Source organism: Capsicum annuum, chromosome 12 (assembly GCF_002878395.1).
Source record: "Capsicum annuum cultivar UCD-10X-F1 chromosome 12, UCD10Xv1.1, whole genome shotgun sequence".
In the NCBI taxonomy this organism is placed as follows: domain Eukaryota; kingdom Viridiplantae; phylum Streptophyta; class Magnoliopsida; order Solanales; family Solanaceae; genus Capsicum; species Capsicum annuum.
Genome location: NC_061122.1, coordinates 110347377 through 110491555, shown reverse-complemented (window position 1 = coordinate 110491555; position 144179 = coordinate 110347377).

The following is a 144179-nucleotide window of genomic DNA, read 5'->3' as shown; positions in this document are numbered from 1 at the left end:
TGTGATGATGCCCGGCAAGGCCGGAGGATATTATAATGATGTGATAATGCCCGATAAGGCAAAGGATATTATGATGATTTAATGATACTGGCAAGGTCGGAGGTTGATTATGAAGATGATGATGATAGTTATGATGGAGATGATTATGATGATGAGGTTGTGATATTGATTGTGTACGTTGCATTCATTCTTGCATATGCATCGCCTATCACCAGTATGCGTCTATGTCTATCAACTGGTATGGGATGCCTGCATAGATATGGGTGATGGCTATGACTTATGTTATTGTATACTATTTGAACCTTCTGAACCTGGGGCAGTGGGGGTATGCATAGGCTTGGTAAGATATTTGGTTGTCTAGAATAGCCGGTTACTCGCATTGTTATTGACATTGTTATTAACACTATTATTATCATTGTTATTATCATTTTAATGGCTAGTTTATGATATATTGGTCATTGATTTGGTATCGAGACTTGAGGTATGATTCTGTCCTATTTATCTTATGATTATACTTTATGCATGATCGTCTTATGACTAGGTATGTGAATCAGACTCGTGAATAGTCTAGCACAAGCTGCAGCTATGATTATGAGGTCTTGAATAGCTAGTTTGATAATCTAGATTGTACTTTGAGTAGACCTCAGTTATATACTTGAATATATATACATACCTAGCTATATGTAGCTATGGTGTTACCATATATCCCTTTCTCTCATTGATTCAGATTGTATATTCATTCCTTGGCATATTTATATATATGTCTTCCTTCCACTTTAACTTTGTATGCTGCCTAGTAACATATGGTATAGTGTTGAGATATCTGACTATGGATGGAATAGGATAGTTGATCCTTGATATTTTCTTAGCCTTAGTAGGTTAGGCTCTTGAACTTGAATAGGATAGAATATCCTTATTGTTCCAATGGCTTTTTTATATGGTTGCTGGACTCTTGGGTGTAGTTTTCTATTTTGTTTATATGTTATGTATATCTTCCATATCCTTAGAGATCAGTTGGCAGTTCCCTACTGAGTACCATCGTTTGGTACTTATACTACAATTATTCAGCCTGCAGATCATGGTACGGGTTATTTCCATTGATGTGTACATCGTGCAGAGCAACCATGGTTTGGAGACTTAGAGTGAGCTGTTGACATTCGGAGTACTACTTACCTCCCTGTTATGTATTAAACTAGTCTCTTATGTTGTATTCAGAGATAAGTTGTATCAGTGTAATTCCTTTGATATTCACTTTTGTACTCTTATTATATTACAAGCTCTTTTACTTATACCATTAGGTTTTGAGATTATATTATGTAATTGCTTTTTTATTTCATTATTCTGTTGTTCTTTTCTTTATATATTTGGTAGTCCGTTACTAGCCGTTTCGCATATGGGATTGGTTTGTCTACTGAAGGATCATAGTAGGTGCCATCACAAACTGAGAAATTGGGTCGTTACAAGTCTCAAAATAGAAGAAGTGGTACTAGTGAAGGGACACCTTCTGCTTCCCCGGACTTCAGTTTTCTAGTTCACTTACCCAATCCTAAGTGGAATGAGACACCTTTATCTCTTTTCCTTCAACAACATATAGTAGATACTGATAAGGATGATGAACAATAACAATGGTTTTAAGCTTAATAAGTCTGCAAGGAAATGCCTCTTTACATAGCAAGGGACCAAGAACAATGTCCATTATACTTGGGGTACTACTAGGAAAGTTATGGAGGATGCTATTAGGGAAAATAAGGCTAGTACTACTAGGAAGTTAAAGTTAAAAGTAGAGGTCTATTGTGGAAGATGAAGTTCCATTAGAGAAATTTCTAAATCTTGATGAAGAAGAAAATGATAATGTTATGAATAATGATGTTATTCGTGTTGTAGCACTATGGAGGAGAAGGTTCTATCAAAATATCCCTCTAGGGAACCCACAACAATCAAGCAAACCAAAGTCAAAGGCTACCAAAAAAGAGTATAGCTTTAGGATTCAAGAGAATAAAAGTGACAATCCAGATGTTGAGAAACCTGGTACATATGAGAAATCTTACAAACAGATGAAAATAATGGTAAATAGTGTACCAGTTGGCAAGTGTAATACCCCACAAAATCCAATGCTTAACTCAGTCCTTTTAAGCTTGTTAAGGGGTCCCAAACTTAAAATTCTAGCTCAGTATTCAGACTTAGTGTTATTTTAGCCTTTGTAAGTTGGAAACTCTATTTCGTGACCTTTACGACCATTAAATGACGACTTTAAGTTGATTCATGATCAACAATGTCAATAGGTATTCTCGAACGAGTTTTGGATTTTTCGAACATCATTTGAAGAATGTTTGGGAGTCTAGTCCAGTGTATCGATGCGATCTCGACGCGTTGCATTGCCCATTCCATTGATGAATATTTTCCCCTAGCTCTCAGTGCAAATTCTAGTGAACCGATGCAAACTCGATACGGTGCATTGTCCATTACATCAATGCAAATGACGCAATACATTCGATCTGCGTGTCACTAAAATAGTTTTTGGTAATTAAAAACAGCATCCAGAGGGGTATTTGGGACATTTTCCCCACATTGACCCATCCCCTAAAATACAAAATTCAGCCCCCACAAAGCAATTTACACTCTTTTCTCTCAAATTGCTCTCATGAACAAAACCTTAGAACATCAATTTCAAGATTAATTCTCAAGAACACTCCCTCAATATTCAAGAATTTAATTGCTAAGGTATGTGAAGTGTTCATCCAAGGGGTTCCTTCCACCCTTGGAGTCTGCGAAACTATTTTTAAACTTCAAGTGTATTGATTTCATGAATTTTATGTTGGGTTTGATTATATTCGTGATGATAATGATTAATTAGGTTCTAAATCCATGTTTCACTACAAGTTTCATATGGAATTAGTTGATATGTATGTAGTATCATGAGAATTCATGTTAAACCCTTGAATGTGTGAAATTGAAATTGAAGTTATGATGCCTACATGTTTTTTAGTATAATATGCAGAGATTGTGTTCTCCAAGTGCTTGAAAAATTGCTCATGTGAACTTAAAAGAGGAAAATCATGTCATGCTAGCTTACATACAAGTAATATCATGCAAGTGTTTGATATAATGTCTCTATGAATGAGTTATGAACAAGTGCACATGGTTATGCTTTTCAATACCTAAAAAATTAGCTGTTTATCTAGAGCTATGGTAGTTAGATAGCAGCCTCAGTAGTGTCACGAACAGTAGTACTCAAAAATCAGTCATAGTTCTAGTACAGTATACTGTTCAGACCTCAGTAAACTTAGTCAGTTAACAGAACTCCGTAGTATTTGTTCAGTTAATAGAATTCAGTAGTACTCCGTTAGTTAACGGAACTCATTGGACTCAGTTCAGTTCGGTTAGATAGTATAATCAATAACAACTCAGTCAAGCTTAGTACCAACTAAAAATCAGTTCAGTGTTTATTCAGTTGGGATGGGGGCATTCCTGTCAGCATAGGGTTTGACCCTTAGTAATAGTCCCTGCGTTACAGAACTACGTAGCCAGTGTAGGTTGAGATATCTTCCTATCAGACTAGGTTGATATATCTCATACGAGTTTTTCTGCTAGTGAGGGTTGACAAAAGAGCTTCCTATTAGAGAAGGTTAACTCATAGCTTGTCTTTACTCATGGCACGGTACTGACACCCTTCCAAATGGGGTTACAGGTTGGACCCCAAATCAGTTCAGAGAAGGGGCATGTCGGTTAGATAATTACCTCCCACAGTTTCAGTTTCAGATTCAGCCTCAGTATAAACTTTGTTCAGTTCTACAAATTCACGACTGTCAGACACAGCCACCCAGCTCAGTATAGAACTTAGTTCAGTTCTACAAAATCAGGACTGTCATAAATAGTTACTCAGTTATCAGTAATTCAGTATCAGTAAACTTAGATATCAGTAAATCAGTATTCCAAACTCAGCATCCAGTGTCATCATGACCTCAGTTATAATTTATGTATTTCATGCATATACTTTCATTCAGTTATACTCATGTTATTTAGTCAGTATTGTTCATTCATATGAAACCATGCATCTCAGCCTACCTCCCTTGGATATCAGTACATTCAAAGTACTGACGCATACCTTTCTTCTGCACTATGATGTCTTATATTATAGGTTTAGACGTAAGGGCTCCCGATCATACTTAGCAGCCCGATCCATCAGCAGTAGACTAGTGGTGAGTCCTCATTATTCGAGGACAGATTTATTATTATAGTATTTTAGTACTCAGTTTATTTCAGTAGTCAGAGTTAGTTGGGAACTTGTCCCGCCAACTCCTTGTTCAGACAGTAGAGGCTTTTTAGACTAGAGTATTTATAGACAGATGTTCAATTTTGGTATGGATGTACCGTACTTAGTATTTACTTACAGTTTTGAACCTTATGGAAGATTTCTGCCTAATTTCCGCATAATTACAGTATTACTATTCAGTTATTGCAGCAGGTACCAGTCATGGGTTAGCTTGTGGTCTTTTTGGATTATGAGCACCGTGTAGTGTCCGGGGTACATACTCGGGGTATTTCAGAAAGGGATGCGTTATAAGTAGAGGGATAACACAAAAGAACATTATTACGAGGACAAAAAGACAATTCTAAAAAAATAAAAGGTATCATTAGGAAGAGTATTTATTTAGATATTGCTGAACTGTATAGTATAGAAGATTTTGTTAAGATTGTCAAGTGCCAAGAGTGGAGTTATCTCTTCACTCCACCTGTTCTCAACTTTCATAAAAATAAAGTAAGAGAGTTTTATCATGAACTATTTTTTCTCATGGATATGAAATCCTCTTGATAAAGCTATGGAAGTTCATCTCGATAAAAAGATACTTAGGCATATTTTGACGTACCAACTAAAGGGATCAAGTCTATTGAGGACGTGAGGGCCTCTAATAAGTTCTTGGAATTTATTGTCAAATTGGATGACCTCAACACTGAGTGCCTATTTAAAAATCAACTCAAAGTTGAGGATCAATTGGTATGTGATTTGGTGAACAAAGTTCTTCTTCCTTGCACTAAGAAAGGAAAATCATTGTTATTGCTGACCTATTTCTCATAGAGGCTCTATCACGTACAAAGCCATAAGTCTTCCTATAATCGTGTTGGAACATATGAAAACGGTCATAAATGTGATGAATTGTAGACATGGTCTAGATTAAGGTTTTCTGCTCAACCAGTCTTTGAATTCTTCTAAGACCCCTATGAATAAAAAACTATTGGGTCCAAAAAAGAAATGTTTACCTTGAATACCCTAAAGGACTATAAATTCATAAAGAATAAAGGTGATATTGGGTCCAAGTCTATGGTTTCAGATCTAATTTTAGTTCTAGAGAAAATGACTTGTAAATTAAAAAACATTAGTGGATTTCTTGCACAAAAGGATGTTGAGATTGCTCGTTTGAAGGCACTTTTGCAGCAAGCCTCCTCGTCTTTTAGTAAATGACCTGGTTCTCCTGCTGATCTTAAGCAAGAAAATGATCATCTCAAGTCCAAATTGTAGTAAGTGACACAAAAGCTCATTCAAGCCTATGACGCCTCAAATGAACACTTCACTCTGTTGCTTCAACAATTTTCTAAGCCACCCCTTCCCCATGGTTCCTCCTACTAAGACACCTCTTTCTTATTATTTTCCTTTTATTTTTCCTTCTTTATTTTCTGTTGTTCAGTGTACCTATTTTGTCTATCCTTTTGGTTTTCATGTCACAAGTTAATTGATAATTTTTAATGTGCTTACTTGTGTTGTTTGTGATGTTGTAACTAAATGAATTATGAACTCATATTTAAATGTGTAGATTGTCTTCCTTTCCTTTATTATCTCATCTTATTTATATTAGTTTTGAACAAGTGGCTATGAGTTAACCTTTAATGCTTTATGCTTTACTTGGTTTATTGTTCTTAATTTTTATGATGTTAAGAGAGTAAAGACATGCTGATAGACAAGGGGAACTATAAAAAGGATCTAATAGATAGGGGTAATTGAATTAGGAATCTAATAGATAGGGGGATCTGAATAAGGGATTTAGTAGATAAGGGAAATTGAATGAGGGATCTAATAGACAAGGGGAGCCGTATGTTGATAAACTTTAAAAAAGAGAAAAAGTTATCATTTTCAAAAATGGAAAAATATTTTATTTATAAGTTTTGATGATTGACAGCCTCATAAGGAGACCTGGTTCAGTGAAATGTATTATATTGGTGCTCAGTTGTACAACTGTACAATGTACCTTTTTCAAGTTGGTTGGTGGTGTAAAGTTGCAGCAGTCATTTTTGTACTCAACCAATAGCTTCTCTCTGAGGTTTTTGCCTCTCTGTTATATAAGGAGATTTGCAAAAACCTAATTTTTTCATCCAAGATAAAGTCATATATTTTTTTCTCTACAAAAGCAGACATTGCTCTCTATAGTCAAAGCCTTATTAATAATAAAGGATCTACTCGAGTTCATCTCAAGTTACTTCTTATGTCCTATTATTTTAATTCTTTGTATTTTATTTCTCACTGTAAGCCTACCCTTGTGTGTAAAGGTTGTGTAGGCATTTTAGTGAGAATTTCTATTGTTGTATGAAAGATGTATCAATAAGAGATAGTTGATCATTTAGGCTAGACTTAGTTGTGTCTGTATCAGCTAGAGTTAGATGGCCAAACAAGTCAACGATAAAGTTATTATGTTATTGTAGCCTTGTAAATAGAGTTGTTACAGAGGAGTAGGGATTAAGAGTTTAATTCTTAGAATTACAAGAGTTTGTAATCAACATTACTTGAAGATAGTGAGGTTGTTAAGAAATCCTATGAGGTAGGTTGTTGTTTTACTCACATGATGAAGGAGGTTTCTACATAAATATCTTGTGATATTTATTATTACTGTTTTTATTGTTGTTCACTGTTCAACTTATGTCTCTATGTCAATGGAGCTAATCCCTTGATGTGTGCTGAACTCATACAGGCCAACAAAAGTACTTAACTAGGTAACATTCTTCTCCATATAACATACCAGTGCAATCATCACTCTTAGACTTGCCTTTAAAATTTAATGATACTTTTTTGTCTCACAAAAATTCGATTACGAGCGTACATTTTGTTCGTCATATGCCAATATGGTGAACTTTATACAAAGAAACAATACTGACATTCAATCGTTATAACATACTCGGTCCCTTTAATCCTCAGTTGCTTTATTTTTTCTTACAAAAATGAACCCATATAGGGTACTCCTGTAACTTAAGCCTTATGGTTTATAGATTCGAGAGCTTAAAGAACTATTACATCACGTGGCGTACAGACTAAAAAAAAAATTGGAGTCTCTGTCACATTTCTAAGTTGTGATTATCTTTAAATAATCTATCCGTTTCGTATTAGTTAATTTTTTTGTATAAAAATATTTATTTTAATTTATTAGTTCAAGTTTTCAAATCAAATGCATTTTATATATTTATTTTTCATTTTATCCTTGATAGAAATACTAAATACATCCATAGGTTTTAAAATTATTGTATGGTGCATATATGATCTCAATTCTTAAAATCAAAATTAATAATTATTACTAGTTTATTAAATGATCAATGTTCTATGCGTAATGCATAGTAAAAAATAATATATACCAAATTTTAATATTTAATCATTGTATTAATTATCGCACTCTAAAAAAATATATAAGGGTAAATATGTAAAATATATCTCTATTTATTAATTTCTTAATGATTATACTAAATTTAGAATTGTCAACTAATATGAAACAGAGGAAGTAATGTAAATGTTAGCCATACTATAGGTAGCAATCCTAAAAGTAATTAGTTGGTGCTTTATTTATTTCTTTTTCTTCTCCAATGTAATCGAGAACCTATATACTTTATCAAGTTAAGAAAGAATTAATTATTATTTTTATAAAGTTTTATCACTAAATAATTAATTTGTAAACTATTTGAAGTATTTTATGAAAAAATAAAGTAGAGAAGAACAAGAATAAAAAGAGAAGAGAGAGTGATTTTTATTTCTCTTGAGGATTCTCTTGGGATATTTACAATAAAAAAATCCTACTATTTATAGGAAAAATTACTTCTAGTTTTTCTTTAAAAGATAGATATTTCATATCCTGATAGCTATCAACTAGATCTTGATAAATTTTATCTATATTCTTGATAGACATTCACTATAATGTAAATACATTTAGAAAACTCTCCCTTGAATGTCTAATTGATAGATAATGTGCCTTTTTAAAACCTTACTAGAAAAAATCTAATGGAAAAAAATCTAGGGAAGGAAAAAGAGTACAAATCTTAAACAATATGCATATATGTTGCCTCATTAAAAACCTTACAACTAAAATTCGGTGGGATAAAATCTCGTAAGGGAAAAAGAGTACAACGCTTATTAATCCCCCTTAATGAGATCACCTTTGAACCATTGCATCCCGATCTTGTGCACTATCTTCTTAAAAGTTGCAATTGGAAGAGACTTGGTGATAAGTCAGCCACATTGTCACTTGAAGAAATCTATTGCACGTTAATATCACTATTCTTTTAAAGCTCAGGTATATAGAAAAGCTTTGATGAAGTGTCCTTCATTCTATCTGCTTTTATGGATCCTTCCTTAATATGTGCTATGCATGTTGAGTTATCTCTGTATAAAATTATGGGTACATTGTCACATTTTAAATCATATTTTTCTCGAATGTGATGTATTATGGACCTCAACCATATACATTCTCGGCTTGCTTCATGAATAACTATTATCTCAGTATGGTTCGATGAAGTATCTAGAAAGACTGCTTTATAGATCTCCAAGATATGACCGTAACACCACATTGGACACAGTCTTAGTGAGATCGAACTTTATGCAGGTCAGATAAGTACCAACGTCAGCATGACCAATAAGATCGGGCTGTAATCATTAGAATAAAATAAGCCATATCGATAATATCTTTGAGTACCGTATATGTGTTTGATCTCATTTCGATGTCTCTAGTAGGATCAGAACTATACCTTGCAAACAAATTAATCAAAAAGGCTATATCATGCCTTTTAGGATTTGCAAGATACATGAGTGCACAAATTACGCAAAGATATTGTACTTCATATCCAATTCAAATTGGTATATTTCTCATTTTAGCAAATTATCTATTGCTTTTGCAAACTCTCCAAGGGTTTCAATAATTTTCAAGCTATAATCTTATACAATATAAGGATTATATATTAGTTTTCTGGAAACTTTTATATGCTTCAAACATTTTAAATCCTTAAAAAAGTTTTCATATAAATTTTGTCAAGTGACAATATTCAACATTTCATGAATGACATCTTCAAGTATCTGCACTGCAAATAAAATCAGTTTTATACTTATCAAAATGCATCCTTTCACGTTACTTGATAAATGTTTCTATGTCAGTATATTTTGATAAACGTAGAATTCAAATCCTCATAATATTTTATAATATTGCGCCAATATTGTATCAAAGATATCATTAATGATATATAATTTCGTATCGGTTCACAGTGTGACATAATATTTTGAGGTCTCATCACTTCATTATTTATAGGTACATGAACCTCTCATAAGGTTTGATGAAGTGTTATGTTGTAGACTATTCAAGAGCGCATTGTCTTCTTATTATGATTATTTGCTCCTTATTCTTTTCAAGAATTATTTCATTTGAAACTGATTGGTCTACCAAGCTTCATACAAACATAGACTTTGTCCTTTAGGAACACAAAATAGGAGTACTTGCAGCTTAAATATGAGATGCTTTCGGTATTTGACTTGACTTATCTTTTGAGTGAGGATATGATGATAATTACTAACATTTTTCATAGTTGCTTATAATCTTCCCCTTAAGTTAGAAAGACTAACATACATCCTTCATCTTTTTTGAGGAATCCATCTTTGTGCATCATGATATATTTATTAGTCGTATATTGCATATCAAAACTATTAGATGGACAATGTATGGTTCGTGACTCGAAACCAACTTTGTGGGGGAATCAATGATAATTAATTGATTTAATGCATACAAGTACTTGTGTATATAATATTTCAAACCAACACAAGTAGCATTGTTCTTATTATCAGTGGTTCAACTATTTATCGAATACATTCAATGTCAAATCAGTAGTATCAAGAAAAATAATCTTGATTACACAATTTGAAAATTATGCACTTAACTTAGTTTTATTGAGAAAGCAAATTTATGAATGTCAAGTTACAGGTTGACAATAAATGTACATATGATCATCTTATTTCGATGCATCTTAATAGATCACATGATGGGTGAATAAGCCTTTATAACGTTTTATACTTATCAGATTTTAAGAGATCCAATCCAAAAATGGGTTGGTCTAACCAACATATAATGAGAACAAACAACTTTAAAATAAATAAAGCATTTTTTAATTTTTCAATATATGTTCAATACTCAATATGCACATCTTTGGGATGTCGCAATCGTTCATGTCAATTTATGAACTTTTATTCTAGGAAACTCCAAGTTTACCATGACATGTACCTTTTGTTTTAGTAAATTTTAGATTTACTATTACATGAATTAATTTCAAATTAACTACTTTTAAAGTAGATTTCAAAATAACTCTTCTCAATTATTCAACATCTTTCAGAGGTGAGTTGTGATACTATCACAATTAAGTGCACGTTTGTATTACTAAGCTTCTCATTCCCCAGAAATGGAATATAATCATGCCTTAAGCCTATCAAATTATAATAGCTTGTAACCTCTTTTAAGATATTGCTAATTCAGGATAAAATCGAGGCATACATATGGTTATAATAAGTTTGTAAAAATATTATCACTTTTGATGATAATTATCATATTGCCCCTTCAGACTTATATCCGTGCATTCAATCACCTGTCTTCTTTCAGACATATTATGCACTGCTGCCACATTCCCTTCAAGAATGGAGTAAGTTGTCATATTTCCGACTTATTACATATTGCTACCATATTCACTTCATGAAGTGGAGCATATTCAATGGGTTAGATTTCACGACTTTTCACCACATGCCCAATATTTTTTCTTAGCCATCATAATATCATCAATATAGTGTATTGAGATTCAAACTCCACGTCTTATCCATATATAGGCGTTTTAAGTATAAATTGAGATGAGTTAAACCCAACATCTTGTCATCATAATGCATCAGGACTCTAACCCAATGTCTTACTATTTTGATGAGATGAGATGTAAATCCATCATCATACCTTTTAACAATATTATTCTTCAAGAAAAAATTTAAGGCATATATAATTTAGAACCAATTAGGTTTCCATAGAATCAAAAAATTCAATAGAATTATATCAATTTAATAACAAACTCAGGATGTTCAATATATTTGACTCATCAAAATTGAATAGGACAAAATCAAAGATTGTTAGTTAGATTAAACGACAAGGATATGAAATATAATTTTTCATGTAGAACATAACAGGATGTGTAATGGGAAAGTAATGAACTTCTAAGATTTTTTAACAATTGTCTGTTGTTACTTTTTCATAACTGGTGTACATAGAAATGCTTAACCGTTACTAGGTTAATATAGAATAACAATAGTAAAGATTTTCCATACTGAGTTAATAATTGGATTCTTTCAGTAATCTAATTTTAACTTTTATTAGATGACTTTGATATACTTTGCTAATGGATGAAAACCAACATTTTAAGACTAGACAAATATTTAGATTTCAACTTACAAAGAAGATTAGTTCCAAGTGAGATTTGTTATTAAATGAATAAATATTGCATACCTGAATCGACATAAGATTAGCTCTAATTCCTTTACTCAGAAAGGTAGAGTTTCGTGCCGATAATATGTTATGAAAAATAAAGTAGAGAAGAATAAGAATAGAGAGAAAAGAGAGAGTAATTCTTATTTTTGATGAGGATTCTCTTGGATTATTTATAATGAAAAAAACCATTCTATTTATAGGAAAAATTATTCTTTGTTTCTCTCCAAAAGATAGATATTTCATATCTTAATTGATATCAACTAGATCTTGATAAATATTATTTATATTCTTGACTGACATTCACTATAATGTAAGTATATTTATAATAAAATACTAATTGTTAAATGTAGACTTCTAAAAACTATTAATAAAAATAAAATAATTAGATTACATGTTTAATAAAACTTTCTTAAAGGGTACGAATATTCAAATTTGACAAATGTATATATCAAATTTTTCTTTAATTTTTTAAGAATATTGTATTCAGTCAAATACCATAAAATTGTGGGGACCTAAAGATGACGAAACCTGAAACATGCATAAATCTATTCATTGATTCGCTGAACAAAATCTATTGATATAAATTATGTAAAGGAAGTAACAAGGAGCAGTATGCAAATGGAAAGTGCAAATTCTCATTCATAAATTTTTCTTAAAAGAGGCTATTTATAGCCAAGAGATATAATGGATAATTTTTATCAAAATGAAGAGGTTAAGTATGACTTAACCTTTGCTACTTACATTAAGAGGACACATGGCATCAAAAATTGACACATGGATTTCCATGTGTCTTTATAACACTCCCCCTTGGATGCCTATGTAAAAGAAAACTATCTAAATATGCATTTTAGTACTGCCTCATTAGAAACCTTACCAGGAAAAACTCACAGGGATTAAAACCTTGGTTAAGGAAAAAAGAGTACATTGCATATTCTTACTCTCCCTGATGAAGACTCCGATTAAAATTATTCAGTCTTTGCATTCCAATCTTATGTACCATCTTCTTGAAGGTTGAAGTTGATAAATATTTAGTGAAGAAATCTGCTGGATTGTCGGTGGAGCAGATCTACTATACATCAATATCACCGTTTTTCTAAAGATCGTGCATGAAGAATAACTTGGGCGAGATGTGTTTCGTTCTATCTCAGTTTATATAAACTCCTTTTAATTATGCTATGTATGCTGCATTATCTTCAAATATGATCGTGGTACCCTTGATATGGAGCTTCAGGCAACATCTCTCTGTGATGGAATGTACCACTGATCTCAGCCATATGTATTCTCTACTTGCTTCATGGATCACTATTATCTCAACATGATTATAAGAAGTAGCAAAAATGGACTGTTTTGTCGATTGTTATGATATTACAGTACCTCCGTATGTAAACATATAGCCTATTTGGGATCGTGCTTTATGTGAGTTAGATAAATAACCTGGATCTACATGACTAACAAGATCTGGACTAACTATGTTAGCATAAAACAAACCTATATCAATAGTCCTTTTTAGGTACCTCAATATATGCTTAACTCTGTTCCAGTGTCTTCGCGTAGGAGAAGAACTATACCTCGCTAGCAAATTAATAAAAAAGGCTATATCCGTCCTTGTAGCATTAGCGAAGAACATAAGTACACCAATAGCACTGGGATATGGTACTTCAAGACTAAGAATATCTTCACCCTCTTCCAGAGGTCTGCTTGGATCTTTACTCACTTCGAGTTATCTAGCAACCATTAGAGTACTTAATGGATATGCTTTGTCCATGTAAAAATGTTTCAAAATCTTCTCGACATATGCAGTTTGATGAATGAAGACTCCGTCTACTAAATGTTCAATTTACAGACTAAGACAAAGTCTTGTCTTTCCAAGTTCTTTTATTTCGAACTCTTTCTTTAGCTATTCAATTGCCTTTTGAACCTCTTCTAGAGTCCCAATGAGATTTATATCATCCACATAAATAGCGAGTATAACAAAACCTGACACCATTTTCTTAATGAAAATAAAAGGAAAAATAATATTATTTATTTATCCTTCATTTTTCAAGTACTCACTTAGGTGATTATACCACATACACCCTAATTATTTTAGACCGTACAATGATCTTTGTAATCTGATTGAATATAATCCCCGAGACTTTTGAACTATATGCTTCAAGTAATTTTAATCCTTTTGGGATTTTAATGTAAATATCATTATCAAGTGAACTATAAAGATAAGCTGTAACCACATCCATTAGATGAATTTTATGATTTTCATATACAGCTAGACCGATAAGGTATTGAAATGTTATTGCATCCATAATAGGTGAATATATTTCTTCATAATCGACACCGGATCTTTGAGAGAATCCTTGTCCAACAAGGCATGCCTTGTAACTTACAATTTTTTTTTCTCATTTCTTTTATGTACGAAGACCCATTTATAGCCAACTGGTTTTATACCATTTGGGGTTTGGACTACATTTATTTTGGCCAATCTTTTCTTCATCAAAATTCTTCGACAGATAGACGTTCAAGGTCCTCATTGTCTTGCATGATATTTAGTGCAACATTATATGCAAAACCATTATCCACTATAATTTTTGATTGATCTAAATTTACCTTATCACTAGTAGAACTTAGTGAAAGTTCTTCATTCACTTGAGTCTCGGGTTCACTGATTTCTTTAGGAATATTAGGATTAATCAGATTTTGAGTCTCTTCAGGAGAATCTTTTATTATATTATTTTTATCATTTTTTGTGGGTTTTTTCTAGGATTTTTATCCTTTGAACCCAAAGGCCTACCAAGCTTCAGGCGTGTTTGGGATTCAGAAGCTATACATTAGAAGATGGTTCTTTTGTAACTTCAAATTAGACATGCACATTTGCAGTAGTGAATGATCTTCTGGACCTCATTTTCACATATCGGGGTACGTGGATCAAAATAAGATAATGATGAAACTTTCCATGCAATTCTCTTTTTAGTTCACATTTTTCTCCCCCGAATTTTGGGAATTTTGTTTCATCAAATCGACAATCTTTAAATCAAATAGAGAATAAATCTTCCATTAATGGTTAAAGATAGCAAATTATAGAGGGTGATTCAAACCGAACATTTATTCCTAACCATCATTGAGGGCCCATCTTAGTGCGCTGTGGTGGTGCTACTGGCACATATACAGCACATCCAAAAAGTCATAGATAGGCAATATTTGGCTCATGATTAAGGATAAACTGTAATAGGGAGAACGTATTATAATGAGTTGGGCTGAGACGAACAAGCTGCATGTAAGATAGCATGACCCCAAACAGTAGTAGGCAATTTCATTTTCATAAGTAGTGGTCTTGCTATCAATTGTAGGCACTTAATAAATGATTCAGCAAGGCCATTTTGAGTATGAACATAAGCAACGGGATGTTCAACTCTTATCCCAATTGATATACAATAATCATTAAAAGTTTGGTATATAAATTCTCCAGCATTATCAAGACGGATAGCCTTAATGGGATAATTCGGGAATCGCGCCCTTAATCATATTATTTGTGCCAATAATTTCGCAAATACTAGGTTGCGAAATGACAAGAGGCACACATGCAACCATCTTGAAGATGCGTCTATTAGGACCATAAAATATCTAAATGACCCACTAGATGGTGAATAGGCCTACATATATCCCCATGTACATGTTCTAGAAATAGAGGGGATTTGACACTAACTATCAGTGACGATGGACTAGTTATTAGTTTTCCTTGATAACAAGCAGCACATGAAAATTCATCAGTTGTAAGAATCTTCAGGTTCTTTAATGGATGCCCTTTTGAATTTTCAATAATTCGTCTCATCATTATTGAGCCAGGATGGCCTATTCGATCATGCCATAGCACAAATGTATTTAGATCAATAAACTTCTAGTTTACGATAGAGTGTGCTTCAACTATACTAATATCAACATAGTATAAGTAGGAAGACAAAGTTGGTAATTTCTCCAAAACTTTCTTTTAACTTGAGACATTCTTGGTAATGCCAAGATATTCGGTATTCATTTCATTTACTGTCTCAATATGATATCTATTTCGACGGATATTTTTAAAACTCAATAAATTTTTTTCGGATTTAGAAGAGAATAATGTATCTTCTATAACTAATTTGGTCCACTTAGACAGAAATATAGTAGCTCTTTCGGACTCTTCAATTAATTTCGAATTGCTAGATATAGTTGTGACATTTGCTTTTCTTCTAAGTAAGTGAGAAAAATATTTTTCATCTTTAAATATTGTGTGAGTTTTCCCAATATCAATTACACAAATATCGTCATGATTGATTATTGATTCCATATTCTTCAAAATAAAAATATAAACAAAGTAAATATTACAGCATTACAAGCATATAACGTATGTGCACAAACTTTAATTATTTAGACGACTAGTAAGATATTATTAACAGAAATGTAAAGTAATACAAATTGAATATAAAAGTAACATAATTAGACTATTTTATAATTATCACCGACAGGGTGATTTACATGTTCTTTAGGAACAACAAAGAAATCTAAAACTTCCAAGTCCATGGACTCAACATTATCGTCAAAGATCATGTTTTATTCAACATCATTATCTGGTTTCTTGAGGGACGCCTTATAGAGTTTTACCAGATGCTTTGGAGTATGATAAGTATATGACCTGTGCCTTTTTCTTCCACATCGATAGCATTTACTTTCAGAGTTTCTCCTTGACGCTACTTCAGGAGCTTCCCTTTTTTTTTGCACTGCTGGTGCTGAGGGTTATTATTTACTATAAGATGATCTCTCTGATTAAAATACTATCCATGACCATGACCTCAGCTATGACCACAACCACGACCACGACTGGGTCAGGATTTCTTTCACGCTTAGTTGGGAGAAAATTTGTAGTATTCACTTCTGGGAATGGAGAAGTACCAGCAGGTCGACTTTCATGATTTCTCATTAAAAAGTCGTTATGCTATTCAGCAACAAGAAGATAAGAAATCAATTCTGAATATTTTTTAAATCCAATTTCTCGATATTACTGCTGCAGGAGCATACTCGAGGCGGAAAAAGTAGAGAATATTTTTTCTAATATGTCATGATCTGTGATCTCATCCCCACATAAATTAAACTATAATTTAATTTTAAAAATCGTAGAATTATAATCAGTTATATTCTTAAAATCTTGTAACCTTAGATGGGTCCATTCATAATGAGTTAGTAGAAGAATAACCATCTTCAGGTGGTCGTATCTTTCTTTTAAATTATTCCATAATCTAAAGGGATCTTTAATCGTGAGGTATTCCATTTTTAAACCTTCGTCAAGATGATGAAGAATAAATATCATGGCCTTCGCCTTCTCTTGATTTGATGTCTTATTGTCATCTTTTATGGTGTCTGTAGACCTATTGCATTTAAATGTATTTTGGCATCTAGTGCCCAGGACATATAAGTTTTACCCGATATATCTAGGGCACTAAATTAACATTTGGAAATATCAGACACTATTTAAGAAAATTAAATACTAAGCTTTAAATATCGTTGAAAAGCTTTTTGTAGAGGCTCGTGCTAATAACGTGATATAAATTATGTAAAGGAAGTAACAAGGAGTAGTATGTAAATGGAAAGTCCAAATTCTCATTAATAAATCTTTCTTAAAAGAGTCTATTTATAGTCAACATATATAATGGATAATTTTTATCCAATTTAAGAGGTTAAGTATGACTTAACGTTTGCTACTTACATTAAGAGGACACATGGCATCCAAAATTGACACATGGATTTCCATGTGTCTTCATAACATCTTTTCCTTTTTATTCCTTTTCTTTTGTGGCTTTATACTTGATGTTGGTATCTATTTTGAGATTAAATTAATCAAATTCATGTAAAGGGTATAGAAGTGGTACTTTTATTAGAATTAAAAAATAATATTTTTTTAATCATGGATAAATTCTTACTTTAAGCATTTTATTAACTGATTAAAGGAAAGACATTTTATGTATACAATAAGAATATATTCAGTATATTTTAATAAAGTACGATCTTTATAAAATAAAATATATGCAATTCATATTGATATCTTAGAGATAAGATAAAAAATTTATTTTTGATAAATTCTTTGCTCAACACAAGAAGAAATCTTATGTATCTGACCCTAAAAAACTATCCAGGTCATGAGTTGAGTTTTGTCTATTGGACATTGGCTATGTGAAAATTACTCTATCTATTTTGGTTTTTCGATTTTCCATGAATCGATCTCTGGATCCTTTTCTCACTGTCACTTTTGGATAAATAAGGGTGTGTTTGGTGGGGAATTTTTTTAAAAGTGAAAAAAGATTTTTGAAATGAGATGTAGGTGACTCAAGTTTTAAAAATTGATTGTAGGTGAATTAATTTCTTATGGATTAAGAAAGTTGGAAAAGTTTGAGAATAGACCACAAGCTTTTTAATTTACACTATGATTCAAGTAAACCCTAATATAACTAGAAATGGAGGGAAAAACTTGCATTTCTCTCTTCACATTTATTGTTGTTTTCTCTCTCTTTGCGATTTTTATTGTTCATTATTGCTTCTGCTTTATTCATCATCTTTTTCATCATTATCATCATCATCTTCTTCTTGTTTACCATTGTTGTTGTTGTTATAGCTAGTGCTGCTACTTGACCAATTTTTTAGTTCAAATTTTGTTTCGTACATCACTTTTGAATTACATCATAGGTGATTTTGGTAAGTAAAATTATAATTTTTAGTTGAATTTCTCATCTGGGTATACTGCTATTGCTATTTTTTCAACAATGGATAGAACTCGAACATGAATCCAACATAAGATTCGTCTGTTTCAATAGATGACTCATTTGTTGCGACAGATGAGTCATCTTTTGCAACAGAAGACTCATATGTTGGATTTATGTTTATAGTTCTATAGTGTTGTAACATGAATCGAATAGATCGGTTATCTATTGCAATAGATGAGTTATCTGTCACAAGAGAGAAGTCATCTGTTGAAACATATTACTCACTTATTGCAATAGAATCTGAAGTTGATTCCAATAGATGACTTACCTATCGGTATTAATGTTGTAGATATAGAACCTGAAGCTTATTCCTATAGACGACTCATCTATTGCTACATGTGGGCAATCTATTAAAATAGGTTAGAGATCTTTTGCAACATGTAACTCATCTATTGAAATCAGTTCCAAAGGTTCTGTGGTACATCCCAAAAAGTAAGTCAGCTATTACAAAAGATGTATAATCTATTGCAAAAGATGTATAATCTGTTGCAACAAATAAGTCACTTTTTCTAACAGATGACTCATTTGGAATCAACTTCAGGTTATATAGTACCGTAACATTAATACCAACAAGTTAATCATCTGTTGCAATATATAACTCACCTGTTACAACATATTATTCACATATTACAATAGATTACTCATATGTTGGGGTTCATATTATAGTACTATACAATCACTATTAATTTTATTATCACGTCATTATTAACTTTTTTTAACAAATGTCTTTATTTAGTTACCACTAATGGAGGGATCAATAACAATAGGGGTGGATTGTCATGATGAATGGATCGAGAAGAACAATTGATATCTTTGGCATTAAAAGGAGGGTGAAATGCTAGAGAACATAACTATGACAGTCCAAAGTGATGTTTTGTATAATGATTTTATGAACTTAATCATCAGCTATTCTGGAATTAATTGTCAACAAGAAGAACTCGTTATCAACTACATGCATAGCTTCTTTGAAAATCAGATGGTACTACCTTTCAAGATAACTAATCAGGTTCGATTATGGGCATATTTGAGTTATTCAACTAGGTCGATGTTAACGGTGTACGTGGTTGAAAAATCGAGAGAGAATGAGAACTAGAATGTAGAAGAAAAATTACAAGACATGTTTGATGTTAAATTGGATGACGTGGAAATGAATATTCCAGATGATGATCAAATACCTATGACCATTGTTGCGAGCAATACGGTGGGCAGTTTTTCTCAATCAACACAGTCGGGCAACCGTTAAGATGACGAGACTAGTTTTAACAAAGGAATATCATTCAAGGATAAGATATAACTATCCACTTTTTTTTATTACTTGATTGAAAAAAGATTTCAAACTAAATAAAATGATTAATTCGAGCAAAGTCTTTTGTTTTAGATATGCTAATAGGGACTACAAGTGGTGGTTTAGCACTATAAAATACATAAGTTCTAACCGATTCTTCATTAATGTTTATGAAAAGTATCACACATGTGGTTTGGAGCATATTACGAGCCAAAATTCTCACACCATGGCAAAGGTCCTCAATAGTTATTTTCAAAATAGATTTCCCAATGGCAAAGGCCCTTCTACTGCTGATATGGCCAATCAAATCTGTACAGAATTTGGTATTACAATTAGCTATTAGAAGATTTATATGGATATTGGGATCTCCAAGGACTTGGTTAGGGAGACATATGAGCACAAGTATGTAGTCCTCGATGCCTACCATTAGATGCTTGAGTCCACAAATCCCAGAAGTAAGATAGTGTTACATGTTGATGAAAATGGAAGGTTCAAGTAATTTTTCATATCCTATGGTGCTTTGATTCTGGGTTTTGAGCAGTTGATAAAATTCATAGCCGTCGATGAGACATTCTTGAGGAGCAAGTATAATGGAGTATTGATAGTGGCAGTGACACAAGATGCCGAGAGTCACATCTTTTCCTTCATTTTTGGGTAGTGGACAAGAAATGTGATGCCTCGTATGCATATTTTTTTGAACAAATACAAAGCTCTATTTACGATACGAAAGAGTTTTGTATAATGTTGGATAGACATCGAAGTATCCAAAAGATGGATTAAATTTTCTTCACTTGAGCTCACTTTGGTTGTTGCATGAGGCATCTTGGAGAAAATATTCGAAACAACTTTCACAATAAAAAGGTCTTGACTCTTTTTTATAGAGCAGCTAAAGCATATAATATAATTGAGTTTTTTGACCATTTCAATTAATAAGGGATATGCATCCCAAGGCAGCACAACATCTTGAACTTGTCGCTTTTGAGAGATGGAGCTGAGCATTCTGTCTGGTAAATAGGTGCATTCTTATGAATTGAATGTCTTGTTTGAGTTACAACTTTGTAATACTTATTATATGATGTCTTACTAAGTGATTTTTTTCTATAGGTATAATATTATGATGTCAAACATAGTTGAATCATTGAATTCATTGTTTGGCATTGAAAGAGAATTTCCCATTGTGGCGATGTTTAATGAAATAAACAAAAGGTATGCCGAATTATTTCATGAAAAATAAATATCAACGAACATTAGTTTGGGGAATAGGTTATCTTCTCATCAAATAGTAGATTACAAGTTCAGCACAACGGTCATGGTAATGTTTTCACAGTCAATCTTTAAACAAGATATTGTACATGTAGAGTTTTTGAGTGGGACAAAATACCCTGTCCACATGATATGGTAGCGCTTAGAGTCCAATACAATGCATAATATGGAACTCAAATTTATGAGTACTTGTCTCGATATTATTCAGTGGAAAGATATATAATGACATATAGTAAGAATATTAATCTGGTACTTCTTGAAAGTCTTGGTTTGTTCCTATAGATATTTTAGAGAGATTAATATGTCACAACCCGAGCCTTCCCCCTAGTCGTAACAGGGTACTTGAAATCATAGGTGATCCCCAGCTAACCCATGAAATGGTAAACTGTTAAGCAACGGAGTTATAATATATTAAATAGCTGGTTCTGTTGTGTAAAAATATAATCATGACAAAATATGGGAAGAATTATAATACTGATAAATTTTACAATCTGATAAAAATTGAAGAAAGAATTGAAATTACATGACTGTCTCTGACTGACATCTATGAAGCCTCTACTATATTGACTATAGATAGCTAGGACATGCCTCCAACTACCACTAATTAATACATATGAATAATAAAGTAAAGTACACGAGCAATAGCTATCCTCGAAATAAGAGAACTCATCACCTGCTGGTTGGAAACTACAATTGTCTAATCATGATGTGTGAGCTATAATTGATACCTACATTATGAAATAATGTAGCCACAAAAACGTATATGTGGGTCAGTACATTTGAATTGTTCTGAGTAAGCGGGGGTGAATACAATAAGTAATACTGAGTAGGTACATAATCTTAAAACATGCATGCTAAGTGCAAGTAGACTTACCAATGGACTAAAATCAACTGAAATCTGAAGTAGCTTAAATAATAAGTAACAAACATAATCTGATAAGCTGGTGAATCACTACACTTAGTTTCTTACAACTTTACTTTTGTAGAATAAGTAGAACTGAAGCTGGGATGTGGTAAAAAATGAATACACGGATATACAAAATCAAACATACATGCATTGAGCTTATCTGATTAACTAAATAACTGATGCATGGGCGACAAAATGATTGAAATCTAAGTAAAAAGATAACTAAACATGATATAACTGAGCATGAATGCAAGAAAACTATAATAACTGAGAATTCAAGACTAAGTGTATATCTTTTATGTAACTAAGATAAATTGTAAATTGAAAGACTAAAATCTATATAACTTAATATCTGAAAGTCTGTATACTTAGTCAAGCAAACCTAAACTAAAAATACATTGATTACTGTACTGAGACTGTGGGAGCTATCATGTAACCAACATAAACCATGTGAGCTATCATGGAGTCCAACATCTGACCCAAGTTGAGGAAGGTTGTTCTATCCTTGCCATTATAGTAGAACCTTAACTGTAGTGATCACTAAACTTATATCCTGAAGGACGAAGGTGTCAAGCCTAAACTGACTGGTGACCCTTAAAAGGATTATGCCCTAATAGATGAAAATTATAAATGAAGACCTAAAGTTATATTTTTCACACAACTAATGATCACATTACAAACGTATCAAGCCTAAACTAAGTGATTTATATGAACATTTTTCACCTCATAAGCACTTCACGCACTAGGATAAAGAACTGGCCACAACGCCCTCACCGTGACACAATAAGAGTGCCATCACCATTAGCACCATGATGAGACACTATCGCGATTAGATATTGGAATCATGATCCAAACATGAACCAATACTCATCTGATAAACCAAAACTTCTCTAAGACATGCTTCTTACACTCCTAAATATGAATTAACTCAAAAACTAAGGTCTCAGGGTTGGGAAGGTCAAAATAAAAATCCTCAAAGTTTAAGGGTTTTGAAAATGACTAAGTCCCCAACACTTTATGAAAATTTCAATCCTTAAGCCATTTAACCATAAAACTAAGAGATGAATCAAGCTAAGGATAGTACGGGGTATTATAATATCTCCCCCTTGAAAACATTCATCCTTGAATGAGACTGGAGAAACTGAGAGTACTGAACTAAGGAAACTGAGATAGCATATTGAACATGTATAACTGGAAACATGTTTACATAAATAAGTCTGAAATAGGATACGTGAATTGAATACCATGAACTGAACTGATTCCTTAAATACATGGAATGAAAAGAGAATGGTTATAAGGTTGAGATAAGAACGAGAGAGTCAACTTATGATTAACCATTGCCTAAGACTGGATCTGGTTTCATGAAGAAAAGTTGCAAGGTTTAGGACATGAAAATTCAAGGTATTAAAACATCTCCCTCTTGGGATAGTTCGTCCCCTGAATGATACTAAATTGGCTGAAATACTAAGAAAAAATTCAGATAATGCACAGGACATTTGCGGACTGAATCATGACTGAATATCTGAATCTGAAACATTATACATGGATTGAACTAGATTCATAATTTACATGGATGTGAACAAATTACCACCTAGAATAGCCATAATCATGAAATTACAAATAGTAAGACTAGATCAAAAGATGGAAAAGAACCATAAGAACTTGTTTGTTTGACAACTAAACTGGATTGCTGGCTATACAAACAGAATTAGGCTAAAAGCTTATACTCAAATATACATTCCACTTCGATACTGCACTTTACTTGAGGCTACTTGAAATCTTCACACAAGCACTAGTATCTCTACCTACTGAAGTCTGAGCTGAACTGAATTCTCTCATTATGTTCAAGCCTACTCGAATCTACAAAGTGCACACATAACACTGCAATACTATTCTGAATCATGAAAAAATAAACACTTACTCCCTCCCATCTGAACAATTATTCATCATCACTATCTTGACATAAGGAGAGGTCACTGAAGGGTTAGAACATGAGGACCTGAAGCATGAAAGAATACTATACATAACCTAGACATTTAATTGAGGCCTGAGGAATAGAGTATCCATGATATAGGTTTATTACAGAGATCAACCCTGAGGATATACATGACATAATCTAAATTTTGATGATCATTAAGAGTGTAGCATGAGTACCAGGAACTGAACATACTATAAAGCATGAGTACATGAATCATGAGTTACATGACCTGATTTTGGATTTATAAATTCATGGAATATAATTCATACCATTGAGTGAACTAGAACTCCTCACACTAGAAACAGAAAGCATACACGATTCTATGGAAAGTGCATGAATAAGAGCTATGGTCATGGAACTGACATGCAAGGCTTAAGTAAATATTGTGATCACTAAAGTACAAAACTTTTAACTAAGATAAGAATAGGTTGGGCATCATCCTACTGCTATTTTACAATATACTGGCATCATTATAAGAATTTGAGAGCCTCACTTAGTTACTTGTCCTATCATCTCCCCCTTATCTTTAAGCCATGACTCTAAGTCCGTGTACCTTTTAAGATATTCTAAACTGAACGGCAATCACTTTACTCTAGAGTCTGGGTTAATACATATAAATGATAACTCACCCTGGAAGACTACACCTGACAATGTAAAACCCAACGCTAATACGTTCTTCTGAGATTGAACTCTTAACTTTCTATAGCCCAAATAGTCATCAAAATAACATAAAGATTGACTAACTTTGAATTTTAAAGAGTATTACCATCTATGAGTTCACACCATCTAGATCTTCAACTCTTGCTTCTATTATCTCTATCTTCAAAGATTCAAACATAGATTCCAACACTTAACATGGATATCCCCATTCCTTTCATGAACTATACTAACTTCCTTCATAGCCTACTAATATCACATCTAAACCACGAGAATTACTATTATACCAACATACCCAACATCAACAATATATAATTTTGAATCAATAAACATAAATTCTTGCATACACTATTTTAAGCCTCCTGGTTCACTTATCATACAACTAATCCATGGATACAAAATCTACTAAATTCAGATAACATTATCCCCACTTTACTGCTGCTAAATATCTAGGTTCATGCTTCTAACTCTAGGTCATATGCTATCATAGGACTATGAGAAGGGATCATAAACCATATTGACTTTAGCTCAATGCATAATTTTTCATGAACCTGAATGAAATCATTCAAACTTCAAAACTTAAAAACATTGATGGGATGCTTTTGAGCCTTTGTACAATCCCATAACTATCTGTGAGAACTATCTAAGAAAGCTCTATCTGTAGGGATTTGAGCTTAACTATTTCTGTTACCTTAAGAATAAGGCAAATTTAGCACAGATGTGTTAATGTAAGAGTCTACGTAAGTTCCTGAGGGAACACCTTTACTATACGATGTAAGACATCAAAATAGGAAAATATTTCCTATAGGCCCTGTAGCCTCTCAAAGAAAAGTATAGATGTTTTAATACCGTTCTTCAAGACTCTACTAGACATAGCTTTATAGACACCCTAGGACACTTGAACTCTAGGCTATGATACCAAGTTTGTCATGACCCGAGACTACCCTCTAGTCGTAACACAATATTTGGAACCACAAGTTATCCCCAACTAAACCATGAACTTGTATACTATTAAGAAACTAGTTTATAATATATTAAATAGCTGGTTTTGTGTGCAGAAATATAATCATGTCAAAATTTAGGAAGAGCTATAATACTGATACAATTTATAATTAGATAAAAACTAAAGAGAGAACTAAAATTACATGACTGTTTCTGACTGACGTCTACGAAGCCTATACTATACTAATTATAGATAGATGGGATATGCCTCCAACTACCACTAATCAATATATATGAATAATAAAATAAAGTATATGAACAAAATCGAACTAGACTCCCCAAAAAGGAGAACTCATCACCTACTGGCTGGAAACTGTAATTGTCTAATCATGATATATAAGCTACAATTTGTACCTACATTATGAAACAATATTTCCAAACAGACATATATGTGGGTCAGTACTTTTGGAATATACTGAGTAAGCGGAGGTGAATGCAATAAGTAAAATAAAGTTGGTACATAATCTTAAAACATGCATGCTAAGTGCGAGTAGACTCACCCATAGATTAAAATCAACTGAAATATAAATTAACTTAAATCATGAGTAACAAACATAATTTGATAAGCTGGTGAATCACTACACTTAGTTTCTTAAAACTTTACTTTTTTAGAATAAGGAAAACTGAATCTGGGATACGGTAAAACATGAATACATGGACATATAAAAACAAACATATATGTACTAAGCTAATCTGATTAACTGAATAACTGATGTATGGGTGACATAATGATTGAAATATAGGTAAAGAGGATAATATACTTAGTAGTTGATATATGAATACGAACTACTGATCTTCGAACACTAATTAGTTAATGACTGAATACTAATCGTGTAATACTGAATTGTACTTAGTTTGATTAGCTAGATTGAAATTGTAGGGTACTATGAATATGGGATAAGGACTAACTGATCAACACAAGATAACTAAGTATGAATGTAGGAAAACTAATATCTAAAAATGCAAGACTAAGTGTATATCTATTATGTAACTAAGACAATCTCTAATCTGAAAGACTAAAATCTTTAAAACTGAATATCTAAAAGCTTATACACTTAGTCAAACAAACCTGAACTGAAATACACTGATTATTATACTGAGATTATGGGAGATATCATGCAACCGACATTAACTATGTGAGCTATCATGGAGTCCAATGTCTAACCCATGTTGAGGAGGCTTGTTCTATCCTTACCATCAAGATAAATTGTGAATAGTAATAATCACTAAACTGATATCCTGAAAGTCCGGTGTCAAGCCTAAATTGATGGGTAACATTTGAGAGGAATCCAAGCATAAACTGATGATTGACTCCTCATATCCTATGCTAGCTACGTAATTCTAAAATGCAGGGACTGTTGCTAATGAGTCTACATTACTAATTGGGAAGCCGCCATCCCTACATTTGATCGGTGCTAAATCCTACTCCCAACTGAAAGGCACTGAAATAATAACTGATACATGCAATGATAACTGATAACTACTAAGATAAGGCTATGGTATTATGAAAATAATAGTCCATACAAATTCTTAGGTAATTATGAATATATAAACTGATAAAATTAAACATTAATATGAATATCTGAGTATGCTGTCTGAATATTTGAATATCTGAATTTTTGTAAATCACATAGTGATAACACTCAAATTACACTCTTGAATGGGTGTAAGCGATCATTGTCAATATAAAACCCAACTAGGTTGGGGTCGATTCCCACAAGGTGTGAACTTCAATTTATTCACGAAATACTTTACTGGTAGTTTACTATTTCTGAAGATGAGGGTTTAAATTTTACAGAGAGTCAATTGTCACTTTCAATATTTTAGTGTTGTAATCAATATAAATGAGAAACCAGAGTTATGCTCACCGTGGGTACTGTGAGTTAACAAATAATAGGTAATGCTTGGGATTCTTGGAGTAAGTAAAAACAACAGAATATCCCTATGATACTGTCTGACTTATCTCTAGACCTTACCAGACAATTCATTATCTAATTCTCTCGAACTTAGATAACTTATCTATCTCCAATAGGATGTTATCTCAGCTAGATTAATCCAATTATGGTATCAATCATTAAATAGAAGGTTGGTAGCTTCCGAGTCCCTGTTGATAATTCATATCCTCTAGTCTATTTATTCGTTAGAAGCAAGTAAAACCTAAGGCATAATCTAATGTTTGCAACCAATCGATTTTAGTCAAAACAACAGAATTTCAAGACGTCTTACTACTCTTTGAATCCTTTAAATGCCTAGTAACCTATCAGACCCTAATCCATGGATCCCATAACTCCAGCTAATGGAATTAGCTGCTCATGATTTCATGAACGAAATAAAAATTTTAATTCATCATAATAAGGATAAACTTATGAATGGATGAAAAAAACAATTAGTTTTCTCAATTTACTCACGAGATAGAAACCCAAAAAATAGTTGATAAGTGCTTTTGTAAAGAAATAAGAAAAATATTTGATGGTGTAGATGAAGCAATGTAACGTACTTCTCTTCAGAAGTTCTTCTCTGATAATTGGTGATCGATCCCTAAAAAACCCTAAAAGAAGTATTTAAATAGTCAACCCTAAATAAGGAAATAAAATTAAATTTTCAGTTTTCTCTTCTGATTGGACGACGATGATCCTGACGGTATGTCAGATGTCTGATGACATATGCAAGATATCGTCAAAGGTTCTAGTGAATTGTTATCTTCTGACTCTTTAGACGAAAAACCTAATAGCGTGTCAAAATTCTTGACGGCGCGTGACAACTGCCATCACAACTTCACTGGAAATTAGTATTCTCTGCTTCTGGTTGATGGAAATTTTGATGCCATGTCACATATTTGACGGCCCGTCCTGAAAGTTGTCATATTTCATCTCAGTTTCTCAAGTTCTGTCTAAGCTTGACGGCAACTTTGATAGCCTGTCCCATGTATGACGGCACTTCAGAATTGACGTCAGCTATACTTCAGCTTATTTACACCAGATTTCAGTTGATTTATTCTTCTTTCCTTTGGTTTCCTCCCCGATCACTTGTATCTGCATTAACATATTAAAAGCAATCAAAAACAAAAAAAGTTTCTTAAGACCTCACACTTATTCAAAGTTAAAAGTTTTAAATATGTTAGCATCGGCTCACACATCAACACCCTCAGCTTAAACAATTGTTTGTCCTCAAGCAACAAAAACATAACTAGGATTGTACAAAGTACAATTGGGCAGCTAACTATTCTCATCAGGTTAGAATACATGCACCATATCCATGATCAATCAAAGTAAAATCAACTGTGTCTAATATTTAAAAACACCTATGTAACTCACATGTATCTAGATATGGAAAAAATCTTAGCAATAACAGCCTAGCACATACCAAATTACATTATCCGAACAAAGCAGTTAATAGCAATATACCTGGTGTGACCTCACAATAAAGAAATCTCTTTCTCACTCATATTCACATGAATAGACATAGGGATGAACCTAAGACTCACTCTCAGAACGAAGTTCCAACATTGCGCATCAAATGCTATAGCCTTGCCCTTATAGTCAGTATCTAAGTCTTCAGACAAGTCAGTTAGGATCACTATAGAGCTTTTCTTAAGCTTGTAATGTAGGCTCCGGGCTGGTATAATATTCATGGTTATTTCATAGTGACTACACCTCCTTGGCACTACATTAACTCACGGGGTTTCAACTTTTGACCTTCTTTTTTTCCCTCTTTTATTTGTCAAGCATTCTCAAGATGAGTGTTGTCTGTTCAAGCATTAGATTAAATTTTTTAGTTTTCTCTTTTTCTTTTTCACTATACCCAACTTTTTTTTCATTTTCTTTTTTTTACCTCTCTTCATGCTCATAATGCATCACACACCCATTATAGTAGCCACCCTCAACTTAGGTTATTTGTCTAAGTCGAGGTGCACAGTGTCCAAGGAGGACCAGGGCCAAAATAGGGTCATTGTGATGTAATAGGAAGGTGAAAGGTGTATAAGAAAGAACTGGGCTATCTAGGCACAAAAAAGGATCAATGAATATTATTCACATTTGGATGGTCATTTAAGCTAAAATGGGTTAACATGCAAAAACGACCTATGATCCTTTCCTAACACCTATCCTATGACTATGGTACGACTAACTAGGCAAGTTCTTGATTCAACGCACAATAGGAACTGAGTAAGACCTTACACGCACATAGCACACAAGTAACTAGCACATCACTACTTATCCGTTTCATGCATTTATTTTCTACAGGTTATTTATTTGCCACACTAATGCCACAAACAGATACACAGTGGTAACACTAAATGCAATTCATATAATTAATGATAGATTAGACCACTGTAGAGGTACTAAAAAATTACAAAACAAGCTAACTACCTCAAGTACTTGTACCATTCCTAATTATTTATAGAACATGTTACAACAATAGTTTCCCTATACCCTTAACTTAAAATAAAATATAAAATGCATTAAGGGTTAGGATATACCTGAACTGGGTCGTTCTCAGGGATCATGGGTTGCCTCCCATGCAATGCTTGATTTAATGTCGCGGCACGACTTAGGTGTCTTGATTACCTAACACTACATCGAGACAAACAATAGTGATGCTTTTTACTTATTCTTACGGGCTAATGTAAAGCTTTACTCATTGCCCATTTACCTTGAATGTACTACCATCTTTGTTTTTGAGCTCCACTAACCTAGATGAGTGGACTTGATTTACCTTAAAAGGACCCAACCACTTATATTTTATCTTCCCTGGAAACAAATAGAGTCTAGAATTAAACTAAAGCACCAAGTCCCTTTTTTTAAACTCTCATTTCTCTATTTTCTAGTCATGGTACCTTTTTATCTTTTATTTATGCAAATCTACTCGTTCATATGACCTGAGACAAAATTCATCCATCTCCTTTAGTTGCCCTAGTCTCATCTCTGCTGCTTCCTTCCAATTTAGATTCAACCTCTTGAGCGCCTATAAAGCCTTGTGTTCCAACTCTATTGGAAAATGGAAAGATTTCCCATAGACTAGCTAAAGTGGTGACATGCCAATAAGTGTCCTAAAAGTAGTTCGGTATGCCCACAAGGTATCACAAGTTTTCGGGACCAGTCTTTTTGGCTAGCATTCATTGTCTTGGCTAGGATTCCTTAACTTCATGATTCAATACCTCCATTTGCCCACTGGTTTATGGGTGATATGGAGTAGCCAATCCGTGTTGTTTTACTCCATAGTTTGCCAGAGATGCTCGAAATAATTTGTTGCAAAAGTGAGATCCTCTATCAATTATGATAGTGTGTGGTACTCCAAAGTGAGAGAAGATATTCATTTTGAGAAAAGAAACCACTCTATTTCCCTCATGGTCAGCCAAAGCAACAACTTTGACCCATTTAGAAAGATAATCAACAGCAACCAGAATACACTTTATTCCGTAAGAACTTACAAATGGCCCCATGAAGTCAATGCCCCAGACATCAAATAATTCCACTTCAAGCATCTTAGTCAGGGGCATTTCATGCCTTTTAGATATTGACCCCTACCTTTGACATTGGTCATATTTCTACACAAACTCGTGGGCATCTTTAAATAATGTTGGCTAATAATAGCCACTCTGCAACATCTTTCTCGCCGTTCGGTCACCTGCATGGTGACCCCCAACTGGGGAAGCATGGCATGCTTCCACTATACATAATATATCTACTTTAAGCACACATCTCCGTATGACACTGTCTGTACATCGCTGAAAAATATAAGGCTCATCCCAGAAGTAGTATGTTACATCATGCAAGAACTTCTTCCTTTGGTGGAATGAAAGATTTTATGGGATGAACTCATTCAGAACATAGTTTGCATAATCCGCGTATCAGAGCAGTGATTCCGCAGCAGTTACCAGGATCTCATCATCAGGGAATACATCATTTATCTTTGTTTCATCATTAGCTTCTTATTTACCTTCCATTCTAGATAAATGATTTGCAACCTGATTTTCGCAACCTTTCCTATCTTTGACTTCAAAATCAAACTCTGGCAGTAGCAAAACCCATCTAATAATCCTTAGTTTAGCATCCTTCTTTGTCATTAAGTACCGCAACGCCACATGGTCAGTATTGACTACTACTTTAGTCCCAAGTAGATAAGATCTGAATTTCTTGAAAGCATACACCACAACTAGCAGCTCCTGTTCATTTACTATGTAATTCTTTTGTGCTCTATTTAGTGCTTTGTTGGCATAATATATTGGGTGAAACAATTTATCCCTCTTTTGCCCCAATATAGATCCCAGCACGACAATACTTGCATCACACATTATTTCAAACGGTTTTTCCCAGTCTGGTGCAATAACAATAAGGGCCTCAATCAGCTTCTTTTTAATGCACTCAAATGTCTTCAAGAATTTGTCATTAAAGAGGAATTTCACTTCCTTCTCCAACATCTTGCAAAGTGGATTTGCAACTTTGGAGATGTCTTTTATGAATCTCCGATAGAATCCTGTATGACGAAGAAAACTATGCACTCCCTTTACTGAAATAGGAGGTGGTAATTACTCGATAACTTCCACCTTTGATTGATCAACTTCAATCATTTTTTTTGGCAATTTTATGGCCCAGCACGATACCCTTCTTTACCATAAAATGATATTTCTCCAAGTTAATTACTAGATTAAATTCAACACATCTTTGCAAGGCTACATTCTAAGTCTTAAGAAATATTTCGAATGAATCACCTACCATAGACAAATCATCTATGAATACCTCCATGGTGTCTTCCACTTTTTTAGAGAAGATAGACATCATGCACCATTGAAAAGTGGTTGGTGTATTGCATAGCCCAAATAACATCATCTTAAATGCAAATGTACCATATGGGCATGTAAATGTCATTTTCTCTTGATCTTCAAGTGCAATACAGATTTGGTTATATCTAGAATAACCATCCAAGAAGCAATACCACCCTTACCAGCCAATCGATCAAGTATTTGATCCATAAATGGCATTGGGAAGTGGTCCTTTAGAGTCCAAGAGTTAATCTTGTGGTAATCCATGTAGACTCTCCACCCGATTACTGGTCTGAGTGGAATCAGCTCATTTTTTTCATTAGCAACCACCGTCATACCCCCTTTCTTGGGCACACATTGAACTGGACTTACCTATTTGCTATTAGAAATAAAGTAAACTACTCCTGCATCCAACCACTTAATAGTCTATTTTTTAACCACCTCCTGTATTGGTGGATTTAGACGGTGCTGATGCTCAATTGTAGGAGTACAGTCTTTTTCTAGTTGGATTTTATGCGTACAGATGCTAGGGGAGATGCCAATAATATCTGTGATGGTCCATTCGATTGCTCTCTTATGCCTCTGAAGTACTAAAACAAGTACATTTACCTATTGTTCTTCCAAATCAGCTGTAATAATAATAGGTAGTGTGCTTCCTTTCACCAAAAACATATATCGTAAGTGACCAAGTAGCTCTTTTAATTCTAACACCGGAGGTTCTTCAATAGATGTCTTAGCTGGTGGTGTTGGTCGATTAGCCAGATCAAGGTCGAGCTTTTTAGGAGGATGAGAATTCGAGCCCAGGCCAGTCAGGACATAAATTGTCTCTTCATACTCCTCAATGCCTTCGCTATAATAGTTCATCACAACCGTAGCTAAGGGCTCAATAATAAGCTGCTCAGTTCTGACCACATCCTGTTCGTCCTCAAAATATATTTCAACTACTGAGAACATACTCATTTCCTCATGCTTCTTCATTGATTTGTGCACATCAAACTGTACCTCTTCATCGTTCACCCTGAATAAGAGCTCATTCGGTCTCAAATTGATTAATACACTTCTGGTTGCGAGGAAAGGTCGACCTAAGATTATGGAAACCTCGAAGTCCACCTCGCAGTCCATAATAATAAAGTCTGCAGGGAATATGAAATTTGAGACCTTTACTAACACATCATACAGAATGCCAACAGGTCACTTTACTGATCTGTTAGCCATCACCAACCTCATGTTGGTAGGTGTGGATTTCTCAGTCCCAATTTTTTATAAATAGTCAACGGGATCTGGTTAACGCTTTCCCCCAGATCACATAGTGCTTTAGTGAATTCGATGGTTCTAATTTTGTAGGGAATAGTAACTGGACCTGGATCTGATTTTTCTGTGTCAAGGTCCTTATGGAAATAGCACTACAAAGGTGGATATCTACTTCTAGTTCGTAACTCACTGCTCGTTTCTAGGTAACAAAGTCTTTCATGAATTTTGCATATCCTAGCATTTTCTCAACTGCTTAGAGCAAAGGCATAGTTATAGTCAATTACTTGAGCATTGCTAGGAACTTGCTAAATTTTGCATCATCCGCGTTCTTTCTCAGCCGCTGAGGAAAGGGAGGTGGTGTCCTTAGGATGGGTTTCAACACCACTTCCTCTTCCTTCTCCTTGTCTGACATATCAATAAAACTTTTTGGCTTCTGAGGCTCCTCTGGGTATTGTTCTACTGGTTCCTCTGCAACTTTCTTAATGCTCACAGATTTGCCTACAGAAGGGCCAGATAACATCTTACCACTCCTAGCGGCAATCGCTAGACATGAACCGTCTGTCTTCTGATCCTGACCCATTTGAGTAAGTAAAGTACCACTTTTTTCCTGGTTTAGTGTTGATGAAAGTTGACTCATCTGTTGCTCTAACTGCTGGATCGAAGTTGAATATGAACTAACCAACTGACTCATAGTGGAAAATTCACTCCTCATTCTAGTCACTCCCGCGTTGGTAGAATCTACTCTATTTAACAATTCTTTCATCATATCTTCCATAGGCTACTTTTCCTAACTAGTTGCAGTAGCTTCTTGATTTCCAGCACAAACATACAACCCACTTCTGTCATTATTGGTTCTCCAGTTTTCTTACTCCCTGTCTCTGTGATTAGGATTTTCATGGCCGTTCCAACCTTGATTCCCTTGGCTAATGCCTCAGAAACCCCCTTGATTAGCAACATAGTTGACTTCTTCTTTAGGTTCTATATCAACACGGTCCCGAATCATTGTAGCCTTTACCTTTTCCATCCCTCCTAATAATAAATGCTTGGTGAGTAGGTCCATTTGAGTCTTTAGATGGGCTATGTCTTAATCCTTCTCCTCATCTCTTTTGCGCTATTCATTATTCATTCCAATAGGAATAGTTGGACGTGCCACCATAGAATAACTGGTGTACCAAGCCCTACTTAGTTTGGTCATCCTATTCAGCATATCAGCAGCATCTTGAAATGACAGAGCAACAAATGACCCACCAGCAGAGTTATCTACCATTGGTTTTGTCGCAGATTTAAACTTTTTATACAAAGTCTCCATCAAATATATGTACGTTATGTTATGGTTCAGACACTGTGTCAGCTTCTTCTTAAACCTTTCCCAAGTTTCATGTAAAGCCTCTTTCGGAAGCTGTCTAAAATTATTGATCTCATCCCTCAACTGTACCCTCCTGGATGGCAGAAAGAACCTTTCTAAGAAAGATCCTCTCAATTGCCTTCAGTTAGTTATAGAGTCAGGCATCAACTCACTTAGCCACAATGTTGCCTCTCCAAATAGAGACAGCGGGAACAACCTCAACTAGATCACGCTCTGGCTTACTCTTGGATTGTCAAAGGATTTGTAAATGGTGACAAAGTTCACCAGATGCAGGTTGGGGTCATCTCTAGGAAGGCCTCCAAACAACCCCTTCAGATTTAAGAGCTGGATTATCGTACTTGTAATGTTGAACTTTGCTTCAGGTGCTAACAGAGGGGGAATGATCGCAACCATTGGACTTGCTTCATCTACATCATCATTATCATTAGCCTCATATCGCAGCAATTGTTTTGCCATTCTGCTCATGTGGTGGGGTTCCGGAGTGAGTAGTGTTTGGCATAACCTATAGATATCCTACAAATAAACAAAAACAACAACCAAACATAAATCTGGAAAACTCAACTATCAGCAAATTTTAACACACAAACTTTTAGTCTACAACCGTATTCCCCGGCAATGGTGCCATTTTTGATAATGGTCAAATTATACTCTTGAATGGGTGTAAGCGATTATTGTCAATATAAAAACCAACTAGATTGGGGTCGAATCCCACAGGGAATAAGGTGTGAACTTCAATTTGTTCACGAAATACTTTACTGGTAGTTTACTATTTTCGAAGATTGGGGTTTAAATTGCACAGAGAGTCAATTGTCACTTTCAATATTTTAGTGTTGTAATCAATATAAATGAGAAACCAGAGTTAAGTTCACCATAGGTATTGCGAGTTAACAAATACTAGGTAATTCTTGGGATTCTTGGAGTAAGTAGAAACAAAAGTATATCCCTGACTATGATACTGTCTGACTTATCTCTTGACCTCACCAGACAATTTATTATCTAATCTCTCAAACTTAGATAACTTATCTATTTCCAATAGGATGTTATCTCAGGTAGATTAATCCAGTTACGACATCAATCATTAAACAGAAGGTTGGTAGCTTCTGAGTCCCTGTTCATAATTCACGTACTCTAGTCTAATTCTCCATTAGAAGCAAATAAAACCTAAGGCATAATCTAATATTTACAACCAATAGATTTAAGTCAAAACAACAAAATTTCAAGACGTCCTACTACTCTTTGAATTCGTTAAATGCCTAGTAACCTATTAGACCCTAATCGATGGATCGCATAACTCCAGTTAATGGAATTAGCCGTTCATGATTTGATGAACGAAATAATAAGTTGAATTCAACATAATAAGGATAAACTTATGAATGGATGAAAAAGAACAAGTAGTTTCTTCAATTTACTCACGAGATAGAAACCCCAAAAATAGCTGATAAGTGCTTTTGTAAAGAAATAAGAAAAATATTTGATGGTAAAGATGAAGCAATGTTACGTGATTCTCTTCAGAAGTTCTTCTTTGATAATTAATGATCGATCCCTAAAAAAGCTTAAAACAAGTCTTTAAATAGTCAACCCTAAATAAGAAAATAAAATTAAAGTTTCAGTTTTCTCTTCGGATTGGACGATGACGATCTTGATGGTGTGTCAGATATCTGATGACGTGTGCGAGATGTTGTTAAACGTTCCAGTGAATTTTTATCTTCTGAATCGTCAGACGGCAAACCTGATGGCGTGTCAAAATTCTTGACGCTAAGTGACAACTACCATCACAACTTCACTAGAAATCAGTATTCTCTGCTTTTGGTTGACGGCAATTTTTACGCTATGTCACATATTTGATGGCCCATCCTAAACGTTGTCACATTTTATCTCAGTTTCTCAAGTTCTGTTTAAGCTTGATGGCAACTTTGACAGCCTGTCCCATGTATGACGGCGCTTCAGAATTGACATCAGCTATACTTCAACTTATTTACACTTGATTTTAGCTGATTTATTCTTCTTTCCTTTGGTTTCCTCCCCGATCACTTGTATCTGCATTAACACATTAAAAGAAATCAAAAACAACAAAAGTTGCTTAATACCTCATAATTATTCAGAGTTAAAAACTTCAAATGTGTTAGCATCAACTCACACATCACATAGGTATCGGGTGTTCATAACTATCTAGCATTGAATGGTTATAAAGTACAATATTAAAGTTTTAAACATTGGGATTGAATCATGGTTTAAAGACTCAAAAGCATTGACATTTCATCAAACACATAGGGATCATAAAGATGAGAATAGGAATATAATATACATGTAAAAATAACATAAGTGCATGACTAAATTCATAAGTTGGGGATTTAACATGAATTCAACGGAATAGGACATGGAAACTTGCAACTCAGATCATGAATTTATTAATTAACTCAGAAACACTTGTAGACATGAAAAAGTTCATAATTCGATATTATAACATGATATTCAATTAGATACGCCATGGGAATTGAGTCTTAAAGTGTGAGATAACCTAACTTTTCACGAAAACATCCTTGGACATGAATTTAGACAAATTATTAAGAAAATCATGATTTAAATTCATCTTGAACATATGGTACTTCATAAACAAAAAGGAAAGTTTATATCTTTAATTAAAGGAAAGCTTTTTGTGCTCCTTAGGTGAAAGGGGACCCATGGATGATCTCCCATGTGCCTTGCACTTCTTAAATTGGAAAATAAATACCATTCTTGAAGCTTTCTTGAAGATTCTTGAACTTGGGAAACTTGAATTCTTGATTTCTTGGGGTGAAAGGATTTGAATTCTTATTCTTAGGAAAGGGAATGTTTTTCTTGAGAGGAAAATTATAGAAGGAGGGAAAAATTATTCCTTAACTGATGCCTAAATCATCTTATAAATGATTGGGTTAAGGGTAGAAAAGACCTAATTGCCCCTTAATCATTTAAACCAAAAATTTGTAACTGGAATGCGGATTAAAGACTTATCACGATGCAGTCTTATCACTTAGACTTACTGGGTCTGGTAAAATTGATCATAACATTTCTCTCAGGTATTATATTAAGGCAAAATTGGTATCGTTGGAAAGCTAAATCATTAATATAAGATTTGGTGCATCTTGAGCTTAAAAATTACATATATGTCAAAAGTTATACACGTTAAAAGTTAACCCTTTTGGATCAAACTCCAAACTTTGGACTAATCAAAGCTCTTAGCTCAACTTTTTTCTAAGTGATTTTTATGAACATTTCACCTCATAAGCACTTCACAAACTAGGATAAAGATTACGACACATGGATTTAAATTATAAATCAAGAACTGGGCACAACGCCTTTACCATAATGCGATAAAAATGCCATCGCCATTAGCACTGTGATGCGGCACTATTGTGATGAGATGCCAGAATTGTGATCCAAACATGACCCAATCCTCACTCAAAAATTTGAAACTTCTCTGAGACATGCTTCTTACACCCCTAAACATGAATTAATTCAAAAACTAACATCTCGGGGTCGGTAAGGTCAAAATAAAAATCATCAAAGTCTAAGGGTTTTTAAAATGACTAAGTCCCCAACACTTAGTGAAAATTTCAATCCTTAAACCCCTTAAGCATGCAACTAAGAGTTGAATCGAGCTAAGAATAGTATGGGGTATTACATATTGCCTCCTTCATATATTGATATAAACACTATAAAATTGGGAAGAAGGCGATATAAGAGGAGGCGTGGAGTCAGAGAATTATTTTTATCAACAAAACAAGTGCTCCTTATGTAATTTGCTGTCCACTAATGAACTACATGCCCAGATCGTAATGCACCATGGTAGTTGTAATAGTAAAACTTGTATTGTAGTCTGGTATGGACTTTGATATTTTTGAACTCATTGTTGTGAATGTAAATGTTATTATATTTTATATAAAATATCTTTTTATTAACTCGGGCATCAATAAAAAGAGGTAAAACATGAACTAAATACAACAAACTATAAAAAATATTTTTAGTGGATTACCCATCTATTACAACAGATGACATTTGCTGAAAGAACATAATATAGTTCATCAAACTGGAATGTGGTCCTTCAATAGATGACCAATCTATTGAAATAAATGGGTAATCTGTTGAAACAACATAATATAGTTCTTGCCACTGATTTGTGTTCTTCTAACATATGACCAATCTGTTTCAACAGATAGTCCATCTATTGAAAGAACTCAAAACTCTTGCTATTGCTACTAGATTCAAAATAGTTCCAAATGATCAATCCTTACCTCCAACCATCGACATATTGAAAAGAAGAAATAGAAAGAATGAAAATTAAATAAGAATTAAAAAGTCAAATTCGACCAAACATAAATTTTTTATTAAACAAAAACAAAATACATTAGGTAGGAAGATCGAATATAAATAAAAATAATACATCCGCTAAAAAAACATAGCCTTATTATTGTTATTATTACTATTATTATTATTCTCAACTGGTCAATCATCAACCGACAACAGCAAGGCCCTCCTCAACCTGCAAATATCTTGGAGCATCCTTGCTCTCACGGCATCGAACTCCCACTGGAGTTCAACTCCCACTGGGGTTCAAAACCTGCCTCTGAAGTTCCCGCATGGTGTCCCGCAGAATAGCAAGGTCCCAAATTGGATCAACCATATCTAGAACGCGCATGAATTGACAAAAAATATAAATACAAAGGTAAAGAAAAGAGTCCAAATATAATACAATGTATACTACCAACTGGTCGATTTACAAACACAAAAAAACTTATGTCAACAAAAAAGGAATATTCTCTTTTAAAAGAAGTGGTTTAAGTTATACTATGAAATACAAGATGCAAAAAATAAATAAAATGGAGTAGAATGAACGAGTAAGGAGGGACCTATTTATAGAGGATTGAATTTGAATGTGTTAGGCAAAAAATCACGACTGTTCACCTCCATTTTATTAATTACATTCAAACTGGTGACTTTTTTATCACTGTGAAAAGTCATGACTTAATCAAATCAAACTGGTGAATTTTTTGTTATTGTGAAAACTAATGAATTTTTAGCTTCTTAATATTAATTATTTTATAATATTAAATAATTTTTTTCTCAATTAAATAATCAAAGACTTCTCACCTTTTCAATAACCCTTCTATTTAATAGTAACCATTTTTATTGAGTTATTTTAATAGATAGTCCATCTGTTGCAACAGATAACTCATTTATTGTAATAGATTTACTACTTTTTGCAACAAATAGTATATGTCTACAATAGATGAACCATCTATTGCAACAGATAAGTTATCTGTTGCGACAGATAGACCATCTGTTGGAGGAGCTGTTTTGATTTCTTCCAACAGCTGATTCATCTATTGCAATAGATGGGGAATTTGAGTCATCAGCTTTTTTAAATATTCTAGACAAAAAATCATGTCTGTTCACTTTCTTTTTAATAATCATATCCCTTAATTAATTCAAACTGATGACTTTTCAATTATTTAAATTTAAAAAATAGATTAAAAATATGGTGAAATGTCACTACTTTTCATCTATTTAATATTAACATTAGTTATTAAAATTAAATAATCATTTTTTATCATTTGAAATTATGTTTATCATTTATTTCCTTATTATTTAATTATGATTTTTCTTATTAAATAATTGAAAAGTCATGATTTTTCACCCTTTTAATAAATATTTTTTTTTATATTAACAACCATTTTTAGTTAATTTTTCCAACAGATGACCATCTGTTTAAACATATTTGTCATCTGTTCGAAGAACACAAACCAGTGGCAAGGACTAATTATATTGTGTTCTTCCAGCAAATTTGTTGCAACAGATGTGTCATCTATTAGAAGAAGAGGGTTTTAAGTTTATCCAATAGATTATCCGTCTGTTGCAACATCTTGGTCATCTATTGGTAGAACACAATCCAAATTGATGAACTATATTATGTTGTTTCAGCCAATGTCCATCTTTTGCAACACATGGCTAATCTGTTGAAAATATTTTTTGTAGTCTGTCGTATTTAATTTCAATTTTACCTCTTTTTATTAATGCACAAGTTAATAAAAACATATTTTATATACTAAATAATGACATTTACATCCCCAACAATGATTAAAAGTTATCAAAGTCCATAACAAACAACAACAAAAGTTTACTATTACAATGATCATAACGATTTACATTCATAGCACTTGTTTATTCTTGACAAGCATGTAGTCCTTCACTTTGATGATGGTTACCCTTTGGGCCTTCATCGTTTTGTGCACTACTTCATGATGGAAACTGAAGATTAAGCACTATTTGACATTGATACGGTAGGAATAATAAGGTGCGTGCAGATGGATGGATCAACTTTCATGCATGGGAGTTATGTATTACTGATTAGGTTATTGTGACAACAGACATAAAGTGCAATATTTTTGTGAATGTAATTTTTTACCGAGTAGGCATTAATCCTTGAAATAAGATCCTACATTTTCCAATTAAGTTTGATAGGTGCGAATTGAAAAGGTTGGGGGACTATGAAATGGTGTTGATACCCTATTATAATTTAATGATGGTTTGCTCATGTTTATGCGTGTCAAGTTTTAAGAAGGGATTAATATTTGATGGCAGTGTAGAGATTCAATAGTAATTGGACTTATTTTAATGGTGCAATGGACTTTGAGAAGACCTTTGAAGCCTCCTAGAGCAGCAAACAAGAATGGAAAACCAGTAGAAATTCCCTTGGTCCGAATATTTATGGATGGTTTGCTCGAGGAGACGATTATACAACAGAATATACTGTAAAAGAATAACTATGCGAGAAAGGAGAGTTGCTGAAGAATGTATCATCTTAGAACTTGTTAAAGAGAAAATATAAGGGAGCAAGCAAGGAACTTCTAGCCAATATGGCCAATGAACTTGACTTGAAAGATGAAAAATATGAATGAGCTGCAATTGTGAAAATGTGTCTAAAAATTAAAATCAGTCAGTCATTGTTGAAATAAAAATGGTAAAGTGGACTGGAGTTGGACACTTTGTTAGGTAACTACAACTAGTTAGCATGGCCTAAATATTGACCCATAAAGAGCAGGATCAGGACTACAAGAAAGCAATTTTGCGAGCACCGTGGATTGAAAAGACATATAGTCAAGAATGAAAAAAAAACAAGAACTTTCAAAGTAAGAAAAAGGGAAGACAAGGAGTAAGTTTATGAAGTCTAAATTGTATCCCATGCAATTAAAGTGCTATTTCAATGATTCCTATGTTTGTAGTTCGAAAGAAAGAGGATCCTAGGAAATTTATTCAAACCTAATTCTTCCTAAATTTTCTATTTCAATCAATGGCCTCTTACTAGGTGATACTGAGGAGGGCTGGACCCTTTTTTTATTTGGTTCTTTCTTTGCTTTTCAAAGAAGAAGTTTTTTGTTAAGTGTATACGTACTTTGTAAGATAAAAAAGAGCTATAAACATCCCTTGTTTCTTATAAAAAATGCCTATACACTTAACAAAAAACTTTTTCTTCGAGCAGTAAAGAAAGAAACAAATAAAACAAGGGTTCGCTAATCAGGTCAGTAGTAGTAGAAACAAAAAGTTCTGAAGTTGGACAGAAATTCTATGTCTTTTTGTTTCTACCTCCTTTGACCTGACCAGAACCACAAGCAGAAGGACTAGGATGCATGTTTAACTTCAAAAATTATCACCTTGTCTTAATCCCATATTTTTACTTTAGGAGTTGTTGGTTTATGTTTTGTTCCTCACTGGCCATATTACCACCCCTCGGTGCTCTCAAAACTTCTTCTTTTGAGTTCTAAACCTGTGCTTTGTGGGTCATTATCATTCAGGCCATGCTAACTAGTCATAGTTACCTAGAAAAGTTTCCATCTCCAGTCTACTTTACCATTTTTATTTTCTACAATGAGTGATGTAATTTCATTTTTAGATACACTTTTATTTTTTCAGCTCATTCAGTTTTACCATTTTTTCATGTCAATTTCATCAGCTACATTCGTACACATTCCTTATTACCCTGTATTTCTTCTTTAATAAGGTTTGAGCTTATATATAGTCTTCAACACCTCATCTTTCTCTCACAGATATTCTCCCAAGAACCTTCTACTATATAATCATCACCCCAAGAAACCCGTCCATATAAATTTAGATCAGGGAAATAACTATATTGATTTCCATTCTTATTAGTAGAAGTGCAAGACTTTGAAGGCCTTTCAAAATTCCATTGAACCCTTAAAATCAGTTTAATCACTATTGAATCTTTAAACTACAACCAAAAACTTGAGCCCTTACCCAAAACATGACACATAAATATTAGCAAAACCATCACTAAATCGTAATAGGGTATCGCCACGATCTACATTGTCCCTCATCCTTTTCAATTTGAACCTATCAATCTTAACTATAAAATGTAATTTCTTGTTTGAATGATTAATGCCTAATCAATAAAGAACAACATTAACAAAATTAGTATACTCTATGTGTGTCTACACGATAACATGATCAGTAATATATACCTCCTACATATGAAGTAGTTCCATCTGCAAGTAGCTTGTTCCTCCGAACCCATCTTTACTCTAGCCTTTTATGTTGGTTGGGAAAAGGTTAATCCACTTTCACTTCCTTTTCTTTCGGGAAACTTCTTTTATTTACAAATAAGAGAAAAACAAAATGAACATTACAATTGTTGTCGACATAATTTTAAAAAAAGGTAATAAAAAATTCAATAAATATAATACATTACAACAAGTATTCCAATAGATAACCCATCTAATGCAACATATTCCCCACCTATTCAATAGATAAGCCATCTGTTGTAACTGGTAACACATTTGTTACAATAGGTGACACATCTATTTCAATAAGTGATCGATATATTGTAATAGATGGGTCATATATTTGAAGAAATCAAACCAGCCTACTACTGGTTTGATTTCTTCTAATAGGTGCTTCATCTATTGCAACAAATGGGTCATTTTTCTGAAGAGCTATTTGGATTTATTCCAACAGCTGATTCATCAGTTGCAACCTATGGGGAATTTGTTGGAAGACCTTTTTTAATATCTTCCACTATATGTTCCAACACCACCAACACCAACACCAACATCAACAATAGTATCAATAACAAATAAATAACACCATATGTTCCAACACCATCAACAACACCAATAACATATGTTCCAACACCACCAACACTAGAAACAACAACACTAACAACAAAGAAACAAACAAAAGATAAACAGAAAAATAATACTACCAACAAGGCTTTTTAAAGATCTCCCAACAGATGAATTTTTTGTATATTTTAATAAAAATAATGGTTCATTCATTCAAGACTTAAAAAACATATTTTCTTTAATTTTCTCAATAAATAGGATATAGGTAATAGGTAAATAAATATAAACAACAGATGTAATAACTAATTTAAATAACCAATGTAAAAATAGGATATCTTACATTTTCAATTTTCGTCATAGAAAACATGAAAAATTTTATGGAACATGCAAAAAAAAGGCGAGAAGGCAAGAGCAATAGTGAACCATACTAGCCATGTCAAAAGCAAAGGAATCAAAACACCAATTTCAATCTAGAAAAAATATAGATTGGTTGAGATCCTAAAGAATTGTTAGGCGAAAGAGGAGAGAAAAAAGAGAAAAAAGAGGAGACAATTCGGATTACCCTAAAAGGAGAGAAAGAGAAAGAAGAGAGATGAACTATTTTATGCTTGAAGGAGAGAGAATTCTAGAGATGGTTTAAATATTTATTAATAATTAATGGTGGTGAAACACTTTGAGGAGACATGGCGGTAACATTGAAAAGACAAGATAAGACAACTCAAGGAGGAGATTTTTTAGTTATCCAATAAATATTTTTTATAGCCTTAGTATTTGTTATTTATTATTTCGGATAGAAAATAGCTTGAAAATAAAAAAAATATCTTAATATAGATAAATCATCTATTGAAATAGATGTTAACATCGGTTTGAAAATTTCCAACATATCAATCATTTTTTGCAACAGATGGCAACATCTATTTAATAATTTCTAATAGATAAGTCATTTGTTGCAACAAATGTTTTTATGTGTTTGATAATTTCCAATTGAAAAGCCATTTTTTACAACAAATTTCATTGTTTGTTTTATAATGATCAGTAAATAAGTCATCTGTTGCAACAGATTAACATTTATTTTAATAAATAATTATTACTATTTTATAATTTTCAACAGATGTCATTTGTTGCAACAGGTTAGTTCTCTATTTATTCAAATAAAGAGATTATTTAAAATATCTAAATTGATTTAGCTAGAATTAAGGATGATTTCATAGGTTAAAATATAATTCAATTGATGTTGTTGCAATTGTATGACGTTACTATTGTGTTTGTTATGGTCGCAGTCATCAGTTAATCAATTTGAGTTGAAATGATTCAGATCAAGTGATTGTTTGAAATATCTAAATTGATCTAGATAGAATTAAGGATGAATTCATTGGTTAAACTATAATTTCAATTGATGTCATTGCAATTGCATAATGTTGGTATTGTGTTCGCCCTGACTGGAGTCATCAATTTATCAATTTGAGTTGAAATGATTCATATCAAGCGATTGTTTGAAATATCTAAATTGATTTAGCTAAAATTAAGAATGAGTTCAAAGGTTCAACTATAATTTCAATTAATGCCGTTTCAATTATATGACATTGGTATTGTGTTCGTCCTGATCAGAGTCATTAATCGATTAATTTGAGTTAAAACTATTCGTATCAAATGATTGTTTGAAATATATAAATTGATTTAGCTATAATTAAAGATGAGTTCACAGGTTTTACTACAATTTCAATTGATGTTGTAGCGATTTCATGATGTTGTTATTGTGTTTTTCCTGGTCGAAGGCATAAATTAATCAATTTGGGTCGAAATGGTTTATAATTTCATGATGTTGGTATTATGTTTGTCCTAGTTGGACTCATCAATTGATAAATTTGAGTTGAAATAATTTATATCAAGAGATTATTTGAACTATCTAAATTAATTTATCTAGAATTAAGGATGATTTCATAGGCTAAACTAGAATTTAATTGATGTTGTTGCAATTGTACGATGTTAGTATTGTTTTTGTACATGGTTATCGTCATCAGTTCATCAATTTGAGTTCAAATGATTCATATCAAGCGATTGTTTGAAATATCTAAATTAATTTATCTAGAATTAAGGATGATTTCATAGGTTCAAATACTATTTCAATCGATGTCGTTATAATTTCATTATGTTAGTATTGTGTTCATCCTAGTTGGAGTCATCAATTGATCAATTTTAGTTGAAATGATTCAAATTAAGTGATTGTTTGAAATATCTAAACTAATTTAGCTAGAATTAAGGATGTGTTCATAATTTCAACTATAATTTCAATTGATGTATACGCCTTAATTCGGCACCCTGAACTTCAGATGGTGCTTACGACCCTGAAGGATCACAAACTAAACCATGATTGGTACCTGCTGTGATCACTAAATAGTAATACTGAAAATATATGCAGTAGAAATCTGAAAATCCCATAAGGCTCACAAACTAAAAACAAATACTGAATACTGATGATAATACTGATAACAATATTTGAAAAACTTAATAATTGACTATGCTAGTCTGAAAGCCTCTAACTGTCTAAATATGGAGTTGATGGGACAAGTCCCCAACTAAACCCGATAGAACTGACTGTTGCACTACTGAAATACTGAATAAATAAACTCTGTCCTCAAAATATAAGGACTCACCTCTAAATCTGATGCTTGAGAACTTGAGCTACTAAGTACGGTCAGGAACCGGAGCGTCTGAACCTATGATATGAGACATCATAGCGCAAAGTAAAAGTATGCGCCAGTATGTGGAATGTACTAGTATGCTAAGTGAGGTAGGCTGATACACAGGGGTTTATACGCATGCGATGATAACTGATGGAATAAATATTCATGAAGTAACTGAATGAGTATACATGCAAAACTGTAACTGCAAAACATAATGAACATGCGATACTACACATGTTATTATACATCATGTATTTGAGATTATACTGAAACTGAGTATTAAATTTTGATGGCTAAGTAATTGATAACCATTATTCTGTAGAACTACCTAAGTTCTTTACTAAATAATGAGACTAAAATTGTAACTGTGGGAGTGTTTATCTAACCGACATACCCCGATATAGAATAACTTGGGGTCCAACCTGTGACCTTATTTTGAAAGGTGTTAACACCTTGCCACAGGATACTAAAAAAGCTTGGTCAACCCTAATCTGGCAAGAAGACTCATGAAGTATGTATATATGATTGTGTCAACCCTAGTCTGGAAGGAGGACGACTTACCCTACGCTGGCTACGTAGTTCTGCAACGCAGAGACTGTCACTAAGGGTCAAACACTAAGCTGGTAGGAATGCCCCCATCCCTAGGTTCGCTCGGTGATGAATCCTACTCCCAACTAAATAGACACTAAACTGATTACTAGACTATACTAGGCTTGACAAAACTAACACTGATAGTGTTGACAGACTAAACTAGACTGAGTTCACTGAGTTTTGTTAACTGAATGAGTACTACTGTTCTTGACCTTTATTGGGACTATTCTTTAACTACTATAACTAAATCAACAGCTAGATTTTGGGTAATAAATACCCCCAGGACTTGATAGCATTAATAATAATAATACAACATAGCAATTCTTGAAAGCATAACAATAGTCAATTGATCACAATGCAATCACTGAGACATTTTGTCAAACACTTGGAAGTCATGAACTTGTAAATGAATGAGAGCACATGCTATCATGTTATGAATACACTATTCAATTCACATGGACATTCTATCAAACACTTGCAAGCCATAGTTTAAGCATGGGAGTAATTTAAACTTGCAATAATAGCATGAGTTTAATACTAAAATCACCAAAGGATCACAATGCACAATTAATTGAATTAGGCATTATGTCAAACACTTAGGAGGCATAACCTTGTACTTGGGCATGAACAACATGCTAATGCATCATGACTACAACAACCAATTCATAAGTCAAGGGTTTTGGCATGGGAATTACACGAATCACATACATGCCATTTTATATTCATGAAACTTGCTTTTAAATCTTGAGTTGAGACCATACAACAACACAAACTTAATACAACCTAATTTGTACATGTAAATCATGAAGCTATTAACTTGAAATTTTATAAAGGATTCTTGAAATCCAAGGGTGGAAGGAAACCCAAAGATGAACATCTAACATACCTTGATTATTGATTTTGTGAAGATTGTTGAGGATTTCTTTAAACTTGGACTTGAACTTGATGAACTAGGGTCTTGTTTCTTGAGAGAATTTGTGAATAATGAGTGAATGTTTTCCTTAGGGATGATTAATTTGGTGTTATGGCTGAATTGGGCAAGGAAAAAAGGACCTAATTACCCTTGAAAAGTCGTATTTAAATAAGCAAAACTAGCCTAGTGATGCGATACCTGATGCACATCGATGCGATAGTCGACACACCGTGTCGATGGTGTCAATGCGGTAGCCAATAAGACGTGTCAAGATCCGTTGGCTTACTAATTATGACATCCAAATATAGCCCAAATGAAGTCCAAAAATTCTAAAATTCACCGAATATGACCTAGTGACATCCTTGATCATGAATCAAGTTTAAAATCGACAATTTAAATCCCAAAGGATCAAAAATAAGATCGTCCAATTACAAAGGCTAAAAATGCTACTAAGTATTAGCACTTAGCTAAAGTTTTCTAAGTATAGGACCTCTTTTAGCATGTTATATAGGACTAAAATGGCTAGGACTTTGCAGGATGTTATAATATCTTTCCCTTGGGAACATTCGTCCTTGAATGAGACTGAATGAACTGAGATGAGCTGAGAAGCTGTACTTTCACTGACATACATAACTGAAGAATGACTGAATGATGGAGACATGATACATGACTGCACTATTTCATGAATGCATGAATGATATGCGAATATTATATAGCTGTAAATGAGTATTAAGTATAGTAAATCTAAGGAAGGCTATTACCTTAGGCTGAGTCTGAGTTTGCAAAGAAGAGGTAAGGATACTTGGTTCATATGTATGCTTCTACTTCCCAAGTAGCTCTCTCAACAGACTAATTTCGCCAAAGAACTTTGACAAAAGGAACTTATTTGTTCCTTAGTCTGCGAATCTAACGATCAAGGATTTTGATTGGAACTAACTCATAAAAGAGACTGTTCTGAACATCTACACTCTATATAGGAACTACAACTGTTGGGTCACCTATGCAGTTCTTTAGCAAGAAGACATGAAACACTGGATACACTGATGCTAAGTCTACAAGTAACTCAAGCTCATAAGCTACCTTACTAAAATAGCTCAGAATCCTATAAGGACCAATATATCAGGGACTAAGCTTTCCTTTCTTTCCAAATATCTTTACTCTTTTCATGGGAGAGATTTTCAAATAACACATAATTACTAATATTGAATTCAAAATCTCTCCTTCTCATATCTGTATAAGATTTTTATCGGCTCTGAGCTGCCTTAAGCCTCTCTCTGATTAGCTGCACTTTCTCTAAAGCATCAAACACCAAGTCAGGCCCCACTACCGCGGCCTCACCTACCTCAAACCAACAAATAGGAGATCTATATATTCTCTCATATAGAGCCTTAAATGGAGCCATCTAAATACTAGAACAATAATTGTTATTGTTGTAAACTCAATCAAAGGCAAATGTTCATCCCAACTTCCCTTAAAGTAAAAAACACACGCTCTCAGCATATCTTCTAAAGTCTATATTGTCCTTTTTGCTTGACCATATGTCTAAGGGTGGAAGGCTGTACTGAGGTGGACTTGGTACCAAGACCCTTTTGGAAGGCTTTCCAAAAGTGAGAAGTGAACTTCATACCTCTATTTAAAATAATGGACAATGGGACACCATGCAATCTGACCAACTCTCTAACATAGAGCTTGGAATTATCTTTGGCTGAATAAGAGGTATGAACTGGTAAGAAATTGGCTGATTTGTCCATCCTAGCCATAATAACCTAAATAAAATCATATTGCCACGAGTATGAGGCAAGCCTATCACAAAGTCCATGTTCACTTCTTCCCACTTCTAATTAGGAATACTAAACTCCTGCATAGACCCACTAGGCTTCTAATGTTCAATCTTAACCTGCTGATACATAGAGAACTTAGCTACGAATGTTGCAATGTCTCTCTCATCCCACTACACTAATAGACTTCCTATAAGACGTGGTACAACTTAGTGGCCCTTGAATGAATCGAGTAGAATACACCATGTTCTTCTACAAGAATCCTCTATCTCACCCCATCCACACATGGCACACATAATCTACCCTGACAGTGCAACAAACCATTTCACCCTTAAGAGAAAGCCTTTACCTTCTTATCTATTACTGACTCTTTCAGCTTAACTAAACTGAGATCCTTGTCCTGCTTTTCTTTAACTTTAGAAACGAAAGATGATTTTGAACTATTCTGCACCCAAACACTACTCTTAGCCAAATCAACCAAACAGACACCTAGACTTGCAAGATGATGAACTTTCTGAACTAACTTTATGTTACCATCCTTAACGTGATCAACACTACCTATGGACAACCAATTGACGGCATCTGCTACTATATTGGCCTTGCTCGGATGATACAGAACACTCATGTTATAGTATTTCAATAACTCTAACCATCTTCTCTGACGCAGGTTCAAGTTTTTCTGAGAAAATATATACTGTAGGCTTTTTTGGTTTGAGAACACATCAACATACACTCCATACAAATAGTTCCTCCAAGTCTGTAAGGCAAGCACAACAGCTGCTAACTCTAGTTCATGGGTGGGACAAATCTTTTCATGGGGCTTAAGCTATCTAGAGGCATAAGGCAAAACCTTACCCCTCTACATCAAAATACTCCCCAAACCAACTTTGGAAGCATTACAATAAAAAAAATTCATTTGAACCATCAAGAAAATTCAAAACTGGGGTTGTAGTAAGTCTAATCTTCAACTCCTGAAAACTCTTCTCACAAGAATCTGACCACTGGAACTTGACTTTCTTCTGAGTCAATCCATACATGAGGGATGCAATAGATGTAAAGCCATCAGTAAACCATCGGTAATAGCCAGCCAAACCTAAGAAACTCCTAATATCTAATAGATAGATTGGTCTAGGCCAATTTCTCACTGATTCATTCTTTTGAGGATCAACTCTAATTCCATCATCAGAAACTATATTACCAAGGAAATCTATAGATCTTATCCAAAATTCACACTTACTAAATTTGGTGAACAACTGATGGGCCCTGAGGTTCTGTAATACTGCTCTAAGATGAACTGTATAATCTTTACCACTATAGGAGTAGACAGAAATGTCATCAATGAGGACTATGATGAACATGTCCAAGTACTGCCTGAACACGTGGTTCTTTAAGTCCATAAAAGCTGCCGAGGTATTTGTAAGACCAAATGACATGACTAGGAATTCAAGTAACCATACCGAGTTCAAAAAGCTATTTTTGGAATGTCACATTCTCTAACTATGAGGTGATGATAGCCTAATTTGAGGTCTATCATAGAAAAGTAACTAGCACCCTAAAGTTCGTTGAATAAGTTATTAATTCTAGGAAGTGGGTACTTATTCTTGACAGTGACTTTGTTCAAATAATGGTAGTTAATACATATTCTGAGATAACCATCTTTCTTATATATGAATAGAATTGGTGCACCCCACAGGGAGATGCTTGGTCTAATGAATCCCTTATTTAAGAGATCCTTCAACTGCTCTTTTAACTCTTTAAGTTCAGCTGGAGCCATTCTATATGGTAGAATAGAGATGGTCCGAGTATCAGAAAGAAGGTCTATTTCAAATTCAATTTCCCTTTCGGGAGGAAATCTAGGAAAATCTTTGAGAAACACATCAGGAAATTCACTTGCTATTGGAACTGACTCAAGACTAGGAGTCTCAGAAATAGAATCCTTAACTTGAACAAGATAATAGACACACCCCTTAGATATTATTTCCTTGATTTGAGGTATTAAACAAGTTCACCCTTAAGTGCTGATGTGCTACCCCTCTATTCTAGGATAGGTTCATTCGGAAACTGGAAATAGACAACTCTATTTCTATAATTAACTAAAGTATATTTGGAGTTCTATCATTATTGTCTAAGCGGGCTGGTGTTCTTTTCAATCTTGCGATGAGCTTTAGTTGTTCTTTGTTGCTTTAAGTAGTAACATGTTCCATTGTTGAACAAGCAGTTATAAAGAAACCATTCTTTGTTGGAATCTATAACGCCCTAAATCTGGTACTCGAAATATAACACAGTGCTTATGACCCCGAAGGACCAAAAGCTGACCTATGACTGATACTTGTAACTGAGCACTGCATAACATACTTTGTAAATGCAGAATAAAAGGTCGAAAGGCCATAAGGTTCAAAAATTTGATAAAATATAACATCTGAATAATACGGTATCACAATACCAAAATAGAAATAATTGTCTGAACATGCTAGTCTGAAATCCTCTAAACTGTCTGAATAAGGAGTTGATGGTATATTTCTCCAACTACTAAAATAAACTAAATACTGAAAGAATGAAATAATCAAATAATAACATCCTCGACTGATAAGGAATTACTGCTAGTCTGACTATTGAAACTGGAATGTTATAGATGCTCTGGAGCTCGTGCTTTTTAACCTATGGTATAAAACACCTTAAAACAAATATGTTAGTATGATTAAATGTACTAATAAGCAAGTGAGGTAGGATGAATACAAGGGATTTATATCATGACAATACTAACTGACTGAATAAAATGAATGTAAGAATGCATGCATGAATACGTGAACTATAACTGAGATGCTGACATTACTAAATCTGAATACTGATAACATAAGTTTTTGTATAACTGATATTCTATTATCTGAATGATTATACTTGACAGTCCTATTTCTAATATAATTAGCTAAGTTTTATATTGAGCTGGGTGACTATATCTAACAGTCCTAAATTCTGTAGAACTATTTGAGTTCTATTACTGAGATTGAGACTGAGACAATAACTGTGGGAAGTAGTAATCTAATCGACATGCCCCTAATAAGCTATTATAGCTTAGTTAGGGTCCAATCTATAACCCCAATTAGAAGGGTATCAATACCGCACCACTGGTAAGGATAAGCTGTAAGTGATCCCTCCTTTAACAGGTACTCTAAGAAGAATGGTGGGACCCTCAAATAATTGGTTAAGCTATCTCATCTACCCTTATCTAGCAGGTTTGATGTATCAGCCTATGTTGTCTACGTAGTTCTGGAGCGCAAGGATTGCTTCAAAGAATCACACCCTCTACTCGTAGGTGAGTTCCTATTCTTGGGCTCACTCGGTGCTGAATCCTACTCCCATCTGATTAGACACTAAATTAATTATACTGAACTAACTGAACAGAGTTCACTGAGTTCCGTTGACTAACAGATTATTGCTGAGATCTGATAACTGATTGAGGTTATTGAGGTTACTGAGATTACTGAGTTTTCCTGTGTCATGAGACTAACTGAATACTGAACATGGCTTGAGTGAGAGTATCTTCAAAACTGACACTAGCTCAAGGCACACATCTAAATTGTTAGGTACAAGTAACCCCAACACTCGATAACATGAAATTTAGAAGATATGACACTTCTTGACACATAACCATAGTCAACAAATTATCGTACAATCATTGGGTATTTTCATGAAGTATTTGCATGCAATAAATTTACACATAAATAGGAATGCATGTAAACATATCATAATTTCATAAGACTAATCTCATGAGCATTACGTCAATCCATTACAAAGTATAACAATAATGTGGGAGTCATATCAAACATAAGGGAGAAACATGGATTCATCAATTTTGGTCACAAATAATTCATAAGGCATAATTCCTATTCTCTTGGGCATTTTGTCAAACACCTTGCATGGATATCTTTAGGATTAGGCATGAATATTGAAATAATACTTCATGGAAATATTTTACACTTTCAATGCAAGAATTTAAACCACATACTAACATATTTTTATGGTAGTCATTAAAGACTTCAACTTGGAAATCAAACAACAACTTAAACATGAATGTAATTCAATTCATACTATAGAATCCAAATTTTATATTTCAAATAGGGTTTCTTGAGCTTCATGGGTGAAACAAACCTATGAATCAACACTTGACATACTTGGGTGGATGATTTCTTGAAAATTGGTGGAGGAAAGCTTGAATTCTTAACTTGAAATGAAAGACCTAGGGTTTTTTTTCTTAAGGATTGGTCTTTGAGAGAAACCCTAATTTGGTATTATAGATAAATAATGAAGTTATGCGCTTTGGTCGGGTATAATTAGGGGGCAAAATGGGTGAAAAAGACCCAAATACCCTTTTAAAAATGGCTTAAAATTATTGATTAGAAATGGCGATGGTCCATCGCTGGCTCGACAGTCCATCTGTCCTGACCATCATACTTGGCCAGAATTTGAACTTTCTGCCTCGTCTGTGACGGTTTAGGAGATGGTCCACGCTAGCTCAGCGGTTCGTCAGTCCTGACCATCACACTTAGCCAGAAGATGGGTTCACTGCCTTAGTCACAACGGCTTGGGTGAAGGTTCATCGCTATCTCAACGGTCCATCGTCCTGACCGTCACTTTTGGGCAGTTCTCTATAAAACATCCATGACTTTTTACTCCGATACCAAATTTTGACGAAATTAGTTTCATTGAAAAGCTAACTTTAAACATTAATATTTAGAAAGTCATCACTAACTCTTCTGGAGACTAGATTTAACTTAAAGAAATTTCGAGGTATTACAGAATCTCTCGTATGTGATGTTCGGTGTTATAAGGAATGTTGGTAGTTCACTTTACCTTTGGAAGGAACTACCATTATATCAATGTACGGTTTGTCTAGTTCTTGAACGGTTAAGTAAGTTTGGATGAATGAAGTCAATCCATGCTGATAATGACATCAAAATTCATCAACTCTAACTCTATTAAGTCTTTTGAAGTAACTTTCTAAGACGCCATAACCAGACAGTTCATGTATACCCACTGGGCTATCATAGAATTATCCACTGAGGTAGAGACTGAGAAGGGCTCTGCTAGGATTTCAGGACTTACTCTAAAGTCAACAACTATATAAGGAGTTATAAAGGATAAAGAATCTCTTGGATCGAGCAAAACATAAACATATAAATGGTAAGCTTGTAACATACTAGTGACCATATCAGGAGAACTTTTTAGATCCTATCAGGACTAGAGTGCGTAGAGCCTATTTGGACGTTGCCTACTGGTGGTACTGGAAGCGGCACCCTGCTAAAACGGGCAACTGAACTGAGCTGGGGGACGATTATTCTAAGTCTTAAAACCCACCTAAGGACACTCCCTCATCTATAACCTAGTTTTCCATACCCAAAACACACATTGCTGCCAGCCCTACAGACACCCTGATGGTTTCTGCTACACTTCCAACAAAGTGGATTTATTTGAGTACTGCTAACATTACCCTGAGATTTAGAGCCTGTCTCCCTATCCTTATTATCGTTTCTAAATTTTAGAATTGGAGCACTGGCTAAGGACAGAGATGAGATTGGAGATTTCAAGTAGAACTGAGGATAATTACCACTCTCTGACTTAGGCTGAGTGAAGTTGAAGATACCTAATCTAGCCCTCTTGTTTTCCCTCTCTTTCTCTTTAATCTTCTTCTTCTTAATCTGTTGAGCATGAACTATTAACTAGGACAAGTCTATCTCCTTAATCAATATTGTGGTTCTATACTTCTTGATCATACTATTAGATACACCCGACATGAACTTTCTTATCTTAGACCTACTATAAGCTACCACATGAGGATCATACCTATCCAACTGAGTAAACTTGATGTAATACTCCTTCACTGTCATACTGCCCTACTTTAGATTAATGAACTCTAAAATCTTAGCTTCTCTTAACTCCAATGGGAAGAACATATCTAGAAAGGCAGTAGCAAACCCTCCCACTCTATGGGCCCTACATCTTTATCCCTATCTACCTTCGATTGCTTGGACTATGTATGATCCACATCCTGCAACTAATAGGCAGCTAACTCAGCACTCTTACTTGTGGTTACTACCACAATATCTGTAACTTTCTACACTATGTCAAGGAATTCTTGTGGGTCCTCTTCTGACTTAGACCCTGTAAGCGAAGCAGGGTTCATCCGGGTGAAGTCCTGAATTCTCTAGGCAGTAGTATTGTCTACTGGGTTGGCTTAAATAGAAGCTGGGCATTCATACTAGGCTGCTAGAATAAGCTAGAGTAGTAAAAATTGCTCTAAATTTTGCGTCAGAAATATGCTTATTCATGGGATCTTCTTGAAGAGGCGAAGGTGTTGGCTAATTACCAGTCCTTATTTTGTTGGTCCATTTGGGTTGTATGTTCTGTAAATAGAAGGGGAAATTAGATTAGAAAGAGTGTTCAACTCAAGCTAATGCTCACCCACACAATATAAACACTAAAAAAAGGGAACTTTTTCCTAAAACTCCTCATGGCTTCTTGTCCATAAGTGTGGGGGCTCTATATACCCATGCACAAGACTCTACTTGATGTGGCTTTTAGACTTCCTAGGACACTTTAGAACCTTAGGCTCGGATACCAAGTTTTTAATGCCCAAATTCTGCACCCTGAACGTCAAATGGTGCTTACGACCTCAAAAGATCACAAGCTAACCCATGACTGGTACCTATTGTGAGCACTGAATAGTAATACCGAAAATATATGCAAAAGAAATTTTAAAATTCCATAAGGTTCATACACTAAAAACAAATACTAAATACTAATGATAATACTAATAACAACATCTGAAAAACTTAATAACTAACAGTGCTAGTCTGAAAGCCTCTAAATATCTGAATATAAAGTTGATGGGACAAGTCCCCAACTAACATCGACTAAACTGACTATTGAACTACTGAAATACTGAATAAATAAAATCTATCCTTAAAATATGAGGACTCACCACTAAATATGCTGCTGAAAAGCTAAGCTGCTAAGTACGGTCAAGAACCTGAGCATCCAAACCAATGATATTGGACATCATAGTGCAAAGAAAGAGGATGCATAAGTATGTGAAATGTATTAGTATTCTATGTGAGGTAGGCTGATATACATGAGTTTATATGCATGAGAAAATAACTGACTGAATAAATATTCATGAAGTAACTGAATGAGTATTCACGAAAAATCATAATTGTTAAACATACTGAATATGCGACACTATGCATGTTATTATACATCATGTATCTGATATTATAGTGAAACTAAGCATTGAATTCCAATGGCTAAGTAATTGATAGCTGATAACTGATAGCAATTATTCTGTAGAACTGTCTAAGTTCTTTACTAAATATTGTGACTAAAACTGTAACTGTGGGAGTGTTTATCTAACCGACATACCCCGATATAGATTGATTTAGGGTCCAATCTATCACCCCAGTTAGAAGGGTGTTAGCACCTTTCCATGGGATATACACAAAGCTTGGTCAATCCTAATTTGGTAGGAAGACTGATGAAGTATGTATATATGATTATGTCAACCCTAGTCAGGCAGGAGCATGACTTACCCTACTATTTCTATGTAGTTCTGTAATGCAGGGACTGCTACTAAAGGTCAAATTCTCTACTGGTAGAAATGACAACATCCCTGGGTTTGCTCGGTGTTGAATACTACTCCCTACTAAATAGACACTGAACTGATTACTACACTGTACTAGGCTTGACTAAACTAACACTGATAGTGTTGATTGACTGAACTAAACTAAGTTCACTGAGTTTTGTTAACTTACTAAGTACTACTGTTCTTGACCTTTACTAGACCTATTCTATAACTACTGTAACTATATAAACAACTAGATTTTGGGTAATAAATACCCCAAGACTCGATAGCATCAATAATAATAATACAACATAGCAATTCTCGAAAGCATAGCAATAGTCAATTGATCACAATGCAATCACTGAGACATTTTTTCGTACACTTAGAAGTCTTGAACTTGTACATGAATGAGAGCACATGCTAACATATCATGATTACACCATACAATTCACATGGACCTTCTATCAAATACTTGTGATCCATAGTTTAAGCATGGGAGTTATTTAAACATGTAATAATAGCATGAGCTCAATAATAAGATCACCAAAGGATCACGATGCACAATTAATTTACTTAGGAATTATGTCAAACACTTTAGAGGCATAACCTTATACTTGGGCATGAACAACATGCTAATGCATAATGAATACAAAAACCAATTCACGATTTAAGGTTTTTAGCATTGGAATTACACCAATCATATACAGGCCATTTTACATTCATAAAACTTGCAATTAAATCTTGAATTGAGACCATACAACAAAACAAACATGAATACAACCCAATTTGTGCAAGTAAATCATAAAGCTATTATCTTGAAATCTTAAAAGGGTTCTGAACTCCAAGGATGGAAGAAAACCCAAGGATGAACACCTAACATACCTTGATTATTGATTTCGTAAAGATTGTTAGAGATTTCTTGGAACTTTGACTTGAACTTGATGAACCAGGGTTTTGTTTCTTATGAGGATTTTGTGAATAATGATTGATTTTTTCCCTTAGGGATGAATAATTTCGTGATATGGATTAATTGGGTGAGGGGAAAAGGACCTAATTTCCCTTATAAAGTCATATTTAATTGAGAAAAATTGGTCCAGTGATGCGATGCCCGATGCACCATATCGATGGCATCAATGCAATAGCCGACACATCGTGTTAATGGTATCAAGGTGGTAGCCAACGCGACGCATCAAGATCTCATTGGCTTACTATTTTTGAAGTTAAAACATGTCCCAAATGAAGTCCAAAAATTCCAAAACTCACCCAATAAAACCTATTGACATCCCTGATCAGTAATTAACTTTAAAATCAATAATTTAAAGTCGTAAGGATTAAAAATAAGATTGTTCCATTCTGAAGGCTAAAAAATACTTCTAAGACTTAAAACTTAGCTAAATTTTTCTAAGTTTAGTACCTTTTTTATGATGCTATATAGGACTGAAATGGCTAGGACTTTGTAGGATCTTACAATGTCATTGCAATTGCATGACGTTGGTATTGTGTTTGTCCTGGGTAGAATCATCAATTGATCAATTTGAATTGAAATGATTCATATCAAGAGACTATTTGAAATATATAAATTGATTAAGATAGAATTAAAGATGATTTTATAGGTTCAACTACAATTTCAATTGATGTCATTGTTATTGCATGATATTGGTACAATATTCATCCTGGTCAGAGTCATCAATTGATCAATTTGAGTTGAAATGATTCATTTAAAGTGATTGTTAAAATAGATAAAATGATTTAGCTAGAATTAAGGATGAATTCATAGGTTAAACAATAATTTCAGTTGATGTCATTGCAATTGCATGATGTTGGAATTGTGTTCGTCCTGACCAGAGTCGTCAATTGATCAATTTGAATTGAAATGATTCATATTACATTATACTAAGTTAATATTAAATTCAATAATGTTCTAAGTGAAATTAATAGCCGAAAACTAATTTTAGTGAAATTAATACAATTTATTATAAAACATTTAAAAATTATATACTTGAAAAAATTAATTAAGATTAATTCAGATCGTATTACATTTTCAAAACTTGCCATTCTTTTTCAAAATACAAATTGACCCATCTTAATCATTCATTTGCAGAAAAAACATTTTATCATTTCCAATCTTGAGTTCTATCTTTTTCCTTTATCTCTCAATAATACAAACAACAATTACACAACATATTAATCATCCTTTCACAACAGATCAATTTTCTTCTCATTTCTAATAATATAGTTGTTATTTTTGACTTCTTTCTTGCTTTTATCCATTATTTTCTCTCTCTTCATAGGTAATAGAGTTGGAGAAGGGTTCTATATTTATTATTTTTTAAAAATTAGGGAGTTTTAGTTAATGATAAAAAAAGACTTTTAGTTGTATTATCTTCAAGTATCGAATTAATAATTTAAAGTTTTGATGTTAAAAACATAGGAAAAACTTGAGAAAATCCTAATTTTTATTTTAGTGTTCTGTTCACTATTATGGTATTATCTGATGGTGTTTGTAGTATTGTTGGTGGCTGTTGGTCATGTTTTTATTGTTAGTATTGGTGGTCTTGGTGTTGGTATTGGTAGTGTTGATATTAGTGGTGGTATTTGTATTGGTGGCGGTGTTACTATTAGTGGTATTGGTATTGGTGGTATTAGTACTGCTTATTTTGTCATTGGTGGTGCTAGTATTGGTATCAATGGTGGTGTTGGTTGTATTGGTATTGGTATTAGTTGTGGTATTTGTATTGGTGGTATTGGTGGCATTGATATTTGTGTTGGTAGTGTTGGTGACATTGGTATTGGTGTTGGTAAAGTTGGTATTGGTGATGTTGGTGGTTTTTGTGGTATTGGTGGTAGTGGTGTTGGTATTGGTGGTGTTGGTGTTGGTATTGGTGTTGGTGGTGTTGGTTTTTCTTGTTGGGGGTGTTGGTATTGGTGTTGGTTTTTGTATTGGTGTTGGTAGTATTGGTATTCGTGTTGGTATCGATGGTGGTATTGGTTTTAGCGGTGTTGGTATTGGTGTCTAGCTATTGCAACAGGTGGAACATTTGTTCGGAGATATTAAAATACGTCTTCAAACAGATTCCCTATCAATTGCAACAAATGTTTCAGCTATTGGCATAAAATAAACCAGTAGCAAGACTGGTTTGATCTCCTCCAATAGGTTGTTCATCTGTTGCAATAGATGATGCATCTATTGTAACATATGATTCATCTATTCCAACAGTTCGGTTATCTATTGGAATATTTTTTATAATATGACGCATAAAAATTTATTGAATTTTGTCTGACCTTTTTTTAAAAATTAAGTAGACATCAATTGTAATGTATTTTTGTTTTTCTCTTTTTGGTTGTAGGTAAAAGATATCTCCCAAATGAAAATAAAATGAAAATGGATCAACTTCTTACCACCTAACAGAAAAGAATAGAGTACAGATGCATTCGGAGGAGCTTCCTGAACAATCTCAGTGATGGAAAAGTAAAGTTGAGAAAAGTTATAAAAATGATATTGAGGGAGGTGGAGAAGAGTATGTAGAGGGTGGTGAGGAGAAAGAACAAAAAGATAAACAAGAAGAAGAGGAAGTAGAAAGTGAGAAAGATAATGATGATCAACATGATGATAATGCATCACCAATGGAATGTGAATTAAGATTGAAATCCCAGCATGATCTTGTCAAACTATTAGTATTGACAGGTTTCTAATGGAGATGCCGATAAATAACTCTACAAAATTACCAGGTGATTTTGTAGTTGAAACCTTGTTGGGGAAACCTTTTGATTAACTGGTGATTTTGTAGTTAAATCTCTATTGGGTAAACCTTTTGATGATTTTAGGTATACTATGAAGTAGGAAAAACTAGAGGAATTTTTTAAGAAGAGTTGCTTTGGACACTTTCTTAAGCTGCCTGAGGACAACAATGCTTGTTTTCATATGAGCTTGGTATATGGTCTTCTCAAGCATAGGATCGAGTTCGTAGAGGATGATAAAGATTTGAATGAAGGGGAAAAATATGGATTAAATCTGGAACAACTAATGTTGCATGCCGGTTTATTTTGGCATGAAAGAGTTTACCATAGTGACCGGCTTGAGATGCAATAGTCCAAAATAACCTCTTTATCAAGGAAAGACCCCACAAAAGGTCCAAGGCAAGTAGGATAGCAAAACTACCACCATCAAACAAAGGAAAGACATTGTCCAACCGACCACTCACCAAAACCAACAAAAGCAAGGAAAAAATATATTGGTTGTTGAACATTGATGGATATGGCTACAAAGCCATGATGTTGTTAAAATATCTCAAGGATAAAGCCATACAAAAGAAGTACAAGGAGCAATTGTACTTAGTTTGTCTTGCCCATTTTGTTATATTGGCATGATATGTCTAGAAAGTCATAGAAGATGATTTGATTGAGCTTGCTGAGGATTCTGAGAAATTCAACAATTATCCCTAGAGATATAACAACTACAAGTTGTCTATCAAATATTTATAGACTAAGCTACCCCCAAACACGATATCCTTAGACGGCTTTCCTTGGGCCTTCACGGTAAATTTAATCACTATTTGTTTATACTTGTATTAGTTTATATTTATATTGAATAATTATCATGACCTTTTTTTGTTTGATTCCTGTTTACATTTTTTAGGCTTGGGATTTTGAAGTCATTCCTTCCTTCCGAAAGCAGGTCAAGAATTACCTGAATGAGATTTCTCATCCACATATCCTTAGGTAGTTAGCTGCAATGAGCAATATTAGAATTAAGGAGATTGATGTTCTTAACCCTCCGGATGATGCAGTAAATCATTTTTCAAGTAAAATAATTTGACTTAAAGTAAGATATTGAAACAGATGGGCCAACTGTTCCAATAGATGGATCATCTATTGTATTTTATCTTAATAAATTACCCTTCTAGTGCAATAAATGGGTAATCTATTGTAACAAATGAGTCATTTTTTATAACATATTACCCTTCTATTACTTTGGTTCTCTGAACATGACTTAACATGTTGCCCATTTACTAAAAATTATGCAACAGATGGATAATAAGATGATATAGATGGTTAATCAATTTCCACATATGAATCATCTGTTGCAACATAAAGATAATTTTTTGCATAAGTTGTCCGTGTTAACATATTACCTAACTTATTACAAACTATTATTTGATTTAAATGTATCTACCCTTTTTAGGTTGTGCATCCATGGATTGTACCTTCTGAGCAAGAGTTAGAGATGATTTCTTTTATTATTCTAGGTCTTGTTGATACAATGATAGACCCAAAGGTGGAGTTAATATAGAAGGAATTAGATGGAGCAACAACCATAAGAAGAGTAGTTAGGCAAGGTCAGCCTCATATTGAGGCTCTTCATCACATACCTTCTACAATAGATCTGGGTGCTTCTTCTGGAGTGTTGCTGGTGGAGTTGTTGAGGTTGGTGATAGCTATACTGATGTTGATGCTGCTACCAGTCATGATGATGAGCATGTTGATACTCAAGAAAAATAAATTTGTTTAAAATCACCCTTTACAGTTGTCCCTCTCACTCCTCTTAACTCATGTTCTCATTGCACATGCAAAGAGACATGGATAGATAGAACAAACTCCTTCAGAAAATAGATGCCCTCACTAATACTATTACGGAATTGAAACCCAAGAGGGGTGTCATACCATCCAAGAAGGTGGAAGAGCCATACACTCCTATAGTGGAGGTTAGGAAGACAATTAGAAATATACTCTTAAATAGGAAAGTAAAAAAAATTACAACTCCTCCTCCTCCAAAAGTTGATGAATTTCAGGGACCATTGAAGAAGGTGACATATATTCAGAACTCGATGCCAAAAAGAATATTGTTCTAAGAAAGAAAATAAATTCCAAGCAACGAGCAAAAACCTTCACCATGAATGCCTTTTCCCCCAAGACTTCAAGAAGATGACAAATATGGAAGTGTGGTACGTGGACACGGTAAGTTTACTTTTCCTAACCTAGCCTTCTAGTCTACTCCATGAAGAAGAAGCTACACAATAAATGTGTTATCTGTTTCAATAGTTGGGTATTCTAGTGCAACTGGTGGTTCATTTGTTTCAACAGATTATCCATCTGTTGCATAAGTTGCATTAGATGGGTAATCTGTTAACAGATTCAGAGAACCTTGTGCAACAGCTGGACTATCCGTTGAATTTTCCACTTTGTTTTCCTTTTGTAAAATTACTATCCTATTTAAAAATTATCTTATTATATCACAGAATGTTGTTGAAATTGTCTACCTCAGAATACAATTAGCGTACTAGGATGCTTATGATGCTGGCGATAGAATAATGGACCTCAACTTCTACAATAATTTCAAGAATAGGTATGATGAACTCATTCATCTAGCATCAACTCCAAGTGGCCTAAAATTTGATCATTAGTTTCTAGGTTCGAATAGGATAAAGTATGATTGAATATATTAGAGAGAAGAGACCATATCCATACGACAATGACTGGATCAAGGCAATGAGAATTCTTGCAGTCATGAACATGGACGTAAAACATTTTCTGGCTCTTGAGATACTACTTGAGGACGGAATAATGAAGGTTTATGACTACAACTTACCTGTTTTTGATGAGGCTAATATTTTTACTAAGATGGAGGCACTAGTGGACTTGTTCCCCAACTTGTTGAGGCAGAGTAAACTGATGAATAATTTTCTAGCAAATATGTTGAATGAAAAATAGGATTTTTAAGGTCGAAAAAAGGACAATCACCTTCAAAAAAACAAATCGGTGCCATATGGGGGTCGTATGCTCTTGAACACATCAAATATTTGCTAACCAGCATAGAAATGACCAACCTAATGACCTTTCTATGTGACAACACTATGGCAAGGATGCAAGAGGTCTGGTATTATGGGGTAATAATTACTCCCTCCATCCGTTTTATGTGTTGCCATTTCCTTTTTAGTCTGTCCCGAAAAGAATGTCACCTTGCCTTATTTAAAAATCATTTAATAGAATCATTCCCATTTTATCCTTAGTAGGTCCCACTTATTAAGAAAAGACAACTAAAAAGTAAGCATTAAGAGGGGAAGTGTTGTAAACTTTACAAAGTTATTACTTATTTCTTAAATTTTGTGCCCAGTAAAATAGCGACACATAAAATAGGACGGAGGTAGTAAGAGGTTTGAGTCTGTGTATGTAAAATAAGAAGATATAGAAACACAAATACCATGGCAATTTTTATTTCACCTCACTTCACATGTAGTGACTATTTTTTATGTTTGATGAAAATTATCTGTATTGATAGATAGTTTATCTATTATAATAGTTAGTTATCTGTTGAATTATGCAGATGATTATATCTAAGTCTATCTATTGTAACAGATAGACTTTCTGTTGCAATATATAGTCTATCTGTTGCAACAAATAGGTCATCTATTGGAACAAATAAAAATAGTAGGAAGACCTATTTGATAAATTCCAACAGGTTACGTACATTTTGCAACATATGTCTAAATCTTTTTGCTAATTTCCAATAAATATATCGTCTGTTGCCAAAGACCCATTATCTGTTGCATTATTGAATCTAGTATTTCATTTCAATTAATAAGTTCAAATCTAAGTATAAAATAGAATTCATAGACAAGATAAAATAAATCGAAGACTAGAGAAATTAGATGAATTAAATCAACAAATAAATAAATTGTAAAAATTGTTATGGGTACAGATGATCTACTGAACAAATAAATCAACAATTTATGTTTTGCAAATAATTCCTAAGGAGAATTTATTACTTTGAAAGACTCAATCTATAAAAATCTAATCAATATGAAAAAGTTGTTCTTCATCCAGTACTATGGAATTTGGCTTTGGTCGTCGTGGATCTTTAATGTTATGGTTTTTGAGCTTTTGCTTCTCCATATTTCCATAAAATAGTAGCATATCTTTTATGGAGTAATCCAACATAAAGTCCATCATTTGGTACTTCTAATCAATTACTCAAATACTAGGTGTAAGCGGCAATAAAAAAATTTCAATCCCTATTTTTGTAAAAATTAGATAATCCATATCCTGCAATTAATATAAGAGTTTTGAAATTTATAAAATAAAACTGAATCATGATACTTATTGGCTACCACTGGGTTGTTGAGAAATTCCTTCAACATATTCTACATCAAATGGATTACCTATTTTAATCCCATTGTGTTTTAATCGTCGATCAATCAGTACAAACCTTTTCATCAAAAAAGCTACTTATATCAAGGTAAGTGGGAAATATTTTGGTTAGATTTTATATCGCAAACAACGGCCTAGAACATCTCCTTCCCAACATTAAGTCGTAAACTCAGATGCACCTTTTTTTTAGAACGACGAGAACCAACACCCAATGGAATTCATCACCACAATTGATTGGGATGTACACTTTGTCAACCAAATGCCAAGGTAAGCCAGCTGGAATGCTAAAATATTTGATGATATTGATTAAGAATTCCTCATTTTGCGAATCTTCTAGTCATTGTTGACAATACCTATTGTAGACATTATTGATGTAAACTTTGTACAAATAAGTTCTTGTCATGTATCTATATTGGTCTTGTGTTTGCAACTTGGACTTATTTCAAATGTAGTAAGAAGTAACATCGATGTGCTTCACATATTATCAAAAATTTTAGATTACGTGACAAAAAAATTAATACACAGATATAATTAAATAAAGTATTAATAGTGAGATGTGTGGCCTTTAAACTTCATCATTCCAGTAAGTTTGGGTCCGTGACATAAAATAGAACCAATTCTTCATTCAGGGATGTCTAATAACAAAGTTGAAGATATCAAAACCAATATCTGATTGGTTCATTTCATAGTATTTTTCATTTTTTTTCTGCATGATTTATATGTGTTAATGTCATATTTTTAAAAGAAGAATTGTATAAATCAATATCTTTAAAAAATGATTTAAGTACCTACTGGCATGAATCTTTAACAGCCCATTGGCAGTCTATTCTGAATAGTCGTTGATCAACTTGGTTAATTTTTTTGAAGCCTTGTCCGAGATGTTAGCCCTACAAATGGGTAATTCTTTCATTCTTATGGACTATCAGGCATTACTTTTTCTTCATCTTGGAAGTAATTAATGGAATATAAATTGTGATAATATAATGTTTAGCATTATCTTATTCTATAATATCCACCTAGAGAGCGAGAATTATCAATGCTAATTATAGAGATATGAAAAACAAAAAAAGATAACTCATCTGTTGGAGAAAATTAAACATGTATTCTTCCTATTTTAATTTTCCCAATAGATTACCTATCTATTGAAATAGATGGGTTGTCCGTAGGGACAAATTAAAATAAAAAATGGCCTATATGATAATTTCCAATAGATGGCCCGTCTGTTGCAACATATGACTCATCTGTTTAGACAAACTAAAATAGTAAGAAGTCTTGATTTAATCTGTCCTAACAGATGACCCATCTGTTGCAACAGATAGGTCATTTTTTGTTACAAATTAAAATAGTAGGAAGACATGTATGACAATTTCCAATAGATGACTCATCTGTTGGAACAACAAAAAATAGTATTGAAGTTTTGATGTAATTTTTCCCAATAGATGGGCCATTCTTTGGGACAAATTAAAATAGTTGGTTACCTGTTTTATTTCCTCCAAAATATGAGACATATATTGCAATAAATAATGCATCAGATGCAACAGGTTTGTTGTCTATTGTAATAAATGTCTATGGTTTTTATATAATTATAAGCAGATGTGTCATCTATTAAAATAAATATGTATTATGTGTTTGTTAGAATAGATTATAATATTCACCTTCTTCAGCTCATGCTGCTATCTTGTGGCATTTGTACATTGATCAAAAGTGCAAGACAAAGAAAGAGGAGTTGTAATTTTGCCTTGTTTGATGCTTGATAATGACTTAGAGATTTATTTCCTTCTCCACTTAGCTGCCTTAATCTATAATGGAGTGTATGGATATGAAATCCTCTTTTATGGAATGACACCTCTCTTAGATGTCAATTACTTTATAGAAGTAGTTAATTCATTAGTAACATTAATTATTCCATCATGTTTCGCCTTATAGTTTTGATATTTGCATGCAGAACATTCGCTAGGAGGGTTAACATTTATAAAACTAGTATAATCATAATCATAATGGTTTGTTTTTTCAAAAACATCAAGTGAAGCATCATTATTCCTAACAACAAAACCACTACCTCTACAACCACCAATAGCTCCATCACTTCTAACACCATCAACAACAACAAGCCCACCCTACAAAATAATTTTTCTTGTAATGGTTGTTGCTCCAAACAATTTCTGTTTTTATCATATCAATAACCTTAGGATCTAATAAAGTTTGCTCATACTGTAAATGAAGAAAAAATGGAATCTTTAACTTTCGATTGGTCAGAACAAGCCACAGATGCATAATTTAAAATAAATCAGTACATATATGATTAAATCATTGAAGAAAATCATTAATTAAAAGAAAAACTTAATGAGAATTAGACTTACTATTTCCTTTAGGGGGTTGAAGAGATCAATAAATTTTGTTTTTTTATCAGTTTTGGTTGACAACCATCTCAATATTCTTGGACATGAAACTTCTTATTGGTAGTTCACTTATTGTCTCAAATAAGGAATGACATCAAATGCTCAAGCCTATAAAATAATGCCAATAAATTAAAAGAATTATTCAATAAAAATGATGAATCATAATAAAAGAAATATTTATCACGAAAGCCCATGAAAAGCCATATAAGTTAACTGTCTTTAGCGTTAACGAAGTCAACAAATATTTGACAATTACTTTAAAGATTTCATAACCCTAAGGATAACTTTTAAATGCCTCAAGATCCTCGAAGAGCTTTATTAAACCAAGAGGTACATTATTGTTAATGTCTCTTGCCTGAAGAATATTATGTACAAACCAAACAAAGCACAATGATTACTTTTGCTTCTTTGAAAGTCTTTTACCTTTCAACGCTTCTATCAAGTTTTTATTTTTAAAGGTTGGACCAACAAAGGACACCAAGTCATTAATATCACTTAACATAAATTTACCTTTTTCGAGTGTGTGGGATGCTTTTTGGGGGTTCGAGCAGGTATAAGCTGAGAAGGAGAAGGAAGATAATATTTTAGTCCAGTAACTATGGCAAACTCTTTCCTGCCAAATTAAAAGGCATGCCAAAATAATTTATTCATACCTCATCTATTTTATCTTTATTTTCATATATAAAACTACTCTTGAGAAGGTCATATACCATAGATGTTTGGAAATGGACATCCTCTAGCAAATAAAGATATTTCCCAAAGAAGCTATGCCTGAAATAAGCATCCAATTTTCGGTCTCGAAGTATTTTTATGAATACGTCAAAATATTTTTCCATGGCATACTTAACCACTAAATCACTAGTTAAATATGTGGCACCATCGTACTATATTTTTACAGGATAACTATCAATGCTAAAGATTTTGGCCAACTCTTCAGTGGAAGGGCTATTAGTATTTGGATCATCTCTTGGGAAATATTCCTCATCCATATGTTCACTGTCTTCTGCTTCTGATTGAGATATAACATGTAAAGCAACCTTATAGAATAGTGGATTTAGCCTAGATACTTCACTTGTTCCTTTACTTGGACTTGATATGATTTTTTTTTATTTGGGAGCCATATTATCTTAAAATAATAGGAAAATAAAAAAGATTATAATTGTTTAATACATTTTTAAAAAGGATAAAAGTAAATCTAATACGTACAACATAGTAAAATAATAGTTCCAACAAATCACATATTTGTTGCAACAGGTGGGTTTTCTATTGCAACATATAACTAACCTATTATAATAGATGAGAAATCTATTGGAAACAATAAAAATAGTTTTAATATTTTTGTGATTCCTTCCAATAGATCACTCATCGATTGAAATAGATGACTAGTCTGTGCAATAGGTCATTTATCTATTGCAACATATGAGTGATCTATTGGAACTGTTATCAACTATCGATATTGTTTAGATTTCTTCTAATAGAATGGTCATCTTTCACAATAGATGAATGATATTTTGGAAGATATCAAAGTCTTGGACATATAGTCATGTAGGAATAGTTAATAGGATTCAATTCAATAGATGGTTCATTAGTTGCATCAGATAGTAAATCGGTTGAATCAGATGTTTTATTTGTTGCATTAGATGGTAAATTTTTTGTATCAAATGGTAAATCTATTGTATCAGATGATAAATCTGTTGCATCAGATGGCAAATCTATTGCGGGAAAAATCAGTAGCACAATTTTGTTTAATAGAACAATAACAATATTACCATTTAATATCAAATACACCATTTTTACCAAGAACAATAGTAAATCAATCAAGAAACACCAACACAAAATGCACACCAATAACATCAACAGTGACAAAAAATACCAGCATTGTTGTTTTGATAGTTCAAATATAATCAAAAAAAATAAAACTTCAAAAAACTCAACAGACACTAACAAATTGGATGAATTCAATGACAAGAACTATAGTAACAACAAAATATCATATTTCACTTTGAAAAGAGAAGAAATGAAATACCAGAAATTAGGTGTTTCTTCAATCCCCATTTCAAATTTAAGCAAAAAATATTGAAATTGTTAACCAATACTAGAAGAGAACTTGGCTCAAGTTCTTATTTTTCTTGATAATTAAAAAACCCTAATTTTTTATAGGTGAAAGAATAAAAAGGACGATGGCGAACTCAAAGTTGTTTCCATCAGTGAGTAATAATATCACGTCGATTAAGGGTTAAAAGTAAGAAAGGAACTCGAAACCTAACTATTTTTTGTTGAAGGTTGAAGTAATCAAGAATTGAAAGGAGAAATTTGTAGAACTATTGGTTGGGAGAATTTTGAGAGAAACTGTTGAGAGAGAGAAGGGGAGAGAGAAGAAGGGAGAGAGATGGTTGATTTAAAGAAGAGAGGGTTGTGGGTTGATTTGAATTTTTTAAATGATTATAAAGTTTTAAAAATATTAATCAAGTCAGCAATTAACTTAATTAAGTTTTCTAATTATGTTTGACCCTTTAAGTTGTGTCACCATCCTTCATTTAAGACTTAAAAGAAACCTTTCTTTCAATTTTCTCATGTTTGGTATGTATTTTTTTGAAAAATGTTTTCATAGATAAGAAGCTGATTTTTTACATATTTTTTTTATGTTTGGTTGGTGATTAAAAATATTTTATAAAAAATATAAAATATTTTCTAGTGTTTGGTTGGTGAATGAAAAAATATTTTTCAGAAAATACATTTTAGTGTTTACCTAAAGAGTAGAAAATAATTTTCATAAAAATAAGTTTTGATCCTAAAAAATACTTTTTCAGAGTGTTTTCAATATGGAGAAAAATATTTTCTAGGAAAATAAGTTATTTCTTATTTATATTCTTGTATTTGTTATGCAAGTAGGAAAATTTTTTCTAAACGTATTTACAGATATTTAACAAAAAATAATAAGAACGAATAGGATAAGAAAGGTTGGTAAGAAAAAACTTTTGAAATGTTTTTGAAAAATAAAATAAAAAATTAAATCATTTTTTTGAGGGGAGGAGGCTAGTGTGTGTGAGAGGGAGGTAGGGGTGGAGGGGGAGAGGGTCAGAATAGGTGGTAAAGGTAGAGTAAGAAAAACATTTTGAGTTTTTTTGAAAAAAACTTAAAATAATAACTTTTTTAGGGGTGAGGGTGTGAAACACCCTAGGTTATGACTCTTAGAAAATTTCTCGATTTTTGGCTTTTGGGCATCACACGACTTGGGGTACTTCTCGTATGATATGGTATGGTTTGGTTAGTCTTGATCATATGGTGACTAGTGTGGGTTGGATGGTTTCTTTCCAAAGTACGGTTGGAACATACAAGTTGTATTTTAGGGTACTAATGGTAAGGTGTCAATCGTATGTTGCCTTAAGTTTAGTCTAGGTGATTCAATTCTTCCTAGGGTATGATTTTATGGTACTAATCGTATGGCTGGATATGGTTTGGCTTGTGTGGTCATATGTTGGATAGTGTTTAAGGTCTAGGAGAGGTCTAGGGTGTAAGATAAGGGTACCACTCGTACCCTAGGGTACGGTTGGGGTGGTCATACTATTCTGTGGGAATTTTAAGCAGTTTAAGTTGTGGGTAATCTGGACATTTCCCCTCTTAACCTATTATGACCCCACGACTTAAAAACCTTTTTGGGGCTTCATTAACCTATTTGTGATCAATCAAGCACTCTAAACTCTCTCCAATCTCTCTCATGTATTTTGGGACTAAGAAGGCTATGATTTCTTTAATAAAATCAATTTGGGTCTTAAAAGGGTAGTTTCTTTACATGTTTTCGCTATCTAAGGCATGCTACTCCTCCTTCATTGTTATTTCCAACTAAAGGCATGTTTTATGAATTGTTTTCATGGCATAAATGTTGTATTATTTTGGATTTTCAAATACATATTAGGGGTTTTGCTTATAATGGTTGGTTATGGTTTTCCCATGTCTTTTACTTATGGTTTTCATGTTACTATGGTTGTTTGATTATTTGGCTGCATGACAATGGCTAATTGGTACATGGTTTTATCAATTGAAACACTATTCCCCCAACTTGTTTGATAAAATATCTATGTGAATGGTTTTGGTTAAATTGTTGGACTTTTAATGAACTATGCATGTATAACTTGGAAATGGAACCCTAAATGGTATAAATGGTTTAGAATGGTTAAATAGTAAGATCTTGGTGGTTATGGTTGGTCTAGTTGAATGCCTTGTAGGGTACAAGGTCCCAAGCAAACTTAATAACAAACATATTGTGGGGTACATGGGATTCTTCAAGATAACTTAATCATATAATATATGGGTACATGGAAATCTCTTCTTTAAAAGGATGGCTAAGGACATTGTTTGCAAGCTATAGTCGGTATGATAATACCACTACTTATAGCCTTGGTTAATAATAAATGGAATCATGGTTTGTCTGTGTGGTAATAGTTTTAATTGGGCAATAATGGTGGAGTGTGATAGCTAATCGTGAAGGCATGAGTCTAATAGATGGGCACTAGAAACCCATTTTTATAGACATTAAGATTGTTCATGGAAACCATATATGATACTTACGGGGTATACGAGAATCCCCAAATTACACTTGTACATATGTATCATAGAGAGTAAAGGGTACTCGAGAATCTCCTACTTCTAAGGTATCTCTGATTTGTACGGCTACTTGCTTCTGGGTCCGTTCAGGGGGATACAATGGATCCATATAGCTCTTGGGTAGTTCTAGGATGGTTAAGCTACACATACTCAGTTTAATAGTTTTAAAGGCATGCTAAACCTAGTTCCCTTCCCTGGGTGGTTATATATATGTATGTATGGTTGTGAATGGAAATGGTTGGTTTACTTTGTTTTAAAGGTTGGCATTATTTTATCCTTATCCAATGTACATTCTTGCATTCACCCGCCAACCCATTTTCGGGCGTTGTATACCGACGTGATGCAGGAACCTGCCATTCTACTTCTATTGCTTAGTGATTTCATTCGGGATCAGTTGTTGGATTGAAATGATTAGCTTCCATATTTCAAAAGTTTCACAACCCGAGGCTACCCCCTAGTTGCGGCAATGGTACTTATGATGACAAGTGACAACAACCTAACCCATGAGCTGGTACCTATTATAAGCACTAAATAAAGTAAGAAATACGCATATGCAGAATACAAATATTACACCATAAGGTTTAAAGTACTAAAAACAGTGCATCTAATACCAAAAATCTAAAACATATGCGAAAATACTAAAAATTTGACTGAAAAGACTAACAAACTAACTGACTGTCTAAAATGTCTGAAAGTCTTTAAACTGAACGAAAAAAGAATTGATGGGACAAGCCCCAACTATCTCCAAACTGTCTTACTAAAATGAAATACGAGAACACTTAAATAACTTTACAGGTCCTCGAAATATAATAACTCATCACTGCTGCTACAACTGGCTAGCTGGGCTGTCTAAGTGTGATTGGGAAGCTATGCTCTGAACCTATGATATTAAACATCATATTTAAAAAAAATGAGTGTTCTATCAGTATTTGAATATACTGGTATGTGAGATAAGGTTAGGCTGAAATGCATTGGTTTATATGCATGAAGTAAAGACTGACTAAATATGATGAGAATACAGAATGTAAATTCATGCAAACTGTAGAATTTGAGAATGCATGACCAAGTATATAACGTGTTCTAAAGTAGTCTGTAAACTGACATCCTGAAATTTGAAAATTGAATAAATGATAAACTGTATGCTATGGTCAAGCCATACTAAACTTAATTCTGTACTCAATGTTGAACTGAGACTATGGGAGCTATCATCTAACCGACACCCTAATCTGAGATAATTAGGGTCCAACCTGTAACCCAGCTGGAAGGGTGTTAGTACTGTACCATGAGTACTAATACTGTCTATATGGATCCACTAATTTGGTATACTAAAAGACCAAGGTGTCAAGCCTAAATAGACGGGTGACCCCTGGGAGGAGGTCAAGCCTAAACTGACGGGTGACTCCTTAGAGAATGTCAAGCCTAAGATAATGGGTGACTTCTTATATCCTACACTGGCTACATAGTTCTGGAATATAGGGACTGCTACTAACGAATCTGCCTAACTGATGGAGAATCCCCCTTCCCTACATTCGCTCGGTGCTAAATCCTACTCCCAACTGAATTGACACTGATTACTGGACTGATCTAAATTTAACTAATTATGATAACCTACCAGACTTATAATGCTCATGATATATCTGAAAACATTCTATAGATTCTAGAATCTAGGTAAATAGCTAAGTATCAGGTATTCATAGCCCCCAATGCTGAATGTAAATAATAATAAGGAACTATACGAACGATTGAAACCATAATAGGAAATCATTATTCAAAATTCATCACTTTGGCATTTCATCAAACACATGAGAGTCATAACTAGTGCAAGGGAATAAGCAAGCATGCAAAAGTGTCATGGTTACAAGATTCAATCTATCAATTAGGGATTTGACATAAAGATTATGACATTCAAAACATATAATGGCTCATCCCACTAGAATGCATACATATTCTAAATCTGAAAGAAATTTATCAAGATGTTCATGGACATAATTTAACTAATCATGTAAAAATTCATACTTTATGTTCAAAAGAATTTTTTGGACTCCATGGGTGACAGGGGCCCATGGATGAACACCGCACATACCTTAATTTATGAATATACAAAGGTTCTTGATGATTTTCTAGAAAACTAAGTTTGAATCCCTTGTTTCTTTTGAAGAGGTTAGGGTTTGTTCTTGAGAGAGAATGCTTTCTTTTGAGAGACTTTTTTTAATAAGATGACAAATTATGCTTTTGGGACCTTGAATACTTTGTTATGGAAAATTTTAGTGTAGACAAAAGACAAAATTGTCATTGCATAAATGAGAAAGAAAGTTGGAATATATGGGGCGGGTGATGGGGCACGCACCGCGGGCTCTGGACCACTAGACTGACCCCCGTACTGCAGGCTACGCTGCAGGCATTCCCAGCGGTGCACTGGAGGGGGTGTCGCGGGCTTATCCCAATGCTGATGCTATTTTTTTAGTCCAAACATACCCCTACGCTAGTTCAAAAATTTCAAAATTCACCCGAGATGTACTATCAATAACACCGATCATGAATCAACTTAAAATTAACATTTCGAGGTCGGGAAGGTCGAAAATGAAATCATCAAAGTTTAAGGGGCCCTTGAAAAGACTAAGTCCTATCACTTTGTGAAATTTTCTAACTCTTGTACCCCTTTTACATACAATGGTGAGCTGAATTAAGCTAGGATCTTATGGGGTCTTACAATATCTCCCCCTTGGGAATATTCATCCTCGAATAAGATTGATTAAGCTAAGAATACTGAGGAACTATGGTTACATACTGAATATGCATAACCAAAAATATGATTACATGACAGAGTCTGAAACATGATGAATGATTGAACTGATTCTTGAATGCATACAATGACATGAAGATGATTATATGGCTGGAACTTGGAATTACAAAGAGATAATCTAAGGAGACCTGTTACCTTAGGCTGAGTCTGAGTTTGCAGAGAAAAGATCAGGGTATTTGGTTCGCATATCTTATTCTACTTCCCAGGTGGCTCCCTTAACGGACTGATTTCACCAAAGAAGTTTGATCAAGGGAACTTCTTTTTTCCTTGGTCTTTGAATTTGATGATCTAGGATCTCAACTAGGATTTCTTCGTAAGAAATGCTATCATGAACGTCTGTGCTTTCTAAAGGAACAACAATAGATGGATCGCCAATACACTTTTTCAACAAGGCAACAAGGAACACTGGATGTACTGAGGAAAAATCTTTAGGAAATTTAAGCTCATACACTACTTTTCCATAACGACTCTAGATTCGGTAAGGGCCAACATATTGGGGACTGACCTTCCCCTTTTTGCCAAATCTCTTTGCCCCTTCATAGGAGAGATTTTCAAATAAACTAAGTCACCAACACCAAACTCAAGATATCTCTTCCTCACATCTGCATAAAATTTCTAATGACATTGTGTTATCTTAAGCCTTTCCCTAATCAACTGAACTTTCTCCATCGCATTAAATACTGAATCTAGTCCTACCAAAGCAGCCTCACCTACCTCAAATCAATTAATAGGGGATCTACATCTCCTCTCATAGAGAGCCTCAAATGGTGCCATCTGAATACTATAGTGATAACTGTTATTGTAGGCAAAATCAATCAAAGGCAAGTGATCATCCCAACTTCCCTTAAAGTCAAGAACACACGCCCTCAATATATCCTGTAGAGTCTGAATGGTCCTTTCTGCTTGACCATTTATCTAAGGATGAAAAGTTGTACTGAGATGAACTTGAGTATCAAGACCCTTTTGAAAAGCTTTCCAAAAGTGAGAGGTAAACTGAGTACCTGTATTTGATATAATTGACAATGGGACTCTATGTAACCTAACCAACTCCCTAATATAGATCTTGGCATAATCCTTGATTGAATATGAAGTATGAAATAGAAATAAATGGGATGATTTGGTCATTCTTTCAATAATAATATAAACCGAATCATACAGATGATGCGAACGAGGCAACCCTATCACAAAATCTATGTTCACCTCTTCCCACTTCTAAGTGGGAATGCTAAACTCCTACCAAGTTCCACAAGGCTTCTATTGCTCAACCTTAACCTATTGATAATTTGGACACTTAGCTATGAACTCTGCAATATCCCTCAACATACAACTCCACCAATAGGTTTCCTGCAAACAGCGGTACATCTTCGTGTATCCAGGATGAATTGATTAATGCATACTATGCGCTTCTACAAGGATTTGCTGCCTCAAATAATCAATGCATGGGACACATAATCTACCATGGCAGCACTACACGCCATCTCTCTCTTGGGATAAAACCTCTTCTTTCTGATCTCTGACTGACTCCTTTAACATAACTAAACTAGAATCCCAATCTTGTTGCTTCTTTACTTCGGAAACCAAAGAAGATTCCAAAATTTTTTGAACCCAAATACTACCCTTATCTAAATCAACCAACCGAACACCTAACCTATATAACTGATAAACCTCCTGAACTAATTGCTTCTTATCATTCTCAATATGAGCAACACTACCCATTGACAATCTACTAAAGGTGTATACTACTACATTAGCCTTCCCTGGATGATACAACATACTCATATAATATTATTTGAATAACTCTAACCACCTTCTATGACAAAGATTTAAATCTTTCTGCAAAAACACATACTGCAAAGTTTTGTGATCTATGAACACGTCAACATGAACCCCATAGAAAAGTGCCTCCAAATTTTCAAGGCAAACACAACAGCTGCTAACTCAAGATCAAGGGTAGGATAATTTTTCTCATGGGTTTAAAGTTTTATAGATTCATATGCTATGACATTACCTCTTTGCATCAACATATAACCAAGAAAAACTTTAGAAGCATCACAATAAACAACAAATCCCTCTGAACCATCGAGCAAAGTCAAAACTAGGGCTGAAGTGAGTAAAGTCTTCAACTCTTGAAAACTCTTTTCCTAAGAATTTGACCACTAAAATTTGACTTTTTCTAAGTCAATCTAGACATGGGAGATGCAATAGATGAAAAACTTTCAACAAATCATCAGTAATAGCCTGCCAAACCTAAGAAACTCTTGATATTTGATGGAGAGATAGGTTTAAGCCAGTTTCTCACTACTTTGGTCTTTTGAGGGTCAACTCTAATGCCATCACTAGAAAAAATATGGACATGGAAAGCTACTGATCTTAGCTAAAATTTGCAATTACTGAATTTAGCGTACAACTAATGGGCTCTAAGAGTCTGCAATATAATTGTGAGGTGGTCTGCATGATCATTTTCACTACGGGAATAGATAAGAATGTCATAAATGAAGACTACGATGAAATGCCCAAGTACTGCTTGAACATTCCATAAACGCTACTAGGGCATTCATTAGTGCAAAGGACATAACTATAAATTCAAAGTGACCATAGTAGGTTCTTAATGCTGTTTTTGGAATGTCACATTCTCTGATTCTGAGCGGATGATAGATGGATATAAGTTCTATCTTAGAGAAATAACTGGCACTCTAAAGTTGATTGAACAAGTCATTAATTCTAGAAAGTAGATACGTATTCTTGTTTGAGACTTTATTCAACTGACATTAATCGATGTAAATTCTGAGAAAATCATCTTTCTTATGCACAAAAAAGAATGGAACACCCCATGGTGAAACACTAGGACTAATGAATCCTGTATCTATGAGATCCTTAAACTGTTCTTTCAATCCCTTAAGCTCAACTGGAGCCATTCTGTAGGGTGGAATAGAGATAGACTGGGTGTTTGGAAGAAGGTATATTCTGATGTCAATTTCATTTTCAAGAGGAACTCTGGGAAGATCTTCAGGGAACACATCAGGAAATTCCCTCACTAATAAAACTGACTCAAGATTAGGAGTCTCTGAATTAGATTCTTTGACTCAAACAAGATGGTATACAGACCCCTTGAGTATCATTTTTCTCACTCTAAAGTACGGAATAATTTAACCCTTAAGTGCTAAAGTACTACCCCTCTATTCAATTACTAGTTTATTTAAAAACTAAAAAGAAAAAACTCTATTTCTATAGTCAACTGAAGCATAGCATGAGTGGAGCTAATCTATGTCAAGAATGACATCAAAATCAATTATCTCTAACTCCTCAAGGTCTACTGAAGTGACTTTTTAGGATACTATTACCGGGCAGTTTCTGTATACCTACCTTGCTATGATAGATTTACCCACTAGGTAGATACTGAGTAAGGATCTACTACAATTTTGGGACTGATGCCGAAATTGATAGTTATATAAGGGGTTACAAAAGAGAGTGAAGCTCCGAGATTTAATAAAACATACATATAAGTTACAAAAGAGAGTGAAGCTCCGAGGTTTAATAAAACATACATATAAAGATGGAAGATTTCTAACCTACTCGTAACCACATCAGGGGAGATTTCCTTATCATGATAGGGCTGGAGTGCATACAATCTATTCTGATGCTGACCACTGGTGGAACTTGAAGAGGCGCCCTGCTGAGTCAGATAACCTACTGAAGCTGATGATAGATTAAATTAGTGCTGCTGACACAAATCTCAACCCCTCTAATCAACTAATCGACACTCTCAAATCCTATGGCCTAGCTTACCATACCTAAAACATATATCACTACCATCTCTACACTTACCCTAATGATTCCTACCATATTTCTTGAAAAATAGGTTAGGATTACTACTGTTTACATTGCCTTGGGACATAGAGCCTAGTGCTCTATCCCAATTATCATTTTTGAACTTTGGCACTGGTGTACTGGCTGAAGATAGAGATGGGGCTGAAAATTTCTGACTGAACTAAGAATAGTTACCACACTCTGACCTCGGCTGGGAAAAATTAAAGATACCTATTCTAGCCCGCTCTCTCTCTCTCTCTCTTTCTCCTTAAGATTTTGTTCCTCAAACTATTGAGCATGGACAATAAGCCTAGATATATCTATCTCCTTACTCAATATGGTAGTTCTACACTCCTTGACCACATTATAAGTTACACCAGATACAAACTTACTCCTTCTAGACCTGTTATTAGCCACTCACCGAAGGAGCATACCTCGCTAACTGAGTAAAATTAAAGGAATACTCCTTCACATTCATATTACCCTACTTAAAATTAATAACCCCTATCAACTTACCTTCTCTTAACTCAAAAGGGAACAATCTGTCAAAAAAGGCCATGGCAAGCTCCTCCCACTCTCCAGACCCTGTATCTGCGCTCTTATCCTCTTTCTACTACTTATACCAACTGTGACTTACATACTGTAACTGATAAGCAGCCAAATTTGCACTCTCACAGACATAACACCTATAATGCCAATCACCTTATGAACTAAATTAAGGAACTCCTATGGATCCGCACCAAACTTGGATCCAAAGAACTGAGGGTGATTCATTCATGTGAATTCTCAAATTCTAGCTGCAACTATATTTGTCATTGGGTTAGTTGGGGAAACATCCTGCTCATTTTTCTGTGCAGCTAGTAAATCATATAGAGTAGTGAATGCAGCTCTGAACTAGATAGGAGAGACGTGCTTATTCAAGCTATCTTCTAGAACAGGCGAAGGTGCGGGCTAATTTCCATTTCTTCATTCATTGTTTCTTTTAGGAGGCATTGCCTGTAAATGCAAGAAAGAATGAATTAGAAAGATAGTTTAAATAGAGCTCATGCTCACTCACATGACATGAATACTTAAAGAAGGGAAATTTTCCTAAAACATCTTATAGCCTCTTGTTTATTAGTGTAGTGCGCTTCACACCCATGCACAAGACTTTACTCAATGCGGCTTTCAGATTCCCTAGGATACTGTAAAAACCTTAGGCTATGATACCAAGCTTTTTCATGACCCAGGAACACTCCTAGTAGCGGTAACGGTGCATACGATCATAAGTGACCACAAGATAACCCATGAGCTGGTACCAGTTATAAGCCCTAAATAAAGTAAGAAAATAACATGTACGGAAAAAAATGTTATGCCATAATGTTTTAAGTACTCGAAACAATGCGTTTGAAACCACAAATCTTAAATATGTGCAAAAATACTAAAAATCTAACTGAAAAGACTAACACACTAACTGACTGTTTGAAAGACTCTAAACTAACTGAAAAAAATAGTTGATGGGATAGGCCCCGACTAACTCCAAACTGTCTAACTGAAATAAAATACAACAAGACTAAAATAACATAATAGGTCCTCGAAATATAAGGACTCACCACTGTTGCTACTGTTGACTAGTTGGACTGTCTAAGCACGGTCGGGAGGCTGTGTATCTGAACCTATGATATTAAATATTATAGAACAAAAAATTGAGTATGCGATCAGTACTTTGAATGTGTTTTTATATGGGATGAGGTTACGCTAAAATGAATGGGCTAAGTATCGGGTATTTATAACCCCCAGCACTGAATGTAAATAATAATGAGGAACTATACAAACTTTGAAAACCATAATGGGGTATCATTATTCAAAATTCATCACTTTGGCATTTCATCAAACACATGAGAGTCATAACTTATGCAAGGGAATGAGCAAGCATGCAGATATATCATGGTTAAAAGATGTAATTCATCACTTAGGGATTTGACATGAAGATTATGAAATTCAAAACATATAATGTCTCATACCACTTGAAAACACACATATTCTAAATTTGAAAACAATTTATCAATATGTTTATGGACATAATTCAACTAATCATGTAAAAATTTATACTTTTAGTTTAAAATAGATTCTTGGACTCCATGGGTGAAAAGGGCCCATGGATGAACACCGTACATACCTTAATTGATGAATTTGTAAAGGTTCTCAATGATTTTCTTAAAAATTAAGCTTAAACACCTTATTTCTTTTGAAGAGGTTAGGGTTTGTTCTTAAGAGAGAATACTTTATTTTGAGAGAGTTTTGTGAATAAGATGACAAATAATGCTCTTAGGACCTTGAATATCGTGTTATGGACCAATTTGGAGAAGGGAAAAACCCAATTGCCTATGTAAAAATGAGAAATAAAGCTAGCAAATGAAGGGCGGATGATGAGGCATGCACCGTGGATCTAAACCGCCGAATTGACCCCCGCGCCATGAGCTACACTGCAGGTATCCCCAGCAGTACATTGGATGGGGCGCTGTGGGATTATCACGATGTTGCTACTATTTTTGTATCCCTAACACACCCCTACACTAATCTAAAAATTTTGAAGCTCACTCAAGATGTATTATTGACAACCGTGATCATGAATCAACTTAAAAATCAATGTTCCAAGGTCGAAAAGGTCAAAAATAAAATCATCAAAGTTTAAGGGTCTTTGGAAAAGACAAAGTCCTAACACTTAGTCAAAGTTTAAGGGTGGTTGGGCTTTTTTAGGTCGGTCTTGATCATGAACCTAATCCTAAAGTCTTTGTGTCATTAAACACGCTATCTTGTTATATTTACGAAATTCATCCGACTCAGGGCACGTGTTTAGAGGTTGGGTTAGGTTACGGGGGTGGTCCTCACTCCTTATTGGACTTAAGATACCAATTACAATAAGGCCTCAGTTCGGATCATATCAGGGTGGGGGTAAGAGTCTGGGAGGGGCAATTGCCACTAAAAGGGTGGGGGTCAAGGTAAGGTGTGAGAGTAGGGTAAAAAAATTAAATTTTAAAAAAAAGTAAATCTAAAAAAAAATTAATTTTTTATTGGAAGAAGGGGGGAAGCTCGTAAAAATGAGGATCAGATAAAAGGTGTGGTAAGAAAAAAAGTTTGATTTTTTCTAAAAAAAAAACTAAATATGTTTTTTGAAAGGGGAGCGGGTGAAGGGACGAGGTAAGGAAGGGAGTAGTAAAATAATTTAAAATGTTTTAGGAAAATTAAATATAATTTGTGAATTGGGGTTGGTGAGGGGTATGGGTGGTAGGGGATTTAATGTTGGGGTAAGATTGGGTGATTGTGATAGTTGTATGAACATTTCAGTTTTAAAGTTAGGTTGAAAGAGGGTTTTGAAAAATATTTTCCGTACTTTGTGAAGGTAAATTATTTTCTTTAGTTTTGAGAAAAATAAGTTAATTTAAAAAATATTTTGTTCAAAATATTTATACCAACCAAACATAAGAAAATCAAAAAAAATTTCAAAAAATATTTTCCTTCTTACCAAACACACTCATCTAAAACCATGGTTGAAAATAAAGGTAAAATGGCTTGATGGACCCGTATACTATATTTGTTTTAAAATGTGGATACTCCTACTTACGTATTTGTCATTTGGAACCTTTAATCCACTAAAAGGTAACATTTTAAACTCTTTTTTGGTATGTATAACATACTCACCCCACGTCAGCTGTCATGTCATCTTCCATATTATTTTTATATATAAAAAATATTAAATATTAAAATAAATAAATAATTAAAAAGAAAACACCTCCCTCCTCTTGTTCCCTCTTTCTTCCCTCTCTTCTTATTTTTTTACTCCCTCTTCTTCTTCTTCTTCTTCTTCTTCTTTTCTTTATAAACCTTCATTTTAACAACCTCCATTTACAACCTCCAACAAACTCCATTTTTAAATTTACTTACAAATTGGGCATAAAATTCATTCCAAATAGCTCAAATATTTTCTATTTGACTTAAATTTTCAATTAAAAGTTAACAAATACAAATCTAATGAACCCCAATCTTGAGTTTGAATTAATTTCACAAATTTTCGTCATCCATTTTTTTTCAAGCTTTATCAAGTTTGTTAATGGAGTTCATTGTTGTTACTATCAAGAGGGAGGGGGCTGAGGGAGAGGTAGGGGTGGCTGGATGGGAGAGGGGGGCCAGGTGAGGATGAGGGGTGGCTGGACGAGGAATTTCAATTTTCCCCAATGAATAGAAATAACAACTTCCATGGTTAAAGCTTGTGGGTTACTGAATTTCCACCAGAACAACAACTACTTCAATTTTCCACCTGATTCTTATACTTTCCCTTTTGTTCTTAACGCTTTTGGGTTTCTGAATTCGTTGTTTCTTGGTAAGACCCTTCATTGTCAAGCGTTGAAGTTTGGATTTTTAGTTGATGTGTTTGTATGTAATAATCTTGTTCATGTGTATAATATGAATGGTAGTATTGGGGATGCACGTAAGGTGTTTGATGAAAGTTGTAGAAGAGATGTTTGTTTTTTTAATTATTTTAATATAAAATTGATCAATTTTTGACCCCCACTCTCACCCTATGCGTGTGCCTGCACGTACTTTGTCGTAGTTAGCCATTTTAATGCCACATAGGTCCGTTCAATGGTCAAAGGGTTTAAAATATTGCTTTTTAGTGGGTTCAAGGACCCATATGATAAACGTGTAAGTAGGAGTATCCACATTACAAAATGGACATAGTACAAGGTTGCCATATCTGCATGCTTATTCTACTTTTTACTCTTTCACATGTGTCAAAAATTGATCACCCATTTTACGTAGTCATTTTTTATCCTTAATTTATAGTATTAAAAAGGGATAACTATTGAAATGGCCACTCGACAATTTTAATTAGGAAAAAATTTGCCTTTCTCTACTTTTGGTGTTGAGACCTATGGGAAATGGACACTTGACCTTCTTTTTTTCCTCTTTCTCCTCCTTTTCTTCTTACTTGTTTCTTCTTCATATTCTTTTTTATTTTTTATTCATTTCTTTTCATTTTTATTTAAAATTCAACATGTTGTAAATGTGCAAATGTGAACTATTATGATTGAATAATATATCAAAAGATTCAATATATTGAAAGGAGCTCATATCTAATATTTGAGACTGTTTAAAGAATATTTTGAATTGGTTCATATTGAAATAACTTGCAACTTGCAAATCAAGTTCATTAATAGCTATGATGAGATTTGTGATTTTGCCATTATTGATTGAAATTTGCATTTATTTCAAATAACTCTTATATTGACATAATGAATTATCCAATTAGCTTTCAATTATTTAACCTTGTTATTGAATTCTTCAAACAATATATTGCGAGTTGATTTTTCTCAGAGATGATTGACACTATTGGGGCTTTGAGCTAAACGTGACAAAACAGTTTGAAAATGAGGTGTAGGTGACTCAAGTCTAAATAGTTCAGTAGAGGTGACAATTACTTTATTATGGATTAAGAAAGTTGGGAAAATTTAAAAATAACTCACAAGTTTTAAAATTTATACTTTGATCAAAATTTTAGTTAATATAACGTGAAACGCTGGAAAAAGACGCATTTCTCTCTCTTCTCATCTGTTGTTCTTTTCTCTCTCTTCATGATTTTTACTGTTCATTGTTGCTGTTGCTTTATTTATCATCTTCTTCTCTATTATCATCATCTTCTACTTCATTATCATCTTTATCTTCATCTTGTCGACCATTTTTGTTGTTTTTACTACTACTGCTACTACTTTAACAATTTTTTTAGGTGAAATTTTATATCGTACATCACTTTCCACATTGTCATTACTTCATAGGTGACTTTGGGAATTAAAAATATGATTTTTAGTTGAATTTGTGATCGGGGTACACTACTACTGTTGTTCTCACAACAACGGATAGAACTAGTTCATTAATATAACATAAGATCCCACAATTTAAACAGATCACTCAGTTTGTTGCAACAGATAAATATTTTGTTGCAACAGAAGGCTCATATGTTGGATTCATGTTTATGGTCCTATAGTTCCCGTAACATTAATCGCATAGATGGATAATTTGTTGCAATAGAAGAGTTATCTATTGTAAAAAAACTAGTTATCTGTTGCAAAATATTACTCATCTGTTGCAACAGATGAGTAATCTGTTGTAACATAATATTTATCTATTGCAACATACTATTTATCTATTTCAACAAATGAGTAATCTATTTGGAACAACACAATCCAACTCCTGCCACAAACCCAACATATAACCAATATGTTTCAACTCTTACTATTGCTACTGGATTCAAATTATTCCATAATCATTGGCATGTTTGTTGAGAAGAAGAAAGATATAATGAAAATTAAATAAGAATTAAAAGGTCGAAGTATATCAAACATAAATTTTTTTACTAAACAGAAATAAATAAAAATACATAGGCTGAAAGGAAAAATAATTTAATTTTATTATCATTATCATCATCATTATTATTACTAGTTTAGGTGTACGCGCCTCACATGTGTACCTCTAGTTAATATGAGTTCAAACGTTACACTAAATAGAAAATTTGTTTAAATAATAAATATGAATACAATTATTAAATTCAACACATTTTGAATATGTCAAAATGGAGAATTCATTTAATTAAACCTAACCTTTACCAAAACAATTCTCAAAGCCGATCAGCATTCATCTACCACCTCTAAACTGCAATAAAACAATACCATAACAGAGACATCAAATGATACAATTAAATCTAACTTTTACACCAAAATTTCCTCAAAGCGTCTGACACTCATCTACCACCTGTTAACTATAACAAAATAATACGATAATAGTGATATCAAAATAATATATCAAAGCAATACAATTAAACTTAACTCTTACCTAAAAGAATTCTTCAAAGTCTACTGACATTTGTCTACCACCTGCAAACTACAACAAAACAAGACGATAAAAGAGATATCAAAATAATACAATTAAATTTAAACTTTACGCACAAAAATTTAACAAAGAGAATCAATATTCATCTACGACATGTAAACAATCACAAAATAATAAATTAATAGAGATATTAAGACAATATAATTAAACCTAATCTGTACCTAAAAAATTCTCAAAGCTAACCGACATTCATCTACCATCCTTAAATTAAAATAAAATAATACAATAATAAAGACATCAAAACAATAAAATTAAACCTAACATTTATATAAGAAATCCCTCAAAGTCAACCGAAATTCATCTATGACCTGTAAAATACAACAAAACAATACAATAGTGATCAAAAAGCTTCGATTTTGATGAAAATAATTCTTGTCTAAGCAAAAATTTTGACTCTAAAAAATGACTTGAATGTAGATATAGATTATATATTATACATATAGATGTAGATGTAGATGTAAATGTAGATATAGATGAAGATTTATATATTTTTTAAATCTTCTTAAAACAAAATTTAATTGATTTAAAATTATTAAACTAATGAAAAAAATATTACTTGTCACTAATTCTGATTCTAATAAAGAAATCATTTACCATAAATATATTTAATTAATTTTCAACCCTGAAATATTAGAAAAAATAGTGAAAAGATGATTTTGTCTAAAAAAAAATATTTTAATGAAGTAAAACAGTTCAAACGACATTTCTAAAGCCCTTCACACTTTTTAACATATTATAGATTATTGCTTGCTGACCAATCTTCAACCGATAGCAGAAGAGCCCTTCTCAGCCTGCGGATCTTCCAGATCATTCTTTCTCTCACAGCGCCCTACTCCTACTGCAGGTTATGAACCTACCTTCAAAGTTCCTGCGCTGCGTCTTGCAGAAAAGCAATGTTCCACACTAGATCATCCATATCTAGAACACACATGAATTGACAAAAAATATAAAAATAGAATTAAAGAAAATAATCCGAATGTAATACAACGTATAGAACCAATTGAGTATATTTATAAAAAAAAACAAGAAAAAAACTTACCCGAGTCAGGGAAAAGAAAGTGGTCAAAGGTGTATTATGAAAGACAAGATGTAGGAAATAAATAGAGCGTAGTAAAATGAACAAGTAGGGGGACCTATTTATAGATGATTGAATTTGATTAAGTTAAGCAAAAATGCACGACTATTCACCTCCATTTATTAATTACATACAATCTCAAGACTTTTTGATTACAACAAAAAGTTATGACTTTTTGATTATTGTGATAATTCACGACTTTTCAACTTATTATTATTAATTAGTTCTTTCGAATAACCATTTTTATTATGCTCTAACAATAGATTTTATATCTATTGCATTAGATAATTTATTTGTGACAACAGATATACCATCTATTGCAACAAGCTGATAACTTGTTGCATTAGATAATCTATCTGTTGCAACGTATAATCTATATCTTTTGATAATCATCGTATTATTAATTCAAATTTAGTGACTTTTTTATTATAAATTTTAAAAATATTTAAAAATAAAAATGGCGAAAAGTCACTACTTATCGCCTATTTGATATTAACATCAATTATTAAAATTAAATAATAATTTTTTTGTTTTATAAATTGTGCTTATCATTTATTTTCTTAATATTTTATGTGAAAAGAAATGACTTAATTAAATCAAGCTGGTGAGTTTTTTATTATTATGACAAGTCATAACTTTTCAGCTTTTTATTATTAATTAGTTCTTAAATTTAAATAGTCTTTTCTCAATTAAAAAAATAAAGACTTCTTACCTTTTAAATAACCGTTTCTTTAATAAAATAATAACCATTTTTATTGAGTTGTGGCAACAGATCTGTTGCATCAAATCACCCATCTATTGCAACAAATTGACCATTTATTTTAGGAGCATTTTTGATTTCTTCTAATAGTTAATTTATCAGTCACAACAGATGGGGAATTTAACGCATTAACTATTTTTGATGTATTAGATAAAAAGTAATGATTGTTCACCTTTTTTTAAACAATCAACATATACCTTAATTAATCCAATGTTGTGACCTTTTTATTATATAATAAATAAATAATTTTAAAAAATTGATTTAAAAACAAAAATGGTGAAAATTCAAGATCAATTATTAAAATTAAATAACCATTCTTTAATGGTTATAAATTATGTTTATCATTTATTTGCTTATTATTTATTATGAACCGTTTTTCATATTAAATAATCAAAATGTCATGAATTTTCACCCTTTCAATAACAATATCTCTTTTTTATTAATAACCGGCTGTTACAATGTTTGATCCATCTATAACAATAGATTAATTATTTGTTGCAATAGATGGTTCATCCGTTGCCGCAAACGCTCAATCCTTACCTACAACCATTGATATGTTGAGAATAAGGAATAGATAGAATGAAATTAAATATTAAATAAGAACTAAAGATCAAAAGTTGACCAAACATAGATTTTTGAAGATATTATATACAAATATATATATACATATATATACAATAAAAATCATACCCTTGGGTAGATCACATATAAAAAAAGAAAATACATACGCTAAAAAAACATTGCCTAGTTATTATTATTATAAACCGGCTAATCGTCATCTGACAGTAGCAGGACCCTCCTCAGCCTTGCTCTAAAGTTTCCCAACTCCCTACGGAGTTCAAGAATTTGCTTTTCAAGTTCCCAAAAAGACTCGAGATGAATTACTTTTTACATATCTGAATCATCCATATCTAAAAGTGAAGTAGAATGAACGAGTAAGGAGGAACTTATTTATAAAGGATTGAATTTGAATGGGTTAGTCAAAAAGCCATGACTGTTCACCTCTTTTTTAATAATTACATCCCTTAATTAAATAAATTTGGTAACTTTTTGAACATGTAAATTAAAAAAATGAATCTAAGTACAATATTTATCTTTATTGTATTTCAAAAGAAAAGAAAATTTCTTTAAAATAAATCTAACAAATGGGTAATCTGTTACAAAATATATTCTACCTGTTTGATGATTTACAGCATATTGACAATATGTTACAATAGATGGATGTATTTGTTTGATTATTTCCAACAGAGAAATCATATGTATGTTGTAAAAGATTGATCATCTATCGTAACAGATGTCTATAATAATTTGATAATTTTAACAGATGTGTCATCTGTTACTACAGGTTAGTCATCTATTTATTCAAATTAAGCCATAGATGGGAAAGGAAGAATAAGGTGAGTGCAGATAGATGGATAGACTATCATATATTGGAGTTATGTATAATTGATAAGTCTATTGGGACAACACACATAAAGTACAATGATTTTGTGAATGCAGTTTCTAATCGATTGGGCATAGATCATTCAAATAAGATCCTGCATTGTACAGTAAAGTTGGATAGATTCGAATTGATAAGGCCGAGGGGCCCAAAAATATGGTGTTGATACCCATTACGAATTAATGAAGGTTGTGTCTCATGTTTATGCATGTCATGTTTTGAGAAAGGATCAATATTTGGTGTCATTATAGAGATCCAATAGCGATTGTACTTAACTTTAAGTGTGTATTGGACTTTGAGAATACCTACGAAGCCTTGTACTGCATCAAACAGGAATGGAAAACCAATAGAAATTCCCTGGCCCAAATTTATATGGAAGTGTTGTTTGAGAAGATGATTATATGCCAGAAAGAGCCATAGGAGAATACCTGTGAGGGAAAAGGGGAGTTGATGAAACACTATACTATCTGAGAGCTAATTGAAGAGAATAGGGTATCAAGGAACTTCTCACGAATCTGTTCGATGAAACTGAATTAAAATAGAAGAAATCTAAATTAACTGCAAATATAAAAGTGTATCTAGTAATGAAAATTCGTTTGCTGTCTCTCTCAAAAAAAAGTAGTGCAGGTGAACACTTTTCTAGGGTGATGCGACTAGGTAGTGTGGTTGGGATAATCACCTGCATAGAAGATAACAAAACACCAAGAAAGCATCTTTACAAAAACCGAGGGTTGAAATGATGTGCAGTAAGTTAACAAAATTTGTGCCAAGAACAACTGCAGTTAAAATGAGAAATCTAAGAGAAGGTGAAATTTTTTGAATTTTAAATTATATCTCATGATTTATTGTTTGTAGTTCGGATTAGGTCAACTGTTATTGACCTGATAGAAAACACAAACAAGATTGAAAGTTAGATTGAGTATCATTACTTTCTTAGCAATATGGATATAATTGCTTATGTTTTCTTGCTTTACCATGATTTCAACATATCTTAGAGAAGATCAGATGCTTCTTGTAGTATGTGAATCCCTAAAAATTTTAAGCTTAGCTCCAGCTTGCTGATTTGGTATTCTAGTTTGTCATTGCCTTCTTTGAGGTTAGTATGGAGTTCTTTGTCTTTTATGAACACGAAAATGTCAACACTTTCTTCAAAGTTGTGGAATTGTAAAAGTCCTCCAGAAGGCTCTCGGAACACTTTCTTAAGAATACTTAAATAGTAAATAGTGGGTCACTGTGTTTGTTTTCGGTCAACGTGTTGATGTACACTCAAGCAATGGTCCCAATGGTTCAATAACTCACTTTCTTGAGTGTTGTTCAATGCTACTTGTTCAACAAACGTTTAAAGGATTTGATAGTTTTATGAGTCTGGAATTACATAACGTTTGATCTAAACTAATTCCACCAATCCGAATAAGTTGTTTCCTAGCGTTTAGGTTATAGGATTAGTGGAATCAGTTTAGATCAAACATTTGTAATTGCAGGCTCATTATCTTATCAAATCATTTAAAGGTTGGTTGAACAAGCTTCATTTAACAATGCTCGAGAAAGTGAGTTGTTCAACTATTAGGATCACTGCTTAAGTGTGAATCAACTCATTGACCTAAAACAAACATAGCGACCCTCTATGTATAATTTAAGCCTTCTAAAGAAAGTGTTCTGGAAGCCTTCTGAATGCCTTTTACAATGCCACAACTTCGAAGGAAGTATTCCTCATTGATGAGCTCACTAAAGACCAAGAACTCTATACTAAGCTCAAAGATGGAAACGACAAACTTAAATACTGAATTAAGAAGCTTGAGGCAAGCTTGAAAATTGTCAGGATTCATATAATACAAAAAGCATTTGATCTTCTAGAAGATATGTTGAAAGAATTCTAAGGCAAGAAAAAGAATCAATTATATCCATATTGCTAAGGAAGAAATTATACTCAATCTTCCTTTCAATCTTATTTGTGGTTCCGATCAGGCCAATAACTGTGGACCTAATCGAAACCACAAACAAGAAGGCATGAGATGCAATGTAAGATTTACAAAATTTCTGCCTTCACTTAGATTCATTATTTTAACTGCAACTTTTCTCGCTGAAAGTTTAATTGACTTATTATACATCATTTAAACCCTCGGTGTCGGCAGAGCTTCTTTCTTGGTGTTTTGTTATTTTCTATATAGGTGATCATACCGACCATGCCACCTAGTTGCAGCTTCCTAGCAAAGTACCCAACTGAACTATTTTTCTTTGATATAGAGAATAGACAAATTTTCATTACTGGATACAATTTCATATTTGCACTTGATTAAGATTTCTCGTGTCCTAAGTTAATTTCATCGGCCAGATTCACTTGAAGTTCCTTTCTACCCTATGTTTCCTCTTTAATTAGCTCTCACATTATATAGTGTTTCATCAATATCCTTTTTCCCTCAAAGGTATTCTCCTACCTTCTGGTATATAATCATCACCCTGAGCAACCCAACCATATAAATTTGGGCTAGGGCAATAACTATATTAATTTTTATTATTGGTTGAAGTAGTGGGAGGCTTCGAAGGCCCTCTCAGTGTCTAATGTACCCTAAAAGTTAGTCCAATAACTATCGAATCATTTTACAATGCCACCAAAACATTATCCCTTTACAAATCTTGACACATAAACATGAGCAACAACCGCCACTAAATCTTGATAGAATATCAGAACCATATTCATAGTTCCCCAGCCTTATCAGTTCGGACATATAAAACACAACTGTAAAATTGCAAATATCTTGTTTGAATGATCAATGCCTAATCAGCAAAAACAACGTTCACAAAATCAATGTACTTTTTATTTATTTGCACGATAACATTATTAGTAATACATACCTCCCACATATGAAGTAGTTCCATATGCAAGCAACTTCTTCCTCCAAACCTATTTTTACTATAGCCTTTAATGTTGTTTGGGAAAAAGTTGATCAATATTAATTTCCTTATATCTACAACAAGAGAAAAGCAATTGATGTCAAACAAAAGAGAAATAAAAAGAACATTATCCATCTGTTGCAACATATTACCTATCTGTTGCAACAGGCTTCTGTTGCAACAAATTCCCATTTGTTTAATAGATTATCAATCTATTGTAATAGGTGTGGAGCCTCTTACAACAAATGTGGAGTCTATTGCAACAGATATGTAATCTGTTGGAATATACTAAACAAGCCTTACTGGTGGTTTGATTTGTTCCAACAGTTGCTCCATTTGTTGCAACATTGTAATGACCCGAAATAGCCTCTCGGGACGTCACACGGTTCTTAAGGCTACAAGTAGCCCCAAGCTAACCCTTTGAGCTTGTTTCTATTAATGAAACTCATTTCAAGATGAAATAATTCAAACACCAGCATAGTCATATCATATGAAAAAATAACGGAGAAAATGCTTTGTCCAAATGACCACAAAGCTGGAAACCTCAACACAACCACAATCTAATAACTAGTATACAAAGCCTCTACTAATCGATGAACTAGAGAGCCATTGCGACAGATCCCCAACTGACTCGAAATGAACTAGAAATAACAACATAGTCTCTCAAAATATGGAGATGTCTGAATATAGGTCCTCAAACCATGAGGAATCACCATTGTAGAATGTAGATAGAGGTACTCAAAAATGACTGATGAGGTTGGGACTGAGCACCTAAACATACATTATAAAATAATATAGCACATAGACATATATATGGATCAACACTTGAGAATGTAATGAGTATGTGGGGTGAATGCATTTATATAAAACAACATTAATACTCTTTAATCAAATCATGCATGTAATAAGTAATGACTCATATGGATTGAATTAGTATAAAATATGAAGCTCATGAATCTTGTAAAATGGAACATGTAACACAATATCCTGAGTCACTATACTTTCAGCTTTGAAATTTGTACTCCTCTCTTATTCTCATTACTTAAGGCTAAAGGAAGCTTTAAGAAATACTTTCAACTAATGCATACGTCTCATGGAGGGTGAAACTTCTTCAATGCTCAAGAACTCATAACTCTTTTGTACTCAAATACTTGGAATTCGAAATCATATAACTTTGTAACATAATTGAACGCATTTTGTTCACGTAAGGAAAATATCTCATTTCAAGCTTTAGGGAAAAATACTCATATCAAGGCAAAGTATTTTAGTTTTAAAGGAAAATATCTTATCTCAATGGAAAATACTTTAGTTTAGGGAGTTTCTCTTAATAGACATAAACCATGCGAGCTACATGGAGTCTAACATTTTGTCCTCTTAAGGAAGAGACCTCACATTGGGGAGAGATATCATACTCTTTCTAGGGAGTATAACCTAGGTCCAGTGATTACTAAACAAACTCGGCCTCGGGCCCAATATCAACTCAGCCTTAGGCCCCAAATCTACGGTGGCACATATGTTTGGGGTAAGAAACCGTAGTAACTTACTTGCTCGGTGCTAAATACTACTTCCTTTAGTTTATCTCATTCATATCATTAAAATCAACTTTATAATAATCTCATGGCTCACCACGAACCCAATAATCAAATTTGTAATCTGATGTAGTAGAGTGGATTTCAAAACTCAATGACCTATAGGTTAAAACATTTCTCAATAATCTTAGAATACTCAAATCATGGGTGTTTATAGCACAGTAGTTCATAAAATCTCAAGTATCAAGTAGGGCTTAATAATCCATAATTCAATCTCAAGATAGAAATCATCAAAAGCATAATAGATAGCATATAGATTCATAACTCATGTAGAAATCTGGAAATTTCAGAAATTTATCTTAAAATCTCAACATACTCATATACTTCAATGTTTCAAACATTTCAACTAGTAACTTCTCAAGAATTAAAATCATGGGGTATAGACCCAGCTGCAATTTCTCAAGAAAATATGTAAAAATCATTCCATTAGACTCTCAAGTCAAGGGAAACATCAAAGCCTTGTAAACAATAACAATGGGTGAAAACCCCCAATTCAATTTCATGTACAATCTCATAAATTATAGAGAATTATAGTGTAAATAAGCCTTTGGGCACAAGGGTGAAAGGATTACCCTTGTTCAAAACTCCACATACCTTGAATTAGAAGTTTTGGATGAACTCTCACTTTTGGAACTCTATTCATACTCTTGAATGAGGGTTCTTGAAGCCCTTGACTTGGGAACCTTTAATCTTCACTCAATTAAGAAAATATATGGTGGATTCTTGAGATTCTTGGAAGAGGTTTTGGATGATTACGGTTTTTGTTGAGATAAAACATGAGAAAAACTTCATAGAATGCTTGTAAATGACCTTTATTTGGTATTTTCACGGTTTAAGAGGCTTGGAAAAAGTCCAAAGTGCCCTTTTTAACTTCTGAATAAAGCTAGAAAAAATTGAGCTGTTAACCCAATTTCATGGGATACCGCGACGTGCCACTATCACGGTGGCTCACTGGAAATTGCAAATGGGAAATTGGTAGTCATCGAAATGTGGAGCCATCATGTTTTCCCACTAGTTGGGACCTGGTACTTCACGTGACACATCACAATCGCACCAGGCCACCGGAAATTGACTAATGGTAAATTGGGGTCCTTTGCGACATTCCACTATCACGTAGTTCCACTGGAATATGACAATTGACAAATAAACCCTCTCCACGATGCGCCAACCACTAAAATGATGCTGTTTTACGACTAGGACTTAAATTAGCCATAACTTCTTACCCGAGTATCGAATTTGGGCAAATCTTATATCGACAGAAAGCTCATAAAATTTCCCATATGATAAAAAGTCAAAATTGGGGAAATTCCATATGGTTAACACAATACTCAATTAGGAAGTCATTTTCTCTATCTTTTAGGGCCAGAATTACACTTCACTTGATACACTCTAAGGGACGGATTACGAGGGAACTTTGCGGGGTCTTACAAACATCGACAAAAATATCAAAAACAAAGAAACAACATCAAGAACAAGATCAACAATATCATTTATACCAACACCATCAACAATATCACACCACAAGTTCCAACAAAACCAATACCACCATCAACATCAATAACGACATCAACTATAAAAAAATAAATAAAATATATTCAAAAAATGATACTGCCAACAAGGCTTTAAAACTTCTCCCAACAGATGATTTTTTTGCATATTTTCATAAAACAATGATTTGTTCATTCAGGACATAAAAGTAACCTTTCCTTTAATTTTTTAAAATAAATATGATATAAGTAAAGGGTGATTAAATAAAAATTAGATGTAAATAATTAATTTAAATAACTTTTAAAGAATAAGACGAGAATGAAAGAGCAATAGTGAACCATACTTGCAATGTTAAAAGCAAGGGGATCAAAAAAACAATTTCAGTCGAGAAAAGATATATATCGGTTGAGATTCCAGAAGATCTTTATAAGAAAGATGAGAGAAAAGAGAAAAACAAAAGATGGTTTTGATAAACCTAAAGAGGAGAGATATGAATAAATTTAAGGTTAAAGGAGAGATAATTCTATACATGGGTATAAACATTCATTAATATTCATTAATAACTTGAGGGCCATAAGGAAGATGGGTGACATTGAAAAAATAAGATGAGACTTCTCATGGAGGATATTTTTGAGTTATCTAAGAAATATTTTTTACTACCTTAGTAGTATTTTATCTTTCGTATTTTAGACAAAAGATTACTTTAAATTAAAATAAAAGATTTTCAAATAGATATGTCATCCGTTGCAGCAGAAATTATTATCTATTTGAAAATTTTTAACTGCTCAGTCATCTGTCACAACTTATGCAAATGTATATTTCATAATTAAACCAGATAGGTAATCTGTTGCAACAGATCTCAATATCTATTTGAAAGTTTCCAACAGCTCAGTTGTTTGTTGCACAAATTTCTTTGCAATTGATTTAGCTAGAACTAGAGATGAGTACATTGGTGAACTACAACTTTAATTGAGTTTTGAAATTGCATGATATTGGTAGAATCATACATATTAAATTATCATTAAAATAATACCTAAATTTATTTAGATAGAACTAGGACTGAGTACATAGGGTCAACTACAACTTTAATTGAGTCTTTGTAATAGCATGATATTGGTATTGCGTTCCTCTCGACTTGAGTTGTTGATTGATCACTCTGAGTTGAAATGATTCATATTAACTTAATTTTAAGATAATACCTAAATTGATTTATCTAGAACTTAGGATGAGTATATAGGGCCAACTATAACTTATTGAGTTTTTACAATTACATAATGTTGGTATTGCATTCCTCTCGAGCCGAGTCGTCGATCGATCACTCTGAGTTGGAATGAATCATATTAACTTAATGTTAAGCTAATACCTAAATTTATTTAGCTATAATTAGGGATGAGTACATAGGGTCAACTATAACTTTAATTGAGTCTTTGTAATTGCATGATGTTGGTATTGCATTTCTCCCGACTCGAGTTGTTGATAGATCACTCTGAGCTAAAATGATTCATATTAAATTATTGTTAAGCTAATACCTAAATTGATTTATATATAACCTGGGATGAGTACATAGGGTCAACTACAAATTTAATTAAGTCTTTGCAATTGCATGATGTTGGTATTGCATTCCCCCAACAGGAGTTATTGATCAACAACTTTGAGTTGACACGAATCATATTAACTTAATGTCAAGGTAATACCTAAATTTATTTTTCTATAACTAGAGATGAGTGCATAGGGTCAAATATAACTTTGATTGAGTCTTTGCAATTGCATGATGTTGGTATTGTGTTCCTCCCTACCCGATTCATTGGTCAATCACTCTGAGTTAAAATTATTCATATTAACTTAATGTTAAGCTAATAAATAAATTTATTTAGCTATAATTAAGGATGAGTACTTAGGATCAAATATAACTTTAATTGAGTCTTTGCAATTACATTATGTTGATATTGTGTTCCTCCTGGCCCGAGTCGTTGATTGATTACCCTGAGTTAAAATGGTTCATATTAAGTTAATGTTAATCTAATACCTAAATTGATTTATCTAGAATTATGTATGAGTAGATAAGGTCAACTACAATTTCAGTTGAGTATTTGTAATTGCATGATGTTGGTATTATGTTTCTCCCAACCTGAGTTATTGATCGATCACTCTAAGTTGAAATAATTTTTATTAACTTATTGTTAAGATAATACCTAAATTGATTTATCTAGAATTATGGATGAGTAAATAGGGTTAAATACAACTTTAATTGAGTTTTTGTAATTACATGAAGTTGGTATTGCTTTCTCTCGACCCGAGTTGTTGATCGATCCCTCTGAGTTGAAATGATTCACATTAACTTACTGTTAAGCTAACACCTAAATTGATTTATCTAGAACTAGGGATTAGTACATAGGGTTGACTAGAACTTTAATTGGGTCTTTGTAATTACATGATGTCAGTATTGCGTTCCTCCTGACCCGAGTTGACGATCGATCACTTTGAGTTGAAAGAATTCACATTTTTTACATTTTTAAAAATAATTAAGGTCATTTCAAACTACATTAACAATTTCAAAACTTTTCATCCTTTTCCAAAAATACAAATCAACCCATACAAATCAGCTATTTGTGGAAAAAATATTTCATCATTTGAAATCTCCAGTTGTCACTCTTTTCTTTCTCTCTCAACCATACAGACAACAACCTCTCAACATATTTTTCAACCCTTTAAAAAAGATTAATTTTCTTCCGATTTTTGACCACATAGTTGTTATTTTAACTTTATTCTCGCTTGTATCTATCATTTTCACTATTTTCATAGATAAAAGAGTTTGAGAAGAGTTCTACATTTGTTCTTTATTCTAAAAATTAGGGATATTTAGTTAATGTTGAAAAACAAGACTATTAGTTGTATTATATTCAAGAATGATTTAACAATTTTGAGTTTTGATGCTAAAAATATAGGAACAACCTGAGAAAACCCTAGTTTTTATTGCAATGTTTCGTTGACTATCTTTGTATTGTTGGATAGTGTTTATGGTCTTGTTGGTGATTGTTGATAGTGGTGTCGGTGGTCTTGGTGTTGGTATTAATGGCATTAGTATTGGTGTTGGCAGTGTTAGTGGCCTTGGTATGGGCATTGGTGGCATTGGAAGTGGTGTTGGTGGTCTTGGTAGTAGTATTGGTGTTGGCGTTAGTGGTCTTACTGGTGGTATTGGTAGTCTTAGTGGTAATGCTGGTGGTGTTGGTGGTCCATCTGTTGTAATAGGTAAAACATTTGTTGGGAGATATTAAGTAGGTCTTCAAACAGATTTCCCATCTTTTCCAACTACTGGGTTATCCGTTGGAGTATTTTTTTGTAATGTGGCATATAATAATTTATTGAAATTTGTCTTACCTTTTTTTAAAAATTATGAAGACAAAATTTAATGTATTATTTGTTTTTTCTATTGTTTGTAGTTAAAATATGTCTCCCAAAAGAAAAGAAACTAAAAGTGGATCAATTTATTACCACCCAACAAAAAAGGCTAGCCTATAGATGTATTCAAAGGATCTTCTTGAACAATCTTAGTCAGGGAAAAATGAACCTGAGGAAAGTTATGTAAAGGGAGATGCAGAAAGGTGTATAGAGGCTGGTGAAGAAAAGAAAGTGAGGAGGAACAATAAGATAAAGAAGAAAAGGAAGAAGTAGAAAGTGAGAAAGAGGATGCTGATCAACATAATGGTAAACAAGAAGAGAAAGAAGTAGAAAGTGCGAAAGAGAATGATGATCAACATGATGATAATGCTTTACTAATGTGGCATGAATTAAGATCGAAATCCCAGCATGAGGCTTTGAATACTATTAGTATTGACAGGTTTCAAGTTGTAATACCGATAGATGACCCTACAAAACTTACTGGTGATCTTGTACTTAAATATTAGTTGGGGAAACCTTTTGATGACTTTAGGAATATTATGAAGAATGAAAAATAGATGGACTTTTAAGAAGAGCTACGTTGGACGCTTTCCTAAGCTGCCTGAGACCACACTACCAATTTCTAAATAAGCATGGTATATGTTCTTCTCAAGCACAAAATAAAGTACGTGGGGGATGATAAAGATTTGGAGGGGGGCAAAAAGATGGATGAAATCTGGATCAACTACTATGGCATGCCAGTTTGTTTTTGATTGAAAGAGTTTGCCATAGTGACAGGCTTATAATGTGATCGTCTAAAAGAACATCTCATCAAGGAAACACCCCACAAAAGGTCCAAGGCAAGAAGGACAACCAAACTACCAACATTAAATAGAGTGAAGACATTGTCCAGACAACCACCCACCGAAACCAACAAAGGCAAGGAAAAAATAGATTGGTTGTTGGACATTGCTGGACGTAGCTTCAAAGTGGCAAATTTGATAGAATGTTTTAAGGATAAAACCATAACAAAAAAATACAGGGAGTAATTATTCTTAGTTTGGTTTTCCCATTCCATTATATTGGCAAGAGACATCAAGAAATTCATAGAAAATAATATGTTGGCACTTGCTAAGGATTAATTCAATGATCATCCCGGGTGATATGACAACTATAACTTGACTATTAAATATTTAATAACAAAGTTATCCTCAAATACTATCACATTATATGGCCTTCCTTGGGCTATCATGGTAAATTTAATCACTATTTGTTTACTCATCCATTGTTTTATGTTGAATATTTATTATGAAATTTTTTTCTTGCTTCCTATTTACATATTTTAGGCTTGGGCACTTAAAGCCATTTCTGCCCTTTGAAAGTAGGTCAAGGATTACATGGATGAGGTTTCCTATCCAAGGATCCTTTGGTGGTTACTGCAAAGGGCAACACAAGAATTAAGGAGGTTGATCTCTTTAACCATCAAGATGATGCAGTACGTCTTCTTTCAAGATAAATAATTTGACTCAAAGAAAGATATTGAAATAGATATGCCTTCTATTATGACAGATAGGTTGTCTTTTGTAATAGATTACCCATCTACTGCAACTTTTACAATAGATGGGTAATCTATTGTGATAGACAATCCATATTTTGCAATAGATTAACCATCTATTGCTCTGGTTATCTGAAACTGACTCAATAGATTACTAATATACTACAAATTATGCAATAGATAGGTAATCTGATGCAAGATATTGTTAATCTGTTATGTCATATAGATCAATTATTGTGACAGACAAATCATCTATTACGTAAGTTTACTGTGTTAACATGTAACCCAACTGACTGCAAATTTTTACTATATGATTTAAATGTATTTGTCTTCTTTATAGGTTGTGCATCCTTGGATCATGCCTACTGAGCATGAGTTGGGGATGACTTGTTTTATTACTCTAGGTTTTGTTGATCTAATAGTATACCTAACGATGGAGTTAATAAAAAAGGAATTGGCTGGAGTAATAGCCATAAGAAGAGGAGTTAGGCAAGGTCAGCCTAATGTTGAAGCTCTTAATGACAAACCTACTACAACAGATCCAGGTGCTTCTTTTGGGGATGTTGTTGATACTTAAGAAAAAATAAATACATTTGAAATCACCCCTTGCATAGGTCTCTCTCCCCCTTACAATGATCCTTCTCACCCTTGTAGTGGTCCCTCTCACCCATCTTCACCCTCATGTTTTTATTCCAAATGCAAAGTATGCAAGGATAGATAAGATAAACTCCTTAAAAAACTAGAGGCTATCACTAAAGCGGATAAGAAATTAAAATCCAAGAGGGGTTTTATATCATTAGAGAAGGTGAGGGAGCCATACAATCCTATAGTGGTAGTTAGGAGGAAGAAAAGAAAAGTTAGCCAAATACAATCTAGTTTGAAAACATAAAAAATTGCAACTCCTCCCTCCCTAAAAGTTTTTAACGTTCAGGGGCTACTGAAGAAGATGGACCTATAAGCGGCACTTGGTGATGAAGAGAGGAAGGAACTGCAAAAGGCCATATATTCTAAGAATGTATAATACCCATGCCTTTTTCCTAGCTAGAAATCATCTCAAGGATGCTAGGACTTACTTTAAAATGTAAACCTATATTTTTACACATGGTATTTTTGATATTTTCACTTTATATCACATGAGAAATTGAGTTAACTTTCCAACGGTAGCAATTTTGTCAAAATTCGACATCGGACGAGGAAGATATGGATGTTTTACTTGGAACTATCGGAAACACCCAGGTAGACGGCCAAGTTGACGGATCTCCAAATAAGTGAAGGAATGCCACTTTGACCATCAAAGCCAAGGAAGTTGAGCCACGTACTAGATAAGGACTGCCAGACGAGTTGATGGACCATCAAAGTTGTAATGGACCGTCATCCAAGCCGTCAACTCTTATCCAATGAACCCCATTTTTTGTCCACGTCTAGTGGATAAGTGATGGACCGTTAAGTGTTTGACAGACCGTAAGTCAGACCATCAAACGCCACATTTAGTTTATTTCCAGTTCATTTTAGCAGGGGTATATTGGTTGCTTACCACTCGCTTATATAACCAGATGAGTCCGAATTCAGCTATTTTGCTCATTGTTATTCCACAAACAATAACTAGGGTTTCTCCTTGAATTTAATCCCCAAGAACAAGACCCAACCCTCCTCAAGAATCGAAGGAATTCAAACCTTTCAAGTTCAAAAATCTCAAGAACCCTAAGTCAGGTATACGTAGTGTTCTTCTACGGATCTAATCCGTTCATAGAGCTCAAGAACCATGTTTTAAAAACTATTTTGTGAACCTTTTTGTGGTGATATGAGAATGTACATAAAAATAGTTGTTGTTTAAGGTTCAAGATAATAATTAGAGGAATTTTCATGGAATATATATGCTTGTTAGTTGAAAACTATGAACTTTAGGTGGTGTAAAATGGTGCAAGTTATGAAACACACCTATGCATTAAAGAATGCATGCAAAGTGTTCGATAAAATGCTTAGGATGCTAAAAATTCATGTTTATATGGTTCCATGATGTCTAAATGACAAGTCCATGTTAGCTATACTTTAATATGAATTCCATGCTTTTCATGTGTTGCTATTATTGTGGTATGAAACATGTGTGATAATGGAGATATACAATATGCACATGAAATATAGCTATGCACTCCCTACCAAGCTTAATATGTTGAGGAACTACATGATGTATAATATTCCCTATTTATGATAATATGAATTCTGGACTCCAATATTATAATCAAGTAAGTCATGTTGTGTCAGTTTTCTTCCATCGAGTCTTGGGGGTATTCGTACCTGAAAACTATAGTTGTGTGCCTAGAGCCATGTCATGTTTCACGATATACAAAATCAAGCCATGATTCAATAGAATTCAGTCAGTCATGTGACTCAAGAAACCTAATGGTCTCAGTCAGTTATCAGATATCAGTAGTATTCCATCAGTCAACAGAATTCAGTACGTTCTACTCACATACAATCAGTTAAATCATGTTCAATCTCTTTAGATGGAAGTAGGATTTTGCACCGAGTGAACCCAAGGATGGGAACTCACCTGTATATGAGGGTGTGATTCTTAGCAGTCATCCTTGCCTTCCAGAACTATGTAGCTAGCATAGGTTCAGACATAGCAGCCTGTTATATAAGGGTAGATTAGGTGGCTTAACCAGTTATATGAGGGTTCCCACCATTCTTACTAGAGTTACCTGTTACATGAGGGTTGCTCATATGTTGTCCTTACCAGTGGTGTGGTATTGACACCATTCAAGTCAGGGCAGAGTTGGACCCCAGCTTAGCCATAATGGCGCATATGGGGCATGTCGATTAAACAACTATCTCCTATAGTTTCAGACTTAGTCTTAGTAAAAGAACTCAGATAGTTATCTAGATATCAGTATACCAGGACTATCAGATACAGTTAAATTCAGTTATAGTGTGGAACTCAGATAGTTCCATAACAGTTAAGACTATCAGATACAGTCACCCATGTTATCAGAACTATAGTTTCAGCCATGTCAGCTATCAGTAAACCATGTATTAGCGTATAAATTTAGCTATTATGTACACATGATCTCAGTTACTATGTATGTATGTTTATACTCTCAAGTTCATATCAGTCAGTTGGTTAGCATTTTTCATGCATGTAAACCCTTTTGCATTAGCCTACCTCACTCGTATACTCAGTACTACAGTTGTACTGACGCATTTACGCTATGGTGATTTCTTTCTTGTTACACCATAGTTTCAGAGACACGAGCTCCAGATCAGCAATAAAATCTAGCCACTGAGTTTCAGTGAGTCCTCATCCATTTGAGGATGATATTATTTTATTTCATTTATTATTTTAGCTCACTTTTGTTAGATGAAGTTAGTTAGAGATATATTTCTTCAACTCTTTATTCAGACAGTACTTAGAGGCTTTCAGATTCAGTATTGAAATTTTGTCTAGATTTGATTCAGTTTTCAATTATTTTAGGTATCTTTCACCCATATGGATATTATGTTTTGATAGATTTTTATTTAGTTGAACCTTATAGCCTATATGTTTTCAGCACTATTACATTATATATTGAAGTGTACATACACATATATTAGTCAAGGGTTAACTTGTGGTCCCTCAGGGTTATAAGCACCGTGTAGCATTCCAGTTCACATAATTGGGGCATTACAAACTTATATGAGAGCCTAAGGTTCAGTAGAATCCTCGGAATTCTAAAAGCCGCTTCTAGTATAGCTTTGCACATGGGTGTATTGCGTGCCACATTTATATACAGAGGGCTATAAGATATTTTAGGAATAGTTTCCCTTATTTCAGTATTCATGTCGTGCTATTGAGCATAGTCTTAAGTTAAACTCTAAGCCTAATCCGTTCTTCTCTTATTTCAAAATATGGCCCCAAAGAGAGTAAACCAGCCAGCTTCTCAACCCGAAGATCCTTTGGGCGAGCATGTTTCTCATGTCGAGTTTAGGGCCACATTCACCACACTTGCTCTATCTGTGGCTGCCCAGAATAAACGACCACCAGTTATTCCATCCAATCTAGTGGCCAATTCCATAGTAGCTAGAATTCGAGACTTCACCCAAATGAATCCTCCATCTTTCTTTGGGTCTAAGTCCGGTGAAGACCCTTAAGAGTTCATTGACCAAGTCAAGAAGGTCATTGATATCATGGGAGTTACTTTTGTTCAAAGCACCGAGTTTGCCGCATACCAGTTATAGGATGTTACTCACACTTGGTACAAACAGTAGAAGTCTGAGAGGTTAGAGGATGCAGGTCCTATATAGTGGGAGGAATTTGTCATGGCTTTCTTAGATAGATTCTTTCTCCAAGAGCTGAGGAAAGCCAAAGTTCTTGAGTTCATCAACCTCAGGCAGGGAAATATAATGGTTAGAGAGTATTCTCTAAGATTCACTCAGCTAGATAGATATGCCCCTCTTATGGTTATAAACAATAGGTCTAAGATAAGCAAGTTTGTGTCAGGGGTGAATGATAGCATGATAAATGAGTGTAGGTCTATGATGAATAGTGATATGACTTTATCTAGGATCATTACCCATGCCCAGCAGATAGAGAAGCAAAACGTTAGAACTAGGGGGAGGTAGAACAAGAGAGAAAGATCAAGAAGTTTCAATTTTTCTCCGCCTAAATCCACAAGAGGAGATCATTTGTAGTTTTGTACCAAGTCATCAAATCCAGCTCTTTCCTCTGCTAGTGTCCCAGTGCTGAAATTCAGAGACGGCAATAGAGATAGAGCACCAGGATCTAAATCTCAGGGCAGTGTTAGTAGTGCTCATATTTATCCTTAGGGTCAGACTTGTGGTAAGCACCATCAGGATGTATAGAGGGTCAAGGAATTTGCTTTAGTTGTAGCAAGACAAGCTACAAAGTTAGATACTGTCTTCTTCCAGATCCTCAGGGTTAGCAGAATCATTCCATAGCTCAGTTCAGTCACCCGAACATGCAGGATGCCACTTCCAGTGCTACTAGTGGGCAATGCCCAAATAGACTCTATGATATCAAGATTTGACAGGATAAGGAAAATTCTCTTGATGTCATTATCGGTATGTTACATATTTTCCATGTCCATGTTTATTTCTAAAGGGTGTGTGTATCATCTTGTGCATGTTAAAGATTCCAATTTCAAATCTCCTAGCCTTGAATTAGTTCTAGTTGTTAATGAATATTATGACATCTTTCCCAAAGATCTTTCAGGCATTCCTCCTAAAAGAGAAATAGACTTCGATGTAGACCTTCTCCGAGATACTCAGCCTATCTCTATTCTTCCATATATAATGGCACCTACAGAACTCAAGGAGCTAAAAGATCAGTTAAAAAATCTCTTAGATAAGGGATTCATCAGGCCCAGTGTGTCCTCATGGGGTGCACTAGCCTTATTCGTGCGCAAGAAAGACAGTTCTCTCAGGATGTGTATTGATTACCGTCAGCTCAACAAAGTCATGGTCAAGAACATGTATCCATTTCCTAGAATAGATGAATTATTTCGCTAACTTCAGGGTGCTAGTTATTTCTCTAAGATATACCTCAGATCGGGCTATCATGAGCTAAAAGTTAGAGAACGTGACATCCCAAAGATAGCTTTCCATACTCGGTATGGTCACTTTGAATTTTTAGTCATGTCCTTTAGTTTTACCAATGCCTCTGCAGTTTTCATGGACTTGATGAACCATGTGTTTAAGTAGTACTTGGACATGTTCGTCATAGTCCTTATAAATGATATTCTTGTCTATTATCGCACCGATCGTGATCATTTAGACTATCTCAAGATTGTTCTTCAGACTCTCAAGGATTATGAGTTATTCGCCAAGTTCAGTAAGTGTGAATTTTGGCTATGATCAGTAGCATTCCTTGGCCATATTATTTTTGGTGATGGCATCAAAGTAGATTCTCAGAAGACCAAAATGGTAAAAAATTAGCCTCGCCCTGTATATCTATTAGATATCAGGAGTTTCTTTGGTTTGGCTGGCTATTACAGATGATTTGTCAAGGAATTTTCTTCTATTGCATCTCCCATGTACAGATTGACTCAAAAGAAGGTCAAGTTTCAGTGGTCAGATTCATGGGAGAAGAGTTTTCAGGAATTGAAGAATTGACTCACTTCAGCTCCAGTTCTATCTATTCCAGATGGTTCAAATGGGTTCATAGTATATTATGATGCATCTAGATTGTGTTTAAGTTGTGTCCTCATGCATCATGGTAAGTTCATAGCCTACACCTCCAAATAGTTAAAGCTCCATGAGAAGAATTATCCTACTCATTATATTGAGTTAGCAGCCGTAGTATTTTCCTTAAAGATTTGGAGGCATTATTTATACGAAGTTCATGTAGATGTCTTCATAGATCATAAGAGTCTCTAGTATGTCTTTTCCCAAAAAGATCTCAATCTTCATCAGAGAAGGTGGTTAGAGCTCTTGAATGATTATGACATGAGTGTCCTTTATCACCCGGGCAAGGCCAACATTATAGCTGATGCTTTCAATAGACTCTCCATGGGTAGTTTTTATCACATTAAGGATAGCTAAAAAGAGATAGACCAGGAAATTCATCAGCTTGCTAAACTAGGCGTTCTCTTAGTCAACTTTTTAAAGGGTAGTGTATGTGTTCAAAGTAGTTCGGAGTCATCTCTACTTTTCGAGGTGAAAGAGAAGCAAGACAAGGATCCTATCCTTGTCAAGCTAAAAGTGTTAGTTCAAGATCATAAGGTAGAGGTTTTCTCCCAAGGGGGATATAGTGTTCTTCGTTATCAAGGTCGTCTGTATGTTCCAGGTGTAGATGACTTGAGGCAACGAATTATTGCAGAAGCACATGGTGCGCAATACTCTATTTATCTACGGGTCATTGAGATGTATCACAACTTTCAGGAGATCTATTGGTGGAGTAGGATGAAGAGAGATATTGTAGAGTTTGTGGCTAAGTTCTCTACATTTCAGTAGGTTAAGATAGAGCATCAGAAACCTAGTGGTTCTATGCAGGAGTTTAACATTCCTACTTGGAAGTGGGAAGGAGTGAATATGGACATCGTGATGGGTTTGGCTAGAACTCATCATCAGTATGATTCAGTTTGGGTCATTGTAGATAGAATAACCAAGTCAACTCATTTTCTTCCAGTTTGTACCTCTTATTCAGCCGAGGATTATGCCAAAATTTATATTAAGGAGTTTGTCAGATTACATGATATTCCATTATAGATCATCTCAGACAGAGGTACACAATTCACCTCTTACTTTTGGAAAGTATTCTAAAAGGGTCTTGGTACCCAAGTTTATCTCAGTAATGCATTTCATCCTTATAAGGATGGTGAAGAAGAGAGGACCATTTAGACTCTTACAGATATGCTAAGGGTGTGTGCAGTTGTTTTAAAGAAAATTTGGGAAGACCACTTGCCTCTGATTGAGTTTGCATACAACAATAGCTATCACTCCAGTATTTAGATGGCTCCATTCGAAGTTCTCTTTGGTACGATGTGTAGATCTCCAGTCAGTTGTTTCGAAGTTAGTGAGGCCTCAGTCATCGGTCCTAACTTGGTATTCGACGCCTTAGAGAAAGTTTAGTTGATCAGAGAGAGACTTCGGGCTTCTCAAAGCCAAAAAAAGTCTTATGCAGATGTTCGTAGATAGGATGTCTAGTTTGAGATCAATTACTATGTCTATCTCAAGATCTTTCCCATGAAGGGAGTGAAGAGGTTCGTCAAGAAAGGGAAAATCAGTCCTTGCTATATCGGTCCCTTCAGGATTCTCAGTCGCTTTGGCAAGGTAGGCCTTTAGATCTAGCCTCAGTTCATCAAATCTTCCATTTCTCCTTGCTCAAGAATTACATAGGTGGCCCATCAGTTGTAGGCCAGATTCAGAACATTGATTTTCAGGACCGCCTCTTTTATGAAGAGATTTCAATCAAAATTTTAGACTATCAGATTCGTAGGCTGAGGAACAAAGAAGTCCCTCTAGTCAAATTTCTTTGGTAAAATCAGTCCATTGAGGGAGATACTTGGGAAGAAGATGCATACATGCGTACCAAGTACCCTCACCTTTTCTCCACCAACCCAGATCAAGATCAAGGTAATACTCCTCCTTAAGCTTATTCAGTTTAACGTTCAGCATTCAATACAACTTGATATTTCATTTTGTGATCATGTTCCATCACAAATTTGGTATCAAGTACCATTGTATATTCAGTCATGCATAGATGTATCAGTCCACTAAGTAATCATGCATCAGATATGCATTCTCATTGTGAGAACCTCAGTCACGTATTCATGAATCAGTTACACGTGCATCGGCTATACATGTTTAGTATAACGACTTCAGTTTTTCATTTATAAGATCATGTTCCAGATACTCATGTTCAAATTATTGTTTCCTCTCTTAGTCAGTTCCATTCGAGGATGAATGTTCTCAAGGGAGAGATATGGTAATAACCATGCCTTTTTCCTGGCTAGAAATCATCCCAAAGATGCTAGGACTTACTTTGAAATGTAAAACTACCTTTTTACATATGGTATTTTGGAGATTTTCACTTTCTATCACATGGGAAATTAAGTTAGCTTTCCAATGGTACCAATTTTGTCCAAATCTGACATCAGACGAGGAAGATATGGACGTTTTACTTGGAACTATCAGAAATGCCCAGGTATGACGGTCAACTTGATGGACCACCACAAAAGTGACAGACCACGACTTTGATTGTCATAGCCAAGAAAGTTGAGCCACGTACTGGATAAGGACTGGCAGATTAGTTGACAGACCGTCAAAGTTATGACGGACCAACATCCAGACTGTCAACTCTTATCCAGTGAACCCTATTTCTGGTCCACGATTGATGGACTAAGTGATGGACCGTCAAGTGTCTGACAGACCATTAGTAGGACCGTCACACGCTATGTTCAGTTTATTTCCAGGTCATTTTAATAGGGGTATTTCGGTCACTTACCACTCGATTATATACCCAGATGAGTCCGAATTCAGCCATTTTGTGCATTATTATTCTACAAACAAAACCTAGGGTTTCTCTCTAACTTTAATCCCTAAGAACAAGACCCAATCCTCTTCAAGAATTGAAGTATTTCAAATTTTTCATGTTCAAAACCATCAAGAACCCTGAGTTAGGGATGCATAGTGTTCATCTATGGATCCAACCCATTCATTGAGCTCAAGAACCATGTTTTAAATTTTATTTTGTGAACCTTTTTGTGGTGATATGAGCATGTACGTGTTGATGGTTGTTGTTTAAGTTTCAAGATGATATCTGGAGGTGTTTTCATTGAATATATATGCTTATTAGTTGAAAACTATGAACTTTAGGTGGTGTAAAATGGTGCAAGTTATGAAACACACCTATGCCTTAAAGAGTGCATGCAAGGTGTACGATAAAATGCTGAGTATGCTAGAAATTCATGTTTATATGGTTCCATGATGTCTAAATGACAAGTCCATGTTAGTTATATACTTTAATATAAATTCTATGCTTTTTATTTATTGTTATTATTATGGTATGAAGCATGTGTGATAATGGAGATATATAATATGCACATGAAATATAACTATGCACTCCCTACCAAGCTTAATATGTTGAGGAACTACATGATGTATAATATCCCCTATTTATGATAATGTGAATTGTGGACTCCAATCTTATGATCAAGTCAGTCATGTTGTGTCATTTTTCTTTTATCGAGTCCTGGGGGTATTCGTACCCAAAAGCTATATTTGTGTGCCAAAAGCCATGTCATGTTTCATGATATACAAAATCAAGCCATGATTCAGTAGAATTTAGTCAGTCATCTGACTCAAGAAACCTTATGGTCTCAACCAGTTATAAGATATCAGTAGTATTCCATCAGTCAACAGAATTCAGTACGTTCTACTCACATACAATCAGTTAAATCATGTTCAATCTCTTTATATAGGAGTAGGATTTAGCACCGAGTGAACCCAAGGATGGGAACTCACCTGTATATGAGGGTGTGATTCTTAGAAGTCATTCTTACGTTTAAGAACTATGTAGCCAGCACAGGTTGAGACATCGCAGCCTGTTATATGAGTGTAGATGAGGTAGCTTAACCTGTTATATGAGGTTTCCCACCGTTCTCACTAAAGTTACCTGTTATATAAGGGTTGCTCACGTGTTGTCCTTACTAGTATTGCGGTATTGACACTCTTCCAGTCAGGGCAAAGATTGGACCCCAGCTTATCCATACTGGCGCATATGGGGCATGTTAGTTAAATAACTACCTCCCACAGTTTTAGACTCAGCCTCAGTAAAAGAACTCAGATAGTTCTCCAGATATCAGTATACCAGGACTGTCAGATACAGTCAAATTTAGTTATAGTGCAGAACTTAGATAGTTCTACAGATTTAAGACTATTAGATACAGTCGCCCATGTTATTAGAACTACAGTTTCAGCCATGTCAGCTATCAGTAAACCATGTATTAGCGTATAAATCTAGCTATCACGTACTCACGATCTCAGTTACTATGTATGTATGTTTACACTCTCACAATCATATCAGTTAGTCAGTTAGCTTTATTTATGCATGTAAACAATTTTATATTAGCCTACCTCACTCATATACTCAATACTCCAGTTGTACTGATGCATTTGTGCTATAGTGCTTTATTTTATATCACACCATAGGTTCAGAGACACGAGCTCCTGATCAGTAGTAGTATCTAGCCGCAGTGTTGCTATGAGTCCTCATCCATTCGAGGATGATATTTTTTATTTCATTTATTATTTTAGCTTAGTTTTGTTAGACAGAGTTAGTTGGAGATATGTTCCTTCAACTCCTTATTCAGATAGTACTTATAGGCTTTGATATTCAGTATTCAAATTAGTCCAGATTTGATTTAGTTTTTAGTTGTTTTAGGTATCTTTCACCCATATGGATATTATAGTTTGATAGATTTTTATTCAGTTGAACCTTATGGCCTACATTTATGTTTTTCATACTATTATGTTGTTTAATGCAATGTATAGGTACAAATATTAGTCAAGGGTTAGCTTGTGGTCCCTCGAGGTTATAAATATCGTGTAGCATTCCAGTTCAGATAATTGGGGCGTGATAGAATGTAAGTCCCCACAAAAATTGTAAGCTCAACTCAATGTTTTAAGATTGCTAACAGGTCCCATACTTAGAAAATTCTAGCTAAATATTTAGACTTAGTATTAATTTGGCCTTTATAAGTTGGAAACTCTATTTCATGACTCTTATGACCTAAAAATGTAAATATTTAGGTTGATTCATGATCAAGAATGTCAGTAGGTGTTCCAGGATGAGTTTCATATTTTTTGAACCTCATTTACACCACGTTTGGGAATCCAAAATAGTGAATCGATGTGATCTCGGTACATTGCACCGATCAATATTTTTCCTTGCATCCCAGTGGAAATTTCCAGTGAACCAATGTAGACTTGATGTGGCGTGTTGGCCATTGTGTCAATGCCAATTACGCGGTGTGTCGATCTATGCATCGATAGTCTGGTTTTTAGTAATTAAAAAACCACATCCTCAGGGGTATTAGGGTCTTTTTCCCACCCCTATTCATCCCTAAAACACGATATTCGGCTCTTATTGAGAAAAATATACTTACTTTCTCTTAAATTTCTCAAGAACAAGAACCCTAGGTGTTTTAATTTCAAAGCCAAGGCTCAAGATTTCACCATTTTTCTTTAAGAATTTAGCAACCAAGGTATGTAAAGTGTTCATCCAAGGGTTCCTTCCACCCTCGGAGTCCAAGAAACTCTTTTAAATTTCCAGTAGTTTGATTTCATGCTTTCCTTTATTTGGATTCAAGTGTATTCATGATTAAAATGTTGATTGGATTTTATTCCACGATGAAATGCAAAAATTATTTAAAAACAACTATTATGTATGTAGTATCGCGTGAATTCATGTTAAAACTTTGAAATTGTGATGCTCATGTGTTGATTAGTACTATATGCATATACAGTACCTTCCATGTGCTTGATGAATTGTTCATGAGAATTAAATAGTGAAATTATATCATGTTATCTTGTATTCAAGTTCATGTCATACAAGTGTTTGCTATAATGTCCCAATAAATGAATGATGATCACGTAGTTATTTATCATATTTCAAGATTGTGCCATGTCTTATAATTTATGCTATCGAGTCCTGGGGGTATTTAATACACGATAATTTAGCTGATTACCTAGAGCCATGGTCAGTCTTAGGATAGTATTAGACATATCATGATAATTAGTACTCTCAGTCAGTTATAGAACTTAGGAAAAAACTCAGTAGACTCAGTATCAGTCAAGTCCAATTCAGTATTCAATTCAGACCTCAGTAAATTCAGTGAGTTAATAGAATTCAGTAGTATTCTATCAGTCAATGGAACTCAGTGAAATCAGTATAGTTTAGTTAGATAGTATAATTAGTAATAGTTTAGTTAAGCCTAGTATGAACTAAGAATCAGTTCAGTGACTATTTAGTTGGGAGTAGGATTTCACACCGAGCAAACCCAAGGATGGGGGCATTCCTGCCAGTAGAGGGTTTGACCCTTAGTAGCACTCCCTATGTTACAGAAATACGTAGCCAGCGTAGGTTGAGATATCCTTCTGCCAGATTAAAGTTGATACATCTCGTATGAATTTTCCTGCCTGCAAGGGTTGACGAAAGAGCTTCTTGTTAGAGAGGGTTAACTCATAACTTATCTTTATCCGTGGCACAGTACTGATACTCTTCTAACTAGGGTTACAGGTTGGATCCTAATCTATTCAGAAAGGGGCATGTTGGTTAGATAATTACCTCTCACAATCTCAGTTTCAGTTCTAGTCTCAGAATAGAACTCAGTTTAGTTCAACAGATTCGAGATTGTTAGATATAGTCACTTAGTTCAATACAGAAGTCAGTATAGTTCCAAAGGATCAAGACTGTCAGATACAGTCACTCAGTTATCAGCTACAGATTATCAGTAAACTCAGATATTAGTAAATCAGTAATTCAGAACATAGTATCTACTGTTATCACAACCTCAGATTACTGTATATGTATTGATGCATGTACTCCCATTCAGTTATATTCATGTCTTTCAATTTGTATTGTTCATGCATATGAACCCATGCATTTTAGCCTACCTTACTTTGCATACTAGTACATTTAAAATACTGATGAATACCTTTCTTTTATGCTATGATATTTTATATCAGAGGTTCAGAAATGTGGGATCCCGATCATACTTAGTAGTTCAGATATTCAGTTGACAAAGTTAGTGGTGAGTCCTATTTATTTGAGGACATAATAATTATTTCAGTACTTCAACTTATTTCAATAGCTCGGAGTTAGTTGGGGACTTTTCCCATCAACTTTATATTTTAGACAGTTTAGAGGCTTTTTTAGACTAGAGTATTTTCAGACAGATATATTAGATTTGGTAATTATTACACCATATTCAATTTTATTACAGTATTGAACCTTATGGAATGTTTTCCACCTAATTTTTGCATACTATAGTATTATTATTCAGTTATTGTAGTAGGTACTAGTCATAGGTTAGCTTGTGGTTCTTCAGGATTGTGAGCACTGTGTAGCATTTGGGATACAAATTCTGGGTATTACAAACTTGGTATCATAGCCTAAGGTTCAATAGAGTCCTAGGAAGTCTGAAAGTCGTGTTTAGTAGAGTTTTGTACATTGGTGTGTAGCACGCCACACTTATGGATAGGAGGATGTGACTGTTTTAGGCAAAGTTTCCCTTCTTTCAGTATTTATGTCGTGCGAGTGAGAATGAGCTCTAGTTCAAATCACTATAAAATCTAAATTTCTCTTGTGTTTACTGAATATTCCTCCAAAGATAACTAAGGGAAAAGGAATGGGAGACTAGCCAGAACCCCAGCACGTCCAGCCAAATCCTCTGGATGAACACATCTCCCACGCTAAGTTTAGAGCAACTTTTTCCACCCTAGGTCATTTTGTGGCAGCATAGAATGAATATCCAGATGCTATTCCAGCCAACTCAGTGGCCAATATATTGTTTTCGGGATTCAGGATTTCACTCAAACGAACCCTCCATCTTTTACTAGGTCTAAGTTAGATGAAAACCCTCAGGAATTTCTTGATCAGGTGCAGAAAGTTATAGATATTATAGGCGTAATGACTATTGAGAGTGTTAAGCTGGCCACATATCATCTACAGGATGTAAAACACTTATTATTTAAATAGTAAAAAGTAGAAAGGGCCGTAGATGCAGGGCCCATAGAATAGGAGGAGTTTGTTGTTGCTTTTCCGAATAGGTTCTTTCCACTAGAGTTGAGGGCTTAGCTGGCTATTACCGATGGTTTTTTGAGGGATTTTCATCTATTGCATCCTATATGTCTAGATTGAACCAGAAGTAATTCAAATTCCAGTGGTCAGATTCTTGTGGAAAGAGTTTTCAGGAGTTGAAGACTTGACTCACTACAACTCTAGTTTTGACCCTGCCAGATGGTTCAGATGGGTTTGTGGTATAGTGCGATGCCTCCATAGTTGATTTGGGGGTCTTTTGATCCAGAGAGGTATGGTCATAGCGTACGTCTCTAGACAGCTTAAGCCCCATGAAAAGAACTATCCTATCATGATCTTTAGTTTTCAGCTGTAGTATTTTCCTTAAAGATTTAGAAGCATTACTTGTATAGTGTGCACGTCGATGTGTTCACTGAACATAAGAGCCTGCAATATGTGTTCTCTCATAAAGACCTAAACCTCCATTAGAGAAGGTAGTTGGACTTATTGAAGGACTACGATAAGAGTGTCCTGTATCATTCGGGTAAAGCCAATGTAGTGGCTGATTCTCTTATTAGAATGTCTATGGGGAGTGGTACTCCTGTGGTGGATGGTAAGAAAAAGTTAGTTCAGGAAGTTCATCAACTTTCCCGACTAGGTGTTCACTTAGTCGATTTAGCAGAAAGTAGTGTATGGGTGTAGAGTACTTCATAATTATCCCTAGTTTCCGAGGTGAAGGAAAAACCAGATAGGGATCCCAGTCTAGTTAAGTTTAAGGAATCAATCAGAGATCAAAAGATAGAGATTTTCTCCCAAGAAGAAGATAGTGTGTTGCATTGTCAGGGCCAGCTATGTGTGTCAGTTGTAGATGAATTGAGATAATGAATTCTTATAGAAACACATGGTGCATGCTACTCTATTTATCCAGGGGATACTAAGATGTACCATGATTCGTGGGAGATCTATTGTTGGAGTGGGATGAAGAAAGATATTGCAGAGTTTGTCGCTAGGTGCTCAATATATCAGCAGGTTAAGATTAAGCATCAGAACCCTAGTGGGTCCATGCAGGAGTTCAGTATTCATACTTGGAAATGAGAAGAAGTTAACATAGATTTTGTGACGTGCTTACCTCGTACTCAGTCCTAGCGTGATTCATTTTGGGTCATTATAAATAGGATGACCAAATCAACTTATTTCCTACCAGTCCATACCTCTTACTCAGCCAAGGATTATGCCAAACTCTATATCATTGTGAGTTGTTTAGATTGCATGTTGTTTCACTATCCATTATCTCAGATAGAGGTACCTAGTTCACCTTTTATTTTTGGAAGGCATTCCAAAAGGGTCTTGGTACTCGAGTTCCTCTCGACACAGCCTTTCATCCTTAGACAGATGGTCAAGCAGAAGGACCATTCAGACTTTATAAGATATGCTGCGAGTGTGTGTGATAGACTTTAAAGTTATTTGGGATGACCACTTGACTTTGATTGAGTTAGGATATAATAACAACTATCATTCTAGCTTTCAGATGGCTCCATTTGAGGAACTTTATGGGAGGAGGTGTAGATCTCTCATTAGTTAGTTTAACTGGGTAAGCCGGCAGTGGTAGGGCGTGACTTAGTATTTGATACCTTAGAGAAAGTTCAGTTGATCAGGGAAAGACTTAAGACAACTAAGAGACAACAAGAAAATTGTATGCAGATATATGTAGAAAGGATCTCAAGTTAGAGATTGGTGATTTTGTTTGTTTGAAAATCTCTACTATGGAAAGAGTGATGATATTTGGCAAGAAGGGAAAACTCAGTCCCTAATATGTTGGGCCTTATCAAATTATCAGCTATTTCAAAATTGTAGCTTACGAGCTTGAGTTGCCTTAAGACTTAGCTTCAGTGCATCCAGTGTTCCATGTCTCCTTGGTTAAGAAATGCCTAGGTGACCCAGCAGTTGTAGTCTCTATAGAGGGCATAGATATTCAGAACAACCTCTCTTATGAAGAGACTCCCATTGAAATCCTTGATTATCAGATTCGTAGACAGAGGAACAAAAAACTCCCTTTAGTCAAAGTACTTTGGCGAAATCAGTCCATTGAGGGAGCTACTTGGGAAGCAGAGGCAGACATACGGACAAAGTATCCACACCTCTTCTCCGCAAATTCAGACTCATCTCAAGGTAACAATTTTCCCTTGAAATTACTCAGTCTCATGTTTAAATATATCTACCAACTTGGTATCAATTAACATTGCATACTCAGTCATGCATTTACGAAATAGTTCAGTCATGTACTTATACATCAGACATGCATGTTCAGTATATAAACTTTCTTATCAGTAATCCCTGTCATGCATTCATGAATCATATTCAGATATACACTCATGCATAATATATGTATGTTCAGTATGATAATTCAGTATATCAGTAATTATAGTCATGAAATAATGCTTTAGTTGATCATTCCAGTGTCTAAATCCAGTCTATAAGTATTCTAAGTTTAATTAGTCTTATTCGATGATGAAAGTTCCCAAGGTAGAGATATTGTAAGACCCCAAAAAAATCCTAAGCTCAACTCAGTCTTTTAAGCTTGCTAAGGGGTCCCAGACTTAGAAAATTCTAGCTAAGTATTCGGACTTAGTATTATTTTGGCCTTTGAGATTCAACTCTAAAACAGGAGATTCATCCTTTATTGAGCAAAATATACTTACTTTCTCTCAAATTGCTCAAGAATAAGAACCCTAGGTGTTTTAATTTCAAACACAAGGCTCAAGGTATCACAGTTTTTCTTCAACAATTTAGCAACCAAGGTATGTCAAGTATTCAACTTAGGGTTCCTTCAACCCTTGCAGTCTAAGTAGCTCTTTTAAACTTCAAGTAGTTTGATTTCATGCTTTCCATGATTTGGAGTCAAGTGTATTTTAGATTATAATGCTGATTGGATTTCTATTCCATGTTTAATTGCAAGATTTTTGTAAAAATAACTATTATGTATGTAGTATCATGTGAATTCATGTTAAATCCTTGAAATTGTGATGCTCATGTGTTAATTAGTACTATGTGCAAATACAATGCCTTCTAATTGTTTGATCAGTTGTTCATTATTATTAAATAGTGAAATTATATCATGTTAGCAAGTATTCAAGTTCATCTTATGCAAGTGTTTGCTAGAATGTCCCAATGAATAAATAATGATCAAGTAGTTATTTATCATGTTTCAAGATTATGCCATGCCTTACAATTTATTCTATCGAGTCCTGGAGGTATTTAATACCCGATAATTTAGTTGGTTACCTAGAGCCATGGTCAGTGTCAGGATAGTATCAGTCATGTCATGATCAGTAGTACTCTCAGTCAGTTAAAAAGTTCAAGAAAAAACTCAGTAGACTTAGTATCAGTCCAGTCCAGTTCAGTATTCAATTCAAACCTCAATAAATTCAGTAAATATATAGAGTTCAGAAGTATTCCGTCAGTCAACGGAACTCAATGAACTCAGTTCAGTTCAGTTAGAAAATATAATCAGTAAAAGTTTAGTCAAACCTAGTATCAACAAGTAATTAGTTTAGTATATATTCAGTTAAGAGTAGGATTCAGCACCGAGCGAACCCAGGGATGGGGGCATTCCTGCCAGTAGATGGTTTGACCCTTAGTAGCAATACCTGCATTATAGAACTATGTAGCCAGCGTAGGTTGAGATATCCTCCTGCCTGATTAGGGTTGATATATCTCATATTAGTTTTTATGCCAGCGAGGGTTGAAAAAAGAGCTTCCTGTTAGAGAGGGTTACCTCATAGCTTATCTTTACCCATGGCATGATATTGACACCCTTCCAACTGTGGTTATAGGTTAGACCCTAATTTATTAAAAAAAGGGAATGTCAATTAGATGATTACCTCCCACAGTCTCAATTTTAGTTCCAGTCTCAGAATAGAACTCCGTTCAGTTCTACAGATTCAGGACTATCAGATACAGTCACTCAGTTCAATATAAAACTTAGTATAGCACCACAGGATCAAGACTGTCAGATGCAGTCACTAAGTTATCAGTTATACAGTATCAGTAAACTCAGATATCAATAAATCAGTAATTCAGAACTCAGTATCCAGTGTTATCATGACCTCAGATTATAGTATACGTATTCATGCATGTACTCCCATTTAGTTATATTCATTTCATTTAGTTAGTGTTGTTCATGCATTTAAACCGATGTATTTCAACCTAACTCACTTTGCATACCAGTAAATTTATAGTACTGATGCATACCTTTCTTTTGCTCTGTGATGTTTTATATCATAGGTTCAAATGTGTGGGCTCCCAATCATACTTAGAAGTTCAGATATTCAACTGACAGAGTTAGTAGTGAGTCCTTTTAGTTTGGATACATGATGATTATTTCAGTAGTTCAACTTATTTCAGTATCTCATAGTTAGTTGGGGACTTGTCCCATCAACTCCATATTTCAGATAGTTTAGAGGATTTTTCAGACTAGAGTATTTTCAGAAAAATATATCAGATTTGGTATTTGTTATACCGTATTCAATTTTATTATAGTATTAAACCTTATGACATATTTTCCGCCTAACTTCTGCATACTAGAGTATTATTATTCAGTTATTGCAGTAGGTACCTATCATGGGTTAGCTTGTGGACCTTCGAGATTATGAGTAGGGTATAGCGTACGGGGTACAGACTTGGGGCGTTACAAAGAAGAAGAAACCTGCATAAGAATACAACATGCATATGTTTGACCCCCAAGACTTTAAGAGTATGACAAATATGCACAGGGGGTATGTGGAAAGGTAAGTTAACTTTTCCTAACCTAGCCTTCTAATCTACTCTATGAAGTAGAATCTACACAAGAAGTGTGTAATATTCTCCAACAGCTAAATATTCTAGTTCAACTGGTGGTGGTTCTATTGAAATAGATTAAACAACTATTACATAAGTTGCGTTAGCTGGGTAATCTATGAACAACTTCAAAGAACCCTCATCAACAAATAGACCATCTATTGTATCTTTCTGCTATATTTTTCTTCTTTACATTTACTAATCTATTTAAAAATTATCTTCTTATATCACAGTATGCTGATGAAATTTTCTTCCTCATAAGGGGAAAGCAATTATTATACCTAGATGCTTATGATGTTGTTGATATAATAATGGACCTTAACTTCTACAACAATTTCAAGAATAGGTGCAATGATCTTACTAAGTTAGCATCAACTTATGGTGGCCCGGGATTTCATTTATTAGTTTCTAGGTTCCAATGGTATGATGATATGATAACTATATTAGAGGGAAGAGGCCATATTCACACGACAAGAGATAGACCAAAGCAAAGACAATTCTTGCAGTCATGAACGTGGAAGTCAAACATTTTATCATTGTTGAGATACTTCTTGAGGAGGGAAAGATTAAGGTTTATGACTATAACTTGTCTTCTATGACTGCAATTTTTTTACCCACATGCAGCCACTCTTGGAGTTTCTCCCCAGCTTGTTGAGGCTAAGTAAACTGATGGATTGTTTGCTAGCGGAAGCATTTATGAAGAAAGCATGGAATTTTGATGGTCAAAACAAGGAAATGGACCTTCAAAAAAATAAAACCAGTGCCACGTACAGGCCGTATGAACTTGCATACATCGAATGTTTACTGACTAACATAAAAATAGTCGGTCTGTGTGATGCCGTCGTAGAAAAGATACAAGAGGTCTAGGCTTATGGGGTGCTATCTAGATTCTTGGAGCCTGTGTTTAAAGAATAATATGTACAAAGACAACACCATAAAATTTTTATTTGAAGCCACTTTACTTTACATGTAGTGGCAATTTCTTATGTTTGATGAAAGTTGAATACTTTATATTGCAACAGATTGTCTATCTATTGTAATATATAGTATATCTGTTGTGACAGATGATTATCTGTTGCAATGTGTTGGCCATCTATTGCATTATGTAGATGTTTCTCAGTCTACTTATTTCAACATATGTTTAAATTTGTTTGATAATTTTCAACATATATGTCATTTATCGCAACAAATGTATTATTTGTTACGATATTTTAATCTAGTATTTTATTTCAATTAATAATTTTAAAACTAAGGATTAAATTATATTCATGGACAACATAAAATAAATTGAAGCCTTCAGAAATTACATGAAATAACTCAACAAATAAATGAAATGTAAAAAAAATTATTATGGGTATAAATGATCTACTCTACAAACAAATCAACAATTTAACCTTTGGTGCCAACAATTCCCAAGGAGAGGTTATTACTTTTACTAACTCAAGCTATAAGGATCTACTCACTATGGATAAGTTATTCTTCATCCGGTACTATGGAATTTGTGTTTAGTTAATGTAGCTTGGGTATAGGTTCTAAGCTTTTGCTTCCCTATATTTTCATAAAACAGTAGTATATATTTTATAGAGTAATCTAATATCAAGTACATCATTTGGTACTTCTAATTGGTCGCTCAAATACTCGCTGTAAGCGACAACAAAAAGACTGCAATCCCTACTTTTGTAAAAATACAATAATCCATATCTTGCAATTAATATAAGTGTTCTGAAATTTATGAGATGTAATTGAATCATGATATTTCCAGGCTATCACTGGGATGTTGAGAAATTCCTTCAACATATTCTACATCAAATGAATTACCTATATTATCTCGGTATGTTTCAATCGTTGACCAATCAGTACGAACCTTTTTGTCTAAAAAGCCACTTATATCAAGGTAAGTAGGTAATATTTTGACCAATTTTTGTATCTCTGACGACGTCCTAGAACATCTCCTTCCCAACATCGAGTTCTAAACACAGATGCACCTCCTTTTTAGAATGACGAAAACCAACACCTAATTGAATTCAACACCATAATAGATTGAGATGTACGCTTCATATACCAAATGCCAAGGTAAGCTAGCTGGAATGATAAAACCTTCGATGATATTGATTAAGCATTCCTCATTTTGGGAATCTTCCAGTTGTTGTTGACAATACCTATCATAGACATTATTGATGTAATCTTTGTACAAATAATTGCCAGTCATATATCTATATTGTTCTTGTGTATACAACTTGGCCTTATTTTGAAGGTAGTAAAAAGTGACATCGATGTGCTGCACATATTATCAAACATTTTAGATTATGGGACAGTAAAATAATATATAGATGTAATTAAATAAAGTATTAATTAATAGTAATATGTATGTCATTTAAACCTCATAATTCTAGCAAGTTTGGGGCAGTGACATCAAACAGAATCAATCCTTCATTTCAGGATGTGTAACAACAAAGTCGAACATATCAAAACCAAGACTCCATTCATTCACTTTGTAGTGTTCGTCATTTTGTTTTTGACATGATTTATATGTGTTAATGTTATGTTTTTACAACAACAATTATATAAATCAATATATTTAAAAATGATTTATGTACCTGCCAGAATGATACTTTTACAACCCATCGACAATTGATTATGAACAACCGTAGATAAACTTTGTGACTTTCTTTGGAGCATCATCTGAGATATTGATCCCTTCAAATGGGTAATTCTTCTATTCTCCCGAACTAACAGGCTCCACTTTTTCTTCTTCCATGAAAGTAATTAATGGATTATCAATTGTGATATTAGGATATTCAAAAGTTTCTTCTACTATGACATGTATCTAAAAATCCAGAATTGTCAATTCTAATCATAGATATACAATAAATTATTTATCTGTTTCATTAGATGGATTATTTTAAGGACAAATTTGAACAGGTAAAATAGAGTTGTACTATAATTTTGAACAAATGACCTATCTTTTGCAATATATGATCATCTGTTGGTAAAAATTAAAATTGTACTAAGACCTATTTGATTTGATGAAATAGATGGACATATACTGCAACAGATAATGCATCTGATGCAATAGGTTAGACGACAGTTACAATAGATGTATATATCTATTTTATAATTTTCAGCACATGTATCATCTGTTGAAATAGATATGTATCTGTTTATTTATTGGAACAGATCATATACATTTACCATCTTAAGCTCATGATTCTCTCATGTGGACTCTGTAGATAGATCAAAGGTGCAAGACAAAGATAGAGGAGTTGCAATTTTGCTTTTTTCGATGCTTGATGATACCCTAGAAATTTTTTTCCTTCTCTTCAGCCACCTTGATTTCTAATGGAGCGTATGGATATGAAATCCCCTTTGATAGAATGACACCTCTCTTAGATGTTATTTCCTTTACAAAATCAGTTAATGCATTAATAGCATTATTCACTCCATCATGTTTTGCCTTGCAGTCTTGACATTTTTATGCCAAACATTCACTAGAAGTGGCAAAATCTATATAACTCGTATGATTATAATCGTAATGGTTTGTTATTTCAAAAACTATAAGAGGAGCATCATTGGCCCTAACAGCAGTATCACTACCACTACTATCATCAATAACAATAATCCTACCCTCTAAATTTATTTTTCTTGTGATGGTTGTTGCTACAAATAATTCCTTCTTTATTATATCAATGACCTTAGGGTCCAATAAAGTTTGCACAGATCGTAAAGTAAGAAAAAATGGCATCTTCAACTCTCGATTGGTCGAAACATGCCACAAATGGACAATCTAAAATAAATCAATGCATATATTAGACAGATGGTGAAATCATTTTAAAAATCATTAATTAAAATAAGAACTTTATTAGAATTAGACTTACTGCTTTCTTCGAGGGGGTTGAAGAGATCAAGAAATTTTTCATTTTTAACAGTTTTTGTTGACTACCATCTTAGGATTCTCGGACAGAAAACTTGTTCCATATAGTTTACTTGTTGTCTCAAATAAGGAATAGTTTCAAATGCGTAAGACATAAAATAATGCTAATAAATCGAAAGCATTATTGATTAAAAAATGAATAATGTCATAATAAAATAAATATTTACCATGAAAGCTAATGGAAATCCATATAAGTTGACTGTTTTTAGCGTTAACTAACTCAACAAATATTTGTAGTCATTTTGAAGCATTCATAACCCCAAGGATAGCTGTTAAATGCCTCAAAATCCTCAGAGAACTTTATCCAGCCAAGTGGTATGTTGTCGTTGACGTCTCTCCCCCAAAGAATATTATGTACAAACCAAACCAATAATAATGATCGCTAGTGCTTCTTTGAAAGTCTTTTACCTTTCAACGCTTCTATCAAATTTATGTTTTTAAAACTTAGAACAACAAGAGAAACTAGGTCATCAGGATCTTTAGACTTTCCTTTGCCTTTTTTTGGTGTGTGGGGTGCTTTTTTTGGGTTAGAATAGGTATAACTTGAGAAGGAGAAGGAGGATAACATTTTAGTCCAGTAACTATGGCAAATCCCTCCAACCAAACTAAACAGGAATGCCACAATAATTTATCCACACCACTTTCATCATATCATTTTTTTCATACATAAACCTATGCTTGAGAAGATCATACACTATTTTTATTTGGAAACGAGCATTGTTGTCCTCCGACAAATCAAGATAATGCCCAAAGCAGTTGTCCCTGAAATAAGCTTCCAAATTTTTTTCTCGAAGTATTTTTCTGAAGACATCAAAATATTTTCCCATGGATGACTTAACCACGAAATCATCCATTAAATCTGTGGCACAATCATACTTCATTCTCATAGGATAGCTATCAATGTTGAAGGTTTTGACCATCTCTTCGATGGTAGGGCTATTAGCATTTGGATATTTTCTCTTGAAATATTCCTCTTCCACATGTTCATTATCTTTTGCTTCTAATTGAGATAACGCTTGTAAACCAAGTTCATAGAGTGGTGGATGTAGCCTAGCTGCTTCACTTGTTTCTTTACTTGGACTTGATTTAGTTTTTTTCTCTTGGGAGCCATATAATCTAAAAATAACAGGAATATAAAATAGATTATAATTGATTAATGTTTTGTTAAAAAAGGATAACAGTATATCTGGCATGCACAATAGTAAAATAAAAGTTCCAACAGATCAAACATCTGTTGCACCAGATAGGTAATATGTTGCAATATATAACAACCTATTGCAATGGATGAGTACCTTATTGCAATAATAAAAATCGATCACTCATCTATTGAAATAGATGACTGGTCTAATGCACCAAGTATGTTACCTGTCGCAACATATCACCAATCTATTGCAATGGCTGAGTAATCCATTGGAAATAATAAAAAAGATCACTTATTTGTTGAAATACATGACACTTCTATTTTACTAGGTAGGTTAGCTATTGCGACAAATAACCAACCTATTGCAATGGATGAGTAATCCATTGGAAATAGTAAAAAAATCACTCATCTATTGCACTAGGTAGGTTATCTATTGCAACATATAACCAACTTGTTGTTGTGGATGAGAAATCAATTGAAAATAATAAAAATAGATCACTGATCTGTTGAAACAAATCACTTATCTATTTTCAAATGAGTTATCTGTTGGAACTGTTATAAACTATAGATATTGTTTAGGTTTCTCTAAAACAGAAGAGTCATCTGTCGCAACCGAAAAATGATCTATTACATTATTTATTTGTTGAATCAGATTTTCATTATTGTATCAACTTTTCATCTGTTGCATCAAATTTTTATCTGTGAAATCATATTTTTATCTGTTACATCAGAGTTTCATCTATTGCATTATATGGTTCATCTGTTGCATATGATGGTTCATCTATTGCAAAAAAAAAAAAAAAACAATAGCAGGATTTGTTAAATAAAACAACAACACTATTACAATTTAATATCAAGTACACCATTTTTTCCAAGACAAACAACAAATCAACCCAGCAACACCAATACAACACATATACTAAGAATATCAAAGGTGACAAAAAATCACCAACATTATTATTTTGCATTTATACAAACACTAACCACAAAAATTAAACTTCAAGAAACTCAACAGAACCCAACAAATCGAATCAATAGTTCGATAACAAGAACTACAATAACAATAAAAAATTATATTTCATACCTTAAAGAGTAGATAAGAAATGCCAAAAATTAGGATTTTCCTCAGTCCACATTTCAAATTTAAGAACGAAATATTAAAATTGTTAACCAATACTAGAAGATAAGTTTTCTAAACTTTCTATTTTATTCATAACTAAAAAGACATAATTTTTTACCTGTGAAAGAAGAAATAGGACGATAAAGAACTAAAAGTTGTTGTCATCGAAGAACACTGCTGTCATGTTGATTGATGGTTTAAAGTTGAAAAGGAACTCGCCCAACTATTTTTATCCAGATCTTAATTTCTAGAGGAGAGGGGTGTGTGTTAATTTGTATTTTTTGAAAAAATTAGAAAGTTTTAAAAATATTAATCAATTCCAGAATTAACTTAATCAAGTTTCCTGATTATGTTTGACCATTTAAGTTGGTCAATATCACCAATCCTTTATTCAAGACTTAAATTACACCTTTCCTTCATTTTTCTCGAGACTCTTTATGTCCGAGACTCTTTATTTTATTCCTATTTTGTTTACGTAAAGTTTGTTTTCTATGGACAGCAAAATTAATTACACAATATAGTATTATTGATGTAGTTGTATTTATCATTCAAATTTTGATAGAGTTGGGTTGAAAATATATTCATGAAAATTATTTGGATTGTAAAGTATAAATATTGTATAAATGGTGTATATGGATGTTTATACCTCTCTAGTACATACTTACACATCACACACACACACACACCCTCTTATATGACATTATAAAATATCGATACATTATATAGCTATTTACATGCTGTATATGTATTGAATAAACAGTGTATATGAATGTATATACATCTTCAATATGGCTATACATTATATATACATAATTATACACTATTTATAAAATATTGATATATTGAATAACTATTTATACAACATTGGTAAATTCTATAACTATTTATACGATATCGATACATTACAATACAATGGCCATTTTGTTGAAGACTTTTCTTGTCTCCTGTATGGAAGAGGTAGAAGTTTGCATCTTCAAGTTGTTTCAATTTTTAAGGCTAAAAATACATTGAGAATTCATGTATATAGTAGCTGCACTCACTAACAAAAATGTAGCTAATAGCCACGATTCCGGCGTGGATAAAACCTTTTTTTACTTTTGACTATTTTTTATGAAAAAAAAAACATGGCTAAATTTTTTTCCAGTTAGATACTTTATATATATATATATATATATATATATATATATGAAATTATCCCCTTTACAAAATTGCATTGTACATTATGGATTATATATTTATACTACTATATTTTGATTCCCTTAAAATGTTTTATAGTAGAAACAATTATTTCTTATGTATATTCTCCTTTCATTAATGTCTAGAATGCAAGAAATGATTATGTAATACAACAAATACTTGTCCAATTCGTTCTTGAATTTTGCACATAACAAAAGCTTTGGTACGAACATGGATGGAATGAACCCTTCAAAACCATTCACACATAGTCAAGCAACATATATTCAAGACATACAAGCGGTGTTCATGAAAAGAAAATTTTGGAGGAGCTTTAATGATACCAAAGAGAGAAAGACACAATGTGTATATGGTTTATCAAAATGAATAGGAGGGAAGAATAGGACATGTGTGCAAATGGGTATCTCATAAATTCAAGAATTCACAAAAGAAGGTAACCAAATAAGATACTCATCTCATTAATGGGTAAGATTTATAAAAGATAGTGTCTTCTTTATTTTCTAGTATAACTAATAGTTTTTTGTCATTTTGAAGACTTTAACTTATGTTGAATATTGAGATTACTCTTAAATTATAGTTGTTACTTTAGTGCTTAGAGTAATTTTCATAAGGATTAGTGAGTGATTAATGGTGAACTATTCTAATAGTTAGTTAACTTCTTTACTTGATTAATCAAAGTGTGACTCATTTGTGGAATCTTGATTTCCTTTATTTGATTGAGTAAAGTTAATTTTTAGTTATTGAAATCAGTTGGGAGGTGAGGATTGTCGTCCTTTGTTGCGTATAATTTTAATTGCTTAATATTAATACAGATATCCTTTTTCTTATTTCTTTTCCTTGTCTAAGGTGATTCTTATCATTTTGGTATCAAGTGTCTAGATTTAAGTTTGTTTCTTCAAATCTAAATCTCTAGATTTTAATCTTTTTTAAAATACAAAAAAATCTACTTTGATTTGTTGGTTTTGACACTAGAGTCGTGTTCCCTAGTGTTATGTGAGTCTAGATTTCAAATTTCGCATAATTTAAAATTGTAGAAAAGGAGTTGTGCCATTAAAGGTTTTAGAAATTTTAAACTTCGAAAGTGGGTCTTTCAATCAAGTAGGAATTGAAGCTTAAATATTATTGAGATTTGTTCCTTAGGTCTTGGGAAAGCTAATCCTAAATTTTGAGCCAATTTCGAATTGATTTGAAGGTGTTGAAAATTGGTGAACGTTCTTGGTGTTTTAGGTATTCTTGGTAATCTTCATGAAAAAAGTACATTTGATCCAACTTTTTTCAAGACAAAGTTTGTCAAAGGTATTTTTGGGTCCACTAATAATTTTTTTTAAAATATAATTATTTCTCCACATAGATGCCATATCAACTTCCTAGTCAACCACAAAAAGAATGCCACATTAGTGCCAAGTGACTGCGTCAGCAAAAGAAGCAGAACCATGCCAAGTTTCCTGCACAGATGTGTGATGCTCAGATTCAGTAAGCATTCTTGGCAGGTTTTATAGAGTTGAAAAAATATTTGGGTCCTAAAATTTTGAGATCCCAAAAAAATCTAAGTCCACAAAATTTTTGTAAGTTTCCAATCTTCATTCTTCTTCTTCTAGACTCATTTTTTAATTTTTTTTCTCAACTATTTAACTAATAATTAACATCTTTAATTACTCGTTAGCTAGTTTCTAACTATTAAATCATCTCTCTTCAATTAAGTAACAACAAGTAATTTTTTCTACTTTTATTACTTATTTTCTTAGTCCAAATTTTTTTCATACATCTCTTATTCTATATTTCTTATCTTATTTCGTAGATAAATTTCTTGATTCAAGTACTTTTTAACTATATTTGAGTCATTCTTTTGCAAGAAATCCACTCCACCACAAAGTATATGTGACCTTAAATTGATTGATTAAAACTAGTTAATTATCAATTTTGAGACGATGTCTTAGAAAGTGAGTTGAGAGTTCACATATGAGTAGTGTAAGAATTTAACTACTGACCTAATTTGTTGTGTTTTGTTGGTATCATAAATAATCCCATTAGAAGTTCAAGAAGACAGAGATTGGAGAACATTATGGAGATTATCACCTACCTCTCTAAGAAAATGATGAAAATGAATGGAAGGTTTGGGGGAATGTAGGAAAGGTTGGCACATGTAGAGAATAAGTATAGAGGGGAAACACTTCAACTGCCTGAAAATGAGAAGAGGTGTAGCGCATCGGTACAATCTACCTCCATTACTCTAGGACAAGTTCAAAACCTAAGTTACCCTTCACGAAATAAAAACCCGAAACCACCAATACCCTACTTTTCAAATTAATAACCATCCAAACCACCAAGACAAGCTATACCATCTCAAAATTCACAGCTCTATCACCCTCCATAAGATAAATGTCCTTTTATAGAAAACCACGTTCCACGCTAAATTCCCTTCTGAAACGCATCAAATGTATCCTTTCTTAGTTCCTAAAAAACACCTCCACAAAATGCACCATATACACTCTACCAAGACTACCAATACCAAAATCCTATTTATAAAAAAATGAATGTTGAAGTCAACAATAATAACTCTTGGCAGCATAGAGGTAGGGATGGATATGAATTAATGAGGAAAAAAGACCAACCTCAAGGCTTTTGGTGGGACCAAGGCATGGGGAATCAAGATCAATAGGTTAGAGGAAATGAGATAGTATATAGAGAATATAGGATAGGAAATATAGGTGATTGGTTTGGGGAGAAGAATGATCAATATAGGGGCTTAAGCACTACTACGGTCACGCTTTCAAGGTTCGAAAGAAGTAGTGACCACAATGAATTCTTGGAATAGAAAATTCAATATTTCTCATAAATAATATCTCAAAAACATTAAAGGTGAAGCATGCTCTCATGCAATTCGAACGGTATGCATCAACTTGGTGGGAGTCTAAGAGGTGAAAAAAGAAGAGTCATTGCAACTACAAAAAATAGTTGTATTAGGTTCATAAATTCCCAGCTAGTCACCCTATAGAAGTAATCCGAAAAGGCCCAAAGAGATAAAAAGTCAAGAGAGAGATATTCTGGAAAAATAATTAATCAAAGAAAGCCTAAGACCTTGTAACATATTGTTGATCTTTGTTCCCCAAAAAGATGCTACTTTGAGGATGTGAAATGATTATAAAGCCAAGAATAAGATAATGGTCAAGTATAAGCATCCAATTAAGAGAATTGATGACATGTTAGATGATTTATGTAGCTGAAGTGTATTGTCAAAGATTGAACTTCAAAGTAGATATCATCAAATTCACATGAAACCGAGTGATGAGTGGAAAACAACTTTTAAGACAAATTTAGGGCTATATGAATGACTCGTGATGCATTTTAGGTTGAAAAATTATGACAACCCAAACGGTTATGATTGGCACCCACCATAACCTATGGCAGGATAATCACACTAAGATCACCCTTACTCACCCAAGTGTTACTCTAATATTAATACTATATGTTCCCCATTTACTAAGTAGTTTTGAAAAAAGTTTTAATTAAATAGAATTATTTCCAAATGACATCACCATCCATGAGGTGAATAGAGTACGAAAACCTCAATTTATTACAATCCCCAGAACCTGAAGTTTTCATAAAAGAACATCTAAAAATAACTAAGTATGAAACAACAGTAACATACAAAATCATAAATAATAGGAAAATGTCTCAACCACTAAACAAGGAACATTAACATCAAAAGAAGATCTGAAGGTTGCCCGGATGTGGTGCTCAGCCTCAAAATCAAGTCTGAACAACTATATAGAGCCGAGGTCACATGTCAGCCACTGGAAGATGTTTTACACTCAACAAAAAAAGTGTATAGATAGCATTAGTAAATTAAAAAGTACTGGTAAGCATCATGGGTCACCTATCTCATTAATGTACAAGTAATAAAGTCAAACAAGTATAAAAGTGATCATAAGAAAACTCATAATCGATGATATAAAACAGCTAAACACGTCATGTATCAACATGTAAATACAACTCACAAGTTTACTTTCACAGGATTTCATACTTAAGTCATTTGTATCAACTACTTATCAAAATGTATAATCATCATAAAGATATTCAAATACATATGAATAAATGCATGTATGAAAGATGCAATCATATATGAAAGATGTGTGCATTATCTTACTCTTCTCAACCTTATAATAAATATCTTATCATATCGGTGTGGTGCCCAATACATTATAAAAACATATCATTTCCATACCAACGTGATACCTAACCCATCATCTCAATAAATAATTATCATGCAAATAAAATGCAATGCAGTCATTAAATCATAAATCATGCTAGAAGACAATCATAGATGTCTAAATCACAAACAAGCACAAATCTAAGAAAGTTTAAGTGCTAAAAAAAATCATAGCCTACCTCAACTCCTTTATCCAAAGTCACCTTTAATCCATACTTTTGCCATTTTGATCTCGTTCTTGATCTATAAGAACAAGAGTATATACATATTTCAATAATTCATTCCTTTTTAACTATTAAGTAATAAGACCCATAGATTTTAGCCACACATTCACCTTATTTAATCATCTTAGGATTTTCTATCTCTTAAACCTCATGGATTTTATTGAAATTAGCACAAACAACTATTATTCTAGTCTCATTAGTATTTTCTAACACTCTCAGATCATTACATACTGAATTTATAAATAATTCCATCATTTTTAATTAATTTTCATAAACTAGGATTAAACCTTAAAATCCACCATTAGTCTATTTTTTAGTGATTGTCTATGGTTGAATGAAGTAAATTTAAGTCTAGAATGTCATTACATACCTCTAAAGATGAAAAACTAGACAAACTTTTGAAAAATTCCTTTTCTAGAGCCTTATTGCATTTTTCAAAAGAGTGGGCAGTGAAAATAGTTTTTGGTCATTAAAATTGCAAATTTTCAGTGCATTATCACTATAGAGGATAATTATCACTGCAGTAGTACCACTATAACGGTTAATTTTTTGCTATAGTGGTTCACATCATTTTTCGTAGAGGTCGTTGCGGAGGTCTTGTGACTGTAGTGGTTACTTCTTCTGTTGCATCGGTCTGAGGAAGAAACTCAGGACCCCTCCTAAGTTTTCTTTATTTTACAACACACACCATAAATTATGACATTACAAACCAATTCCTACATGATAAATACTATAGTCGGAGTTCTAAAACTCTATTTCAGGTGTAGGAAGTTTATATGATTTTCTTTACTCAGTCGCTATCTACTAAACACATCAAGCCCCACATTTACCAACCACAATAGAAAATGATTTTTTTCCACCATACCCTAAAAATAACCTAATACTAGGTGTCACAACATGAATTAGGACCTAGTAGTAATGGGTATCTCTAGTCCACTAAGGATCGGAGACTGATGTGCAATAGAAATATCAAACTTTCAATGCTTAAAACAAGTAAAAGATACATGATTCTGAGGTATTTTTTAGATATGATCTATTTTGGGTATGTTTTTTAGGAAACCATATTTTGGAAGCTAAGTTCATGAAAGAGGTGAAAAAGGTATTTCTGGCTACTGTTGAAGCTATTATAGAGGTTTGAAATGTATTTACGGCTTGATAATGATCAATTCACACTCGAGATTCAAAAAATAGTTGAAAGGTTGACTCCCGACATTTACTATGTTAACACAGACCACATATCGACTATGAAGGTGCCAAAAATTCAAAATCTCAAGAGCTGACTTGTAGAAAGTATTCCATCTATGACCTACGGTCTGCACTTATGCCCTATTCTAGACTGCACATACTACCTGCGCCTATGCCGTATTGTAGGTATAGAGAGTAGGTGGCCACCAACCCTAATTTCTCCTAGTTCATTGGAGTTTTGTTTTTAAGGTTTTCTCTTATACTATAAATAACCTTTATGTACTTTTTATTAGGATTTATGCATTTTTAACACTCAGAAACATATTTTGATTCCAAGATCCATCTTTGATCTTGGGATTCACTTATATCAACTTTGATTAATTATTTAGATACAACTGTAGGTTTCTATTTATCATATCATTGTGATTTCATTTATGCTTTAAATTATGATTGTTATTTATTATTTCACAACTATGAGTGGCTAAAACCCATAGCTAAGGTTGTGGATACCCTGGTGTATTGACGAAGAAGGTGAAGTGTGATTGTTGATCTAAACCAATAAGAATGGCATACATTGCTTTATCTTCGTTATGATTGATTTCTTAATGGGTGCACATTAAGAAATCCTTAAAGTGTGGATCGACAGTTGAACTCTAGCTAACTGAGATTAAGATAAGGGTTAGTAGTGCAACAACCTTAGATTCAAAAGGTAAAGGGTGAAATCCTTATACTTATCCAAAAGACTTTAGAAGGTACATAACTAATCAATTCTGCATGCAAGGCATTAGATTGGTTCAACAATGCACCATAAGCCTACGGGGTTGAGCAGCTAGGGAGAACACAATCCTAGTTTTCACTTATGACTGATTTTAACCATGTTAATACTGTTTGTCGCTCTCAATTACTAACTACAAAATCCCCCATTTACTTTTCCTATTTTGCCCATTGACTATAACTGTTCATAATTGCAATTTGACATCTTCCCTTTAGATTTAACCCAAACATTAGTTGGGTTACTATATGTTGACAAAGACAATATCATTATCTAAAATAAGGTGTTACTTAGATGTTATCGAGAAATTGGCATCGTTCTCGGGGAACACAGTGTTAGTATTGATTTGAGGTTGTTGTAGGTTTTGTGTTTTTACTTTTGTTTTGTTCTTAGTTTGGCATACACCGGTGTATACCTAGCACATGGAGTAGAGGAAAACCCTTAATCCTAGTCACTCCAAATCTAGAGAGAACCCTACAAATACCTTGTAGGATGTCTAAGTAGAAGAGAGTTGATAATCCTGAAGGGGTTCATGATGTCATACCTTCCCCGCCTCTAGAAGAAATGCAAGATATTGTTAATAGTCATACTAGCGAGCTTATTTCCCAAGAAAAATCATAGAAAAAGGAAATGTAAGAAGCTCATAGGGTATTGAGAGAGGAAGAGCTTTTTGAACAGAGATAAGTAGAAAACCACCGAGCAACACTCGATAGAAACCAGAACAGAGCTAGAGATGCCCGTGTTCAAGTAATCCTAGTATATCAGTACATGTATCCATATATAGATGATTAAAAAGATATAGGATATGTTGAGCCTACCGCTACTGGAGAAATAGTACCTCTTGTATTTCCGCAGACATAAAACTCGACATCACAAGTGCGATGATCAAACTTCTAAATTTGAAGGGTTTGTTTACAGGAGTGACTACCAATGATATAAATTTATATCTTGCAAATTTCCTTGGGATCTGCACCTCATATACCATTCTAGGGGTAGGTCTGAAAGCACATAGACTGAGTCTTTTTCCCTTCTCACTTATAGGAGAAACATTTTTAAGGTTAGAAAAATTTCCAAGAGGCTCCTTCACAACATGGAATGAGTTGCAAATGCAATTCTTAAATAGATTTTGTCTTCAATAAAGAAAATTATAGCTCAAGGACAAGATCTATAATTTAAGGTAGCTACAGTCTGGGTCTATGTATAAGTCTTTGTTCAGGTTCAAGAAAAAGCTGAGCATGATGCCAAATCATCAGTTGTTAGGGATGACTTTATCAGAGATATTCTATAAAGCCCTGACCATCAGTTCCAGAGCCATGAAGGACACCATCTCTGGAGGAGATTCTATGACATTATGATGGGATACAACATCAGAGATGTTAGATTAGATCTAACTCACCAACTGAGGGTGTGAAACTCTAGAGGATGGGAGGGGATCTGTTACATATTCTATTGGTGCCTTATGCGACCAGAGAGCAGCCGATAATATAGTAGCACAAGAGATTGTGTTACTGAAGAATAATTTAGGGGTTTTAGAAAAAAAGTTTGAAGCAAAAAATTCTGAGAAAGTGAATGTAGTAGCAGCTCATGGGTCCGTTTCGAAAGCATAAGAGTCAAAATTGGAAGAGGAAACTAATTGTCTAGATAGTAAGATAATGCGTTTTCGAGCACAAGGGCAAGATAACACATATCAAAACTAGTATAATACATATAGAGACCATAACATACAGAGATATGGTGACTTGTTGTGACCAAGTGCACATACAGGTGTACATGGTCTCATCATGTAATAAAGTGGCTCTTTAGAAGCCAAGTATACATCACACAGGGATTAGTATTAAGAAACTATAGACTTTTAGTTCACAAATGAGATTAATTTTATGTGAAAGTAACCAAAAGAGTTTGTGAGTTGTGAATTTAAAATAAAGTAAACAATGCAGTAATGTAAGAGCTTGGACAATCAATAAGGAGAAATCCAAGGTTAAAGCAATGCTAACAATCATACTAAGCTATTGAACTTCATTGGTTAGATTACTTATCTTGGTTATTGATTAATGGGGTTGATATTATGATTGTGGTCTCTCGTGCTTCTAGTAAACTATCTAACTTAGCCCCAAAACTACATCGTTGAGCGGGGATATGAGAACTACGATAAACACATTTATATTTCATCCCGTAGTGAGCCAAATAAGTCTTATAGGTATATATCTATCCTAGATGCTAATTTGAATCCCTTATTTTCTAGAAGAATAAAAACCTTACTCTATTTACCCCCACATTCTATCCTCTTATTCCCCCTCTCAAGCTCACAAAGATGACAATGGATGTATTCTAAGGGTTGCGAATCCTTAAAATAATTATAACAAAGATAAATAAACAACAACATATGATAAGCAATCAAAACCAAATCAATTGAAAAAAATAGTAATCATATTCTTGGCCTTAACCCCGGAAAGTTGCTTTTAGACACTCATAGATATAACCATAATCAACCTGGATGAATACAAGATAAAATCCATAAATAAACTTAAGTAATATAAGAAAAACCCTAATAGAAGTATTTTCCAGCACTGTCCAAGTTTCAAAGTCATCCAAGGTGTATAACATCAAGTTTAAGTGTCCTATTTATATGAGGATGATTCGGCCTTTGTAGGAATAGGGTACACAGTGCCCTTGTCATTCCCTGGGAGTAAAGTACATGGCGAATTTATTATTCTTATGAAATAGGGTGTGCAGCGCATTTCCCATTCCTAGGGAGTAGGGTGTGCGGCGCGGCTCTATTCTGGAGGCACACTGGAAAGTCATTTTTAACGTCTAAACTTGCCTTTAAGCACTTGTCCTTCAATCCCAAGCCCTGTAGTGTTATTTACACTTGATTTATAGATTTTTCATCATCCACATATCATCATAATCAACTAACCAAGCATCCTAGATCATTAAACACCACGGATTTGGGCTTGAAACAACACAATGTTCAAGATAATGAACTAGAAACTTAAGCTAAGAACTAGTTTTGTGCATTTTGATCTTTAAATTATTGTTTGACTCTTGGATTGATTCAATTGAACCTTGAACACTATAAGAAATTTGTTTCACACATAATTACATAATATAAACCTTAGTAACTCATTGCACTCACTATAATCCATTGCGAGACACTAGAACAACACCTACCTCAATCTAGTAACACTAGTTTTCTCGTTTTCACTCTAAGTGACCAAGTGAAGTACAAACTTCTTTGAAATACATGTTAAAAATTTTCATCAAGTACTTAAACACTTATATGCTAAATTATATCATCATTAACATATTAAGTATGCAAGTTTTCCTCAAGAAAACAAGCAAGGATACAATATTGGGGTGCATAAATCAACCTCAGATCATGAGCGAAGAAAGAAGGATGATTATAGAAAGAAGGAAGATAGATACATAATGCCTTGAAGACGTGATTCAAAGTCCATATTAGATAAGATGTTGGATAAGTTGGTGAAGGGACAGGAAAATCAAGAGCCATCCTTGAGGAGATTAAGGTTGATATTTTAGGGTTGACTAAGAAGGTTAAGTCACATGCCACTACCATCAAGTAATTCGAGCCCCAGTTTGGGCAAATGTCAACAAATCTAAACCAGAGGAAGCCAGGTACCCTTTCGAGCAATGCAGTGCAAAATTTTAGAAATGATAGTCACATACTTTTTTTTTACCAAGAGGAGTGAAATTACTACTATGAATCCCCCACCAACTGTTGCTAAAATTATTGGTGATAAGACACCTACTATTGAGTCTGAGAAGGTAACATATAATAAAGGTACAGTAGTTGAAGATAACATTAAGGGTCTAGATTTTTAGCCAGAAGTTAGACAGATCCCGAGACTGGCCCGACCTTATCAGAGACTAAGGAGAAAAAAACAAAGGTAAGTTCAAGCGATTCATTAAGATGCTGAGAGAATTGAGCTTCAACATACCTCTTCTTGAGGCATTAGCATAGATTCCTAGATATTCCAGGTTCATGAAATAGTTTTTTGTAAGGAAGAAAGGGGAGAAATTTGAAGATGTTGATGGTGTGCACCACTGTAGTGCAGTTACGACTAGGTCTTTGGCACAGAAAAAAGGGAGATCCCAGAGAATTCACTATACCATACACTATAAGGTCATCTCGATTTGATTGAGACTTGTGTTATTTAGGGGCCAACATTTATTTGATGTCATTTTCCATACTTAAGCAATCGGGGTTGAGCCCTCCAGAATCAAGTTTGATGCGGCTATTGATGGCTGACTGTAAAGTGAAGAAATTTGTGGGAATCTGAATTGATATGATCGTGAGGGTGGATATTATTTTTTTGGCTAATTTTATCATCTTAGATTGTAAAGTTAACAACAAAATTCCTATATCTTGGGAAGACCATTTATGGCCATAGACATATATATGAATTATATGGAATAAGGTGAGATAAAATTTTGAATTAAAGTTGAGGAGGCAACATTCAACATCTATAAGTAAATGAAGCAACCAACAAACATGAGGGTAATATTGGTGATTTATTGTATTGATAACCCTGGAGGATATTTCTATGGGTATCTTGATAAATTTTTAGTAGTCAAGATACCCGCATCGTGCCGTGATGTTAAATCAAGCACTGGATAGGAGGCAACCCATGGGCTTGTTGGGGAAGTCTGAGTAACCAACATAGCCACGTCGTGCTGCAATGTTAAATTAAGCGCATAATGGGAGGCACCCCACTATTTTAGTGTGCACATTTTTGTTGTTTTCATCTTTTTTGTAAGTTTTTAGCTTTTGGACCTTACCTAGAATATGGTAAAAATTGCTACATTCATCAATTTCCAGGTAAGGAAACTATGAGATTAGCCCATCATGGTCACAAATCATACATGGTAAGTTGAGCAATAAGTTGAAAAGTTGAAATTTTGAGGATGTAAAATTTTAAGGTACGGACTATGGCATTTAATTTTACTTGTACAACCTAAAACTTAGGTTGTGGGACCATAAGTATCTAGAAAAATATCAAAATGCTGAGTCTGGGTTGCAGAATAATGGGCTAAAGTTTTTGTCCTAGCATCTGTGCCTAGTACCTGAAGACCGCAGGTAGTTCCTACCCCCGCAGCCAAACCACAGGTATTAGGCACAGTTTGATGCCGCTTCTAGGTGAATTTGTAGGCCTAAACTATAATTTAAAGTTTTGTCCCACCAATATTTAATTGTGGTCTAAAATAGCCCCCACCTATACAAAAATATTCTTACCCTCATTCCAACTCATTCAAATGATCAAACTTAATTTTTCTCTTTGAATCAAACTTCTCCATTAAAGCATAAACTAATATCACACTTGAGTAAAGGCTCGACTGACACTTATTAGAGATACCAACTTGTTCCAACACACTAAAACAAGTTTCATCCTTTTTTTGTGTTATTCATTATTCTCTTTCGGATATTTATTTATGAGGTAACTTTCTTGGTTCCTAATAGTTATATATTGGTTTATCTATTATTTAAAGAAGTTGATATGTGTATTAATTTGAAAAATGAATAGAAACAATCATTCTTGTATGTGGGAGCCTTGAAGTAGCCTAAAATCATAATTTAAGGCCCTGTTTTGAACTAAGATTCTATGTTTTAGCCCTAACCAGAGGTTGAGGTTGAATGAATAAAGTACTACCACTAGTTGAACATGTTTGTTTGTTTTGAGTTTTATGATCCTTGATTAGCATATACACATTGGACTTGTTGGGATTTCAAAAAGGTCTTAGTGGTGTAAAAATTGAGGAAAAGTTGAAACTTTATGAATTTTGAGTTTATCTTCTACTTTTGCTATCCCCCTCTTTTGTTGGAAACTACCAACTGGTTTTTCAAGTACATATGGCACCAAAAGAGGTGAAGAAAATGAAGGCCTATAATTCAAGGAGACGAACAGAGTCGCCTGAGCCTAGTAGATCAATGGAAGAGTACCCAAGGCAGCGACGTAGAGACATTGCACTGGGGTGACACGCTGAGTCATAAGAGCACAGACTCGCCAGGATGCTCAGTCAGTTGTAGCCCAGCCAAAGATAAAGTCTGCATGTATATCACCCCGACACACACCTCCATCAGATAATGATTATTATGCTAAGGAGACAGAGTCCGAGTTTACTCTACTGGTTGCTTCTCAGGACCCTCGATCTTAGGAGGGGTCCCATTATGAGGAGGGTACCACCACTCATGTATAGTAGATAGAGGTAACCAAGTATGATTAAGGTGTTGAGAAGCCTTCCCATAATGCTTCAGTACAGTAGATCCCCATGCCCGTACATTCCTAAGATGCACCTCCCATGGAGAGACATCTGAGGCAGTATGTGGAAGGGATGTAGGGTATATTTTACAGAGATAGCTATATTTGAAATAAATTCAAGACTTTGAGGTGTATTTATGAGGAGCACCAGATTGACCTATCGGGGCTAGAGCGAATACCACTATTACGGGCAGCATTTGATAGATATCAGCTAGAGGGGATGACCAGACCACTCGGTACCTATAGCCCATCCATGGAACAAGATTTTTAGTCTTCCTATAAAGATATCGTAGTCCTTCCTATGCACCAACATCTAGGATTGATTAGATTTTTATGGCTGTCATATCTTGATCATACATTGGTTAGAGGGGTCATAGTTAATATTATAGAGGAGACTATTCACAGAGTTATATTTTTCCCAGATTACATCACTCTTGCATAATATTTAAGTATGACCATAGACTGAGGATCATACATGACCGACATATTATATGGGATACTTAGCATCCTTTTGAGAGGGTTAAGTTGGCTAAGTGGATGGCCAGTTATATTTCATCACTGGGTGATATGAACCTATAGACCAAGGGGGAGCTGTGATTGAGAAAGGTATCTTTATAGTCTAGGATACGTTTTGTTAGTTTCTCATTAGATACTAGCTAAATATGCACTTCAATGGATATCTCATTGACGTAGGAGGGAGGAAAACTATTTTCCTATCTGATGGTCGATTATGATGTTGATTTTGTTTTTATTTTAAGGCATGAGTTATATTATAGAGACTTTGGGGAATTGGATAATCTTCTATTTCCTTGCATGATCCATAGGATATGTGAGGAGGCAGGAGTGCTTGAGTTACCAGGTATTGATAAGAGGGTACCTACGACCGTAATTGCACAAACAAGGATCATGAAGGGTCTGGAACCTCTTAGCACTTCTAGGAGACCGAGACAATAGGAAGAAGGGCCACAAGGCCAGTTTGAGGGCCCATCAATTTTCGTAAAGCCTTATGAGACACGCAGAGATAATATGGGTGTTGGTATCGACATAGAGATAGGGGAAAAGAGATATGCTCTTGATTTAAGTACACAGGATTAAGGGACACAGGATACTTCTTATTTAGTGCTAGCTTCAACCTCAGAGCCAGTTGGTGCATTTACAAATCCTGCTCACCAAATTTGCTATAACTCTTATGATTACTTTATCCAATGTGTTTTTTGTAGAGCTTAGTCGATAGCCAGAGGGCCATATCTTCTCAATTGAAGGTTTTTGAGACCAAGATGACTCACCTATTTGGGAAGATGATATTAGGGGTTAGGACCATATTTGAGTAGGCCAAGGCTAGATGCAAGGCTATTCAGATAGCTACACTATCAAAGCTACATGTTGATTTTTAGACATTAATTGATAAGCTTGGGAGATGGGTTACATCTCGATATGTAGACATAGGTGCTCCAGATCTAATCTAGATGAGGGATGATTTTGATATCCTACGAGCAGGGGTATGCTTTCTTGCAGAGAGCTTTGTAGCAACTGTTCATTCAATTATACCCTCTGTAGTACAAATATCAGCTCTGCAATTATTGAGATACTTTGACTTCTTTGTAGAGATTGATGAGGAGGTCCCAACAGTTGGGAACAACAGAGGTCACTTAAATGACTTGTAGGATCCTAATATGACAGAAGAAGACTTCATTAAAAAGGCCATGCACTACTATTTAGAGACTGCATTCATCGACAGGTAGTGTCGTATTGCTATAATAGAGGGTGCATCCTCTAGTAGTGCACTGCCAACACCGCTACCTCTGTAAGATTATATGCCTCATCTGAGGGATGATCTTGATTAGGCCGCCTAGTGCATCCTAGGTATGTTATCACTATCCTATGTTTCTCTTTGTTTTAACATATTGAGGACAATGCAAAATTATTATTTTGGGGTGAGCATACCATACTGCCACAAGTTTTTTTTTTTGTGCTTCTTTTCCTGTCAGCTGCGGTATAGTTGTATAACTAGTATGTCTAGGATAATTATATTTCGTATTATGGTTTTTCTTCATATTATGTTCTTTTTGTATAATGAGGAGATTTTGAGTATTTAAGGCAGTTGTCATGATTTGATTTATTTTTGATACCCCTCCAAAATTTTGAGTTTTTAGAACTATGTTGTTGTATATAAGTGTGAATTTTATGGCTCTTATTATGGCATTAGTATTAGTGACCTGATAACCATTTGGTGATAATTGCATGAAGTGGATAGGTAGTAGTTAGTGATATTGACTTTCTGCTGTGTGTGTTTGTGTGATGCTACTTATTTCCCTTTGTGTGTTAATTTTAGAACTTTTCTGGTTAGTCTTACCTAGGTTTTAGGATAGTTAGTTAGGAAAGTATTACATACTATTTTTTGATTTTAGTCCACTTTTAGCCTAAATGACCTTCCATGCGCGAATTGTATCCCTTGATCCTTTCTTTGAGCCTTATAAGCCTATTTTTATTGTTTCACCATTCACCTTCCTATTTATATTACAATTTACCTATTTTGGCTCAGATTCTCCTTGGACATTATCCACCTTAACACAGGAAAAAAGCCTATGTTGAGGATGGCTATCATAGTGGTGCATAGTGTAAAGTCGGTATGCCAAAGGGTAAAATAAGAGAAAAAGTTAGCAAGGATGGGTGTGCTAGCAAAAGAAATAGAAAGAAAGAAAAAAAGAAAAAAAAATGAAAAATTGTGAAAAAGAGAAAAAGAAAGAATAAAAGACCACACCCAACTTGAATGTGCATAAGAGAATAAAAGGGGGGAATAAGGGTGGAATAAAAAGGAATTTGACTAGTAAGTGAGACCCCAAGGTTGCCAAGGAGGATTAGTCAATTAAAATGTCCATATGTATAATTCTGTCTCCCCAAGCCTACATTAAAACCCAAGAAAAATCCAACAGTGATCCTAACTTGGCTATCTGAATGCTAAGGTAAATAAAATAAGGCCAAGCCTATGGTATTTGACGTGCATTGATTGAAACTTCTTTGCTAAGTATGAGTGTCTCTTGAACATCCCTATGTTTACATATGTTATTTCATATGAGTGAGTGGTACATCTTTGTTGTGAAGGCATTTAAGTTATCTTGCCAGCTATTTGCTTATTTGGGTTGTGTAATTTTTATATATGAGTGGTTGTCTGTTGCTAATGTAATTTCCATACCTTGACCCCATTGTGCACACTATTGTGCTTCATGTTCATACATAGTTGGTTTTGAAAATTGAGATAGGATGAAAATGTAGTGTTTTGAGTTTAAGTGATGACTTACTGTCTTGAATAGCTTAGATTCTCCTAGTTAAGCATCATTTTTATTTTGGTTGTATTTTTGTTACCTAAGGAAATGCAAACATTCTAGGTTGAAGGTGTTGATTTACTATGGAAATATAGCACTTTCAACACTTAAAATGAGGAAAGATAAAATTTTCTAAGGGTTTTTTGTTAGATATAATCTATTTTGGGTATGTTTTGCATAAACCATGTTTTGGATGCTAAGTTTGCGAAAAGGGTAAGAAAGGTGTTTTTGGCCACTTTTGGAGCAATTATAGATGTCTGTTATATTTTTTGGATTGATCATGATCAATGCATGTTCGAGAGTTGAAGAGAGATGAAAAACTAACTCCCGAATCTAAGTCAACCCACGGATCGCATGTAGACCTACGAAATTTATGTAGACAAAGCAGGTGCCATAAACCTAAAATCTTGAGACTTGACTTGTAGGAAGCTGTCCATCTGAAACTTATAGTCTGCACTTGTGCCCTATGCCAGACTGCAGGTACTACCTGCATTTGTGCCAGTCCACAAGTACAGAGAGCAAGTGGTCACTGACCCTATTTTCTCCTAGTTTGTCCGGGCTTTGTTTTTAGGGTTTTCTCTTGTACTATAAATACCCCTTATGTACTTTTTAGTAGGAGTTATGCACTTTTAACACTTAGAAATATATTTTGATTCCAATATCCATCTTTGATCTTGGGATTCTCCTGTATTGACTATGATTGATTATTTAGTTACTATTGTGGTATTCTATTCATCTTATCATTGTGATTGCATTTCATTCATGATTTCAATTAAAATTTTTATTGATTGTTTCACAACTATGAGCGGCTAAAACACAAAGTTAGGGTTGTGGAAAGCCTGGCGAATTGACGAAGTAGGGGAAGTGTGATTATTGATCTAACCTAATACCAATGGCATGCATTGCTTTATCTTCATTATGATTGATTTCTGAATGAGTGCACATACTAGGATCCTGCTTAGATATTGATAATTACTACAAAAGAGGAGTAGTGACTAGGAAAAGATAAAGACAACAGTAATTCAGAGTTTAACTATCCATCTACGCTTCTAGGTTATATCTACATAAAGTGGTTAGATTTAATCTTATAAATAGAGATTCAAAAGGTAATAGTTAGCTGGAATCAAGATAAGGGTTAGTAGTGTGACACCTTGAGACTCAAAAGGTAAAGGGTGAAAT